Source organism: Furipterus horrens, unplaced genomic scaffold (assembly GCF_987537825.1).
Source record: "Furipterus horrens unplaced genomic scaffold, mFurHor1.1.pri manual_scaffold_15, whole genome shotgun sequence".
Taxonomy (NCBI): Eukaryota; Metazoa; Chordata; class Mammalia; order Chiroptera; family Furipteridae; genus Furipterus; species Furipterus horrens.
In genome coordinates this window covers 9,474,647-9,616,339 of record NW_028327185.1, presented here as the reverse complement: position 1 = coordinate 9,616,339, position 141,693 = coordinate 9,474,647, and the positions used below count along the sequence as shown (strand labels likewise).

At 49.1% G+C, this 141,693-nt stretch overlaps 2 protein-coding genes, 1 long non-coding RNA gene and 1 other non-coding gene across 4 annotated transcripts; 2 read left to right on the top strand and 2 right to left on the bottom strand.

The window, feature by feature from the left end:
• Positions 1-55,183: 55,183 nt before the first annotated feature.
• On the top strand, positions 55,184-80,568 carry TP53BP2 (tumor protein p53 binding protein 2). Its single transcript, XM_090263541.1, has 16 exons — positions 55,184-55,297; positions 59,060-59,142; positions 60,720-60,821; positions 62,368-62,542; positions 63,181-63,362; positions 63,726-63,890; positions 64,279-64,507; positions 65,728-65,835; positions 66,168-66,316; positions 67,136-67,595; positions 68,945-69,723; positions 72,017-72,154; positions 72,862-72,995; positions 74,751-74,917; positions 77,234-77,433; positions 79,812-80,568. Exons 1-16 carry the CDS (start codon positions 55,210-55,212, stop codon positions 79,851-79,853), a joined length of 3,201 nt encoding a protein of 1,066 aa, XP_090119667.1. The 5' UTR covers positions 55,184-55,209; the 3' UTR covers positions 79,854-80,568.
• A 2,510-nt stretch (positions 80,569-83,078) lies between these two features.
• CAPN2 (calpain 2) lies at positions 83,079-127,995 on the bottom strand. Its single transcript, XM_090263482.1, has 21 exons — positions 127,618-127,995; positions 122,994-123,063; positions 105,088-105,206; positions 104,242-104,375; positions 102,971-103,139; positions 101,855-101,938; positions 100,437-100,522; positions 99,546-99,620; positions 98,722-98,882; positions 96,809-96,978; positions 95,401-95,412; positions 94,504-94,715; positions 93,374-93,410; positions 92,429-92,494; positions 91,359-91,416; positions 89,107-89,171; positions 87,922-87,990; positions 87,296-87,374; positions 86,044-86,160; positions 85,735-85,793; positions 83,079-83,997 (listed from the first exon to the last, which is right to left on the bottom strand). The coding sequence occupies exons 1-21, from the start codon at positions 127,852-127,854 to the stop codon at positions 83,974-83,976; spliced, it is 2,103 nt and encodes a 700-aa protein (XP_090119608.1). The 5' UTR covers positions 127,855-127,995; the 3' UTR covers positions 83,079-83,973.
• On the top strand, positions 105,520-111,809 carry LOC149992366 (uncharacterized). Its single transcript, XR_016508330.1, has 3 exons — positions 105,520-105,685; positions 110,486-110,531; positions 111,617-111,809. It is a non-coding gene; the product is annotated as an uncharacterized LOC149992366 (long non-coding RNA).
• On the bottom strand, positions 108,090-108,193 carry LOC149992367 (U6 spliceosomal RNA). The gene has a single exon (XR_016508423.1). It is a non-coding gene; the product is annotated as a U6 spliceosomal RNA (small nuclear RNA).
• Positions 127,996-141,693: the final 13,698 nt, after the last annotated feature.

The following is a 141,693-nucleotide window of genomic DNA, read 5'->3' as shown; positions in this document are numbered from 1 at the left end:
CTCAGGAAGTTAGTAGCTACTTAATGCCTCCTCCGTTCATTTATCATTTCATTTGCACATCTGATTATCCCATTCTCTCCCTGACTTGAAGATCCTAAGTAGCTGGGGCCTTGTTATGCTGGCATTTAGTCTTGCACTATGCATGCGGTTGTTGCTTTATAAAGATGGATGGATGAATGACCTTCACGAATGGATTAAATGACCTTCCGGTCCATTTGCACCTGTACAAGTTGGTGGAGGACTGCTCATTCTCCATCAAACCTTATTCATGCTCATAGTGGGAATATCTGCAGCATTATCTCTGAACAAAAGTGAAATGTTCAAAATTAAAGTTGAGGTTCTGTTAGGATTTAGAAAGACCTGCTGCTATATGCTTAGGAATGCCAACTTTAAGTTATAGTCTTCCTATTTACATTTAAACACTTCCTAGACCTTGTGAAATGTCACTGAAAGTCAAAATTTGAAGTGGCAGCAAAGGGCTGCTACCATTCAAGGACATGCTCCCCACTCTGTCCCCATAGCAGTGAAAAAAATGGTTTAATCCTCCTACACTTTCATTTCCTACAAAATAAGCTTAAGAATCCATCAGATAATGATCTCCCCAAAGAGTCAAGGTGAGAGATATCAGCAATAAGCTTTTCAATACTAAAGTTTTTGCAAAAAGCCATCAATATACTTAACAGGCTAGAAAAAGAACCAGCTTTTGTGTTTAGTGAAAAATAATATGTTCTTAGCATTATCTAGAGCCAATGGCTGGTCAGGCACTCACTCTCAGTGGGTTATTTTATGACCACATTTTAAAATCTTGCAATTAAGGGTTCCTGTCACAGCGCTTGACACAGAGTTATACCACAGAGGTATCTGCGGCAGTATCACCTTCATCTCTGTAGCTTAAAAAACAATCTGACTTCCTCTAAGTATTTATATAGCCCGCAACATTCTTTCCTTTGCAAAATGTTGGTTGTCATTCTTCTGACACAGAGACTTTTTTAACACATTGTTGTCGGGACTAAATGTTTATCAAGACAGGGAAGAATAAGGGTGCAATGAGAATATAATTCTTCAGGGAAGTCCTGTCTATGTGACAGGGACAGAGTTCCCCCGAGGCAATCCCCTGGTATGACATGACCATACAAGAGTGGTTATTGCTTTCTTAGAATTTCTTCAGGAGAATCTAGTCACTGAACAGGTCTGTGGCATCTTCTGGACAAGGACAGTCTAGTTCGTTGGTGGGACCCAGTTCTATTTTCAAATATTGTGCCGGATATTGGGTGGGTCCTTTCCATCTGAAAATGTACTCCTTTCAGTCCTGGGAAATTTTCTTAAATTATATCTTTAATGATTTTCTCTCCTCCATTTTTTCCTACTCTTTCTTTACACAACTCTTGTTCTTCAAAAGTTAGACATTCTTGAGTGAGCCTTTTATTTTTTCATGTCTACTCTGCTATTTCTCTCCCTTTTGTTATTTTGCCCCCCTTTCTGGGAAATTTCTTCATCTAGTCAGGCTGTTTTAGCCCCTGTTCCCCTTCACTTCCAGTAGAACCTCAAGCCATTGGTTCCTGAGCCTTTTGGGACGGGGGTGTGCACATCAAACTGTTCCTTTTCTTTTCCCACTGCTGGCTTAGGAACGGGCTTTCTCAGACATGTTAAGTTAGTTACCACGCATCCATCAGCTTTTCAGATTCTGAAGACTTATTGCTACTATGACCTCTCCATTCTCTTTATCTTTGTGAGTTTGTGCTTAAAAAATTCTATTATGTTGACTTATTAGGGTGTTAAGAGGAAGCCAAAGTAAATGCAGGATTCAGTCTGCTCTCTTAATTTAGATGTCTATCAGCTGGGCTTCCTGGCTAACTCTTTGTTTCTGTGGGCCTCTTTCGTACTCCCTTTTCCTTGAAGATCCATTACTGATTCCTTTTTGCCTTGGACTTTTCTTATAGGGCCTTTTAATATTAACAAGATGAAGTCCAACATGGGTAAACGCTAAGGTTCTCTATTTAAAATAAGAACCTCAGTTAAACCACGTGGAGTATACAAGTGTTGCTTAGTGCCCACACATGTGAAAAGGACTGTAGGATCAATATAATTCAATGATGTGACACGGCTGTGTGTGGACGCTCTGGTATCCCTTCCCCATACTTTAAGAAGGATGACGACAGCATAGCACAAGACCAGACAAGAGGCAACAGGTGGAGATCAGGAATGTGCGAAGCAACAAACAATGCTTTGCTTGAGGTCGGGACTCTAAAAGGGGGAATACAGGGGCTGTCATGTGGGTAAAGGACCCCATTTGGATTGTGCTGTCTAGGAGGCTAGAAGCGGGCTAATGACAGAAATCAGAGTAGGGAGGGTGGCAGTTCAAGGTGTAGAAGACCTTTCTTCTGACGAGAATTGTTTGGGGAGGTCATGAGCCGGTCTGGGAGAGGCTGTTCTCCAGGTCCCTGAAGCGTCAGACATTAAATTAAGTACCTTCTAAGAGCCTTCCCAGCCTTGTGATCCCATCTCAAGGCCAGAGACTCATCTGGAGCTGAAAGGGCTAGAAGTGTGATTTAGAATCACCTTCCTCTCTTTTTAGAGGAAGGAATTGAGAGCTAGCCAGTCAGGGCCTGAGCAAGTTCTCGGGACACACCTTCCAACTCCCACCTAGCTCTCCTTCTGGTCTTCCACCGTGGCCTTTCACTGCCCCCTCCACTTTTAAAATACCCTACCAGATCTGAAGGTTCAGAATAATAGTTTACCTATGGAAGGGAAGTAATTTTACACGCCACGCCTTTGTATTTCTAAATGATAAAGACTTCCCCAGAATTTACACACCTCCTGTAGCTTCTTGGTCTTAGGTCTTTTTGGGGTTTTTTATTTATTTATTTTGGGGGGGACCCCCACTCTGTAACAATTCCCCCCTCTCAGACTTAAGACCCTTTATAATCTTATAAAGGACAATGGGCGAAGGTCTCACGCTCCTCTAGCTACTTCAAGCTGGACTTGGTCATCGTCCTACCTACTCTTGGGTCCAGAAATCTCTAATAAGAGTGGGGGTGCGGAGGAGAGGGTGGCCCTCCCACATAGGGAAGGACCGTGCAGACTCCAGGTCAGTTGGCTGTCCCCGGACAATGGTGTGCTTGGTTTAACAGGCTGGCATCCTTGTTGTGTTCTGGGGGCAACAGATTGGGCAACAGGGTTAAAAGGCATCATTCAATCCGTAACCACTAGATGACAAAAGGCAAGGATTAATTTTTCTTCTTTTTTTTTCTTTAATTTTTTTTTTTTTTTTGGTTTTTCAATTACAGTTGTCCCATTTTTTCCCCATTGCTCCCCCCCGCTTAGCCCACCCCTTCTCCCACAATCATATCCCTCCCCATTGTCCATGTCCATGAGTCATTTATACACATTCCTTGACTAAACCCTTCCCTTATCCCCCTTCTCTCCCTCCCCCTCCCCCCAGGGATTAATTTTTCAATGTCCCACATTAGGACAAAAAAAAAGATTTTTTTGGAGGAAGGTGTGCAAGGCACCTCACACCTGTCCAAAACCCTTTTGCCCACTATACTTAATTTGGGTTGAGGAAATATCTCAGACCTCTGGGCCCTTCTGTCCAAGCCATTAGGACAGGAAAAGAGAAACCAGTATTAAGCGAAGCCCACCCATACTTCATCAACCCAGCCACTTAGTTCAGCCAAACCGTTGAGTCTCAGGAGGCAGTGATACAGACAGGATTAAGTGAGGCCTATACCTCTAGACAATCACTCAGGTAATGAGATCATAGGCTTATGCCCTATGAAAACAGAACACACATATTAATTTATGCAACATAACCCACAAACCAGTCTTTAAATCTGCAAGACTGTCTTATTGGGAAGACATCCAGTTGCAAGGCATTTGACATTCTTCTTGCCTGCAAATTTAGCATCTTTGATGATATCACAGACCTAGTTTAACTTTCAAATGAAAACAAACTTTAAATAAAAATAAACTTTAAAGACAGCTGCACTAGTTTATAGTCTACTACTGACCATTGGGATTTTCCTTGAGTTGCGATTTTTTCTCCTTTAGATTACCCTCCTTGTCATTAAAAGGACTGCATTAAGTCCAGTTTTAATTTAGCCTGTTTATTTGCATGAACACAACAAGAGCAACAAATGATCACATATGACCTTTATGTCTGCTTTGCTGGAACTTGCACAAGGAACCTTTAGGGTGACCTTTAGTCTGCCCTTCAGGGCACAGAAGCTGAGTCACATACCTGCCATTCAGCATTGCCTGTATACACCTGTCTTTTCCAAGTCCTTCAGGTTTTCCATTGTGCCTTAAGGTTCCTTCTAGCCATCTTTCAGGAAAGCAACTTCTGTTCCTTCCCTGGAAAGATTGTCATGAACCGCACAACCAACCAAGGTACCAGGCCTTATTTCTTATGGGCTTTTATTACCCTCGAAAGTCAATCCCAGTTCCTCAGGGCTTTTTGGTAACAACCAGAGCCCTAGTATGTGTCTTCTTAAAGCAGACCCTTTAGCATCTCTTGCAATACTGGTTTGGTGGAGATGTATTCTTTTAGCCTTCTTTTGTCTGGGAAACTCCTTATTTCACCTTCCATTTTGAATGAGAGCCTTGCTGGGCAGAGAAGTCTTGGTTGTAGGCCTTTGTTTTTCATTGCTTGGAATATTTTTTGCCATTTCTGCTGAGAAATCTGATGATAGCCTTATTGGAGCTCCCTTATATGTTATTAGCTGTTTCTCTCTTTCTGCTTTTATGATTCTCTCTTTGTCGTTCAATGTTGCCATTTTAATTATGATGTGTCTTGAAGTGGGCCTGTTGGGGTTCATCTTCATTGGGACCCGCTGTACTTCCTGGACTTGTGTGACTTTTTCTCTCATCAAGTTAGGGTAGTTTTCTGTCATTAGTTTTTCAAACAGGTTTTCTATCCCTTGCTCCTCTTTTCCTTCTGGTATTCCTATGATATGGATATTATTACATTTCATGTTTTCCTGCAGCTCTCTTAAATCTTCATTCTTTTTTCAGTCTTTTTTCATTTTGTTGCACTATCTGGGAACTTTTTTCTACATTGTCCTCCAGCTCACTGATTCAATTTTCTGCTTCCCCTAGCCTGCTTTTCATTCCTTCTACTGTGTTCTTCAATTCAGAAATTGTATTCTTCATTTCCTCCTGGCTCTTATTGATAGCTTCGATGTCCTTTTTCATGCTGATGTATTTCTCAGTAAGTTCCTTGTAGTTTCCATGGACATCCTTGTAGTTTTCCTGGAGTTCTTTGTAGTTTTCTTTGAGCTCACTGAGCTCATTGTGCTTCCCTATAATCCATGTTTTGAATTCCACATCTGATAGTTTGCTTTCCTCTATTCCATTTAGCACTCTTTCTGGGGATTCCCCCTTTCCTTTTGATTGGGGGGGGGGATTGTTTCTCCATCTCCCCATTATTGTTTGTTGCTGCTTCTTAGATTGATCTGCACTTCCTGGATCTGCCCCTGGTGGCATCAGATTGTGTACCAGTCTGGGCCTAGGCAGCCTGTTGGAGACGACCAGAGATCTACTGCCTTTGTCTGTGTCCTTTAGTTGTTAATCTATGCAATCTGTGATCATTCGTCAGGCTTAATGACCGAGGGTGGGGCAGATTAATTCCTGTAGGCAGGGCTTTTATTTCCCCTCAGGCTGATGCCACTCAGAGGGGAACGGTCTGCCTGCTGTACTGGGAATGAGTCAGCACTGGGACCTGGTCGGCTGCTCCCTCAGCTCTCTCCTCAAAGCCACCGCCCCAAATTCTCCCCAATTCTCTCTAGTCCTCCTTGCCCTCCCTCTGCTTGAGCCCAGGGTAAGTGGGTGCCAATATATTTTTGTACGAGATCCATTTAAGAACTCTTTGTCTCCAGCTGTTTCTTTCAGGCCAGCAAACAACCCTGTGGCTTTTTGCTTTTCACAGCTGGATGCTATTTTACTTTCCGCTCTATTGCTGAAGGCTGGGAAGCCCAGCTGGCAGTTTAGACACTGCCCTTCTCAGGGGGAACCCCCGGCTGCTGAGCTGTTTTTCTGTCCCTTCAGCTGCCCCCTGTGGGAGCCCAGCCAGCCCTTTCATGTCTCCGCACTTCCTAATGGTCACATTGTGATGAAGCGGACTTTTCTGTCTGTCCATGGTTGTAAGACTTCTCTGCAGCTAGTGCTCAGTTGGTTATTCCAGATGATTTCTCCACAATTCAGTTGTAATTCCAGATTGGTCCTGGGAGGAGGTTAGTGTAGCTTCCACTTACTCCTCCGCCATCTTGGATCCCCTTGGTCTTAGGTCTTAAGTGGACACCCAGCTTGCTGTCCTTGGGCATGAGTGACACTGTTGGCCGAGCAGCAGTTCTGTGGTTGCATGTCTTTTGTCATGTGATTCAGAGTGAGTTTTGAGTGCTATGCTCCGTATTTTGTGACCGAGACTTGAAAGTCTCTCTCATTAGTGTCCTGAAACTAGCTATGACATATGAACCTCGTGTATGTAATATATGAAATCTAAGGCCTTATAGTAACTTGCATGGCCTCCACGTGTATGGTCACTGTGACCTGGGGTTGTCTATCCTCATTCATCATGAGCTCTAGTTTTGATGGTTTCAGACTGAGAACATCTCCGTTCTCCTCAGACTGCACGGATTGGCCTGGTCCAGGACCCCAACCATCAGAGTTAAGAACTGGATGGAAGGCAAGGATCTACGCAGGTAGGACAAGTATTAAGGAGTATGCTGTTGCCAAAGGTCAAAAACAGGTCAGGAATCCAGGGGGACAAGTCGCAAGTTAAAGGGCGAGCAGAATATCCCAAATCTAAGCAGACAAGATCAGGCCCAGGGGTGAACACTCAGAACGCTGTGATAGGAACCTGTTTCTGGGACAAATCAGAAAAAATTAAGATTGCGTGGACATAAGCTTGCAAGTCGCTTGTCACTGTGCTCATACCTGGTCAGAGAGGGGGTCAGAGCCTTGGTAGATTCTGCTGGCCCAATTACAGCATAGCTCTGAGCATGCCATACCTCCTCCTAGTTGACCATTTAAGGAAAAGCATGTGTGGTGATACTCATATTACTCTGCAATTATAGAGCACTTCTACCCAAAACACTGGTTCATTCATTCCCTTAAACTTCTATTGGAGAAAAAGTTTCATTCTTGGGAGATAGATGAAGGGCGGTTGTGATTATAAATTCCATTCTGCAGTTTGAGGAAGTGATGGGGCAAAATTCGAATTTGGAGCAGCTTTTTAGGTCTGACCATCAGAAACGAGCCACAACTCTCTAGGAGCGGGGCCCTGTTCTCTCTTCTCCTTGCTCTCTTGCTGTAGGTAAAAGCAGAAGAGCACCAATCCCTTCGATTGGATGAGGGTCCGGAGGTTATGATGGAGAATAATATTCTGGGAGTTACATGTCTCTGTTGTGACTAAATGTCAGTTTCTTCCTGGACAGGATGAGTGACCATAGATGAGATGCTCTGTAACCCCTGACCGTGTCTCTGAGTCATGCAGCCATAAATATCAATTTCTTCCTGGGCAGGCTGGGTGACCATGGATGAAATGCTCTGTAGCCCATGACCTGGCCACTGAGTCATCTAGTTTGAAATGACAGGCTATCATTAAAGTAAATCACATGGTGATGAAAGGAGACCAAAAAAGTGCTCCTGACCTTCTACTTTATGAACCTTTTCATTTTCCTAGCTTGGGCTCATTTTTATTTTTAGGAAGTATAATTGTCCTTCCAGAGCCAATCAAACAGGAGTTTCTTTTCTTACATTTTTGGCAAGACTTGAACATAATAACCTTATCCTAGGAGCCTTCCTGATTATCTTTGAGATGAGGGAGCGGGTGGAGCATAAGATAATTAAAGAAAACATGGTTGGAAAAACTTTTAGAGGTCATTTAACTAAACTCTCCTGCGTAACAGCTTCACTTGAAGCCTGAACTATTTCAGGAAACTAAATTACTTAAAGCCTCTCAGAAAAGAACATCTTATAACCATTTTAGACTCTCAGGCAAGTCCTTAAGGATTGGGTTTCTTCCAAATACTCCCAAATAGCCTTTCTTGCTTCTATAAAGGATTAAGCCCAGTGTGAGCTGTAGAGCCCTTTGGTTTTAAATCATTCAATACAGATATTAATTCTTAAAGGGGCAGCTACATCTTGGAATGCTCAAACTGTACTCAAATTTTCATTGGAACTCATCATACTATTTGGAGTACACCTTTAAAACCAGCACTTGGGCATTTGTCTGACTCTGTATGGCAGGAACAGATGAGGAAACCGAGGTGCAGAGAGCTCTGATGTACTATTGCACAACCTTGCTTTTTGCACCAAAGGTGATTCGTCCAGATGATGGTTTCTACGAAAGGAGAGTTGAGTCCCAGCAGAGCCCTCTCAAGCCTTCCTTCTGCTCCATGTGATCGGAACAGAAGATGTGAAGCTGGTGGTGATTAGTGAGGGTTGGTGCGTGCTATTCCCTGGAATAAAGTTATATTTCAGGGAATTTTTCATCAGGAGGATTTGTTACTGACTCTGAAAAAGAAATAAAGGGGGGAAAAAAGCTTTAAAAAATTACCCTTCAAAATGATCAAATAGCAACGGAACGTTCCCATCCCAACGGGCCGTATTCGCGATGGTTTAGTGGTTTGCTTAGGTTGTAACTTCCTTCTCCTGACCTTTCATCTCTTACTTCCTCTCAGGATCCTTCCAGAAAGATGCATGTGGGGGCTTTCTGGGAGGTGATAACCTATTCCTTGTTTACTCTTGGCAATTTCTTTCTTACAGAAGAGGATTAGGTGTCCTTTGAGACTTCTGAAGTAATTGCCAGAAGTTACCTTTTTATATCTTGAACAATGGCCTTTTGCTTAGCCAGTATTCTTTTATACTTTATGAGTCACAAGCTTAAACAATATCTCTCTTCTAGACATCTTAGTTTATATTCTTCATAGCACATTCCTGGAGGTCAAAAATATCATTGTTGTCATATCATTGTCATCGTGTCACAAACATATCACTGTTCTTGTTATAAAAGTAATAATAGTAATAATAATATCAGGCAGACTTTGTAGTCACGGTTCACAGATAAGTCTATCGATGGAAGGAGACTTGACTTCGTGTAGTGAACACACAATACAACATACACATGATATTACAGAACTGTACACCTGAAACCTATATAATTTTGTTAACTGATGTCATCTCAATAAATTCAATAAAAATGAAAGAAAAACGTAAGTCTAGCATACTTTTACAAACAGCCAAGGAAGCTGTCTTTGCTGTCTCGGTGAATTGCTTAGCAAAGGCAGCGCGCCACTGGTTGCTTTGGCTAGGGAGGTCTGCCTGTGCTAGTCCTCGTTCGCAAATCCTGGGCCAAACCTCACCCTAACATCTCATTTTTCCCCGAAGCCTCTTTCCTCAGTTCTTTGGTACCTGAAAATGAAACCAAATTGAAAAACAAACCTGAAAAGCTTTCAATTCATACTAAGCTCACAAGGAAGAAACAAGCACTCAGAAGCTGTGCAAAGTTATGTAACAGAAAACGAATATTCTTGGATATTAGTCCATAAGTGAACCATGAATGTCAGTGAATTTGTCTCTTGAATCAGATACCTAGTACTTCAGGTTGTTTGAAAGAACACAAAACAGGAACCTGGAAAAACAGCATTTCCCCTCCTCCAGTGGAACCGAGGCTCTCCTAGTCACGCTGACCCGGGGAGGTGGGAGCTGGGACCCGCCCCCTTTTCCTTCTCCAGCGGTTACACAATGCGCTCTCCACAAAGCTACTCTTTTTAAAAGATTGGGCTCAGAATTCATTATGTTCACATGGTTTCTTTATTCTGCTCTGTCCTAGGGTTGTCCGTTTATGTTTCTATGAACTTTTTGACTCTAGCGTCCCAGTAAGATTTTAAAATTCTCTTTCTCATATCCCAGAATTTAGCAAAGATACCCTCTTTGATTCCTTAGTTCTAGTTCTCAATTCTTCTTACCAGCAGATTTATCGCCTTCTTTATTTTACATCTTCAAATTGAAATCTCTTTGACATATAACATTGCGTAACTTCAAGGTGTACAACATGTTGATTTATGTATTGCAATATGGTTGCCATTGCAGCCTTAGCTAATACTGCTAGCATGTCACATACAGTAAAGGACACTTTCTTCCCCATATTTGACGGGCCTCTACTGTATATTAGGTACTTCATAAGTGTTTGTTAAAATCTGAATGTAGCGAAGGCAGGAGTGTCTTACCTGTGAGTCTGTTGACAGCTGTAATACAAGAAATGGAGTTAGACATGGGCAAGGAGCACAGATGAGCCATTATGGGGCTCACAGCCTAGTGCACTTGATCCTGCATGATTTTTTAGGTTTTGTCCCCCCTCGGTAATTAGGTATTATACCTGTAAAACCCACACATTTCTAAAATCGGAAAGGCTGAGCTTGGCCCATGTAAAAACATCTCAGAGTTCAAGCGCTGACAATATTCAATAAAAGTTTTATTAGTAATCGTCTCTCTTCAACTGCAGCATAAAACAGCCTTATAAGAATACCAAGAATGGTGATGTTGACGATGATACAACTTTACACCGTACTTGTCTGATAATTATCCCCCAGGGAACTTAGATGTTTAATAAATTCCACGTTGGCGGTGTGGACTTGGGAGGCTCTGTAGGTAAGAAAACTGGGGAGCGGCGAAGGGCCTTTTCTCGAAGATGGAAGGAAAACTGCACAGAACATGAGCAAGGGAAAAGTTTGCAACTCCTTGCGCATCGGAATTACTCAGCAAGCTCATTGCAGCTTTCTGAGTTTCCCTGCTTCTTGAAGGGCCCTTGGGGAGCGGTATTTAACACTTATGTTCACCCTCTTCTAAATGTGGGGAGGCAGTGAGAGAAAGAATAGCGTTGGGAGGTCCCAGTGCCTTTAGAATTGGACTCCCAGCGGGTGTCTCTGCTAAGGGCTGCATACGGTTCTATACAAATGTGTTTTAAACGTTCAGAGGGAAAAAGATGCAATCCCATTAAGAGGAAATTTCTAGAAGGGACAAAGAACTAGTAGCTCCCTGCTGCCTGATATAAATTCCTTCCCTGGCCCTCTTTATTCAAGCCCCCCCTTTTCTGCCAAGCTCTGGATTCTTTTTCTGTATCTGCAACACCCATTTCCTTTCAGCCTATAAACTTGTTCAGATTTTCTCCCATCTAAAAAACTGAATTTTTCCAAATTGCACTTCTCTATCTTCTCCTTTATATCATCGCTCAAAAGAATAGTCTGCACAGTGTTTGACACAGAGCAGGGCACATTCTGTTTTTAGACCATCGAATGGATACTTGTGTTTAAAAAAAAAGTTCTCTCCTTGAGAAGCAGACGTTGATAAGGATGGAAGGGGGGTTATGAGCTTTGGAAGTTGTAAGACATGGCCCCTCCAATTCTTTGATCCTTGTCCCATTGAGAGGTGGGGCCACGACTGCCTCCCGCCCTTTGGAAGTTGGGCTCTGTGATTCTTTGACCAATAAAATAAACAATGCCAGTCCCTAGGCCCTGGCCTTAAAACCTGGCAGCTTCCACTTCCTGTCCCTCAGACGCTTGCTTTTGGAACCCACCTACAATGAGCTGAGGAAATCCAGGCCACAGAGAACTGTCTTAGATAGTCTGAGGCCCCTGCTGACAGCTAGTATCAATTGCCAGACGTGTGCGTAAAGATGACTCCAGGTGATACCAGCCCTTGTCACCAAATCTTTCCAAGGAGGCTCCGGGCGTCATGGAGTTGAGACAAGCCCTCCCAGCCACGTCCCAGGGGTTGTGAGTACAGATAGGTTTCCAGGTGGCTGGTTACGAAGCCCTGGGTGACTGAATGCAGCCGATCTGCTCCTTTCCTAATCTTACTTCCCTGTAATCCTGTTGGCAGGCGGAATGTCTCACCTGGCCTGCTGTCTCCCACACACTTCACATCTTTGGATCTACCTGACCTTTAGGCAGGAGTCGCAAACCTGAATGACTAACTGCAGGGATGTGTAGGGCAGAGTGTAGGAAGGATCTAGACTAGCGATTTTCAACCTTTTTTATCTCATGCCACACATAAACTGAAGACTAAAATTCTGCAGCACACCCAAATATATATTGTATGGTTGTGTTGGCTGTTATCATTTTTAATTTGACAATCTAAGGGAAAAGAGGTCAGTGCCCTTGACTAAATAGTCAGGTACTGCATGTTTTAAAATGTCTTTTGGCACATGGGTTGAAAATCGCTGCTCTAGACCATAGAGCTTTCAGTGATGATGGAAATGTTCTAAATCTACACTGTCTCATACACTGATACAGTCAATCTGGCTAGTGCTGCTGAGAAAATAATTTTAAAGCTTTAATTTATAATGTAAAAGCCACATACAGCCAATGGCTACCATATAAACCAGTGCAGCTCTAGACTATGGATAGTAAGCCGCTAGGCCAAGGATGACCCCTGCCTCATTCCATTGCGTTAGCATTTTTTAAATTGACATGTTATTGCACTGAGATTTTTAAAGATAGCACCAATGGCATTAAAAGTAGCAGACCCCTGCCCCTCTCCCCCCGTTAGTCTCACTCCCCAAAAGCACCCACTTTTACTTCACTTAAACATTCCTTCTGGTATTTATCTCCAGATAAAAAGAGTGTGCCAAGTTGCTGTCTTCTGATTTGTTCATTTTGGACACTATCTGTTGATTTCCTGTTATGACATAAAGATTTAGGGAAGAGAAATGGAATGTTAGTACCCAATCTTTTTAGCCTTATAAAATGTAGCGTCATCTCCGTGTCTTAGGTATGTATTGCTGCTGTAACAAATTACCATAAATTTAGTGGCTTAAAACAATAAACATTTATTATCTCACAGATCTGTAGGTCAGTAGTTGACAGAACCCCACCCCACCCCCCAACCTGCCCCAACACACATACTTTCTCCTCCACTTCCCATTCTGTCTGAGTGGTACTTGCCATTCTGTTTCATATTCTTGGCCTTTACCCAAGTGTGCCGGTTCAAATGGATGAGAAGAGAAGGGACTGGTGTTTATTGAGCTCCTGCTATGAGCCATGTACCCCCATGACAAATACATGAAGAATAGTCCGCTGACTAATCAGGAAGTAGAGGCCAGCAGAAAGGGTAACTGAACAAAAACTATGGGAGTTAATGTCAGCATCCAGAAGTTCCTTTCCAGAGAGACCTTCCTCACCTTTTCAATGCCTTTGAAATGTCAAACCAGGACCTGTCACCTGGAGGGGGGCTGTCCTTTCAAGCAGATAGGTCTCTCTTGAAGTGTGCTAATAATAACTAACAAAAATAGACTTGAAATGAGATGCTGATATTTTAATTACCCAGACTATATCCCAGTGGACAATTAAGGGTTGACTGAGTGATGGGGGATAGTGTTCTATAATAAATGAGCCATTAATAAAGGGGGGGGGTGCTGAGAGGGAACAATGCTGCTTGCTCAGCACTCGCCCCTTTTCCAGGCACTTCTCCCACTTCCGTATGGGACTGGCGCCCCTCTAGCTGTTGCCCTGGCCGTCATTCCCAGAGTAGGTGGGTCTGGGAATGTTCTAGGACCGTGGGGGCCCTTTAAACAAGTGGACTCTGCTGAGAGACTGGTAGTTTCTTCCTCTACCCCAACCCCCACTGGTCTGCACAGTCAGAAGCAACAAGGCTTGATTTTCCCTGGTGCTGGGACAGTGAGCTGCACAATCTGGTGAGGAGCTGGGAACGCTCCCCAGGTGTCCCTCCTGACTTTTTAAAACATGTGACTGCACTTTCTGCTGGCTTGCCACAGCCGCCACTGCTGCCACCACCACACCGCGTCCTCTCTGCCCCGGCTCCGCCCCTCTTACCCATCTGAATGAGTATTTCTTCTTTATATTTTTGTTTGCTGGATTTCCATGCACTTTGATTTTCTGGAATTTCTGGTTGTTTCTAGTTTTGAGGTAGTTGTATTCCTTCTTAGTTGGGGAGGGAGACACAGCATATCTGTCTAGGCCTCCATCTTGGCTGGAAGTCCTAAATATAAATTTTTAGCAAAAGAATGCAATTGCCCTGGCAGGTGTGGCTCAGTGGATTGAGCGCCAGCCTGTGAAACAAAGGGTCATCAGTTGAATTCCCAGTCAGGGCACATGCCTGGGTTGTGGGCCAGGTCTGTAGTTGTGGGTGTGCGAGAGGTGACCACACATTGATGTTTCTCTCCCTCTCTTTATCCCTCCCTCCCTCTCTCTCTAAAAATAAATAATAAATAAAGTATTTAAAAAAAAAGAAAATAAAAAAGGATAGTGAAACAGAATGTGAGTTATCTTTGGGAATTTATCTATTTTTAGTAATAAAATATATTGCTATACCCTGGCTGATGTGGCTCAGTAGATTGAGTGCTGACCTGTGAACCAAAGGGTCGCTGGTTCAATTCCCAGTCAGGGCACATGCCTGGGTTACGGGTCAGGTCCCAAGTTGTGGGCGCATGAAAAGCACCCACACATTGATGTTTCTCTCCCTCTCTTTCTCCTTCCCTCCCCTTCTCTCTAAAACTAGTAAATAAAATCTTAAAAAATAAAATAAGATAAAATATATTGCTCTGTTTCTGGAGAAGAATTAGAGAATGTGCTGGGGAAAAGGGGTGGTTTTCCAGTCAGTCACTAAGTACTGAACCTTGATCATTCACGCGCAATAGCAATGTATCCCGCACACGGCATTTTCAGGGAAAGATTATAGAGATATATTGATCAGGGGTGATGGAAGACATGACTGGGAACCCTGGCAGAGGTGGAGAGGTAGTAATAGGATTTTTAGAAAATGGCAATGATAAACCAGGAGCCAGGTAAGATGCTTCTGGGTGCGTGAAAAGGTTGCCAATCAACGGCGCTCAGGTACTTCGTTTTTCTTACTATGTCTGACCTCCAGGAATCTACTGAGCTGTAATTTTTAGATCCAGCCACCAGGTGGCATGTAATTTCCTTAGGTGCGCGCGGGCCAAGTCTAGCCGGCCAGTTGGAACTGCCCTGGGTGTCAAAGGTGGGACATCAGTAATCCTATCCTAGGTATTCTTTCCTCTGCCAGTACTGACCGATTACTGTGCCCATCTGGTCCTCCTTGTTCTGTTGTGATGCTTGTCAGATGGATAGGCTCTGTCCTGAGAATTTAAGTACCATTCACCCAAAGTCTAACGAACACTTCATTGTAAACTGTTTCTACTCCTCTAAATTTATTTTCTACCTTTAATTATGTCTCCACAAAGACTTTATATAATTGTAGCAAGTATTTATTATTTGGTGTTCCACCTTTAATTCAATATTTCACATAGTCTATATATGTATTTTAGAAAGGAAAATAATATTTCACTGTGTTTCTCATGTTTCCATTATTACAAATAGCATTGATATGAACATGGGAGTGTTAGCCCCCAAAGTAGAAGAAAAGGATCAGAGAATGATTTTACAATTCTTGTTATATATTCCCAGGTTGTCTTATTGAAAAAAAAGTGTTGTTTTTCAATTGCTACTTTTCCCAAATACCCTGGCTGGTTTGGCTCAGTGGATTGAGCGTCGGCCTGCGAGCTAAGTGTCGCTGGTTCGATCTTCCAGTCAGGGCACATCAGAGAAGGAAAACTCTGACTCCAAAAAACCTCCGCTGCCTTGCGGCATACCTCTTCAGGGGAAAGGCTAAGGGAGTAAACCCCGACAGAAAATCCGGAGCCGGAGTCCCTAAGGCGGTTTGACGTTGTAGTCAACACCGGCAACTCCTGCGGCGCACCTGAAGCCAAGCTGTATTGACTCCCTCTTTCCCTTGGACCCTTTAGCTGCGAAGAGAGGGGGGGTCTGCTGCATGGGCAACAGCAGACCCTCCATATCACCCTGCCCGGGCTCTGTGGCTTCAGCTTCACTGGAGAGGACACTCCAGCGTCATCGCAAGATGTCGATTCAACACGGGAGGAGACAGATACCGTGTCACTCCCGAGTCGGACTGCACGGCCATTCTCAGTGGTGCAGATAGACTCTTAAGAAGCTACACCATCGTCTCTCGAGACGGACGGCTGCTGACGACGACTTTTCCCAAAGGCCTCCAGCTCCCAATAAAAAATAAGTTGCTGAGAAAGAGAAATACCATATGATCTCGCTTACATGTAGAATTTAAAATAACAACAACTTCAGAGATACAGAGACCAGATTGGTGGTTTGGTGGTTGCCAGAGGGCAGGGGTGGGAGCAAGAAATGGGTGAAAGGGGTCACAAGGTACCAGCTCCCACTTATAGAATAATTGTCATGAGGCTGTAATGGACAGTCTGGTAACTACAGTTAATATAATAGTACTGTTGCATATTTGGAAGTTGCTAAGAGAGTAGATCTTACAAGTCCCACAACAAATAAAAAAATATTTTTTTGTAACTATGTATGGTGGTGGATGTTAACTAGACTAATTGTGGTGATCATTTTGCAATATATACAAATATCAAATCATTATGCCTCAATTATAATAACTGAGTTGCCAGTATTGGTACCTTGGCAAGTTGAAAAATGCCTCTCACTAATGGTGTGCTGTGTTAGTAATTTATTTGAATACATTTCTTTCTCTGTGTGGTATGGAATTCTTTTCTTTCTTTTTTAGATTTTACTCATTTATTTATTTTTTTAGAGAGAGGGGGAAGGAGGAAGGGAGGGAGAAAGAAAGGGACAGAAACACTGATGTGTGAGAGAAACAATCATCGGTTGCCTCTCGCAAGCTCCCAACCGGGGACCAGGCCCACAGCCCAGGCGCGTGCCCTGACTGGGAATTGAACTGGTGACCTCTTGGTTCACAGGCCGGCGCTCAATCCACTGAGCCACACCAGCCAGGGCTTTATTGATGTTTTTGTAAAGCCTGTTGTAAATCCTTTCTCCTCCCAGAAGCTGTTTGTCCAGTGGCCCCAGAAGCGGGATCTTGGACAAGACGAATGCTCTTGGCTTCTTTCGTCTCCCTGAACCGACTATTTCCTTCCCAGCTCACCTCCTCTCTGACACGGTCTCCTTTAGTTGCCTTTGGGATCACCAGCTGAAGTTAAAATGAAGGGCTATTTCCGTTGGCCTGCTAGATGACGCAGGTCAAAGTTCCCAGAATTTGAAGGGTGGATTACTGTCTCAGCTGATTTATTAAATTAGGAGTTCGGGAAGGATTTCAGCTTCTCTGAATTTTTTCCAAGTTGACTAATCTGCTCTTTGTGTTGGGAAACCAGCATGACCCCTTTTCCCAGCGGCCTTGACTATTCTCTCTGCAGCTACAAGAGAGGAGAAACCAGACTGAGGAAGCAGCACCTGGCATTCCCCTCCATTGATTTCCAGTTTCTTCATCCCCAGAAGGAGCAGGCTTTGCTAGGGAGAGTGGGCCAGGACGAGTCTCTTGACTGTTGCTTCCCTGGTACGTCTTTAGCTCTGGTCGCTCTGGCCTTGCTCAGGGGCCCCTGAGGAGTTTTCTGCAGCACTGCCCTAGGTGGCAGGGCTGTGTGTATGGGCGAATGGGTCCCCTGAGGAAACTTCTGAGAATCTCATGGTGGGGAGCCCCATTCAGTCCCACTGCAGACCCCTCCCGGGCACCAGAGAGCGAGGTTGCATGGACATTGAGGCAGAAGGACTTTCAAGTGGAAATCCCAGAGGATGGAAAGAGATACAGCTCAGAGTGAATGGGTGCCTTCAGGGGTATTGGCAGGTTTATCCATGGATGAAGACCAGACACAATGAGTCAGCTCGGGAAACATGATACATGGGTGGAGTTGGGAGGCAGTGTCCGCTGTGCACACTAGTTTTAGAGTTAACTTAGTATTGATCCAAAACAAATTAGGAAAACCATTGCCTCTGTTCTGGAAAATCTACATGGAAAACCCCATGCAATCGCAAGGATGAGATAAGAGGTTAAGGGGTGTTGACCCAAAGGGAAGAGTGCTGACCAGTCTTCTCTGTGTGGCATGTCACACTTCAGCTACCAAGCCCCCAGGTAGGTCACGACTACATCGTAGAGAGAGTGGGATTTGGAATCAAACACAACTGGGTTTTAAAGATTTTATTTATTTTTAGAGAGAAGGGAAGGGAGGAAGAAAGAGAAGAAGAGAAACATCGATTGGTTGCCCGTTGTATGCATCCTGACCAGGGATCGAACCTGCAACCTAAGCATGTACCCTGACTGGGAATTGAACCAGTGATGTTTGGGTTTGGAGGGTGATGCCCAACCCACTGAGCCACCCAGCCAGGGCCAGAGCTGGGTTTTACTTATAGCCCCTCCCTTAACTGCCAGGTATTCCCCTGGGCTCTTCAGCCCCTGGTGGCACTCATACTGTGATATGATAATAAGTCTGTTATTCCCTGTAGCTGTCTAACAAACCACTGAGTCCTACACATCCCTGCCTGCTTCTCAGCTGCCAGGTTTTTTTGGGATGCCCTTCTTGCCCCCAGATTATCTGAGTATGCAGTTCTGCTACTACTGCAGGAAGCATCTGAGTTGCAAAGTCATTTGTAATTATAGTACCTACACCCGGAAATTCTGCCAGCCTTCTCCACAGTCCCTCTGTTGTGGAGAGAAACATCAATTTGTTGTTCCAATTTTTTAATGCATTCATTGGTTGACTTGTATGTGCCCTGACCGGGGACTGAACCTACAACCTTGGCATACTGAGACAACACTCCCAACCAAATGAGCTCCTTGGCCAGGGCCTTTTGTTCCCCTAACTTATTCCCAGGCTGACTTAAGATTCATGACTTGGGCTGCCAGCATTACCTGGAAGAAGCCACGTACACTGTCACAGCCCATGAAGGTCTGCAGATATCTTCGCCACCCTTAGGCTCACCCAGTGTTGGCGTGACTGGTCCAACCTACCACCTGGTTTAGTATTTAGGTCCCGCACATCTCTCCGGCATCCTGCTCTCACAGACTGTCTTCTCTGAATCCACACACAGGTCCCCGAAGGTGATAATGTCAACTTGCCTGCTGCTTCTGAGAGTAGGTGTGAGACTCCACCTCTCTCTCGGCCTTGCCACCTGGGAGCAGCAGGTTGTTTTCTGGTTCAGCACGTTTTATCAGTTAACCTCAAGTCTGGGGAGGTATCCAAGGGAATAGACCTAGCACAGCAAGCAGCCCTGCCACTACTTCTCACTAGTACGTACCCTTATTAGCTACCCATCTCTCCAAGTCAAGTTTCTTTATCAGTAAACTGGAAGTGTTAATAGCATCTGTTTCTTAGGGTTGTTGTGAGGATTTAATAAGATGCGTTGTTTCAGGGTCTGGCACGGAACTGAAAATCAAAGGTAGTTCCTATTACTGCTATTCATGGAGTTTTTCTAATCAAGTCATAAAAGGATGTGGCTCGTGACTCATCCCATTTTTAGAAGAGCTTCCCCCTGTCCACAGATCACGCAGGCAGAATGTGCCAATGACACCCCAGAAAAGCACCTTCGTTTACGCCAACTCAGCAGGGAAATGGAGCTAAAAACGCCCTCCTCCGGCTGAGCTGGAGTGTAAAGTTGTGCACCTGGATACAGAGAGGAGGCCCAGCCCTTTGAGATGACATGAGATTTCCCTGGGACAGGACTGTCCAGTGCAGCCCAGGCTGACCCGAGTTAAAATGGGCTCGTTTGACCCAGCGAGGCGTCAGAACAACGTGTCTCTTTTAGGCTCCCTCGTGGTGTTCCGTTTCGCTAAGGTGTTCTGCCCCCCTTGTCTATGACGGCTTGCCTGGCAACCTGAGCCCGCCCTGCCCGCTGTTTGGCCCTTCGCCACTGACCTTATGATTCGTATCTCAGGAACCGCTCCCGCCTGAACCTACACCCTCTCCCCCACGCACACCGGCTACTCACACCCGAGCAGCCCACCCTGCACGGTCGGCCTCCTGCAGAACCTCTCGCCCAGACAGCTCCTGCCTGCTGGCCCGTCTTCCCTTGGCGCCTGCAGAAGTAGGGACCCGGTAGACTGAGCAGCTCTCTGCTGTTACCTGTGAGAAGCTAGAAGCGTTTTTGACATGAAGCTTATCTGAACGCCTCATCTGAAGTATCAGAGCTGCCTTCCATCAGCCCACAGGGGATTTCAGGCTAAGATAAGAATTGAGAACGCATAATGGGTTGAGGTTAAGACCAGGGTTAGATGAAGCTGGGTTTGATACAGCTTGTGGGAGACAATGCTTTCTTTGTCTCTGTAGTGCCTGTCTTAGGGAAGCCTTTCTGCTTCCAAGTCTTTCCTCTGTTTTGACTTTTGATTCCATACATTCCCTTTTCTTTGGGTTTGGCTCAAGTGAATTTAAAAACACACTGGGTGATGACAACATGAAGAATGTTCTTTTTGTTCCATTAGACAGTTTGCTCAGTGGTAGAGTGTGGGCTTTGGCCTTGGGCAGACTTGGATGTGGCTGTCAGCTCTGCTACTGACTAGCCGGGCGATTTGGGGCAAGGGTCTGCTCCAGCCACTCTGGCCTTTCTTCTGCTCATCAAACTTGCCAAGTGCACTTGTCCGTCAGGGTCTTGCATGTGCTGTGCCCTCTACCTGGGGCCCTCTTCAGGCAGATAGTCTGAGAAGTTTCTTCTGGTTGTTCAGACCTCAGTACAAATGTCATATCAGATAGAACTTTCTTAATCACCATTTCTGAATTACCTACCCACTTTGGTCATGACTGCATTGTCCTTTAAGAAATTCTTCATAGGCGTTTGTCCTACTTACTTATTTATCATCTGTCATCCTCAAGGAGAACAAAAGCTTTGGACAGCAGAGCAGGGCCTTACCCGTCTTATTTAGCACTAGATTCATAGAGTGTAGAATCATGCCTGGGATATACATAGTAAGTTCTTCATACTTATTGAATGAATCATTGAGTTAGCATCTCTAAGAATGAGTCTCTCTGTCTGTAAAATGGAGATCATAGTATCTCCCTACAGAGTTAGTGAAGACTGTATGAGAAAATGTTTGTAAAGTTCTTAGCATGATCCTGGGCACGTAGTAAGCATGCTATACATGGTCCCAGGTACTATTATTTCTATCTGCATCCCCCCTTCCCAACTCTATAAGCTCCCCTAGGGTACAGACTATGTATTTTTGTATAATTCATATTGCTACACCTATAGTAGATGCTCAATAAAGCTCACTCTGAATAAAACGACATTTCCTTTTAATAAACCAAGGCTTCAAATAAGTAAAATAGAAAACACACCAAATCCAGCTAAGCTCATCTTTTATATTCAGCTCCTGGACCCTTCACTCTACAAGGGGTTTCCAGACTGTCCTGTCCTGGGAGGGTCAGGGGATTAGGGGACTGTTCCCTGTGTGGGTTCAACCGGAGCACCTGTCCATTTGATTTCTCTCTTGTGCTCACTGGTACATTTTCCTCCATGAGGCCGCACATGCTTTGAATCTTCCTTATATTTGCATCTTCAGTGGCTGTCTCCTTGCTTCCTGTCACTCAGTATAGAAGTGTTGAAGGACAGGAGAGAAGTAAAGGGACAATGACATAGTAATTAAGAGTTTATACTCTGGACTCAAGGCGCCTGGGTTCAAATTCTAACTTCTGCCCCTCACCAGCTGTGAGGCTTCAGACAAGTTACTTAACCTCTCTGGGCTTCAGGTTCCTTATTCATAAAATGAGGATAACAGAAGTATCAGCCTCACAACTATTGTGACGGTTACACATAGGGTTCTTAAAACAGTGTCTTTAATTCTCTATATGTATCGCATTTCACGTACACGTGCTCCAGGAGTTCTTGGCTCATAACAGACATTCAGTAGTATTTATTGAATTAAACTGAAAAGTTGTGTGAATTGAACTTTTTTGTAAACAAAAGCATATTTAAAAGGACAAGAAGAATTTGCTATAGTTGGTCCTTTGTAATAGGCATAAGTATATCTTAACTGGCTGCTTGCTTTCTTTTTTCAACTTTATATTTATTCTATTAGATCTGGTAAATGTGAAATATGTTGGAAAATAATTTTCTCCCAAATCAATTTAAAAACACTTTCAGAGAACAAATTACTTTTAGAGAATAAAACTTCAGTGGTTATAGCTTGGGAACTTAGTCTGAAGTGAAAATTCTCTCCAAGCAGATAATACTCTCCTTTTTTGGTTTTATAGTTCTCTAAGTTTATTTTCTCTGTGGACCTTTTTAAAGCTTTATCTGGGCCTTAACTAGAACAGTAAAAACCAAGCTCAGCCAAGACTTTTAGAAATGTTACTCTTCCTCAGTCTACATTGGGCAAAACTAGGTGTGCAATAGAATGTTCTTTCTATCAATTAATAACTAACTTCTGTGTTAGACATAATTGTTTCTAGAAGTGAACTCTGAGTTCTGAATAGGGTTTTAAAGGGTATAGAAAACCTTCTGGTTAATTTTTTTTTCCTAATTGGGAATTTGTTTTTATATTAGTAACATGATTGAAGTCATTTAATACCAGAGTGATAGTGAAACATTGTGTGCTAAGCTAAATGGAATATCAGGAACTTTTAGAGTTGGTTGTTTCTCCACAGGAAATTGTCTACATATCTGTAAAACCAGTGTGTTTTTCAATGGTACTCTTGAAAAGTACTTGAATAGATCCTAAATTTAAAAATGGCTTTAAAGCCTTGGCTGCTGTGGCTCAGTGGATTGAGTATTGGCCTGCGAACCAAGTGTCGCTGGTTCAATTCCCAGTCAGGACACATGACCAGGTTGCATGTCAGGTCCCCAGTTGGGGGTGTGAGTGAGAGACAACCACACAGTGATGCTTCTCTCCCTCTCTTTCTCCCTTCCCCTCTCTCTATAAATAAATAAATAAATAAATAAATAGTTTTTAAAAAATTGGCTTTAAGTGGTTTTAAAATGACGAGGACTCCGTACATTGGGATCTAACATGGGGTATTTGAACAGAGGTCAGGAAGAAATGCATGCACGCTCTGCTGTGCACTGGGAGAACAGAAGCCACAGCAGGCTCTGCGAAGGCCGATGGCCTCTGTGACCCTTCAGTTTCTGAAAGTGTCTATTTTCAGTATTTTAGGCTAATAGTGAAGCCTCAATTTAACTTTCAGGAATCTTACCAACTGGATTTTCTTTATTTTCAAACGCTGTCCAGTAATGATAAATCTAGCTCTTTATGGATGATGACCCACCCATGGACCAGTCACCAGAGGGACCACGTTAGGTCTGTATTTCAGCAATGAGTTTGAGTTCCATAGATACTCTCACTCAGATTCAACAAGGACTTTTTGTAGCCCTTTATGAGGTGTTGTGTGTGTATCTGGCAGGGGCGGGGGAGGGGAATGAATATAATCTGTAGCCATGGGATTGGAAAAATGTAGAAAACACTGGCTGTTATGAACTAAATTGTGTCCCCCCCCCACACACACCAAATTCATATGTTGGAACACTAACCCTCCTTCCATGCCATGTGAAGATATTTGAAGGTGGGGTCTAGGTTCAGATGAGGTCATGAAGGTAGGGCATTCAGGATGGGATTAGTGCCCTTAAAAGAAGAAACACCAAGAGCTTGCTTCCTTTTTCCCTCTCTGCCATGTGAGGATATAATGCAAAGATAGCAGTCTGTAAGCCAGGAAGAGAGCCCTCACTGGGGAACTCAATTGGCTGGCACCTTGATCTTGGACTCACCAGCTCTAGAACTGTAAAAAACAAATTCCTATAGCACAAGCCACCTAGTCTATACTATTTTGACAAGGCAGCTGAGCTAACTAAGGCACTGGCTTTAACTGCATGATCTACAGACAAATGAACAGCTCATTCATTATGTCACTCTTTTATTAATTCAGTTATTCATTCTACTACTGTATACTGGGCCCCAGTGAAGGCACTGAAGAAACAATGGTAAACAAGGAAGAGCGCAAGTCCCTACCTTATGGCTTACAGTCTTGTGGGAGAGACAGACATTAATGGAATAACACTAGCAACACAAACCAGTCTGTATGTGCCGGGGTGACACATGGCATGAAGGGGAGGTCCTTGGAGTGGAGAAAGCATGGAGGGCAAAAGGGACAGGAAAAAGATGGTATGGCTGAGTCTTCGGAGGGGAATGTGGCACTTGCGAAGGTTGCAGGATGGGCAGGGGCTGATACTCAAGGGTTTGGAGGCCACGTGAAGGAGGGACTTGCCGCAAGGGTGTCCATGATCAGATTTGGGCGAGACAATGGTGGTGGTGATAGAAGATGGGGAGTCTGAAGATGTATTTAAGACAGAAAAGACAGAGCTTGAATAGATGTTGACAAGGAAGGCGAAATAAAGTCGGGCATGATTTTTAGATTTCTGGCTTGAGAAAATGGAGGAACGCTTGTGCCATTCATTGAGAAAGGAACTACTGGAGGAGGACCAGGATTGGGAAGAAAGATTATGTATTTGGTGTCAGACACGTTGAGTTGGCAATACTTTGACAGCCAAGAAGCAACGCCAGCAGGCAGCTGGAGATGACAGGCTAGCGCTGTTCAACAGAACTACGGAAATAGTCTATATCCACACTGTCTGACATTTTAGTTTCTACCCAGTGGTGGCTATTTACATTTCAATTAAATGAAATTAAATTTTTAGTGTCTCAGTCACGCTGGCCACATTTCAAATGCTCAATAGCTCTATGTGGGTAGTGACTTTTGCATGGGATGGTTCTAGAGCCCACAGAAGCAGTATGGATTGGAAATATAAAAATCTGACCCCTGTGCTGATGACATTTCAGGGTATGGATGAGGCTGTCCAGGAAGAAGGTAGTCATGAAGAGAGGAGATGGCTAGGGTTGAGCCTGGAGGACCTTCAACATGCACAGGCTGGTGAGCGAGAGGGAGCAGCCCTCAAAGGACCCAGAGGGGAGGCGGTCGGGGAGGCAGAGGACCGCGAGCGCTTCAGCCTAAATGTCAAGGGAAAGAGTGTTTCAAGAAGGAGGAATGAGCAACAGCTAAGTGCTATTGGAAGGTCAAAGCAGATGAGGACTGACCATGTTAATTGCATCCAGGAAATAGGTCACTGGTGACTTCAGCAAGTGCTGTTGCCAGTGGGGACAGAACTGGATGAGTAAGAGGGAGGTGAGGGAATGGAGAGGGAACTGACAATAGACGATGAGAACTCATGAACTCCTTGTGTCAAAAAAGCAAGTAATGGCTTCAGCCAAATTAAGGGACCATCAGTAGCATAGGTAGATGTCTTCAAGGCACTGGGTTTATATGGCCAAGTCACCAGCGTTGGATCTTTTGTCATGAATATGGGAGGTACACATCTGCTCCTCCTCCTTCCTACCCTAACTGTCTTGGAGCATGGGTATGAACTAGACCAAGGGAGGGCGTGAAGGCCATGGGAACAGCATGGCATCCTAACAGAAATAGAAAGAAATTGAAAGCATTTCTTTTTAACTTAAAAACAAAACAAAACACACGCAACATTTTACTAACTAGACTTTAGAGCAAACACAAGAAGATAGAAAAGTACGATGAAACCTCCATGTACTGCTCATCACCTGGCCCCAGCACGCTCAGCCTTCAGTCCTGGCCCATCCATATGCCCTTTCACTTTGACTGAAGAGATTTAAGTATGGGCTTGATTATATTTCTGCTAAGATCATTCTTGCTGCTAGGTGGAGCAGGAGTCAGCAAATTTCCTCTTTAAGGGCCAGAGAGCTCTGGCTGGTGTGGCTCAGTGGACTGAGTGCCGGCCTGCAAACCAAAAGGTCACCAGTTCGATTCCCAGTCAGGGCACAGGCCTGAGTTGCGGGGCCAGGTCCCCAGTCGGGGGCGTGGAGAGGCACCTGATGAGGTATCTTTCATACATCAATGTTTCTCTTCCTCTCTTTCTCTCTCCCTTCGCCTTTTCTAAGAATAAATAAATAAAAATATTAAAAGGGCCAGATAGTAAATATTTCAGGTTTTACAGGTCATAACAGCCCGTATTACAGCCACTCAACTCTGCTCTTCTCAAGTGAAAGCCAGAGACAACATGTATACAGGTAAGTGTCTGTGTTCCAATAAAACTTTACTTAAGGACACTGAATTTTAAATTCCATATAATTTTCCTGTCACAAAGTGTTCTTTTTCTTTTGATTTTTTTCCCTCCCTACCCATTAAAAAAATACAAAACTTGCTTTTGCTCAGAAGCAATACAAACACAGGAGAGCCCCATTTGGCCTGGAGTTCGCCAACCTGTAGGTGGAAAAAAACAGGATGCAGGAAGACCTGCCTGGGGCTATCACAGGAGTCAGAAACAAAACCTACTATCCTAGCAAAGAGAAAGGAGAGCATGGGAAACGTCAGGTAAGTACCATCCATCCTACATTTATTGAGTACCTTCTATGCTCTAGGCATAGTGTTAGGGCTGAAGGTACACAAATAAATGAACAGTGCAAAGTTTTTTTGTTTCTTTTTTGTCATCGGGTTTAGTGGGGGAGACAGATTTTTTCCCCCTGTATCATATGGTAAGTGCCATAATAATTAAATTATATATATATAAATAATTATGGACTATAGCTGAGATATTGATTAATTCTGTTGGAGAAACATCAAACATGACTTCCAAGAACGACATTTAGGGAGGCACTTCAAAGATGAGTAGAAGCTTCCCATTTAGGGTAAGGGGAAAGGTATTCAAGGCCAACGGGAAAGCATGGATACACACAACGAGGCTTGAATCTCAGGCTTCTGCCCCATCTCTCTGTCTCTTGGATTACTGCTAGCTGGAGGGGAATGCAGGAGTGAACTGAGTAAATGTGTACGCTTAGAAACCTGTAAAAATAGAGCATCTGAGGTTTCCAGAGGGAGGATAATTGGTGAAGCGTTAAATGGTCCTCTGTGATGCAGGCCCTGGACACATCTTCCATCTCTCTTAGGACCCCTCTCCTTGTTCACTCAGCTCCAGACACCCTGGTTCTGTTACACACCCCTGGCCCGTTGCCATTGCTGCTCCCCAGCCTAGAGTCTGTTCCCTGCTCTACTTCATTGTTCAGACCCCTTCTCTGACCACCCTATCGGACATAAAGAACATCACTCTCTTACGCTTCCCTAGTTGCTTCCCCTTCCCCCACAGCATTTATTACCTCATCTGTTTGTTGTCTAGCTCCCCCATAAGAATATAAACTTCATGAAGGCAGAGTCTTTGTTTTGTTGGCTCTGGTATCTCTAGAGTCTAGAACTGTGCCTGGCAAAACATAGGCCCACAAGAGTATTGATCCAATAAGTCAACGGGAATGAACTAGAGAGGGAGGCAGGATGGGATGGAGGTGGGGGAACGAGCTGCAGGAGTGGAAGCGCCCAGAGCCCCTGAGCTGCAGGAGTGGAAGCGCCCAGAGCCCCTATTTTATTGGCTAAGGAAGGTAGAAATGGATCTTTTGGAAGGAGAGAGGGACACAAGGTTTGGAACATCCGTGGGAAATGGGGAAAAAGTAGGGAACTGAAACCTCTGAACTGGAGCCAAACAGATAATTAATTGTATGTGCCTGGGGGTGAGGTGAGGTCCAAAGGGGAGGCAGCTCCCCACCCAGCTGGTGGTAATCTGACTTTTCTTTCTTGGGGTTGAATAGAGAATTATAGAGTAGGGAGAAGCAGGAAGAGGCTCTAGACCAACTAGGTAGGTTGGGGGTAAGTGAAGCTTGGAAGGTAGAAAACAACCCATCCGAGAGCCTTTGGGGAACGGCACAGAATGTAAGGAATGAAACCAAAGCTTAGACAGGGGTTTTCATTGCTGTTGTTGCTGTTTGTTTGTTTCATGCTTCTGTAATTAAAAAAAAAACAGAGAGGAAAACAAAACCCTCAACATAAACATACCTGCTATTTGGCAGCAGGGAGCTCTCATCTGGCTGGGAGTGAGTTTCGGGACAGAGTGCCAGATCTTGTCCCTTTTTCCTTCCCGCTCCTCAGCCAGGTCATTTGTGAACAGGCAGCAGAGAAGTAGAATGGGACCATCTTATTTCAAGTCCTTCTTGCTTCTATGTCCATCTTCATTGTTTTATGACTAAGCCAGGGCTGCCAGTGCTCATACCAGCTGGAATTTACTATTGTGTGTGGTTCCTTGAGCTTTCAGGTGGTAAAGAGGGGTGTCCTTTTCATTGTTGAGAACAGGGGCGGTTTAGTGACTGATATCCAGAACTCTTTTCAGAGATTTTCTTGTATGCAAGAAAATAACGAAAACCAGTGAAATGTGAGGTTGGTTTTTTTGGTGCTAAGTAGTCCCTTTATGAGCTGCGGGTTGCCAAAAAAGGATTATTGCTTTCAACCAATATGCTAAATTTCAGGATTAAGTGTCTTTTATTTTTATTAAGATTCTCCAATTTAACATGATCTCTTCTTCCCAGCAACTTGCTTCACTCCTTGTAATTATACTTGGTAACTTATGCAATTATTAGTATCCTTAACTATTGGTTTTAGTGTCCATCTAGTTTTTGTTTGGTTCATTAATGGATTTCCAGCACTTAGGAGAATACCCAGCCCAAGATAGGTAGTCGATGAATATTTACTGAACCAGTGAAGGGATAAATTCCCTGTACTTAACACAGGACAATTCTCTTAAAATAACTAGACTTTAGAGTTTTGGAGAACTTTGAATTGTAAATAAATTAGTCACAGCCGAGTATTTCCAGATCCGTAGCAGGGATGGCGCAATATGGAGTCTGGTGGAGATTCTGGTAAGGGGTTTGCTGGGCTAAGAACTGCCCACCCTAGAAACTAGGTAAATCCAGGTATTTTGCTCCGCCGTTTAGACTCTCAGTGAAAAGGGATTCTGAGTGAGGCTGCACAGAGGACTTCACCAGAACGAGAGCTCCCGGAGTTAGGGTTCCCGGAGTCTGGCTCCCTGGAAGGCGGCAGAGGTGCCAGGACTCGGTCAAGGTGAGCCACTGGCATTTCCTGGGCCCGCGCTTCCCTCCCCACGAGGAGGACAGCACGAAATCCGAGATATTCTTGAGCAGCAGGAAAGAAACTCCTTTGAATGCTGCGTTACACATATTTACCCTTTTTTTGCGGGGCTTTATTTTTATTGTGGTGAAATATACGTAACATTTTACCGCTTGAGTCATTTTTAAGCGTGCTTCTTGTCAAGTACAGAAAGTCACACATGAGTTTGAAATGAGAATCTGGGCCACGGCTAACGCGTGAGAGGCTGGATGCTCCTTCCCCCGAGGAGCTCCCGGACTGTGCTGGGCGCTGGACCACCGCGGCGAGTCTCCGTCTCGGCGGGACGGGGCGGCCCTCGGTGGCGGGCAGGGCCTCCCACGAGGGGCCCATGGCTCCGGCCGAGCTCAGCTGCCGAGGCGGTGGGCACAGTCCAGGCGCCGAGGCCCGGTCCGGGGACCCCGAAGGCCAAATGTCCAGCCCCCTGCGCAGCTGGAAGCTGCAGGGGAGGAGACGGACCTCTGCTCCTCGGGTGTCCCGCGGCTCCGCCAAGAGGCGCGCGCGCTCCGGTCGCCCCGTCGCGCGTCCCCGACAGCCTGTCTTCCGCTGCAAAGAAAGGAAACGGCACCGGTTCCGCGCCCGGGCGCGCGCCCGCCGCCCCGCCTCCCTCCCCCGCGGGCCCGCGCAGGCGCGCCGCCCTGCCCGCGCCTCCCCTCCCCCAGGCCTGCCGGTCGACAAGCTGGGGGCGGAGCTGACGCTGCCCCGAGCGGGCCAGGCCCCGGGATTAGTTGGTTTCGGAGCGGAGGAGGGAACCCGGCGAAGCGCCGGGGAGACAAAGCCGCGTCCGGGGCCCTGCGGGGGTTGGGCCCAGGCTCCGAGGCGCCCCGGCCCGTGGAGAGGGGTGTACGGACCCGCGCGGCGCTCCGCCGCCCACCGCCGCCGTCTCGCAACAGGTCCGCCGCCTCCGGGGCGGCCTCGCTCTGTGCCTCCCTCCCCCGCACCCCGCAACCCCCGGGGCGCCTCCGCTTGGCTCCGGGCCGCCCTCGGCCACCCGCTTCGATGCGGTTCGGGTCCAAGATGATGCCGGTAAGTGGGCTAGTGGGCCGCGGCCGGAGCGTCGGGCCCGGAAGTGTGTGGGGTCGCGGGCGGGGGTCCCCTGCCGATCTGGGGCCTGAGCCCGCGTGGCGGGGGCCGGTGTGTTGCGAACCTGGGGTAGCGGCCGTGGCTCCGCGCCGCGGGTTCCCACCCCGAGCCCCGGCTGGCGGGCGGGAGCGGGGAGACCCTGCCCGGGAGGAGGGTCCCTCCCAGCAGCCGCTCCAGAGCGGCCACTCAAACTTTTCCTTTCCTCTGGCTGGGTCCTGACTCTTTGCAGTTATTGAAGGTCAAAACCAGGGAAACCAGTAATCTTATTGCTTTGTCTGAAAAACAAAATAGAAACCAGACAACTTTTCGCTGGAGTGAAATATACATACTGAAAAGAGTGCCCCGTGCTTTCTTTTTAATCGAATTTCAGCCTTGGTATCTGCAGGAGCAGCAAAGCCGCTCCCTCTCTTTCTGGAAAACTGGTTTCATTAAATGCAATCGCCCAGTTTTTGATCGCAGTGAAACGTCTGTGCCTGCTCGCTCGGAGAGGCTTAGCGAGTTCCTCCCGGGCGCCGCGGGCTGCAGACGTGACCACCAGGCCACAGGTGTACAGCAGGCTTGCATTTTTGAAATGCCTCTTTTCTCCAACGGCCGCACAATCTGGGAGGTTGCAGTGGCTTGTGCAGACTTTACAGCAGTGCGTTTTCTCGGGGAAGTCGCCCTTGCACCCCTCCCACTGAAGCAGGATCATCAGCTTGGAGTTTTCTCCTGGCTTCATTTCTTCAAACAAAGAAACAACGTTTACTTTTATATAATCTGTGGATGGGAGTGACCACAGATTTTGTTCGTTTGCAGTCACAGATGCAGAGTATAATTATTCTGTTCCCTGGTCCCCTCTACGTGTGTCGTCGGAGGGTGCTCGAAACTTTCATGTAAGGAGCACAATGAATTTATTGGAATTGATAATTGATAATAGCTTGGTATATTTTGTCCTGCCAGGAGTCAAGGAACTTGAAAGTGGTGTTAGTAGCATATGTCCTATTTTAGTTTAATGCCTGGTTATGAAGTTAGGTTTGTGATGTGAATGTCCAATAAATATAGACAATAGATAACCGGGAAGGATTTTGCTGTCAAAATGTTTATTCCTGGGATGTACATTTCATTGCCCCAAAAGGACTTGGTGGCTGGCTGTAAATTTCTTCCTACAAATAGGAGCAAAGACAAGTGTTGGTTGTTGCAATATGATTTCTTCCTTAAAGATCAGTTTTATGTCGAGATATCCTTTGGGCTTTCATAACACTTTTGCCTCCTCCTCCCAATGGCATTCCAGATCATCAGAATTTGTAAGAAGTTATGTAGCTCTTGAGACTACTTAATTTAGCAGTGTGGATCTTCTGCTGGCCTTTCTAATATCAGAGTAGGACTTTAAAAGAGAGACTGACATTGTGGTGTGCGGGCATGCCTGCCACCTTCGAAGCCAGACTAACCCTCAGTCTTTGCTCAGCTACTGCCTCTGTGGCCACAGGCCTTTTTTCTTTTTAAATTACTTGTTCCTCAGTTTCATCATATGTAAAATGGGGACAATAATAATACTGAGTCCTTAGGGTGGTTGTGAAGATTAGAGTTACTGGTTATGAAGTAATGAGTTCAGTGCCTAGCTTGGAATAGAGGCTAGGCAAGAGCTTCTCCTGAATTTACAATATTGGTTAAACTGAGATTCTTATCCTTGCAATACATAAACATACGAGAATAGATTAATAGATTTTTATTTAGCAACCTCATGTTACATATGTCTTTTGCCTGTAATATTCTGGGTACTAGCAAATAAGACACTTTTCTTTTTTTTAATAACAAATTTATTTTGTCATTGTCTGAAAGCTAGAAGTTCAAGATCAAGGTGTCAGCAGGGTTGGTTTTTCCTGAGACATCTCCTCTTGGCTTGCAGATGACTAACTTGTCTTCTTGCTCTGTCCTTGCATAGCCTTTTCTCTGAATGTGCGCACTGGTGTCTCTTCCATTTCTTTCTTTTTAAAATTTTTTAAAAAGACTTTGTTTATTTTCAGTGAGACGGTAAGGGAAGGAGAAAGAGAGGGAGAGAAACATCAATATGTGAGAGAAACATCAGTTGGTTGCCTCTCGCATGCCCTGAACAAGTGACCTGGCCTGCAACCCAGGCACGTGCCCTGACTGGGAATTGAACCAGTGACCTTTGGGGTCACAGGCTGGCACTCAATCCACTGAGTCACACCAGCCAGGGCTGTTTTCTTAAATATATTTCTCATCTCTAGCTTCTAATATGGATTTTATTTCAGCATTAGGTGAGGTTTTGAATTTCCTTTGAAAAACCTAACTGAGTTACCAGGAAAAAGCATTATGCTTGCTGCAAGAAAACGGACAGTGTCAGAATGTAGACAGTTGCCTTGATATGCTCTTTTGTTGCGATGGGGAAATGAACTTAATATCAAAATGATCATTTTAACCATTTTAAAGTGTCCAGTTCTGGGCACTAAGAGTGCATCCCTTGGTTTGCTTTTAAAGGCATTCTAAAGGGAACAGTGTGCTAGGTAGACTGCAGTGTATTAAAAGTGCGCAAATAGATTGTTCATGTGTTTTCTCACCCAACGGTAGAAAATCAAGTGATTATTCTTTCATGTGGGACTTGAGGTGATAATTGGACCCAAAACCAGAAGGGGAAGGTGCCTTTTCATAGGCTAACTAAAAATAAGGAGCCGGTGCCGAGAATCCCAACAGAGGCAATGATGGGTTACCGCAGAAAGGAGAGAGCTAATCTCATTCATTTTCAGATACCTGCCGTCGTCGGAACCTCTGATTTATGGTGTTCCCACAGCGTGGCGAGGAGCCACTGGTTAGTCTTTCATGCTGGACTCCTTATTTTCCTTCATTAAACAAGGGCTCATTTGCAGGCGGAGAGATGGTTTTTTAGTGCGGTACTCTCATTGTATTTTACTATCAAAGAGACATAATTATTAAAAGCAAAATCTCTCAGCTCTTTAAAATTGTATCATATACATTTTTTTGTTACTTTCATGTTGTGAAGTGTTACAGTCAAACGATATTTCTTTGAAAGATCTTAGCTAACTCTAAATGCCTTCACCGTTCTTTTCAGATATGACTTTATAAAGATTTCTGTTCTTACCTGCTGCTGAAATGGTAAATTTAATAAACCTGCACCCAAACCACACACAGTATTCTGCGGTGCCAACAGGGGGCCAGAGGCCCTGAATTTGCCCATGTCTCAGTCGTAGATGTCGTGTATTTGGAATTTATGTCCAGCTATGATGGAAATAGTCTCTTTCTGTGCTGTCCTGTATGGTATCTACCACCTGCCACTACTGCACTTAAAGGGTGACTCACGGGACTGAGGAGCTGGCTGTTTAAATTATTTAATTTTAATTATATCCCAATAGCCACATGTGTCTGGTGGGCCCTGTACTGACAGTGCAGTCAGTTTTACAAAGTAGCACGAAGTAGCATAGTTTGGCAAAGAGTAACTTACGTTTGAATTGCTTATTTGCAGCTGCATGTTTACATTAATACTCTAAAATGAAGTGATAATGGCCTGTCTATCCCTCATGCTTTGGAGAATGGGTTTTCTGATGATTTAATTTAGTGTTGTGTTTAAGCCAATTTCCTCATATAGGCCTAATACAGCCAATATTTTCAAGAACATAATAGCTTATTGTAAAAAGCTCCATTAAGAAAATAATAGCTTATTGTAAAAAGCTCCATTAAGAAAATAATAGCTTGTTGTATAAAGCTCAGTTGGACTGGTCATTATTTAATTTTTAAATTTATGGCATTTTATCTTTCAACACTACAGAGGCTTCCTAATCATTTCTAGTTATTCCACGATGCTGTACAGTGATAGCTGATTATGTGCGCTTCTAATTTTGGGAACCTGGGCAAAACAAAAGGGGTTATTGCAGTAGCTCCTTTAGAAGTTTGACACATGGTCAGTAGGATTGATATATTTCTAAAGGTAACTGTGCAACTTATTCAGCTCTACCAACCAAGAGCTAACTTCTGCTTAGTTGTATTATTGTCATGTAAAAGTCTGGCTTTATTTGGACACATTTTCCCAACTGAAATTGTGCCTTGAAATTAAAAAGCTTTCAAGTTATAGCTTTGCAATATTATATTTATATAACTATACTGTGTGCTGAAAGCATTCCTTTTTGTGGCTTAGTAGTAATTTAGCAAGTTAGCTTAGGTTTTATCCCAGAATAAAATGTAAGTTAGGTTCTCTATAGAATTGTAATTCCCAAAGGCTGCTAAACAAATCATACGTTTAAAAAATGCGCAGAGTATCTCACCTTTCATGTGCTGTGGTGAAATTTGTTGTCTTGGGACTTATCTATATTAATTAAAAGCTGAAAAGCATTTGAAATTTTCTGTAGTTTTTACCTGTTTCAGAAAAAAACAAAATTAGACTTTATAAGAAACGGCACAAGTATATAACTGCTTTTATTTTAAAAATTGATTTAGGTGATCTGAAGGCACCATGGAGAGTCATTTATGCAGTCACCGTTTCTAGGAGGAACTTTTTCTCCCTCGTCATGTCCCCTGCCCCCAACAGCGACAGGGGAAACAATAACACAAAACCTCTCTTTTCTGGAGCTTTAAAGGAATGCTGTAGACCTTTATCTCCTGGTCATCTACCATTTCGTGTGGCACTCCTTAAAAAGTCTTTCTACAGCCAATTGAACACGGAGCCCTTCTTCAGCTCAAACAGGGTCGCTACATACCAATAAACATTCTTACGACTTGCCACATGTGTTATAAACCTCTCACCAACCTTCTCTACCAAGTATCTCAAAGAATAAGAGGAGGGATGCCAGAGCCTAGGAATCCATACTGTTCTTTTAGCTCATGGCACTTCGTCAAGGCAAACATTATGAAAATGCTTCTTTTTTGGTGGTGTGCTGGGTATGGAACAGAACATTCTTCTGTAATCAGAAGTAATTGAGAACAGAAAATATGGAAGACAGACTGGGTATGAAATGTATACTTGTGTTGGAGTGGCAAGTGAGACATTACAATTTTACCTCTCATTGGGGAGAGCCAAGCAATCTTAGTCACTAGGAGATCCTTCAGAAACACTTGTATCGAGGTGGCAGTCATTCTTAAAACACTTGGCATTCTGTCTTATCAGAAAAGAGTTTTCAGAGAAATGGAAATTCTAAACATAGTTAGATCCAAGTGCAGGCAAAGTAGCTTTACTAACTCAGTCATGGTGGTCACTGTGAGCTTTTTTTCTTTTTTTTCTACATAAGTTTATCCAAAAACATTATTTATTTGGATGATAACAGAACCAGATTTTCATTGAAAATATTCACTTGGCCCATGAGTACTGACTGAACTTCCACTTTTGAAATGGAGACTTCAGTTATTTTTTCTAGAAATGATTTCATAATTAATGCTACTTTATTTATAGTTTAACTAAAAATCCGTAAGGCGCAAGTTTAAAAAGATAGTAGAAAACCTCAATGAATAAACTATTACCGAATACAGGTTAAACTGCTAGTGGTAATAATGAAAAAATGGTTAGCCCTGGCCGGGTAGCTCAGTTGGTAGAGAGTTATCCTAATGTGCCAAGGTGGCAGGTTCAGTCCCCCTGTCAGGGCACATACAAGAAACAGCCAATGAGTAGAACAACAGATTGATGTCTGTCTGTCTCCCCCCGACCCCACCCTTTCTCTCTCTCTGTAAAATCAATAAATTAAGCAAAGAAGACATGAAAAAGTGGTTTTTACTGATTTCCCACAGTGACATGAACCATTTCTGTGGACACTCCTGTGCTCCAGTTTCCCGCCCAGGGAAGGTGAGGAAGGTCCTCCCGAGAACCCACCGTTCTGTGCCTGACACTGCCCAGTGATTGAGGCTGGTTAGCCCCTCCGATCCCTTTATGACCCTGGGGTGGGAGCCTTCGTCTTGTCCTCATTCAGCAGATAAGGAATTGAGGGATTGGAAGCTCAGAGGGTTTCTGTCATCTGCTCCTGGCCGCTCAGTGTAGCAGAGACAGGAATCCAGTCTCCCTGCACACGAATGTGCTTTCACAGACTGGCGCCTGGGTTAGAATATTGTACTTCCATATACTTGACAGGACAGATAGTGGTGATGATGTCCTTCTGGCTAATGATGACTTCAAATATTGCTTTCTAGGACGTAACTATGTTTGAAGCACTAAAAGGAAAACAGACATCTTTCCGTACTGAGCTCCAAAGTGGAGAAGATCCGGACGTGGTTCTCTTATCAGTTTCCAGGGATAGGGCGGTGGTTGACTCACCCTGGCAATGGTGAGATCATCCTCCAGAGAGTCCTCGGCCCTTCCACCTCTGAAGGAAAAGAGAAGGGGCGGAGTAATTCCCTTATGTCTGCAGGCTGTTGGATAATCTCTGTTTATATCTTCCAAAGGGCCTTGAAGGGGATGATGTAGGAAGGAAAGAATCAGAAGTGGAATAGTTGTGCTGGGGGTGTGGAGGAGAGGGACTCGTAGAGCACCTGGGGGAGGCTGCTGGCCTTCCTCAGCCACTTCCAGAGGCTTGCGTGGGGGCAGCGGTGAGCCGCAGGGCTGCCCACGCTGGTGGGACAGCAGGATGGGGCGCAGGGGCACGCTTTCCCCTCGCTGCGTCAGGGCTGTCTGTGTAGTAAGGGGTAGTGATTCCATTTAATCAGGTGAACTTATTGGCAGTAAACCAGGAACTGATGTTGAACAATTTCACATTGAATCATTGTTCTTCATTCTTCCTCATTAACCTGTTGATTATTTTCGGGTGGCCTTTCGGGGACAGCACCTGGCCAACAAGTATTTGTAAACATCCACTATAGTCCAAGCACTGTTCTAAGTGCCATGGACACAGGGAAGTATGACACTTTTCAAGGACCTTCCCTTTCATGGAGCTTAGTTGGGGGTCGGGGTGGGTGGGGGGTTGGAGAATAGAGACAGAAAACACACAATGAGCCTGGGATGGCCAGGGCACTGCCAGCTCAGCTAACACGTGAATGACCCGGAGGAGCTGGTCTTGTGGGGCTTTGTGAGGGGGGCGTTTCAAGCAGCAGAGTCCTGGGGGCTGGCACGCAGGTCTGGAGGATGCCCGGGAGAGGGCAGGGGCCCAGGGGAAGAGGCACAGCAGGTGGGCTTTCGTGGGTGGGGCAGAGGGTAGGTGGCCCAGGAAGGGATGTGGTAGCCACTGGAGTAAGGGTGACACAATCTGACTCATTAGAAAAGGTCACTCTTGCTGTGTAGAGAGTGGATTGTAGCAGTGCCAGAAGGAAAGAACTGGGCAAGGTGGGAAGACTGGGGAGACAGCACCTGCTGCAGGAAAGACTCCAGAAAACCACTGAATGGAAGTGCTACCTTCTCACACCGGGGGCCCGGCTGATGGACGGAACTGCTTGTGAACTCAATCAACACAGTTTGTCACTTGTTCTAAACACCCAGAAGCCCCAGGGGTGCGAGAGGAACAGGAATGGCTGCCCAGGGCTGGGAGCAAGCCCAGGACAGGGCGAGGGGAAGATTACCGCAGAGCCACAAGCTCCTTCCAGGGGGACTGAGGAGACCCCAAACTGTTCACACCCTGAGCGAGCTCTGAAGGACCTGAGAGAAGGCCCTCTTCTCTCACTGTGGTGCTTTAGGACTGAATAGAACACACCAGGTTTCCTAAGCCATGACCTTAAAAATGCTTTACACCCATGACACTTTGGACCACATGACCGTATCACCTTAGAAGCTTCTGACGCTTTCACCTAAGAGTCACTTGACCATTTTTAAAAAAATCAATGATATCTTCATTTTATTGACAGAGATACAAAGTAGCAAGCGATTTAGGAAATCTTGGAGAGAGCTGACTTTAATTCTAGCAAGGGTCTCCACAAAGCCGCTGTTTCTTTCTGTGTCACGAGGAGATCTAGATGTTTAACTGCTAGCTAGTCTGTGGTTTGCAGGTCATTTTTGGGTGACCCATTGAGCCCCTGAAAAGGGAGCCATCTGGATGACACTGTTACATTAAAGGCAGACAGGGTTCTTCTCTGGTGTTTTGCTTGCTGCTTTCAGTGGCAGGAGACCTGGGCGCTGGACCACTGCCCTTCCGCGCTCCCCCTTTCTCCCGTAACTTACCTCTCTGTGACCCACGGTCCCCTCTGTCTGGTCCCTGGGCTCCCCTTCTGCTCTACCCTCTCTTGCCTGGGCACTTGTAACCTTCTCCTTAGTTATTTTCTTACCTTTACAGTTCTCTGCCCCTACAATCCATTCACGGGGGCCTTTCTGAAACAGAAATCTGTCTCTTTCCTCGCCAGAATTCTCCTAGGCTGACTTCTATTATGTTATCATGGTGTACCATGCAAACCCCCCCTTCCAGAGTGTCTGTGTCGTCTGGCTCGGCGGATTCTAGCCTTTCTGTGCCAGCCTTTCACTCCAGAATGTTTAGCCTCACAGCGGAAGTGATCAGAAGACTCAGAACCGCAAACAAGTCAGCGTTCCAAGCACCGCACGCCCGTGGAAGAGGCTCCGCAGCCCGAGAGCTTCGCCGGGGCGGGAGGGCATCCACTCACCCCACTGCTCACGTGGCCTCGTTTGGAATTGGGCTGCGTTCGGGAGGATCTGCCGACTGCCCCCCACAGCTCCCAGGGAAACGTGCGTTAGGGCTGTTCGCGGGGCTCGAGGTTGTGTTTGCTGTTGCTCCCTGCAGGCTGTGCCCTGCTTCGTGTTGCTGTCTGTGACCTGCTCTGCGGCATCAGCTTTGCCATAAGTGTGTGTGTGTAAACAAGAACTACACGCTGACAGTTTTTGAGCAAAACTATGGCTCATGGTTTGAGGAGAACCTCCCCTTCTTACGTGTCCAGCCTTGCTTCTCCATGTTTCAGCGATTTTTTTTTTTTTAAGGTTTTATCTACTTATTTTTAGAGAGAGAGCCAGGGAGGGAGAAAGAGAGGGAGAGAGACATCAGTGTGTTGTTGCCTCTCACGCGCCCCCATCTGGGGAACCCGGCCCACAGCCCAGATATGTGCCCTGACTGGGAATCGAACATGCGACCCTTTGGTTCGCAGGCTGGCGCTCAATCCACTGAGCCACACCAGCCAGGGATGTTTCAGCGATTTCAGGGTTACAGTTTAACAGCTTGCCAGGTTTTCTCACGCCCCTGTGCCCCTGTGCCATTACGTGGGATGCTTTTCTGCCTGGATGGCCCACTTCCTGCTTATCTTACTCACCCTTGGGTGTGCAGCTTAGCAGCACTCCTTGAAAGGGAGCGGTGTTTTTTCCTCTCCTCACTGGCGTCATGTGGACCTCCACGAGGAAGCTGTCACGTGGCATGTATTTATTCGCACTGCCCCTGCTTTGTTCCGTGTGCTTGCAGGGGGCGTGGGCTCTGCCTTTCATCCTTGTGTTTCTGCCGCTTAGCACCACTGTGTTTGACACCCTGTGGGATTTAATAAATACTGTGTGGGTGAGCGAGTGTTCTTAGTTTCGATTTTCCTTGGTGAGGGTAGTTCTTGCTCCTTTAAATTTAGGTCCATTATTGCATTTTGAACTTTCTTAGAAGTGAAGATCTTTGAAAGTGGAGCAGAGAGGGGAGAGCTAGAAGCCAGGGGTTGCCTGTGTGCATGGCATTGTGGGTGGAGCTTAAAAATATGGTGCTCGGCGATTAAAGGTAAAAGTTAGGGTGAAATATGTGACATCGCCTGATGTAAAATAAGACACACGCCCACAAAACAGCGCTCGGTCTAGAAGAAAGCTCGCCCACATGAAAGGTCCAGAACGGCTGGGCTAGATAGAGGTGGGAATGAACTAGTTGAGTGTATATGCCTAGTTTTCAAGTTTTAAAATTTTATTTGTTGCTTAATGATAGGTATTGAAAGCAGAGTGGCCTAAAGTGAGTTGCTTTGGAGTATATGTTCAGGATTTGAGTCAAGCTTCAGGCAACCTTGAAAAGGAGAAAATCAGTTATCCTAACACAAGGAGAATGCTTAATTTTCTTCATTTGGGACATTGTCTGGCTTTTAATGTTGACGTTTTATACCATTTATTCATCTGTAAATGTTTCCTGAGACCTAGTGACATATACGTACTCTGTCAGGTTCTGGTCTCTGAACCCCCGTTCAGTTGGACAAGCGTGCCCTGCAGATTTGCCATGCGGGAGACCCTCAGCCTTTTGGGGGAGGAGAGAAACTGGGAGGAAGCATTTGAGAACCCAAACCTTTGTCCTAAAAGAATTTGTAGACCAGTAAGAAAGACAAAGATAGGGATACAGACCCCAACAGTGTGATTGGTGTTAGAGAGGCAAAGAGAAAGTTTGCCTCTGGCTGGGGGTGTGGGGCTGCGGCAGGGCTGCGATGGGAGGCCGTTGCAGGGCCTTGGAATGGTTCTAGAAGGACAGGATAGAGGTGACTTTGACACTGAGGGACAGGGTGCAGGGAGCAAGTGAGCCACTGTAGGGAGAGGCGGGAGGCGAAGTGGGGGTTTCTTAGATTTCCCGTTTGGGGATTTGAGGCTGTGACTGTGGAGCACGTAATTTAAAATAAGTCTTAGTTCTTAATATTTCTTATAATTAAATGAAAATTCCCTGAAATTCAAAATGTGCAAAGATAAACACTAGTATATATGAACCTGTGATGTTTTGATATTGGTGTTAACTGTTGGTATTATCATTGTCAGTATATACTGGTCAGATGAACATGCTGTTATTTGCTAGTGAAACAACTAATGTACATTATTTACAACAAATTACAGCAGTCTCTCTATATCAGGGGTCACTTATCGCGGGCTCACTGTATCGCGGGATTTTAAAAAATATTACATTTAATTATTTATCGCGGGTTTTTCGCTATATCGTGGGGTTTTGCAGTACTGTACAGGAAATACTAAAATAAATGGAAAGTTCCTATTTCATGGGTTTTCACCTATCGTGGGGGGTCTAGAATGTAATACCCGTGATAAGTGAGGGATCACTGGACTCAGAAACTGAGCTTTATGGTACATCCCGGCTTCTGAATAAGAACTGGGGGCAGGGCTGAGACTTTCTAGTTCCGACAAGTTCCCGGGTGGTGCTGATGCCGTTGGCCTGGGGACCCCACTTTGAGAACTACTCTAGTGATTTTCCCCTTACTCAGAAGCCTGCGTGCTTTGTCCTGACCTGCCAGGGCCCGCGTGAGCTCGCCCGTTTACCTCTCCGCCCTCCTTCTCCCGGGCCTGCGTTCCTGATGGACTGGTCATCTTTTTGGTCATGGGACAGCCCACCTCAGGGCCTCTGCGGGCGGTGTCTTCCTCCAGATGTTTCAGGAGGCTCGTCACCTCCGTTCTGTCCTGCCCCTTTAGGTAACTTGCTTGTTTGTTCATTGTCAGTCTCTTCTCCCGGCCCCCGCAATTTGAACTTCTGTCACTGTGGTCCCTGCGCCTAAACTGGGCTTGCGGCGCCGATGCTTGATATGTCCTAACTCCTAGCGGGAGAGTGCGTGGGTGACAGATGACATCAGGAAGGAGTTGGGATTGAGGGGAACACAGAGTCAGAACTTCTTTGAGGGCCTGGCGGTGGTGGGACATTGTCCTCTAAGTGTCAGGGGAGCTGACTGAAGTGGGTATGTTGTCACACATCACAGACCAGCAGGCAACTTTCTGAGAGAACACTATTTTAAGATATGTCATGAATTCTTCCCTTAATTAAAGTAACCACGTCGTATTTGCTGTATCATTCTTTTCCCGGAATGGTTATTATCTCAGAAAATGATGTACTCCAGATGATACCAGATGATATGCTAGGATAGTTCATATGCGATGGACATTTTTAACAGTACTGGTCAAATCGGTGCTGAGACTTCATGTATTGATTTCTGAATTACGTACTGACACGATATAGTGACCTGAGGAGTTGTTTATGATGAACAACAACAACAAAATCATTGACTATGATTTTATGACTTTGCTTTAAATAACTCAGATTTGGCTCATAGAAACCAAGGGGCTGATTTTCAAATATGCCGTGATTAAAAGCGGTGCCCAATGAGTGTGAAAATAGGCTTCAGTGTCATTGGCCCTTAATAGAACCGTGGCGGACGGAACTCATGGCGATTGACGAGGATTTAACAAGCTGGTTAGTGGCCTCAGGAGTCCAGTGCAGGTGGGAAGGATGGCTCAGAGTCCTAGAGGCCTCTCAGCAGTGATCCTCTGGGAACTGCCGTGAGCCTGGACCCATCATCAGTGAGGCTAGAGAGGACTCGGAGGTGCGGTGACCCTGCACAGACGCCCGAGGTTGCCACTTGGCTGTGGAGACGGGAGGGCAGCCCAGGCTGGGGTAACAGAGCAGCCGAGCCCACAGCTGTGCGGAGTGTGTCGAGTCAGGGAGCCAAGTGGACCGGTGGGCAGTGACCACTGCAGATGGCAGCCAGGTCTGTGAGGGGCAGGGGGCCGAATGTTCCAGAAGGCTGGGATGGCCTGTGTCTCCTCTCTAACCCCCTTCTAGTGCTGGAAGCCACCGCTGGGTGAATGGCTAAGTGTGTTTGAGAAACTGAAAGAAGCTTTGGTTGAAGTTATTATTTATTGATTTGTTTGTTTATATTTATTGTTGACCCTGCTACAGGTGTCCCTCGTTTACCCCTCCACCCTGCCCGCCCCACCTCATTGCTGTCTGTGTCCAATGCACATGTGTTCTTTGGCCTACTGCTTCCATTCCCCGCCCCCGAGACCTGTCAGTCTGTCCCATGTAGCCATGCCTCTGGTTTGCTTTTGTTCATCCGTTTATTTTGCTCATTATTTCTGAATTAAATCCCCTTTCTGTATCATAGTGTTGACCAGGTTGTAGGCAGCCTGGTAGCAGCATCCTCTTCTAGAAAGTAACCTGGGCCTTCCTTTGTGCGGGGTACAGCGGTGTGAACGTGAAGCGATCTGTATGCTTCTCTCTTCGCAGAGGGACTGTTGAGCACAGAATCACCCCGACTTTCCCCCAGTCTCACTTCCAGCATTATTACCTGGCCATCCCCAGGCAAGTCTCCTTGTGACTTGTAAGATTTGGGGAGGATTTATGTCACTTTTTTTACAGGTTGTTCATTTTCCTCCAAGGGACGATTTGTTTCCCTCTCCTGTCTTTTTCTCTGAGGTGAAACTGAGGGATGCGAGTTTTTCTAAATCAACTCTGAAGGTGTTATTGCAAAGCTCAATTTCCTTTCTGTGACAGGAACATCTTACGCCTGGTTCCTTTTTTCTTTCTCTGGAATGTCAAACAGTTTTTTAAATCAAAGGTATAAACTTGAGTCTCTGACACAAAATAAATTTCTTGTAAATGCCCTGGCCAGTTTTTTTTGTTTTTGTTTTTAAATTTCTTCTTGGAAAAGTCTTTCACATTTTAATCTGCAATAATGCCTCTTTGAAAGTGAATCATTCTTATTAATGGCAAAACATTATGGCTCCAGCGAATACATGTACTGTGAAAATGGAACTCTTAAAAATAAATCTATGACCCGTTCTTTTTAAAGGAAACTCTTCTGTGACTTTGGATTTTTGGAAGGGCAAGTCTTCATTCAGACATGACTTGGGTATGAATTACTGTGCAGAGTGTGTGGAGGTTGCCTGGCATAACTTTTTTACAAATAGTGTTTTATCCTTTCCAGAATCTTCTTTCTCTTTGGATTGATCACTTTAAGAAGTGGAAACAAATAATAATCACTTTTACCATTTTTAATGACATATTTTCACATTTTAAAATATATTTTCACCCTTTATATGCTAGTTGTACTTACAGATTATAAATTATTGTAAAATATGTTAATATTGAGATTTAAAAAATTAAAAAGCGACATCTGCACTCCTAATGCCACTGATTTCATTTGTGTATTTCATGCAGTCAGTTCCTATGGACATCTGTTTTCCATGGTTATAACATACACTTTATTATCCTGCCTTGTAACTTTATTTTCCCATTTTTCTGACACTGTGCTTATAGCAGCAGTTGGTAGCTGCGCCAGAGCCCTTTCAGCAAATGTGTTTTAACTTACTTTTTCCATTGCTGGTTAGTTTTCCATCTTATTTTTCATAGATCTAACACTGGAGCAAAAGTCTTGAGATGTTTAGAAGTTAGCTGGGAATTGATATGGCTTTTGATACACTACTCATTCTACTTTCCAAATGAGATTTTAAACAGTGTATCACCATTGTGTGGGGATTTTAAACAATGTATCACCATTGTGTGGGGATTTTAAACAATGTATCTCCATCATGTCTTGAGTGAATTATTTTTTTTTACAATCTTATCTCTGTTGGAGCTTATCTTTTATCTAAAATTAACAGTTATAAGTGGTATCTCATTGTTTTAATTTACATTTATTTCCCCCCCAAGTTTTATCATTTATATTATATATGATCTGTTACATCCTCTGCCCTTTAGTTTACTCTGTTGTTTATTGATTGATCTCTTCTCCTACAGTATTATTTTTCTTAAAAAAATGAACTTTCTGATTTACAATTTGGAAGGAAGTTCACGCTTTAATGTCACTGAGAAGGGCTGGTCTGGTTTGCGATCTTCTAAGGGAAGAAAAGCCCTCTACTCAGTTGCTAGACGTTTGTGAGCACTTTCAGATGCCCCACCAAGGACTGTCCTCTTAGTACCCAGTACGTACTCAATAGATCTGTAAAGGCCGAGGTGTTGTTTTGATCTGCTTATTGCTGCACTCTTTGACGGGAATAGTTTATTTAGCTCAGCAGTTCCCAGGCACACATGCAGCTGGAGTCAGAGAGAATAACTGAGGTTCTCACAGCTGTTTCCCAGGGGAGTTAACTAGTAAACCCATTCTGCTGCCGCATGGGAAAGTCCGTTTTCCTGGAATATGGTGCTTTATGGTGGATTAGAAGAAAGTTAAGTGTCAGGAAAAGATGGCATTTTGGAAGTAAGGTTACTATAAAGAATTTTTATGCTTTCCATTAATTTATGCCTTTTTGCTGAAACCTCAGTCTATCTCAGATCACATTAATTTTTTTCCATTCCTGAATTTCCATTTTACCTACACTACTCATTCATGAAATTTAGTACTAACCTGTTCTCTGATTTATCTATAAGTTTTACTTTCCTTAAGAGATTTGTCTCTCTCACATACGTAAGCATGTAGTGAATCTTTTCAATTGTGATACAAGTCATATACCATAAAATTCACCCTGTAAAGTATACAGATCAATGGTTTTTAGTATATTCACAAGGTAAACATCATCATTAATTCCAGAACATTTTCATCACCTCAAAAATAAGTCACTCCTCCAGCCCCCCAAAATCACTAATCTAATAGTTTGCCTCCCATGGCCTCTTAGATTAAAATCCAAATTCTTGTTTGGGCCTGAGAACAATGGTTTTCAGCTTGTGGTTTCCGGAGCAGCCATATCAGCCTCCCACAGGCAAGCTTGTTAGAAATGCGGAATCTCAGACCCCCTTCCGGGTCTCCTGTATCAGCCCCTGTGATCTGCAACCCTCTGCCCACACCTGAGGCCTCTAAAGTCTTGCATGACCTGGCCTCTTTGAATTAATGTCTTTATAATCCGTCCTTGAGGTCTTTCCTTTTGCTGTTTCCTCTGTTGGGGAGACTTGCTGGGCTTGTGCTCTCTTCTATGGTGCTCCTTGCTTGGGGGCCCTCTCTGACCCCCCAGATAGTGAAGTCGTTGAGTGTGAGTGGGTCACGTGGGCTGTTGTCCTGAGCAGCTTGTGCTTGCCCTGCAGATTCACCCCCCTTTCCCCCACCTGCTTTGTGCCCCAGGAGGCCGGGTTCTGTAAACTGCTCCCCCTGCCAGCTGACCACTGCTTGGTTTTGTCCAATGGGGAGCGGCAGGGATATAAGACTGGGGGGGGGGGCGCCCAGCTGGGGGACTTGTGACTTGGCTCCGTCCCTGGGGGCTGGCTGTGCCACTCCCCACACGGCTCAGTCCCGCCTGAATTTTGTACCGTGTGCTGTCTTAGCTACTTAGTGAGTGTCCTACGTGAGCACTTAGGCCACAGAACAGGCGGCCTATCGATGGTGAATGGCGGGAGCACGACACCAGCTTCTGAAGGAGTGAGGAGAGGCATTCCTCTCGGAATCCACCCTTGCCCCCTGCTGGACCATTGATCATCCCTGCAGGAAAACTGGCCGTGAGAGTCAAGTGGAGGGAAACCTGGAAAAGGCAGTAACAGCTAGGGAATTTGTCGCTCTTAAACGTTTATTGTGTGCTTGTAATGTGCCAGGGACATTCGCAGTGCTGAGGATACAACACTGAACAGACAGAACCCTGGACTGCTCTAGTTCGGAAGACAGACACTAAAAACGAGCTAAACAAATACAATATGTTAGTGACTGTGCCAAGCAGAGACATAAAGCAGGAAGTGTGTGCGGGCGGTGTTGGAATTTTTAGTGAGGTGGCCAGGGCAGGTCTCGCTGAGAAGGTGGCGTTCGAGGGGCCAGCTCAGGTGGCCTGCAGGGGAGAACGCTGCAAACAGGAACAGCAGGTGCACAGGCTCTGAGAGGGGGTTGTGCCTGGAGCGTGAGGCCCAGCAAGGGGGTCTCGGGTGGACAGAGAGAGCGCGCAGGGCATTGGTAGGAGATGAGGGCTGAGGGGGGATGGGCAGAGGTGTTGGGGTGGGCAGGATCTGGCAGCTGGCCCAAACTGAACTCCCTCCTCCCCTGCCTTCCCCTCCCCGAGGAACCGAAGCAACCCGGTTTTCTTCCCGAATTTCCTTTCTTATTAATCACTGCCCCGGTCAGTCCCCACGCGCCGCTTCGTCACCACATCCTGCCTTTTCCGTTGGCTCTACCCTTTCCCTCTGCCCTCCCCACTGCTGCCTTCATTCAGGTTCTCCCTTCACGCCTGAACTGCTGACGTCCACTCGTCAGCTGTGGGCAGGACGGTGGCTTTTACTGTGACACCAAATAAACAGCAGAAAGAAGTGATAGCTCTTAGGGAACTTTCGGGCTCTTATTTTGAAGATGAAGAGGCTGCGATTCAGGGAGGTGACATTACTTCCCTAATGTAGTCTAAATAATAATTAACAAATCTGGGGTTAGGACCCAAATTTCCTGCCCAGGAATCTGCAGCAATGTCACATTGCTGGCCCAGCATCAAGGACTTCAGTACAATTTCTAAAGCCACCACACAGCTGATCTTCATACAGGAAAGGTAGCAATGGGGTCGACTCCTACACTTGCCATTCCTTCCAGTATTAATTCCATGGTGTCTCTGGGGAATAGTAATCTTAAATAGAACACCCCTCTCATCATTCTTATGAGGGGGGACCACAACCCCCAAATGGAATTTATTTATAAAAAATCATGTATTTATTCTTACGTGTTTGAACTTCAGTCACCTTCAGAACACTCTCCATTTGATGCAGTGCACCTATTGAGATGTTTTTTCCACTGCTCAACAGTTTTTGAGCCTGTCAACTTTGATGCCTTTTAGTGCCTCTGCCATCGTTTGTTTTACCTTTTCCAGATTGGCAAAACTTTTCCCTCTGAGGACTTTTTTCATCCAGGGAAACAATAAAAAGTCATTTGGAGTAAGATTGGGTGAACAGCGAGGGTGGGGCCCAGGGGTCATGCCATTGTTGGTCAAAAACTGCTGAACACCCAGTGTGGTTCGGGCACGTGCGCTTGTCAGTCATCCGTCATGAAATGGGCAAACACATTGAAAGAGTCTTCAAAAAAATTTTCATTGAAGCTGAACACGGCCTCTCACAACACCACCAGCTGGTACACTGATACAGATGGGTTCCTAGAACACGTCTCTAACAGGAGAAGCTGATAGGGGCCCACCCTCCAGAAGATAATTCCAGCTTGTATTTTTTTTTTGTATCCCCCCTTGTATTTGTAATTTTACTTATAAATAAATGAAGCTCTTGTTTTCCAGAAAGTAAAAGACCAGATCTCTATTAAAGTTTGGGCTGCTGTGATTAAATAGAGCATTTCCTAATATTGGGTTGATCAGAAAGTTTGTATGGTTTTTATTTTTCCTATAAAATAAAAGGCACATTTTTCATTTTCACCAATAACTTTATTGATTTGGATGTTCTGAGTATGTTGGCTATCTCCACATGGTTTAAAGCTGTTTGGTCTCAATTAATGTCTTGATTTGATTGTGACCAACTTCAACTGGTCTACCTGACCATGGAGCATCATCCAGTGAGAAGTCTCCCAGCAAAACAGAACCAGAGGCATGGAAACAAGGAACAGACTGACAGTCACCAGAGGGGAGAGGGGCGGGGGATAAGGGGGAAGAGGGGGGAAGGGGCTAGTCAAGGAACAGGTATGAATGACCCATGGATGGGGATTCATTGTGGGAGTGAGGGGGGAGTGGGGCAGGGGAGAGCAACAGGGGAAAAAGTGGGACCACTGTAATAGAACAACAATTAGAAAAGAAAAGAAAAAAACTTTAATCAACAAAATTGAAGCAAAAAAGAAAAAAGAAATCTCCAGCACGAAACTTCGCAAACCACTTTTGACACGTTAGATCAGTCACAGCCCCTTCCCCACACACCGCACAAATCATTCTTTGTTTCAGTTGCGTTTTATCTTTCTTGAAATAGTAAAGCACACTGTGCCGAAAATGGTGCCTATTTTCTTCCATCTTCAATATTAAAATGGCTACACAAAAATTAACCAATTTTGATTTTTTTTTTAAAACTCACACTGGGAGGACAGTTGTCACAATACAATCTAACAAAATTGTTTCGAATCAAGTTAAAGACAACTAAGCGCTCCTAGAGCCATCGTATGGGAAAAATCCAAACATACTTGGCCAACCCAATATTTTCCTGCTGTAAGGGACAACTTAAAGGGTAGAGGATGGATTGGAAGAACAGAATTGTACCCCGGCTCTCTCCTTTTGTAGCCAAGTAGATCACTTCTGAGTCCTTTCTTATTATTATTTGTGAAGAGAAAGTAGTGCCTGTTCTGCCCAGCTGAGGGCTGGTGGAAGCTCCTGAGACAGTGTGTGTGAACTCACTCTGAGAGGTGACATTGGCAGGAGAAGGTGCTATTACCTGGGGTAATAATAGCCTTTTGTTTGTTGATACAATGTGTGTAGAAGGCAGATTGCGTATTAAACATTTCTGTATTTAGTTAACACCGCTACATCTCATGCTTACAGTGCAGACAGTTACTACTTCTGAAGTGTCATCTTCAAAGCAAGTTTTGGTGCGAGTGGGGCATATAGAGGAGAGAAGGCACTATTTCATACTCAAGTGTAAATTCTTTATCTTCCTCATTGAGTAGACTGTATATTTTGCCAGAGCAGCAGCAGGTGGACTTCTGTGAGTTTAGTTAATCTTGGTTTTTTTTTTTTTGAGTTCTTTACAATTTTTGTGTAACAGTCTCGAAGTGCTGCCTTGTAGGCTAAGTGGAGGCCCAGAACGATGTATCAGAATGTGCAAAATGCAGTATTATTAGCTGGAAAGGCTCTGACCTCACACTGGGAAACTACAGTTTGTCCCCAGCCCCCCATGTATTTATTGTTTCAACAGAATCCACTGTTGTAACGTTTTTGGATTACCTTCTAGTTGTAACTGGTTACCTTCTACATTTTCTAGTTTTCTGCGTTACTCTCTGTTACATACATTTACAGGAACTAAGTTTTGGTTGCAGGAATTGGAGGCTTGATTCCCTTCAGTCCTCTGCTGGCTGAATGTTTATCTGCAAGGTCTGACATGTGTAGCCCAACAGCTGATCATTTCTACTTTATTAAAACATTTGAGGTTTAAAAATACAGTTGTTTGAATAGGTAATATATGCACATGGCATAAATATCAGATGGCCCTCTTCCCCTTCCGGAGCGACACCTTATGTTCTTACTGTATCCTTCCCAAAAGAGGCTGTTCATGAATATGTGTGTGTTATCCCGGTCACCTTTACTGGACTGACAGGAAGATCTACATGTAGTGTGGACTTGGCACATACTAAGAGCTGGATAAGTATTTGGTGGACAAATCATATAATTAAAGAGAATGATTTAATTTGACCTTTCCTGTGGACTGGTTTGGCAGCTCCACGGCTCTGTAGGCCCTGCTCCCCAGGGGGCAGGGAATCCAGTCACCGAGCTGCAGATCCCTCCCCCACTGGGGCCAGGGGTCAGCCAGACTGTTCTGTTGAACATTTGCACTTGACTGAGACTGGGGAGGGGAATCGAAGGGGAACCAGGAGTCAAACAGCACTGATAACAGCGGTGCTTCCTCTTTTCCAGATGTTTCTTACAGTGTACCTGAGCAACAATGAGCAGCACTTCACGGAGGTGCCGGTGACCCCCGAGACCATATGCAGAGACGTGGTGGACCTGTGCAAGGAGCCCGGCGAGAGCGACTGCCACTTGGCTGAGGTGTGGGGCAGCTCAGGTAGGAGCCAGGCCACCTTGTGCTTTCGTTACGCGTCTTTTATTACTGTGGGTTTTTGGCTGTGGCCGAGGGTAATGCTCATGTTTATCCACAGAGAAACTGTAGAATAGCATGTCCATCAGGAGATAGTGTTCTCGGCCCGGCTTTGTTGTGACTGAGTCTTTCTGCTCTTTTCTCTTTCTGCAATACAATGAAGACACCGCAGGAGAAAGGTCAAAGGACAGGCAGCTGATCTACCAGGTGGAAGCTCTGGTATGGCGCTCCGAAGTATTTTTTTGTCTGCTTAGCTTTGGCTTCATTGGCAATTTGAGGCCTCCCGATTGTTTTGCCCTCCCTCAGGTTTTGCCGGTTTTTAGGGAAAGCTATTCAGTGTTGAGTTACTATGGTGGCAGAAGGCAGCGGTGAAATCATGGGCATTATTTTAAGCCTTGAAATCAATCCCTCCGTGTAGTTCTTTGGAGCCCTGAAATGGGGCGGCCTGGTTTCCTTTTGGCCCCTCAGGAGTTTGTAGGAGTGGGAGTAAACTTTCCCCAGCTCTGCCTCGTTCCCGCCTGGCCGGGCTGAGCCCCGCCATCGCCGGCTTCTCTTCTGGGGGCGCAGGCTGCTCCCTGTGTTCGTTGGGTTCATGCCAGTCACGAAAGCGACATCAGCTGAGCGCTCAGTCCTCACCAGGGAAGTCCTCGTCTTCCCCTTTCGTTGACTTTCCCACCACTGGGTGTTCTAGAAGGTCTTCCCATCCCTGAATTACATATTCTTTTAACCTTCACAGAGGAGCTAGAGCCGACCTTTTGCATAAAGAAACCCAAGTGATGCTTTTTAAATGAACATCCGATAGTTTGACTTTCCCGTTGACACTCTAGCTCTAGCGGCTTTCTCTGCTCCTTAGAGTAACATCCAAATGCTTGACCTTGGGTTGTGAAGTCTTAGAGCTTTGCTGTCCTTGTCGTCATCTGGGACCTGTCTCCCTGGCCCCTCCTGCAGCCTTGCTGTATTCCTGGGTAAGCTGCACTCACCCTTGCCTGCCTCACAGCACTGGCACTAGCTGTCCCCCTGACCTGTCTTGCTTCCCTCTGGATTGCCGGTCCTTCCAGTCACGTTGGGATCTCAGATAAAATGTGACCTCCTCGGAGAGGCTTTTCCTGGGCATCTGTGGAAGTATCCATGAAGTTCTCTGTACGTCGTCCTGACTTTGTCCTCTGCAAAGTGTGTGTGTGTGTGTGTGTGTGTGTGTGTGTGTGTTACTTTATTCCCTCGTTAACCCCTGTAGCCCCGAACACGTGCGCTGGAGTGTAACCTCTGTAAGCGGACAAGCTTGCTCCCCTTGCCTGCTGCTGCGCCCCAGCTCGGGGTGAGTCCTGGTGTGCACGCAGTAGGAGCTGTCAGCGTTCACTGACTGAATAAGTGAGCGCTGGCTGCTTCTGGCCGCCTCCTCCCACTCGCCAGAGTACCTTGCTTTATACTTCACTGACAGGACTGAACCAGCCACCTGTTAGAGGTCCTCGGTTTTCCTCTTTCCTTAGCCAAAGCCCATGCTTCCTTGAGACCCCTGAGGCCACCCCTTCTGTTCCTCTCTCGTATCACTTGAGTTCACTAACCCATATTATGTGATGATGACTAAGAATTTTTTTCTTCTAGCTTTGTAAATTGAAACAAAGAAGACAAATAGCATCTGAATACGCTCTTGTTGTAGAGGATGAAATACCACGGAAAGAATGGAAGTCTCTCCCCAGATCCACCCCCTGGTCGCTTTATGTAATTGCTTGTAATTTTAGCAGAGAAATTTTCAGACTTTTCTCTGCATTTGTACGTCACTACAGAAATAGTGTTCTGTCATTTCTTCCTCTATTTTTGCTTTATGTAAATAGTATCATACGTATCAATATCCTGCAAGGTACTCTTTTACCTTATGACATAACTTGGAGATCTTTTAAGATGTGTAAATTTATGTCATTATTTTTAATCACATCATTTTTCATAGTATGCTTATACTGTGGTTGACCCAACAGTTTCCTTATTCATAAACATTTAAGTTAATTCTGCTCTTGTTTTTATAAATGCTGCAGTAAAAAATCCTTTTAGGAGCCTTGGTTACGGGCAGGAAGTGGAATGGCTTCATTAAAAGGTCATGCATTTTAACTCCAGTGTAGTGCCAGGTTTCCCTCAGCAAAGGCTGCTATGTAAGTTCACAGTCTACCAGTTATTTCTAAAAGTACCCCTCATCGACAGTTTATACATGATATATTAATTTTTGCTAGGTGATACCGACTATTTTAAAATTTATTTATTAGCCCTTTTGATTTCCATTTTTAAAGAATTGTTTCTCCGTAGCCTTTTTTCAGGTTTCCTTTGGCTTTTGGTTTTCTCTTGAGTTGCAGGCATTAAAAACAAACCAACAAACCAAAAGATATTCTACTGTGGACCTCAGGCCAGGTTATCCTTCTGTGGGAAAATTCTGTCCTTACTCCAAGACTGTAAGCATAGTCTTCTGTTATTTCATGATAAAAGTTTTAAGGTCTTTTCCTTCCTTCCCTTCCCTTCCTCCCCCCACCCCTCCTCATTAATTTCTGTGACTAGTGTGATTTAGGGGTCTAACTTTCCTCCCAGATGGACAGTGCCGGACTGAACCCTTGTCTTCCTCCTCACTGATAGGACACATCACTTCCTGTCCCGTGCTGTGTCTCCTATGAAGTCATGTTTCTGTAGCCCGTTTCTTTCATTTTTTAGTTCTTGTTTAGGGCAGAACCAGTTCTAATTACTACAGTTTTATAATACGTTGAGTTTTATAATATGCTGGGTTTTACAGTTTTGTAATTTGCAAGGCAAATGATTATTTCATTATTCTGCTTTTTAAGAAAATACCTGAGCTACGCTTGTGTATTTTCCTTTTCAAATATATTTTAGAGTTTTTCTGGAAGGCTCCGTGAACAATTCTGTAGGGATTTTTGATGGATTGCAGTGAATCTGTAATCAGTTTGAGGGTTCAGTTCGTATGATGTGGTTAAGAGCGAGGTCTCGGGCATTAAAATTCTGTCTGTCATTTGGTAGCTTTATCATGGAAGGCAAGGCGCTTCGTCCCTGTAATTCCCCAGTGCTGTAGCCATGGAACTGGGACAATAATCAAACCTGTCTCACGGGAGTGTGTGAGGATTCCGGGAGGGAATGGCTGCCGGGGCTTAGCGTCGGCCCTGGTACATTTCGTATTAGCTCTCAGGAAGTAAGAGCTGTGATGTTTCAAACTGCTCCCCTCCCGCCCGCCATTTTGCTATTAGTTGTCCAAAGTGCCCCATTTAAAAAATAGTAAATATGTAACTTTGATTTTGCTCGCTTCTCAGGTTTCTTATTTTCTTCCACTGGCAACCTTTTTACGAGTAGCTTTTATCTGCCTCCTGTTTCCTCACTGCCCTCGTTGGGGTCGAGGGCATTTCTCGGATTCCTGTGATGGGCTTGGAACTGGGCTCCACTGGGAGGGATACAGAGAAAAGCTTCCCGCCCTCAGGGCGAAGCACATTTCGGCAGACTGTAGACTGCGACGTGATGACTGCGGTAATGGGCGGACCGGCTCCGTCTGCGGAAGGAGCAGAGGGAACGGGACGAGTGCCAGGACGAGGAAGGGCCTGCTCAGAAGTTCAAAGTCAGGGAGGCGCTGATGCCAGGGCCAGGGGGTGGGTGTGGCCAAAGCCTCTGAGGACCTGTGAAGAGTGTCAGTGCCTGCGGGCCAGGCCTGCTCTCCTGTCACCAGAGGCCACCGGGGCCTCAGCTCCTAGACCTTACGAGAGGGTTCACGCCCTTTAAAGTTGTGCCAGCCCAGCAGGGACTGGGTGTTGCTTCGCTTCCTTTGCACTCTCTCTTTGCTTCTGGAACGTGGGGATTTTATTTCTTTTGAAATAAAGAGTGTGTGAGTGTGTGTGTGTGTGTGTATGTGTATTGGGTGAGGAGGTGGAGGGTCTCTTCAATTTCTTTTGAGGGGGTGCCTACTCATCTATGAGTATTCCCTTTTGGGGGGTGCTTAGTTAGAATTCCTGTGGTTTATAGAAGAGGGGTCCCCCGTGTCAGTTCGGTCCGTTATGTTACTGTAAATAGAACCAGAGGTGCACTTTGTTGCGACCGGGCCGATTACGCTCAGGATTCGTTCGCAGAGATGGCTGCTGAGTACCTGGCTGCTCCGTCTCCTGCCATGTTGTTTGTTTGCAGCACTTCGGTAGGGCCTTTGCTTACCGACAAGGGCACTGGATTTTCTTAGGCTGTTTCAGCCTTCTTGTATTAAAAACGATATTGACATTACCGGAGGCTTTTTGTTTTTGTTTTTAGATTTTAATTAGTTGCATCCTCAAACAGTATTTTGGATTTTATATCCAGGTCCCTTGAGACTGGAAGATGTTTTTGGTGGGAGCTCAAGATGTATTATTTCTCCTGAAGTTCCCATCTATCAGGGTATTTCGCTGAGCCCTTCTTTTTGTCTGTAGAGAAGCCCTGATAATTGGCAATTTCACTGCAGGAGCCAGATGGATGTGTTTCAGTGCAGTGAGTAGCCTTTTGTTTGGCAATGGGTACATCTGATTTTTTTGAAACAGTTTTTAAAATTATAAATTAAAAATAGTCTAACAGATAGTAAGACTAGGCTATTTAGAAAGTTGTTTTTAAACTTTCTGGCTTACATATTTAGAGACTTCTAGGACCATTAGGGGCAGAAGGGACCTCGGACACCATCCTGTGTGAGATGGTGGACACTCCTGAAGCCCAGGGGTCGGGTGGCAGGCCGATGGCCAGAGCGGGGCCCTTGGGATCGGGGAGGCTCGAGCTCCCTCCCGCCGGCCTAGACCCAGTCGCGTCGCCACTTCTCCACCCGGGTTTGACAGCAGTGGTGTGTGTGGGAAACTTGTGATATTTCATTCTCTGAGGGTCCTTTGATGAAAACACATGGCCTGTAAGTGTCTTCTGCATTCCCAGCACATAATCCGCACAAAGGGTAGATAACACGGTATGTTCATCTTTGTTCTAGAACGTCCAGTTGCAGATAATGAGCGAATGTTTGATGTTCTGCAAAGATTTGGAAGTCAGAGGAATGAAGTACGTTTCTTCCTTCGTCATGAACACCCTCCCGGCAGGGACATTGGTAGGTGGCATTCTGTGAGTCATAACACAGATGTGAACTTGGATTTCATGCATTGGAGTGGGACCAGGTAATTTGAGGGGTGAAGGAGCGAGAAATGGAAACATTGAGGAAAGACCCCTCTTCGAAGACCTGACTGTCTGGGAGGCCGTGGGGACAAGGGGGTGGTCTTGCTCGTTTGGTTTAGTTTGAAGATGGGAGAAGTTTTATGATAGTTTTTAATGTGGGGGAGGAGGTGGCAATGCCTGACAGCGAGGGAATTCTGATGGGCGAGCCCCTCAGCCCTGGCGGAGAGGTTTTCGCAGGTGGAGGAGGGACCTCTTCCTTGGTGACAGGACAGGGAGGACACTGTTGCAGGTGCAGGCGAGTGTGTGAATCTCTGGGAGCAAGCTGAGGAACTTCTCCTTGGAAAACATGTTTTCTCTCAAGTGACCACGGACGTGGTGGGCAGTCTGAGCTGCTGGGAGGAACAGGAGAGAGACCCCCAGGGGAAGCAGGTTGCCAGGCACCGTGGAGGCCAGCTGGCCTCATTCGAGCAGGGGGACCACGTGACCTTGGGTGACGGTCCTCCAGCCTGGAGGGCTGCAGGAGGGGGAAAGGAGGTTGAATTAACCCAGGGCGCGGGTTATGCCTGAACAGTTAAGTGCAAGGTCAGTGGGACAGGCGAAGAGGATTTGGGCAAGATGACATCTCAGCTGGGTGGGGAAGAAGTAAAGACAGGAGGGGCTGAGGGGACAGGACTGACAGCGTCCAGAGGTGACAAGTCTCGGATTAATGAAGAGGGGTAGTAGTGAGAGGGAAGTTAACTTTAGCTGTCAAAAAGTCGAAGGTTTGAATGTCAGGTGTCAGAAGTGGCGCTTCCGGGTGATGTGGTTTCAGGGTGGGCATGAGATGAGCCTGAATTAGAGTGGGGATGGGGGGTGCCACAGAGCTGAGAGCCTTGCTTGTGAGTGGGAAGGTCACCCAGAACGAAGGCAGGACTTGGGGCAGAGAGGACACGGAGTCAGGCGGTCCCGTCCAGTGAGGAGGCTTGTGACCAGCGTTTGCAGGTGACAGTGCACAACGGTGGAGAAATAGCAGGCTGAAAGCGTCACTCGACATTGAGGACACAACCATCCCTGGGACCCTGGGGGTCTGGTAGAATGTGGGGGAATGAGTGGTTTCAGACCTGAGGTCCGTGGGAAGCTCTGTTCTCAGCAGGAAGCCACTGGCTTAAGCGGGTTACCAGTATTTCTGAAAATGTTAGAACTTTTGAAGTGAAAAGTTGAGGGTTTGTGACTTCCATGTATAATGCTTGGGAGTAAGAATGGAGGTTACAGATGTTAATTATTGGATGTCATACATCTCAATTTTATCGCTTTAATAAAGGTGTCCATATGGTACCCAACAATTAGAAATTATTACATTTAGACTGTGAAGGACCCCATCATTGACTTGACTGGCCTCCTCCACTCTAAGATGAGAAATACTGATACTCTGGGGTTAAATGACTTGTCAGAGGCCACACACCTGGAGGCAGCACCAGGAGTGAAACTTGAATCCCCTCTACCTGGCAGGCTGACGGGCCTTTCCATTTGACTGGTTCCCGTCATCTTCATTTAAATGAGCATGTATTTCTTCCCTAAGCCGCCTTCTTTTGTAGCTTTAAATTGGCATCTGCATCCCATTTTTAGTTTGTTCTTTATTGCGTTGCTGCATGCGTCCTCTTCTAATAAATGGGTTGAATTTTCCCTGTTCACCTGCCAGTTCAAGTGTCCTCCTGTATAGTCCTGGGTAAATTATTAAATAGCCTCTCGATAGCGCAACGTGCCGTTTCAGCGAGTCTGTAATGTGAGAACTAGAATCTGAAGAAAAGGAATGGTTTGCACATGGTTACAGAGCACCAGTGCCACATAGTGTTCAAACTGGGGTACAACAGGGCTGCGCGTCTCTGTCCCTTCATTCCATTCCGTGGTGTTCGCCTTCTGAGTGTAGGCTTCTCTGACGGATTAGGAGACTGTCACAATATTCTTTTTCCAATTTTACTTAAGACCTGACACCCGGAATGTGTATGAAATTATTTTGAAAGCTCTTGTCTTTTACTCTAATTGTGTAACTGAACATGCCAAGGAGAAACGGGTTGAGTGCCGCTTTGAGGCAGCAAAAAAAGTAATTATTCTTAAATGGCAGATTTATTTTTCTTTCAGAAACAGTGTGACAGATTACTGAGTGATTTTGTCAGAGAATTGAAGAGTATTTTTAAAATAAAGCGAACACGCTAGAGTTAGGTATTAATATGAGATCCCTGGCTCTGAGGATATCGTATTTATTGGTGTGGGAATTTGCACTAAGCTTCAAGACAGGTACAGTAGACATTTGATTCAAAATAAATTTTAATCTAAAATTTCTTGAGATAATTTTATAATTTTTCTAACTTCTGGAAGTATAAATATAAGCTTGATTTCATACATTCTCAAAATTATCTTTGTGGATATTGTTTCTTACGATGTATCAGTTTAAATTAAGACTATTTTTTCCCTTGTGAAACATTAAATGACACTGGGAGACCCATATATTTTGGCTTGAAACTATTTTTTGCCAAAAAAGCAGAATACGGCGTTTTCCAGTTAGTACTTTCTCAAACTAAGAAAATGGAAGTTTTTACTTAAATAAATGGGGAAGTACTTCATAGTACTTATGAATTACCACAAAGTGTCCTCGATAAGACGAATATGCAGAAATACCACTTGTTCTGTGTTCAATTGCTTCCTTCCCATTTAAGTTACAAAACACTGTTAATGAGCACAGGATGGATTGGCTTAATTTTCACTTAATTCTTCTGATGAAAGTATTCCTGATCTCACCACTGAGTAGCTAAATAGAGAACTAGGAGGAGCTATTATAAGCAAATGGTGTGAATTACCCAAAATCAGAAGTACATTTATTTTGTTGATTTTTCCTCCTCTGGTCTCTGAATCACGCAGCTTTCCTGGGGAATAGTTAGCATGTGGTATTTTTTATGGCTCACGAGTCACTGTTCCAAGTAAAGCTTTCCAAACAGGCTCAATTATGAGACCTTAATGCTGTTGTTCTTAGAAAATATTTTGTTTTAAGTTTACTTTCAACTTAAAATAGCAAAGGGTACAACCAAGATGACTATCCAGCAAAGCTATCATTGAGAATGCAAGGGCAGATGAAGTGCTTCCCAGACAAGGTAAAGCTAAAGGAGTTCATCATCACCAAGCCATTATCATATGAAATGTTAAAGGGACTCATTTAAGAAAAAGAGGATCAAAACTATGAACATTAAAATGACAACAAACTCACAACTATCAACAACTGAATCTAAAAAAGAAAAACAAAATCCAACTAAACAAACCAGAATAGAAACAGAATCATAGGTATGGGGATGATTTGGAGCGTTATCAGCTGGGAGGGGGGAGGGGGAGAAATGGGGAAATGGTGCAGGGACTAGGAAGCATAATTGGTAGGTACAAAATAGACAGGGGGAAGTTAAGAATAATATGGGAAGGGTTGAAGCCAAAGAACTTACATGCATGACTCATGGACATGAACTAAGGGGGGTGGGATTGCTGGAGGGAAGAGGGGTACTGGGCAGAGGGGAGCAAAGGGGAAAAAAATTGGGACACCTGTAATAGCATAATCAATAAGAATATACTGAAAAAAATAAAATAGCAAAGGGCAGTCATTACAGAACTAAGAAATTGGTGTTTAGAGTATCTGTCAGCTGTGGTTTAATGCATAGTTTTTGAATTTTGTGTTTAGTGAGTGGACCCAGGTCTCAGGATCCAGCTTTAAAAAGAAACGGTGTAAAAGTTCCTGGTGACCATCGAAGGCAGGAGAACGGGGTGAGTGATCCTTTTACCCATGCTAAGTATATGCCCCAGCGCCACTGCTTTTTAACCTTTAACCTCACTCATTGCTCCTGTTAGTGCGTTAGGAAGGATGGCCCTTTCTTTAAAGGTTGTTTTATATTTATTTCACAGAAACAATTAATTTTAATGACCTCTACATTGCCGACTTGAAAAAAGTTAGATGCCGAATATACCATAAATTCAGAAAAAAACAAATGCGGAGTATATGTGAGGAAGTTTTTGTTTTGGGGTGAATTTATGTGTCATGGCAATGCTTCTAGAAAAACGGAAAATTATATGTTAATGTTTTTGCTATTGAATGCAAATGTTAGCGGTTATCTTTGGGGTTCCGTGACCCGTTTTCTTTTCGGAGCTCAGACTTTTTAACACTGTTGGGGGTTAGCTGAGCTGCCGTTCTCCAGTCTCCAGTGAACCCCCGTTAGAACCCAGATTGTCTGAAGTAGCGCTTGCTCCTACGCTGCCCATCCTCAGGTACGGCGGTGAAGGGCTGATACAAGGGCGGCAAGGGCAGTCTTCGTCATTAACGGGATCTGAGGGCATCCTGGCACGATATAGCTTTTCCCTTCACTGGGGATTTTTAAAAACAGCTTTAGTGACGGATAACCAACATACAATAAGCTATACCTATTTCAAGTGCACAGTTTGAGAATTTTGACATATCGCACACCCCTCTGAAAGTGTCGCCATAACCAAGATAATGAAAATACCCATCATCCCCCAACATTGCCTTGTGTCCTTGTCACCCTTCTCTTCTGACCTCTGTCCTCACCTTCCGGGAACCTCCAGGGGGTCCACTTGCTGTCACTACAGATTAGTTGCATTTTCTAGACTCTTCTGTAAATCGGATCGTTCAGCATGTACTCTTTTTGTCTGACTTTGCTCAGCAGAAGTATTCCGCAGTTCGTGCGTCTTGTGGTGTCTGTCAGTAGTTAATTCCGCTTTGCTGCCGGGCAGTCTTCACTCGGGATACCTGCACTTTGTCGGTGAATTCACCGGCTGGCGGGCGCTGGGTTGTTTCCAGTTCCTGGCTGTCTCATGTCAGGCTGCTGCGAATAGATGTTTCAAGAGTGGACATCTTGCTTTTTCTTCCTGATGGTCCAATGTTTCTTGAAGTTTTAGAATCCTAGTATCATCTTTATTAATGGTTATCTGATGTCTGTGTTTTAGGTTTGCTGCCCATGCCCCACTGTCTTATTTAATATGACCAAACACTACATTTTTAGTATAAATTAACTATAGAACAACGTATTTCTAAATTGTCCCATGTATGTCACTGATTATTGAGACTATTTAATTTTAAATTTACCACTTAAAATAAAAGAACGTGAGTCTGTATATTAGTATGTTTTACATCTTAACCTAATAACTCAGTGTGAGGGGTGTTGATATAAAAATTAATGGTCTCTTTAATATTGTGGAAGAAAAGTGGCTAAGTAAGCGTGACATGCTTGGCTCGGGTGAAGCTTAGAAATGGTATAAATAGACCTCTGAGGGAGAGATCTCTGTGGTCACTTTATAGTAAGTGGATCAATTGTGTTTTTTCCTTGTAGGTTAACAGTCCGAGGATGGACCTGACTCTTGCCGAACTTCAGGAAATCGCGTCTCGCCAGCAGCAGCAGATTGAGGCCCAGCAGCAGATGCTGGCTACGCAGGTAATGCCTTGTTTGCGAAGGCCTCACGGGCCACTGCTGTTCGTGTGGGGGCAAAGCTGCGTACAGTCTCCCCTCACGGAGGTGTGAGAGCAGACGACCGAGCAGGGCTTGCAGGTGGCGGCCGGGACTCCGGCGGCAGTTCCCAGCATGCGCCATACCTTCATGGAATACAGCAGCCCCTCTGTATATCGCGGTCCACTTACCGCGGCCTCACTGTATCGCGGGGTCTTTAAAAGTATTATATTTAATTATTTATCTCAGCTTTTTCGCTTTATCGCGTGATTTTGCGGTCCTGTATACGTATGTCGTTAAAGTTACATAGGTTTAAGAGTGTAGAATATGTTTAAGAACATAAGCAGTGTTTATAGAAGTGTGGAAAAAGTTAATAAGGGAGTGGGAAAGGTTAACAAGGGACTGAGAACTGTTTATAAGTGTGTGGGGAGGGTTTATAAAGCCTTAAAATATATGTAAATACTAAAATAAGTGTAAGGTTCCTACTTGCGGATTCTCACCTATTGCGGGGGTGGGGTGGGGTCTAGAACGTCTTACCTGCGCTAAGTGAGGGGACACGGTCGTGCCCAGGTCGCCGCTGCATGCAGACACAGGCTTCTTCAAAGCCACGGGTTTTGCTGCTTCTCAGACTTCCACGTGCGCATGAACCACCGAGGTACCTTGTGAAAAACGCAGGCTCTGATGCAGCAGGTCTGGGCAGGGGTCTGAGATCCTGCATTTCTAACAGATTCCGAGGTGATGCCATGGTATTGTTCCTTGAGCAGCAAAGACATGAATTCAAATAAAAAAGGTTAACAGAAGGAATCTCCAGCCTTGGGGGTCTTAGTTTGAAACTATGTCTGTGTTAGTTATGACTTAGGCATATTAACCTGAGAAATTTACTCTTTATTATAAATTGTATAGCTCTGTCTCTGTTTTACTTAAAATTGTGAGCTGCACAGTGCAGTTTGCTAGAGTTGTTATGGGCTTTGGCCCTTCCTAAGTGTGTTTGTGAGTGTGTGTCAACTACGTAAGAGACAAAGAGGTTTTCAGTTCCTGTTCCATTTAATGCTCGCGTGGCCTGTAACGTGGTTATCACTGACCATCCGTTTTATAGATGAAGAAACAGCGCTGGACTCTGTGACCTAATGTACGTGGCCCAGGTCCCATAGCTGGAAGTGGCAGAGCTCGGGTCTGCATCCAGATCTGACTCGAAAGCTTATTATCATCTAACAGCTTTCTTAGATTGCCTTTTTAAAATTGTAGCCACAGTTCATGAAAACGAGTTCAAGGTTCACGGCTTGCCTGCTGCATAAGAACTGCTTCGATGAAAAATACTGGTTTCTGGATCTCACCCCCAAAGGATTCTGGGGGTCGGGCCCAGCAGTACCTGTTTGTGACAAACTTCCCCGGCGGCTCTGGTGCTGGCGTGTAGGACAGAGCCGTGCCCTGGTGCACCACAGTGTCGGCCTCTCGGGGGTGTGGGTAGCTTGTTTTTGGGTTGGTGATATCCCTGCTTAAAATGATGTGGCCGGACGGTGGCTTTTACCTTCAGGAACAGCGCTTGAAGTTCCTGAAGCAGCAGGATCAGCGTCAACAACAACAGGCTGCTGAGCAGGAGAAGCTTCAGAGGCTGAAAGAAATAGCCGAGAGTCAGGAAGCCAAGCTCAAGAAAGTGCGCGCGCTCAAAGGCCACGTGGAACAGAAGAGGCTGAGCAACGGGAGGCTCGGTGAGCGGGCCCCCGGTGGGTGTTGGGTCCGCAGGCTCCCCGGGACTCCGGGTGTAAGAAAACACGCGGGGGCAAGTTCGGGGGAAGAAGAATGAGATGAGACTTCGTATGTTGGTAGCTTTAGGAGAAATTTTTGAAAGTCTAATTCACTGCTTCCCCTGACTTGAATTCGGCTGTTGAATGTTTAGACAAGGTTCTTAAGTTACCTTTGGGAAAATGTAGGAGTTTGCTTTTTCTTAATATTTTTTTGACTGAAAATTAGCTGAGGCAAGGAGTTTTAGTTATATAATAGCTCCATTTATTATAAGACCATTTAAGTTAAAATTTTAGTGATTTAATAGCTCCCTCTACCACCGTAAAACTGAGATTAAAAAGCCTAAAGAAATTAATGGCGTTTAATGTTTAATTATATTCATAATACAAATTCTGCTAAAAAACAGTCAGAATGAGACACAGATATTTTGAGCTGTCTCTGCTGATTTCAGTCGGTTATAAAAGAAACAGGTTGGCTCCAGGACATTGCTGGAAAATTCCTCTACTTTTCACTACCAAGTTCATTGTAAAGCCTGGTCGCCTGGGAAGTGGTCCATTCTCATTTTTCTTTGCAACGATTGTTGCTTTTTCCCTTCTCATCCTAGTGGAGGAAATTGAGCAGATGAATAGTTTGTTCCAGCAGAAGCAACGGGAGCTGGTCCTGGCCATGTCCAAGGTAGAGGAGCTTACGAGGCAGCTGGAGATGCTCAAGAACGGCAGGATCGACGGCCGCCATGACACCCAGTCGGCGGTGGCTGAGCTCGACCGGCTGTACAAGGAACTGCAGGTACATGGGGGGCTGCTGGGAGGCATGGCAGAGCCTCCCCCGGGAGCACAGAGCTGTCCTTGGACGTGGCAGGAAGTGCTGGATTTCCACGTCTTTCCCTTAAAGGGGATGGGGAGGAGGAAGACCTAAGCCCCAAAGAATCCAGAATAAACTTAGTAGTCCCTTCTAGGGGAACCCTGAGGCACGCCCCAGACCCGCAGTTGGGGGTCTAGCACTTAACTGTGAACTTGGAGGTGCGAATGTGGAGGGGCAGGGGGACCGTACACATTTAGAGGTTATGTAATAGTTGACCGAGTGACTCTGAGAGAGAGGGTTCCCCCTCCTCTTCAGCCACCTTTTTTTGTCTCCCCTCATTTTCTCCAGTTAAGGAACAAGTTGAATCAGGAGCAGAACGCCAAGCTGCAACAACAGAGGGAGTGTTTGAATAAGCGCAATTCAGAGGTGGCCGTCATGGATAAGCGTGTGAATGAGCTGCGGGACCGGCTGTGGAAGAAGAAGGCAGCGCTCCAGCAGAAAGAGAACCTTCCAGTGAGTGGGCCGCTCTGTCGTGAGGGGAGGAGGGAGCAGATGGCCAGCCTGGGAGGCCAGTTGTCATAGCAGCCTCTGCATGGCCAGTACTCAGTGTGCCCTCAGGGGACGGGGAGAGAGAGGCGGAGCTCCGGGCTGCTCAGGAGATGATCCGCTGCTGTGGCTGTGCCCCTTGCTGTGCCCCTGTGAACATGCTCCTGGGCTCTGGCTCTTCCTAACCCTTGGATTAAAGTCCAGGGGGTAGTTCGTGGTGCGGCATTTTTGGTTGGGGTGTTTGTGGTAGACTCTGTGGCTAGCGCTGACTTTGAAGCCTTCTGAAGATTTCATGGGCTTTTCCGAGTTTGCTTCATGTGCCTTGTAATGCTAAGGACCTGTGCTTTCTCCTAAGGTGTCGCCGGATGGACATCTGCCCCAGCAAGGTGTGTCCGCGCCGAGCCGCGTGGCGGCCGTGGGCCCCTACCTCCAGTCGTCCACCATGCCCCGGATGCCCTCCCGGCCCGAGCTGCTGGTGAAGCCAGCTCTGCCTGACGGCCCCCTGGCCATGCAGCCCACAGAGGGGCCCGTGAAAGTGCACACATTGCCCAACATGAGGTCTGGGGCCGCCTCCCAAACTAAAGGTAAACACAGGTCATGTTCAAGTCCTCCTGCAGCTTAGGACCTTTTGTCCTCACTGTTGTGTTCCCCCAAGTTTGAGTTTTAAAAGAATGTCTTCCTATCCCTGTTCATGTTTCAATTCTAAGAATCTTGTATTCTTTGCTAGGGCAGTAAGTTTCTTAACCCTAAATAATACAGTTCTATTCAGGAAGTGAAATGGAATGTAATAATTTTGCAAATCTGAAAATTGTTTTGAATTCCTTCTTGTGAGTAAGGAAATTGTAATCGGATGTTAGTAACTTGAGAATGTTCCTTTTTCTGTAAAAACACCATATATGTGGTTAGTGGTGTCGTCTTTGCAGAGGGGGGGGTGGTGGTGGTGAGTCCACTCTGTTGATACATAATGTTTATATTCAGACGTGCTTATGCTCGAGAATTTGCCTGCTGGTAACTTCTTGCCTAAAGGTGAGCATGTCGGGAGGTAAAGCAAGAGTAACAGAGGCTCCTGCGTTAGTGATCTTTGCTTTCTGGGCGACCCTCAGATACGTGGCGGGGGTGGAGGCGGTTGTAACAGGAAGGAACGTGAAGGGAGAACTATAGGAAAAGCAGGGTTAAACGTTCTTCTGATCCCTGGAAGGGAAAAAAAAACAGCCAATGTCGTCTCTTTTCCTTAACCACTATCATGTGCAAAAGTTTGCTAACTTTATTTAAAATTATTATTTTGTCATAATTACCACTGTGAAGCAATGCGCAGCCTAGTGGGTTTTAGTGTAGAGGTACTTGTGTTTTGCTTCGGTAAGGAAAAATTGAAAGCTTTGAAACTTAAGTATCAGTGTACACCGATTTGGGCAAGCCTAGCCAGAGTCATGGGTTAAAATCTGCGTTTCCGCCTTTCTGTGGTTCCTGCACACTTGGGGTGTCATTGTGTAAGGTACACCTTAGAGCCCCCTGGTGTGTCTTTTTTATGGGTGTAATGGTGATGTTTTCTTACCCAATGAAGGGTAATGTGTCCTTGTTGGCAGACTTTCTGTTTGCCACGATTAATGCTAAATTCTTTGAGGAAGGGGGAAAATCTTAAATTAGAAATATAAACTCTAATATTTTCTAAATAAGTTTACTGGGATGGTGGTGAGTCTGAAATTTAAAGCTGTATTTTAGAGATGACACTTGTGAGCAGCAAAATGAATCATTAAGAATCTCTTGGGAATGCCAGGTTATTTGTAGCTGCTTTTCTGCCCCTTAGGCTCTAAAGCCCATTCACTGGGTCCTGACTGGAGTCCAAACGCAGACCTTTTCCCGAGCCAGGCCTCTGCTTCTGCACCGAAAAGCGCGGGCAGTGCCCCAGAACAAGGTGAGCCCGTTTGTGTAGTGCCCGGACTGGGTGTTGAGGCCCCCAGAAGGTGCCATGTATTCCTTTTTAGATTCTGTGTTTTCTAGTGTGTTCAAGCTGGGAACAGTATTTATTTCCAGAGTGCCTTTATTTAGCCAGGAAATTAAGGTAGTTACCGGCATGGTAGTGTTTGGGTGATTCCTTAATCGACTTAATTTAAAAACAGGGAAGCTTTTAGCGGGCACAGGGTTTCAGAGAGACTGAGGAGCCAGAAACTTATACGTGAATAAGAAACTGTTACAAATAGTTTGAATAGCAATGTGTTTTTTTTTCTTCTTCTTCTGTCTTTCCAGCTGATGATGGGGAGGTTCTGCTGAGGGACAAGGAGAAGAAAGTGCGTCCCTTTTCCATGTTTGACACTGTCGACCAGTCTGCTGCGCCCCCCTCCTTTGGGTCTCTGAGGAAAAACCAGAGCAGTGAAGATATCTTGCGGGATGCTCAGGTGCTTAAGGACGCCCAGCTTTAAAGTTAGAGGATGTGAAGTATGATGGGAGGGAGAGCAGGAGAAGAGCAAACTGTATCTGGGAGGTCAGGAAACATAACAGCACTCTGATATTTTAAGTTCTGTTGCTGAAGTCTGTGGTGTTGGTCAGGGCATGACCGACAGACTTAAAATCTCCAAAAAATACGAGTGCATTGGAGAACGTTGTGTGTGTGCTGCTCACTTACCTTATTTCTTCAAAATTTGGGGTTGAGTTTATGTCAAATGATTTGGTGGTGGTTCTTCTGTTAGGATCCCAGCCTTTGACAACCAGGTTGTGGCTGTGTGCTCCATGTCAGGTGATTCCGAACCCCAGTGGCCCCAGGTGCATGCAGTCCCAGGGAGCAAGAGTGGCTTTCTGCACTGATGCTGTCTGGGCATGTGTAAAGGTAGTTAGAAGTTTCCCGTGGGCGCCCAGAGTTGCCCAGACAGGAAGTGGTAACAAGGGGAAGTCGTTCAGGGCGGGAGTTGTACTGTGTTACTGAAGGCCCTTATTAAGTATGATTTAATTCAGAGACTTAAAACTTAAATTTGAATGATTTAAAAACAGTTTAGGTGGTGGGCACACAGCGCAATGTATGGATCTAATGTCGTAGGAATGTACACTTGAAACCTACATGATCCTATAAACCATGTCACCCCAATAGATTTAGTAACAAAAAAAGTAGGCCTCGTATTTTTAGTGTTTACTTCAATTTGTGAAATTAGGTTACCTAGAACATCCCATGTACCCAGTTATATAGTACTTTTACCAGCTTTTTTTGTGTGTGTGTCTTACAGGCTGCAAATAAAAATGTGAAAGTACCACCTCCCGTTCCATCAAAACCCAAACAGATTAATTTGCCTTATTTTGGACAAACGAATCAGTCCCCATCAGACATTAAGCTTGATGGAAATCCTCAGCAGCTGTCAACGGCCATCACGTCCATGGGAAATAAACCCAGAACAGCAGGGCAGCAGCAGAGGGTCCTGCTGGCCCCCGGCGCACCGTCAGTTGGCCAAGACCAAACCCTTATTCCAGGGCCTAAGCAGGAAAGCCCGCCGGCCGCGGCTGTCCGGCCCTTCACACCGCAGCCTTCCAAAGACTCCCTGCTTCCCCCCTTCCGGAAGCCGCAGACCGTGGCGGCCAGCTCGATATACTCCATGTACACCCAGCAGCAGGCCCCCGGGAAGAACTTCCAGCAGGCAGTGCAGAGCGCACTGACCAAGACGCATCCCAGAGGACCGCCCTTTTCGAGCGGTAAGGCTCTCGGCCTTATTTTTATCTGTGTAGATGGTGCAAGTCCCACACCAGGACTGTCACCTGTCAGGAAGCCAGATGACTTGTCCCTGTTTGACCGATGCCTTTGTTCTGAGGGTTTTGTTTACTTATGGCTTCTGGTCTCAATTGGGAGTTTAAACTTGGAGTTTCTGCTAAACATCAGCCACTGCACTGGGCACCAGTGATAGCAGATGGATAAAATGAAATGCTGTGAAAATAATTGGGGAATAAAATAGAGGAATAAAACTGACAGGAGAACGTAGCCTCCTGCACTGTAGTTCCCAGGGGCACCTGTTCCCCACTTACCCGGGAGCTCCTTCAGCACAGGAACTTGGGCTCATGGAGCCTGGGGAACAGGCGCCCATGGGTGGTCACAGCATCGAAGGCTCGTGCCCACCGCAGGTGACCAGGTGTTCTCTTGGTGCTTGGACAGTTGGACAGCTGTCCGTGTGTGTGTGTGTGTGTGTGTGTGTGTGTGAACGTGTTTAAGAAATAACCCTTTATACTATATTTTAAGTTCTCATGAGGACACAACCGCTAGTTAAACCTAAAACCCAAAGAGATGACTGTTAAACATACATAATCTGGTCCTTTGTTGGGGCCTTTCTAAGAGTCATTCAGTAGTTTATGGGACTAGAATAAAATTTGCCATGTTTCATCGGAAAGAAAATGGCTTTCTGGTCATGAAATAAGTATGTCTTTGTGGCCTAAGATGTCGTAATTAGACAGCAAAGAATTAATAATATAGGATACATCTTAACTCTCTTTTCATGAGTCTCAGTGAAAACTGCTACTATGATAATTTGGGGATTAGATAATTGTGATATAATCAGAACGTTAAGGGGAATAGTTTTGATAAATATAAATGTTCTTAATAATTTTGTAAGCCAAGTCTGATTTCTCACATGGATTTACTTTTGAAAACTATAAAAGATCGGATAGTGTGTGTTCCGTTTTAATCTGGGCATATGAAAGGATTACCAATTTTCATTGATTCCTGATTTTCTTTTACAATTTGGCATGCTCCATTTGGATAGTGCAGCCAGCAATTTTTTACAATTATAACTGGCAACATTTTCTTCCTTACTTGTATATAAAATAATGGTGCATGTCACAATCAGTGGGGGTTTTGATCCTGTACTAAGTTTATTAGGCAAAGATGGGAGGCCTTGCTTTGTCGTTTATTATTTTAAAAAATTCTTTGTCGTGAAGGGTATTATGTAGTAATGCGGAAATTAAGGGAGGCTTTAATCATTGTTAGCTGTGTCTGTTACTTGCCAGTTTTGTTTAGTTAACATTAATCAGAGCTCTTTTCCATTTGCAATTAGTCTATGGCAAGCCTGTCATTGCTGCTGCCCAGAATCAACAGCAGCCCCCGGAGAACGTTTACTCCGGTAACCAGGGCAGACCTGGCGGCCTGGAGCCTGAAGCAGAGCCCGTGCCTTCAGGGCAGGAGGGCCACGAGAACGAGAGAATCCCTCGGCCGCTCAGCCCAACCAAATTGCTGCCTTTCCTGTCGAATCCTTACCGAAACCAGAGCGATGCCGACCTGGAAGCCCTACGGAAGAAACTGTCCAATGCCCCAAGGCCACTGAAAAAACGGAGCTCCATCACAGAGCCGGAGGGCCCTAATGGGCCGAACATCCAGAAGCTGCTGTATCAGAGGACCACCCTCGCTGCCATGGAGACCGTCTCGGTGCCATCGCCCTGCTCGTCCACGCCGGCCTCGGTGACTGCCGGCCCCGACAGCCCACTAGAAATCCCGAATCCGTACTTACATGCGGAGCCGGAGAAGGAGGTGGTCTCTCTGGATCCTGAAGCAGTGTCCCCAGAGGAAGCCGGGAACACCGGCACAGGGAGCAGTGACGTGCCAGCTCCCTCTCCGGGCCTTGAGTATGTGCCCGAAGGAGCCCCAGACACCAGCCCAGATTTCCAGAACAATGTAGAAGAACCAAATCCAGAGGCTCCCCATCTGCTTGAAGTGTACCTGGAGGAGTATCCCCCTTACCCACCGCCACCGTACCCGTCGGGGGAACCAGAGGGCCCCGGAGAAGACTCTGGGAGCATGCGTCCGCCTGAGGTCACCGGGCAGGTGGCTCTGCCCCCGGTAAGCAACGTGGTGTCTGGTGATTGGTCCGGGAGCCTTCCCTCTTTCGGGTGGTTGTACCCAGTGCGTACAGCCATTGGCAAAAGAAGGTTTGTGCTTCAGTGGCCTGCTCTGGTGAATGCGTCCTGCCATTTGCCTTTATTTCATAATTCCTTTGGCACAGGTGTGTCTTACAAGTGTCAAAATGCAGCGTGTTCAATATGAAGTACATCTTTGTTTTTTCAGATGAACCCCCCTTTTTGTGAAGGAAACAGAGTTTTGTTCTTATACCTACAAACACATTGCTCTTTCTTCTCGCTGAGGCCCATGTTAGGGGAGCAGCGCTCAGCCAGGAATGAGAAGACCTAGATTTCAAACCCCGAGCACTAGTTTAGCTCCTCGAAGCCAAGCAGGTGGTTCAGCTCCTCTCATCGGTGACATCACTCTTTCAAACTTTTCTTTTTCTAGCACCGAGATCGATTTTTAATGCACACTTCCAGCACTGACAAAATTGGAAGGGCTCTGGATGAAATGCGAGCAGGGTAGGGAGGACACCCACAGAGCCTCTTCTTTGCCTTCAGTGCAGTGTGAGCATCTCCGGGTAGCGTGATTATCCGCACGGTTTCCAAGTTATTTGTATGTTTTGACTTGGGCATGCCCTCCACACTTCCTCCAAGGATACGCTTTTGTTTTGGAAGTTAATCATGTCACTTTGGAACAGATGAGAGAAGATGGAAATCCCAGATTGTCTGGACTTAAGGGCGGCTTTCTCAGAGTGTAATTTGAAGTCATTGTGTTTCAGCGGAGTGCCAAACTGAACTTTTAAAACCTGGGCAAAAGCAAAATAGCATATTGTAAGGATTTTTGAAAAAGGGCTTTATATATTCCATTCCTTACTACACTCTTAGAGGCAATAGTATCCAAAGATAATAATTATCCAGAGGGGCTAAATTTTGCTGCTGGTTACAGAAAACATTTGCTTAAAAGTTTTATAGTGTGAACTTGGGATTCTAGGAAAAAAGTTTTAAAATGGAGGTTAACACTTCTACACAGATGAATGTCCTCTCAGTCCCGAGGCTTGATTCTCTTCATCTGAGTGTTAAATATGAGAAAAAAAGGTGTTTTATTATTTACTTGTATTCCCCTCCCTTTTTCTTGTTGTGTTAAAATAATTTGTACTTTCAAAGAAGAGGAGAAAGGAAACCTGAGTTTATAAAAAAGTCATATTTCTTTTTAAGATTCTCTTATTCTCATCCTAGAAAAGGGGTTTGCGTGGCCCTTTTTCAGTTTACGTGAACGAGAAGCCACCATCCGGTACTTGGTGGGAAAGTGGGCACATTAGGTGTCCTTATGAGATGCAGCATCACGTTCATACTTCTCTCTTTTTCAAGAAACAGCAACATTTTAGCCATTACATATTTGTGAAATATATTGATTGCCACTTAATAGATATATGTGTGGCATATCCCATCTTGGGGAACATTTCCACTTGGTTGGATGTGTTTTAAGAAACCTATTTTATTGGTTGCTAGATCTGGTCCTAATTATTTTGCCTTGTTTTTTAAAGGGCCTGACATTAAAATATAGAAAGACTTGATTAATTTACTCATGTGTCTTGGAGTATAGTTAAATTTTTAATATAAAATATTGATAGCATTTTAAGGCTGATAGGTTTCCTCCTTGGTATATATATAAGACAGATTAATAATCTGTTATTTACTTTAATTCTATGTTTTCCCTGCAAAGAGGCATTATGTTATGAAATGGTTAAAAGGAAGAACTTCAAAAGAAGCCAGGTTTCTTGACTTCGAATTCCAGCTCTGCAGCTGACTGGTTGTGTACCTTAATTTCCTTATCTGTAAAATAGGATAATAGAGTTTTTGTGAGGAAAACAATGAATAATCATTCAGGAAATGTTTGCTATTATAATTCCGAGTTGTGCTCTTGCCCAGTTTAACCATGTGGGGGAGGTAACTTAAAGAGCAGTCTTTGCTGGTTTCTGTCCTTGGCAGAAAACCAGCCTGCCTGTCGTTAGAGAGGATCCTCTTAGCTCAGCTCATGCTGTAAGGGACGTACCCCATGTACCTCACTGGGTTTCAGGAAGTTAAGTTCTTTCCATTCTGTTATATCATTGTATTCATTAAGCTATTATTATTTATATATTTTTCTGAACGATGTATAGGTCAGTAAGAAGTGCTAAATGCATATTTTTCAAGTGTCTTTACCAACTTAGCTGAGATGTTATTCCTTCCCTTTTGGTGTTGATCTCTTGCTTAGATGAAAATCCTTAATTTTCTATGCATTTCTTCTGCAGGGCAAAAGGACGAACTTACGTAAAACTGGTTCCGAGCGGATCGCTCATGGAATGAGGGTGAAATTCAACCCTCTTGCTTTACTTCTAGATTCATCTTTGGAGGGAGAATTTGACCTTGTGCAGAGGATTATTTATGAGGTATGATTGCATTAGTCAGATTCTTAAACACAACCTTGTATTACAGTTTGCCTTAAAGCTCTAATCAGAAAGCTGCAGTAGGGAAGTTGTATTTTTAACTTTTCTTTTGGGCTAGTTGGGGCTGTGGAGAGAAACTCTAGAGCTTGATCCAAAATTGGCTTTGCTGTTCTGAAGGTATGACTGAAATGTTCGATCTTGCAGAAATTCGGTTTTCACGGGGGCCCTGTAGAATCCTTTCCTTTCTCAGGGAGATGATTACCCTCCTTTAAAAACTGCTCAGGCATGGATTTATGCTAGACAGTGTTAAATTACAGATGTACTCCCTACTTTTCAGAAGCCTATTATTTAAAATATTTTTAGTTGACCTTTTTTTCTTTCCATGGAAAATGTCACTTCTACTTAGACACTAATTTGTGGTGGGAAGTTGGGGGATAAATAAACAAAACTGCCTATAAGGATATAGTTTCTGGTTTTTCTTCAATTTTTATAAAACCTTTTTATGGTGAGTGCCTACTTAATATGGCCGTTTCATCTGTCCTACTTCTAGAATTGTTCTAGGTATGGTTTTCTTGGCTCCTGTGGTATTTTTTCAAACTTGTAATTAAAACCTGCACGTCCATTTCTGTTTTCATGATCCGATAAAGCCAGTAAATGGTGACATTCAGGTGTCACTATTGAGTAACGGTCACTCCTCCCCGACCGTTTAGGTCGATGACCCGAGCCTGCCGAACGATGAAGGCATCACAGCTCTTCACAACGCCGTGTGCGCGGGTCACACGGAGATCGTGAAGTTCCTGGTGCAGTTTGGCGTGAACGTGAATGCTGCTGACAGTGACGGGTGGTAAGCTTCCCTGGACGCCCCACGCACAGCCGAGCTGTGTGCGCTGTTCGGGCTGGCAAAGGGCCCGCCGTCGGGGCCATGGGTGGGCTTGTGTCCGCGTGTGTCGCCACGCTGCCTGTGCCCTGGAAGGAGGAGCGTGGTGGACCCTTCTGAGGAACTAGCATGTCCTCATTCTGGACATGCCATTTGGGAAGCAGATGGAGTTTTAAAAGTTTAGTATTTAAATAATAAAAATAGGAAATGTCCCAAAGTGGTACACAGTTCATTAGCGCAATTCAGCAAATTTGAGAAATGCTGATTTCAGCAAGATCTTCCCCTGTCCCTGCCAGGCCCTGAAATTTGTCTTGAGTCTTCAGTATACTGATATCCATTGTGAGTGTGTCTCCAAGAGGGGAGAACTCATAATTTGTGATCTTTTCCTAATATTTACCATGGAATCCATTTTTCATGGAACATTTTGTGAACCTGTACAGTGTTCATAAAACATGTGAGTTATTAATGGTGAATATTACTGTTCATTGGATAATGGGTCCTTATTAAATAACAACAATAAGCGTCCTAGTAAGTTATCATCACCCCCAATAACTGTAGTAGAATGAATAGTAAATTTTGTATTTTATTCTTTAAAAAAGATGTTTTAAATTATAATATGCTCTTTTTTGGAAGAATATAAAATATTTATTTTTTTCTATGTAAAAATTTTTTTAAGTTGTAATCACACTGTATTTAATGAAGTATTTTAATTTTACAGCCTGTTTTTCTGTTAATATGGAAAAGTTATGTTCTAATACTAAATCTGCATGCATACACATGTCAGACACACATATACATGAATATAAAATAGTCTCACATTCTGCCACAACTGTGTGCTCATGTGTTGTGACTGTCTCCCTCTTGTTAGACATTTATACTGTTTTCCAATCTTTTTGTTATGAAAAATACTTAGAGAAGCATTTCTGTTACAATTTTTTAAAATTATATTTATAAAAGTAATGTGTACTCACTATGGGAAATGTACGGAATAGAGAAATAAGAAGAGCAAACCATCTGTACCTCACAGAGGTAGTAATAGACACCATTAATATTTTAATATATTTTCTTCAAGCTCATACATACATATTTATTTATTTTAATCTAATTTTTTGACTTAACTTATAAAACAAATTCTTAATGCGTGGTAATGTCCTTATTTCCCTAATATTGGGAGGTCAGATTATATATAATATTCATTGTTACAGAAGTCGTGGGATTAAAAAAAATCTGTGGTGATATTCACCAAACTATTAGTGGTCATGTTCTGATTGAGGATGGGAGTACATTTTTTTTTTAAAGCTATGTACCCAAGGGGAATAAATTGAAGAGAAGAGGGAAGAAAAGAGTAAAGAAACAAAATCTTATGTACTTTAGGGCCTAATTAAAATTCTCAAGCCCGTCTTCTGAGTTTGAGCAGAGGTACTGGCCCTACTTAATACCTTTATTATTAATCTGGGGTCATTTTTAATACATAATAAAACATTTGAGATGCTGGAAAAGATTCTCTGTAAGGGTATTAATGACTTCCTGCCAACCAGTTGCCTAGAATAGATTAAAATGTGTGTGATTTTATTAATATGGGTTTATAATATATTATAAAACATTAGAACATTTTAGATGCTGAGGAATAGCCTCTATAATAGTATTAATAATCCGTTCCTGCTGAACGATCACCTTCAGTAGACCGAAACGTTCCCCGCCCTTGCTGTGTCCCCCCCGCAGGACCCCGCTGCACTGCGCGGCCTCCTGCAACAACGTCCAGGTGTGCAAGTTCCTGGTGGAGTCGGGGGCCGCCGTGTTCGCCATGACCTACAGCGACCTGCAGACGGCCGCGGACAAGTGCGAGGAGATGGAGGAGGGCTACACCCAGTGCTCCCAGTTCCTGTACGGTGCGTGGCCGCTCCGCTAATTCACCCTGCGTCTCCAGGCTGTAATTCGATAAGCATTTCTGTTATTCGGAAGAACATTGTTGTACGGTACCTAGTCCTGGGCATTGAAAAGAAGGCCGCCTTGGTCACAGGCCTTAATGCAGCTTTTGTGTGTATCCCTAGAAACAGCTATTGTCAGGGACCTTTTCAGCCACCAGAGACAGTGGTGCAGTGTCTGATCTGATGGTTTTCATGGCTTTTGATCATCAAAATATCCTCTGCTGAGACTCTCCTACTTAGTGAGTGATGGTTTCTCTTTGCAGGGAAGGAAATGGACCCCTCCTTCTGCAATGTCAAGGGAAATGCAGCTGGTGTAAGAACCCAGTTGTTCCTGCTCAAGCAGACTTGTCCTAAAGTTAAACACAGGCAACACGTAGTTTTATTTTTTTAAATATTTTATTTATGATTTTAGAGACAGGAGAAGGGAGGGAGAGAGGGAGAGAAACATTGATTTGTGAGAGAAACATGGATCGGTTGCCTCTCACACACCCCCAACCAGGGACCTGGCCTGTAGCCCAGGCGTGTGCCCTGACTGGGAATCGAATTGGTGACATTGCAGTTTGCAGGCCGGTGCTCAGTCCACTGAGCCACACCAGCCAAGGTCAAAGGCAGCCCTTGCAGGTCACCGTGATGCACACCCTGCAGGTCACCGTGTCTTCTGCTCCGCCCTCTCCCCGCCCCATGTTCTCCCCGCTCCGTGGTGGATTTGGGATGGAACCTCATTGTGGCTTTAGTTTGCATGTCCCAAAATTACCAGTGATATTGAGCATGTTTTCTTTAAAGCAGTAATTTGTAAACTCTTAGTTTGGTAAATAGCAAAGTAATAAGAAATTTTCTTCCATTCCTAATGATTTCTTGGAAGAGAGACTCACTTTATTTTGAGAATACTAAAGTAGCTAGAATTTCTCACTTATCCCCTTTCCCATTCCCTTCCCAGACAGATAATGCGTCTGGCCAGCTGTAAAACTGTGGAACTGTAGTTATATCAGGTCTCATTGTCCTTGTGACTCTGGCTGACACGCTTTGCATGTCTTACTGAAACAGGAAAGTTGGAAATTTACTTGTCCTCATTAGTAGAAATCTGACCCTTCAGATTGGCAGAGCCTTCTTTTGGAATAGTTTCAATTCGTGTTTCTTTTTTTTTTTTTTCATATATATATATATATATATATATATATATATATATATATATATTTGGTTTTTCAATTACAGTTGTCCCCTTTTCTCCCAGTTTCTCTCCCCCACCCAACCCACCCCCTCTCCCGCAATCATATCCCTCCCCGTTGTCCATGTCGTGTTTCTTTTTTTCCCAGAGAGAGAGAGAGAGAGAGAGACCCTGCATGCTATAGCATATTAATTGGTATTGGAATGATAAGTTCCTAATGAATAGTTTCATGTTCACATAAGTTGAAAAAACCTTACTACTCAAAAGCAAGCAGGTGTTTTCCTGGCTTTTTAAAAACATGAAGGCGGCACTAATAGTGAAGCCTGCATTGCTTGGGACCTTCTTGCCTAATTCCATCCCCTCCCTTCTGCTCCCCTCTGGTGCCTGCTTGTTAAGGACCATCCTTCCTGTGAACAGTGCCCTGTGGCGTTGGGAGGTGATGCTCAGGTGGCGTTAACTCTGCTGAAAAGTGGACTTTGGAGGATATTTTCCCCTCCCCAGTTGGTGGATTTCACAGTCTTGTAGAATTCAGTCTCATTATTTTTGAGTTGACTGTATGCAGACTTTTTTTTCAATCATGTCTAAAATACTTAGCCATATTCTGCATTCTAGCATAGTTTCTATGTTTTTCTTTTATTCTTCCCCATTTGGAAATCGACAGAGACCTGCTTCTGCTCTTTTTTCTCTCTCTGCTCTGAGCTTTAGGGAGAGAATGAGGTAATGCGTCCTGAGCTCGTTGTCATTATACTTAAGAGTAGGTTGCAAGTCGACAGGCAAATCATTCACTGTTTCCATGTCCTGACCCAAACGGCTCTTTTTCTATTCCTGGGCTTGCAAAAGTCTTGCATTCTGAGAGGTGCTCAGGCGTTGACTAGTTTGTGGAGCTATTTCAGAGCTGGCGGCCTGCGGTGACTTGTCTTCCGTGTGTTCCCTCTGCTCTGCTGGTGTCCCCGCTTCCCCCGGCCCGGGACATCTGCGTACCGCGTGTTCAGTGGTGCTGACGTTCAGCATGAATCTGCTTTCCCCCTGTGGCTCCATATAGCTAAGCATCCGGAAGGGGCGCCCCCTCCCAGTGACGTGTTCTGTGCTCTTCCTTGCCGCCCTGGGTTTAGGCGTCCAGGAGAAGATGGGCATCATGAACAAAGGGGTCATTTACGCGCTCTGGGACTACGAGCCGCAGAACGACGACGAGCTGGCCATGCGAGAAGGCGACTGCATGACGGTCATCCGCAGGGAGGACGAGGAGGAAGTGGAGTGGTGGTGGGCGCGCCTGCACGAGCGGGAGGGGTACGTCCCGCGCAACCTGCTGGGGGTAAGTCATCGCACGCTCAGTGCGCCGTGACGTGTGCCGGGGGGCGTCGTGCAGACCCCTGTGTGTTATGGTCACAGTGCAGGACATGGAATCTACAATTTTTGAGGGTCTTAGATTTAGACGAAAAGCCCCATTTTCAGTGATTCCTGTTATGACCAAAATAGCACGTGCACATGTCTGCCAGCCCCTGGAGGGCAGGGCTCCTGGCTGCATTTACAAGTTGGGTAAAGGTAGCGGGCTCGGGCGACGCGCATGGAGCTTAGGACCTTTGAAATAAAGTTTAAATTTGTTTACATCGGGATTTACAAATCTGGTCCTGAGCTTGCACGGGATTTGTTGTGCTCCCTCTACTGTTTAAGTTTCTTAAAAACCAATAAAATAGTAAGGTCATATCAACCAAGGACACACGCAGGGAGGGCTGTCACCAGGTAAAGCTCCCCAGGAGTGTTTTCGGGGAAAAGGCCGGTGTGGCTGCACAGAGGAAGGAGTGGGAATGTCTCTTTCCCGGGTCGCGTTCGTCCCTCACATGGCTGTGCGGTACGGGCATGGTGACGTGTGATGGGGGAGAGAAGTGACGAGGTCAGTGGCACCCCGAGAGAAAGTTGAAAGGCACCAGCATCTGCTAGAGAGGAGGTAAGGCGAGTCCCAGGGCAGGGAGGGCCGGGCTGGCGCGTAGCACACAGCAGGCAGGCCAGGGGCGCTGGCTGCCCCCTCGTTCATGCGCCCCGCAGCCCTGGGACCCGGTGACCGGGGCCGCAGGAGGAAGGTGAGCAGCTCCTGAGCGGGAGGATAGAGCGGGCGAGGTAGTTCTGTTAGTGGTCTCGCCACCTGCTGGACAGACCTGGTCTGTGCCCAGTTAGGGCTCAGCTGGTGCGGAGGTCCCCCGCCTCAGGGCCCGGCTGTCGGGATTGTGGCCGGCGCCACCTCCTCCTGACTCCCCGCTCTCCAGTGCCGTTTGTCTGCTGTGCGGCACAAGAGACTTGCTTCGTCCTCTCTGCTGCCCCCGTGAGAGCAGAATTCATTGTGACCCTAACGTAAGTGACAGAAGGATGAAAGGGATGGCAAACCCGGCCGCAGGGCCCTTTCGAAGGGCTGCATGTTACCAGGGAGGCGGAAGTAGAAGCGGTTCTCTCTCCAGCGCCGCGCCTGCTGCTGTCTCTAGCCCTGGAGAAGTGGGACGTCTGTGTGCCGCCGCCTCTGCCCGGGACAGACAGCAGCAAATAAACGCGCCTACGGTGTCTCATCTGAGGCCAGCCCTTCCGCTGAGAGCCCCGTTGCTTCTTTGGGCCTTATTTTCGTTCCCTAACCAGATGCCCTGCGGGGGACGGCACGTGGGGGGACGGTTCGTTCCCAAGTGTGAAAGCCGTTGGCGAAGGCTCAGCTCCGTCTTGTGTGCGGCTCAGGGGCCCCGAGAGCGACGGACCGGCTGACGATTGTCGTTTCAGTCCCGCGGTCAAACGTTCTGAGTCCGCTGGGAGTCTTTTCCAGGATAGGGTGGCTTCTGCACACTTTTTTTCCTTTGAAATAAAAAAATTGCATAAATGTTGAATTTTTAGTCATGCGATTCAGATGGGAGTTTAGAAATTGTATTGGATAACTGTCTTTTCTCAGAGAGAAGAACAACCCTTTATATAACTGATCCGCCAGTTCAGTTTTTCAGTGTTGGCTGGAGGTCTGACTACTTTCTTTCAGGAAAACCTTTTTTCCCTTTGCGAGAAGAGGTGGAGGAGGAGGGCTTTTGTCTAGTTTGCCAGTTGAATTGCTCGTTTGACTTGCTCTGGGCTTCACGACTGGAGAGCTTCTGACCTTCGTGTGCACACTGCCCTCCAGCTCTGGTCACGGAGAACATAAACCCACCAGAGCCTAAAACAGAACACCCCACTTCTCCCTGCCTCTGTAGACTTTTACAGCCTCCAGCCCCGTGACAGTGTTATGTCCACTGTGAATCCAGCTGGAAGAGACTCGAGTCTCTGATCACTTCCCTTGACCTGGAAGCTTCAGATGCGGGAACACGTAGCACATTGCAAATCCCCTCCAGCGGTTCGCACTCCTTGTTAGGCTGGTTGTACCATTCACCAGGCTGTGCAGACTGAGTTCGTGCTCCCAGCAGCATGGGTTTTTATATCATTGCGGCTTGGTATTGTCACTGTTAAGGGACCTGTGACTTTTGAATGTCCTTGCAGGAGAACTGATCGAGGGAGTTGCTAAATGCGAATCTTTGTGTCCCCAGGCAGCTCTGGGGGCTTCACGTGGCAGAAGGAGTCCTTTCTGTAGCTTAATTTCTTCCTATCTCATCACCCCTTCCCCCAGTATTTCTTGATTTTGTTATATTCCCATATGTTTGTACTTAACGTAAATATTTTTAAACTCTCTTCCAGCTCTATCCAAGAATTAAACCAAGACAAAGGAGCTTGGCCTGACATGGTATAGAATTGTAGTTAATGAAGAATTAATCTCTGTTATCACTAAGAAGAAGTAAAATATGATTGTTTGGAGCCCGAAGTCCACAAGACTTACTTTAAGGACAATGTGACTTGAAAGCCATGGAGACTGTGTTCTGGAAGGAAATGAAGGATTGAAGTGGCTGGTGGCGGAGGACGTGCGTCACCATGAGGGGGAGCCCGCGAGCCAGCTGGCCTTCCTGCGCCGGGGCGCCCGTCCCGGGGAGCCCATCCTGGGGAACCCGTCCCGGGGCGCCCGTCTCGGGGAACCACGCCCACAGACTGTTCTCCGCGAGAAACGGGGCCATGTACGGGGCTGCCGGGAAGTCAGCTTCGTGTCCTGCTGGAAAGGACCAGTGCCATCGGGGCACCAGCCTGCTGGCCCCCCACGAGGGCCCCAGGACGCGGCACACTGCGCGTTGCCCGTGCAGAACGTTCGTTGGTCGCCAGTGAGCAACACCTGTATGAGTTCTTGTAGCATTTTCAGAACTATACATATTTTGAAATATTGAAACCAAGCTCCACTTCAGATAATTAGGTTTAGAATCTTGTTTTTAGGCTGAATTTGAAACTATATTTATTGCCTTTTGTATCTCGGAAATTAGAGGCTTGTTATCGACTTACCCATGATGTTTGTCAAGATCACAGCTGACTTTAAAAACAATTGTAATAAAGTTACACTTTTTGACTGTAAGCTTTTTTCTGGTTTCCGTTTTCCATGTCATACACAAGCGGCCTTGCTTACCCAGCCGGGAAATAAGGTTTCTTTACCAGCCATGTGATTGAATGTAAGAAGTGTTTCTTTGCTTGAAGAAAATGCTCCGTTTTGCAACTCATGAGTTTTGTGATGGTCTTTGGTATAGAATTCAGGTTTTTTTTATGATCTTAGAGACCATGTAATGAGAGGAGACTGTGTCCTTTTTTCGTTTTATTTTCCTTCATCGAATGATATACGGGGATTTATGGGCTGGAAACTTTCATAGACAAAGTCTCCACATTGTTCTATTACATTGCCAAGTTCGTGAATTGTTTTGGAACTCGATTTTGCTTAGTGAAACTATTTTATTTAATCGAAGATACAAATGAAAAGAAGCCATGGTCACCTTTCCTTACACATTTCTGTGAAAGCTAAATGCAGCAAGAAGGAAGATGAAAGAACACGCCGCGTCCTTCAGAGGACTGGAGAAATAGTGGCCTCGTGCATGGTGGACAGAATTCTAAAGGCCCCCCCCCCATATTCCTGTGCCCTGGTGCTGTAGACTGAATGCTGCGTCCCCCTAAAATTCATGGTGAAGCTCTGACCCCCAGTGCCCTGGTGTTCGGAGGTGGGGCCTTTTGGGGGGGTAGGTTTACATGAGATTGTGGTGGTGGGGCCCGTGACGGGGTCAGTGTCCTTGCGAGAGGCAGGGTCTGAGCCACGCCTCTCCTCCGTGTGTGGATACAAGAAAGCTGCCCTCTGCCAGCCAGGGAGAGCGCCCCCACCAGACCCCGAAAATGCCGGCGCCTGGATCTCGGATTCCAGTCTCCAGAACCACAGAAATAAATGTCTGTTGTTTCAGCCGTCAGACCAGTGGTATTTTGTTAGCGCAGCCCGAGCTGCTGAGACCCCTGGTTGTTCAGTCCCTCACTAAATGCTGTGGTGGGGGACTTTTCAGGTTTAATTAAGGTGACTCATCCACCAGCCTTAACACAGGGAGACGTCCTGGGTTATGCAGGGGGCCCGGCAACCACACGCACCACCAGAGCGGGAGGTGGGGGGCAGAGGGAGCCAAGGAGGAGGACTCGCCTGCCATCGCTGGCTCTGCAGATGGAGGGGCTCATGACCCGCTGAATGGAGACAGTCACTAAGACAGGGCCGCAGCCAACCCCAGTGGGCCCGGAAACATCCTCCTCGAGTCTCCAGTGAGGAATGTGGTGGCCTGATGGGACGGGCTGGATGTCCCACCTACAGGACTGTGAGGTCATGGGCGGGTTCCAGCCTCTAGGCTTGTGCTAACACGTTACGGCAGCGAACAGGAAACTGATGCCCGTGGCTCTAGCCCTGGGCTGGGGCTCTGGCTGGTCCGTCACGGGGCCTTGCCCAGGGCCTGCGTCCCACTAAGCCTTGTCATCCTGATCTGAAACGGACCTGCATGCCCAGCCTCTGCGTGCATCACACGGTGGAGGAAAGCCGTCCGCAGTGCGTGCTGGACGTGCAAGGACTTGGTAAACGGAAGAGCGGCACTGGGCGGGATGGGGGAAGGTGTGAGAACGAGGAGCGCCCCGTCATCCCTTTTACGCCTTCGGTCTTGGAGTTGGGACGTCAGTGGTTTCTGGTGTCCCTTTTTGGTTTCTCACGTGTTTTATTGTCAGAGTACCCTTTTTTCAGAGATCCTTGAGAGGGAGTGAAAAGTACCGGGGATGGGTTATGAAGTGGGGTGTGTGTGTGTGTGTGTGTGTGTGTAGGTGGGAAGGGACCAGGGGAGGGGACCACTGATAACAGTCTGGCATATTTCTTTGTTACAGTGTTGTCTGACTTTTTCAACCGCTTTCGTCACCCCCTCCACTCCCTGGGCCCCCGGCCACACTTCCCCTGCCCACCTTCCACCCTTAGTCACTCAGACCCCTGACTCGGTCCCAACACGTACCCAGGGATCACTGCACATTCCTATTCACGGTCTCACTTTTCATTCATTCACGTGCATAGTCTTCCCTGGGCCTTCAAACACCATCACACATGGGAGGAACCTCAGCTAATTTCAGCTGAATTTGGGAAACTCGTCGTCCCGTCTTTTCCTGAAATACGAGGCTGGCATTTACCCATTTCAGGTCATCTTCCATCCTTGCCAATTTCCTGATTCCTCCAGGGTCACAGACAGATGACCAGTGACGTATCTGCCCATCTTCTCGGCTCTCCTGTCCCCACACCAGTGGGAGGGAGCCAACCAAAGGGAGGTTCAGGTGGCAGGCAAAGCCGATAAAATGCTTGTGCCTCCTTCACACAGGCCGAGAAGCAGGGGCCGTTAGAGCTGGCCTACTTTAACAATTATTAGAGCTTCTGAATTAGATTTTAAAATGACTTTACAGTTCCACATTGAGATGATGGGTCAGATGCCTTTTCCTCCCAATGGGGAATTTAGAGTTGTCACACCGTGTTAGGAAACGGGCTGCAGCGGGGGGGCCCAGCGAGGGCCCCGGAGGAAGGACCGCACACCAGCCACGCAGGACGGCCCAGGTGACTTTATTTAACAGCACATTTGTCAGAAGATAAGGCAACAAGGCACTATTTTTATAATGTTAGCATATTCCCAAGGTAAAGCCAAGAACCGAGCTCGTGTAGTTTCTACAGGTACTATGCCTGTCCCCACAACTCCATGCACAGACACTCCAGGTGGCCACATTCGGGAAGTGTCGGCGCGGGCAGCCAAGGGCTCGTTCTGTCTCCCTCCCGCCTGGTGGGCCAGCGGGGTGCCCGGTTCCTGTGTGTGTGGCTTCCGCTGACCAAGCGCAGAATCCCTTCAGTATTTATTATCGCTCAGGATTTCAGAAGATTCACTGTTAACCAGTCAGTATTCTAAACTTGTCTCTTGTTTAACCTGGGTGCCAGAGGTGGACGTTCTCACCTGGCCTCTTCAGATGCCTTGACAAGATGACCTCATGACCATCATATTTTCGACGTTACTCCAGGGACATGATGGGCCCTGAGCAGTGGTTTGGTAAATGCCACAGCTGCATTCCCCAACTTGACCTTGCTTTCAGCACTCCCCACAAGGCCCTGGTGTCCTTTGAGAGCAACCGAATGCTCAGCTGTTAAATGCCTCTCTGCATTTTTTCCTGATTTAATATTGCTCTAAACCGGACTGTGTGTAAAAGTAAAAAGTGGATACTATTTACAGATGGAAAGCTGTCTTTGAGCTCGTCAAGGGTAAAGCGACTCACACTTGGTCTAATGTTATGCAAATCTTTTACTATCTCAAATGGTATCATTATTTTCAGCTATAATCATTAGTTTAAGTAAATGTGCCCATAATCAAGGTCCAGATAAAAAGTTTCTCTGTGGAAGCTTAGTCCGTGGCTGATTTTTTTTCATGAGAAGTCTTCAGGCAGGTTATGTATAACTTCAAAGTACTGAAAAACAGAGCCACTGTGAGGAAGGAAAAAAAAAAAATCGGTTCAGCGACTATTTTTAAAGTTAAGTGCTATTTAAGTACCTGTGGATTATTTTGTTGTTCCAGAAAGGCTGAGCAAGGCTTACGATACCAGTGGGCTAACTCACCTTTTTTCTACCCGATTCTAGAGTAGATTTTTACAGGTGAGTAAAAAGCTGTTGTTTGAACCTGGTGATCATGACCTGTATCTACTGTGGGGTGGATGGAGATACCTGAAGCATGAACCTCAGACAACATCTGGGTCAGCATTTTCAATCTCTGCTTCATCACTCCACAGGTTAGTTTGGGGCAGTGGGTGGAAGTCCCTTAAACTAGTGGTTTTCAGCCTCGGTTCTTCCCGGCAGCCACCTGGGCCCTTTAGATCAGGTTCGACTGAATTGCCTTGGGATGGGCCCGGACATCAGGACTTTCTTGGCAAAGTCGGCCAGGTGATGCCCCAGTCATCCAAGGCTGAAAATCACTGCAAATGGAGGGGCCAGTTTTCTTGATGCTGCTTGTCATTAGAAGAGATGTGAGTGTGGGGACCTCTAGGGACCTGCAGATGGGGAGGCTTAGACTAGTGGCGAAGATGTCTCTCTGTGCAAAGGGGGCGGGAGGGTGGACTGAGCTGGCCGGCCAGTGTGGGCGGACTGGCGGGCGCTGGGGAGAAACAGGGTTTCCAGCAAGGATGATAAAGGGCCTAGTGTTTCCAGAACTTACCGGGTGGCACATTTATGCCACAATCGTATGGCTTTTACTTGAGATTGCAACCTCAGGGTAGGACTCTCTCCCAGGCTATGTAGTTTTAAGCAAGTTCATGTTACTGTACCCAGCTAAAGTATATTTTCAGTTGGCTAAAGGTCCTTAAATTGCAAAATAGAGTAAAATACCTATTTAGTTGCTGGCTTTCTCTAGAGTTCAGAATTCAAGGAAAAGAGTTGCCTTCTTACCACTTTGCTCCTCTCTGGTACACGGGGACATGGTCACCCCTGCCCCGCCCCCAGCATGGCCACCCGACTCAGCCCTTTGCTCAGTTCCCCCTACTAATGAGGAAATGGAGTCTGAAACCAGATGATAACAAAAGCCTACCCTGGCTAGCTTCTTTCTTTGATGTGAGAGAACTTTCTGTCATTGGGACCACAAGAGAATGCTTTGCACTTTGTTTGTAAATTGGTATTCCAACTTAATTTGGATTGATGAGCATTTCAGAAGAGGGCATTGCTGGGGTTCTAGACCCATGAGCACAATGATTCTATACAGCCAGCTTATTTACTATCGCTCATTTTGTTTTAAAGGGGGAAGAAGGAGAGGAAAGTAATTTTCTCAGAAACAATTTTAAGCAGACCTGTTCTAAGAATGCCCGCTCTTCCCCCAGCCCCCTTGAACTCCATCCAGAGGGCTTTCTCCTGTAAGCAGGTGCTTCCGGGCTTGCTCCTCAGCGGTGTCTGTTTCTGGGATGGAGCCCGCAGCCGCTCTGTTCTGTTTTATCCCTGTGCTACGCTCATGGCAGAGCTCACGGGAGGAGGGGGCCAGGTGTGTTTTCCGGGCCTCAAGCATCATCAACAGGCACCCGGGAAAGGACTGCACATAAAAATGCACCGTGGGATCTCAGCCATTTACGGGCCTGCTCCCGGCAGACCAAAAGAGGTTTAAAAGGGCACGTCATAAACCACAGACCTCCGTCACCCAGGTAAAGCCGGGCGCGCGGCGGGTGGTGTGAGCTGCTGACTTACAGAGATAAGGTCCAGCGAAATGGTTCCAGTGTTCTCGGGGTCCAGCTGCTTGAACACCCCTGTGGAGGAAGAGGAGCAGGCTGCCATGAGTGAGGGAGCCGCAGCAGAGGTCCTGTGATCCCGTTCCCCTCTCGGCAGCTGATCTGCCGAATGCCACAAGCTATCATGTCTTCCTTCGATCCCCAAGTCAAAGGATTTCCCCTCTCAGCTGGACAGACACGCCTCTGGTTTGGGTGACTTCACCCGCGTGAAGGGCAGGCTGCTTTAATGCCAGCAGAACAGACAGGCCCCCCCCAAACAGCCACTTACTGAAGAGGGTTTCCAGTCGCACCAAACACCGAACAAAATTATCGAAATCGATGATAAGGTCGTCGTCTGCAAAGCGAGCGACGATGACTTGGTGGAGCTGGCAGGGCAGCTTGAAACCTGGAGGGAAATGAACAAGCGCACCGATCCCTCAGGACGAGGCTGCCCCGTGGAGCTCCGGTCCCGGGCTCTGGCGCCGACGTGACAATTAGAATTGCTTTTGTCTCCGGCTGCTCCCTGGCGAGGCTGGGTTGATTTTGCAAAGCCAATCCCCTTCACCCTCCAGGCTCCTTACTGACTAACCTAGAAGACATCCCTGCCTGTCCCCAGTCCCACAGTCACGCTGCTTCAGGTGGGAAACCTACTTCCCCTCCTGTTTGTTTAGCTCTGAATCACCTTGGAGATTCGTGCCTTCCTGAGTATGTGGGGCAAAAGCTGTTCATGGTAAGCTAATATTATTTCCCTCTTTTTCCATGGTAATAGAATTTTTCATGGGTCTTGGTTGTCTAGAGGCAAAGCCACATTTCCCAGTATCCCTTGTAGTCACCCAAGGCTCTGTGACTAAGTCCTGGCAGGGGGACATGTGTGCAGAGTGACGTGTGCACTTAAAGGCAAGAAGCCCATCTTCCACTCCTCCTTCGATGAACCCATCCTAGGTCCCGTGGGTAAGGACAACATTCTGAGGGCTGGTGACAGAACATGACAGAAGAAGCTGGTGGCAGCCTTGAACTTCTGCAGCTTGGATTGTTAAGTGTGGAGAAGGTGTTATCTTGCTGAAGCCAGTTTGGGGGGGGGTCTTTGCTACAGCCCTATAGCCCAGCTAATACAGTGAACAACCTCATGTAGTCCCACCTGTGCCTCAACCACCCCGTCTCCCATCTGCTGGTCTCCCACAAGCTTGTGTCCTTTTATTGATGCCACATTCTGCTAGGGACTTCCCCTAAGAGTGGAGCAGAGACATCCCATTTCTGCTGCGCCAGCACGGTCCCCGAAACGGGGCGGTGGGGGGCTGTTGAGAAGTGGCTTTGCCTGTTTGACCTGCCAGGCTGCTCAGAAGAAAATTGGGATTCAAGACGGCTTCGTGGGCAGAGGACCCTGGGCTGTATTTTACGTCACCAACTGGCCTTTAACAGGAGAATGAAAAGGGTGTGTTTGTGCCAAACCGCACCGACTTGCCGAACTTTGTGTCGTATGTACTGGGCGTGTCACGTACCCCACAGATGAGACAAAGGAGCACACGGTGGTGAGGCATTACCTGCTTGTTCTAACGCCTTCCGCATCTCGTAGGAGTTCATGGTACCAGACCTGTCCACGTCGATTTCCCGGTAAATTTTCTGCAACGTGCAAAACAGTTATGAGAACCATGACCCAAGGCGGCGGCAGGGCACCTCCGTGCCTCGTGCTGAGTGGGGATGGAGTTTTTCCAGCTCCGTGACCCTGGCTTGGCCCTGCAAGAATCCCCATGCTCTGCCTTCAACAGCTCACGGTATCCTGCCTCTGTGTGAGGTGGTTTTGAAGTCTGCCCATCACATCGACTAGCCAACTACCATGGGCCCATGGGACTGTCTTATGTATTTTTATACTTGAGCTGTTGGGAATCCAAATACAAGAGGCTACACAGCCTTTGATGGTGACTTTTTGATGATCCCATCCTGGTCAGCGATGGAAGGCAGGGAGCAGATGACTTTGCTTACATAGTGGTTCTCGGGGCATCTGCCCGGCCCTGTCTTCGCCCATTCTGAGCTCCACGGTGGGTCAAGTCCCCATCCCCTCGGAAACATTCCCCCACCCTTCTGAAGAGTTGCTGCACCTGCAGATCCATGCACAGCTTGCCCACGACACAGGCCCCACCCCCACCCTCGGGCCCTCCTGGGTTCCTACTTGGTATTGTTGAATCTTCGTCCAAAGGATGTAGAACTCCTTCAGGCCCAGCTTCCCGCTCCCGTCGGACTGCCCGCCGTTAAGGAAAGCTCCCGGAGCCCGAGCTCCTGCGGCTCCGTGTCGCTGGCGTGTTCTCGCCCCAGACATGTGGAACCGCAGGAGCTGTTGCAGAAGGACCCATTCCTAAAGGCTGGTGGAAGGGGTGCAGATCCTGCTAAAAAGGAGCTGTCCGGTGCCTTCTAGTGGCTTACCGATTTGGGGAGTATCATTGGGCATATTTCTGAGGCCTTCTGTGAGGGGAGCGACACCTGGGTGCCGTGAGCCCACTAGACAGGACTTCTTAGAAGCTTAGACCCCCCCCTGCCTAGCGGCCCTCAGTAGCATCAGGAACAAGGTGGGAAACGCAGGCTGAGTCTGCCTCCGGGGCAGGCGGGGGCGTAGGAAGGCGCTAGAGCAAAGGGGAAGGAGGGTGCTTGTGGAGGGTGAGCCCCGTCTTTATGAATCAAGAAGAAAATTGTGGCCACAGAAAACAGTCACATGATATCAGAGTTCAGGGAATACAGTGGACCCTTGAACCATGTGGATTTCAACTGTGTGGGTCCACTTATATGTGGATTTTTTTCAATAAATACAGGAATATACATGTATCTTTTCTTAATAAGTTTCTTTTCTCTAGCTTTAGGGTAAGAATACAGTATATAATGCATGTAACGCAAATACGTGTTACTCAGCTGTTCATGTTATCGCTAAGGCTTCTGGCCAACAGTTGGTCATTAGTAAAGTTTTGGGGGGGGGTCAAAAGTTATACGAGGATTTTCGACTATGTGGGGGGGCAGCACCCCTAGTTGTTCAGGGTCAACTGTGTTTTCCTAGAGGAAGCAGTGGAAACACCATCACGCAGGAAACGAACCCCAGCTGCCTCAGGGAGGTAATGGTGGGTGAGCTGTCGGAGCTTCCTGCCTCAGCCCCCAGAGCGCGGGCTGGCCTGCCCTCTGAGCCTGTGGGGGTAACCGTGGCGTGTGGCAGGTCGCTTTCCCTCATCTGAGGCTACACCCGCACGCTGCCCGGTGACAGTCCTACAACCGCGCACCAGCGGCCTTTCTGGGGGGCAGAGCGTCGGAGCCTCTGCAGGTGAAATTCCAACCCCCCAGCCTGCGCGCGGGCTGGCAGCCCGTACAAGGATACATCCAGCATGTCGACCATGATCTTGCAGGTCTCGATGCTGAAACCATCTGACTTGATGTCTTGGCCTAGAAGACAAGGTCAGTGTGACGGGAAAACCTCCTAGAGCCGCGCCATCCAGAACTTTCCGCTGGGATAGCAGGCTCTGTACCTGCACCTGTTGATATGGGAGCCACTTAAATTATACATTAAGTAGCCACGTCTGGCTACTGCCTGCGATACTGGGACAGCGCAGGGGGGTTACATTGGCCCAACTTCTCTGGATATTTGCCTTGAGCAAAGTGGGCTTTCCTAAGTGCTTTTAAAATAAGTTAAAAAAAAAAAAAAAAAAGACTAAGTGCCCCCGGGTGCAAAATCACCTGCAGGGAAAAGGACAGTGGGAGCACCTGGGAGGAGAAGAGGCTCACGTGAGCTGTCTGTCTGCAGGCACTTACGGAGCCTGTGTTCCCAGCTGAGCGGGAAAGGGAGCAGCCAGAAGCCGTCTGGAGACACTGTTCTCTATCTACCAGGTGAGTCCTAGCTCGTTGGTGGCGGTGTGAGACCCTTGTCACGCTGTGAGTCTGGTTCCCCAGACATCATGGGAAGCCACCCTTACTGCCATGTCCTTGTGGAGGTTATGACCTACGCTGCCTCCAAGCTGCCCTTCTGGGCTGGGCCCCTTGCCGGTGTGGGCGGCCCCTGGGCAGAGGCAGGAGTCAGCAGGCGGCTGGGGAGGGAGGGTACCAAGCTCAGGCGAGGAGCAGCTGAGTCCAAGCGTGGCCTGACTCCCCCCACCCCCATCTGTGGGCAAACAATGAGGCTTCAGTCAGTCAGCTTGGGCTCCTGCTGGCGGGCCACACCTCCGAAGAGCCCATGACCTCACTCGTGCCTGGCGGCCTGGGTGGGGGGAGGGCAAACACCACCTCCTTGTTTTCACTGCCCAGTGGAGGAGGGAGGGCAAAGACGGGCCTGCTTTCGGGAAGTCGTGCCTGGGACTGGTCCTGCCACCCCTGGGTGGGGCTCTGGGACTCACAGGGCCTCTCAGACAGCCACCTGTTTGGTGGCTGCGTGACGGGAGCCAGTTACATGGTCCCTGCCAGGTGTGTGTGGTTGTGTGGTTTGCATTCCAGGGCCTGGGAGACCCAGCTGGCTCTGGGCTCTCCTTCGGGTTAGTTCAGAGGCTGTCTGTGAAGTCTAGGAGACTTCTGGAACGATCCACGGGGCATGACAATACACATGCCCATTTCTGACCCAGGCTTACAGCTTCTGACGTTGCACAGACCCCTGCTCCGTGGGCTGCTGCCTTATCAAAGGCAGCGAGGCTGTTGGCGGTCATTTGAGAGTCAAAAATGTATCTGTGGGGCGTGTGTGCGCGTCTCCCCCTAGTGGCCATCGGCAGCGAGGGAGGAGCCTCCGTCCTTCCACATTTTCTGCTTTAGAGAGAGTTGTGAGCAGCCTGGCTCCCCGGCCCGAGGGCAAGTCTCTGCCTGGCTTCGCTTGTTCTTTGTGGAAGCTGCACTGCCTGGGCCCAGAGCTGCCCCTTCTGGGGACTTGCTGTCCCGTGCCTGGCCTGTTAGCTCAAATGAAGTGACATTTCTCCCAGTGCAGAGCAGGTCAGGTTAGGCTCATCAACACACATTTGGGAGATGAAACGTTCAGATGTCATTCCTGTGGTTTGAGCATAAAGTGGCCCATTTCTTTTTTCATTCCGGCTGGTTACTGATAGAGGTCGCCACTCCGTGGGTGCTTTCCTACCACGTGCAGGCAGGGGACGCTGGGCCTCAGGCTGGTTCCAGGCCCCCATTATCAGGGCTCACTCAGCCTTTTCTTAGCAATGCCTCATCATAATAGCCACCATTTCTGGGTGCAGGCTCTGTGCTGGGCCATTTCTACATGTTACCCCACTAAAGAGTTCAACCATTCTTAAGAGGTGAGTGCGATAGTTACATGACTCTTCTGCAGATAAGGAAACAAGAGCCTGGAAGCTTCTAGTAAGAGTGGGGCCTAGTAAGACTAGAGTCTAGTAAGCAGTGGAAACCTGGATGTGACTTTGATCTCTAGACCCTGGGAACCTTTGTTCTCCTGGCAATCACATCACATAGAACCTCCTTCATCCGATTCTTCCGCGGTGGCGGTGGCGGGTGGGATTCAGGTGGGAGTAGGGCGTGATGATTCAGCCACAGCAGCCCGCCTCTGCAGGGGAAGGATTCCCACATCCCCTTCTGGCCCCTGGGGAAGGAGAGGACTGAGGGATTCGCAAAGCGGAGGATACTCACGCTTGGCGAGGACTCGTCTCAGGATCGTCTGCAACTCAAAGGCAGAAATCTCGGCGTCCTGTGGGGAGGCAACCGGGGAATCGTTACTGGTGCCCTTGGGGCTGCGCGATTCGCGGAGTCGCACGTGTGTGCTGGCTGCGTGCTGCGGCCGAGCCCGGGGGCCTGCGCTGCGCGGGCCTGGACTGGGGTACTTGCACGTGCGTTTCTAACAAGCCCCCAGGAGATGCTGCCGCTGTCCCCAGACCCCGTGGCCTAGATACAGTGTCTTAACGTACAATGCGCTCCAGGTAGAGCCCATTCCCCAGCGCTCTGCAGCAGGGTCTAAAGAAGGAAGTCTCCCCTCTCCCCACGCTGGCGGCCTTGACTCAGCTCCCTCACGCCTTTCCTCCCACGCACGTGCCTTCCGCAGCCCCGGAAGCTCAGGTCTGGCTCCTGTGGTGCTGGTGAGACCCATGCGTCTGAGGACGTGCGCAGCCTTTCCCCCACGGCCGCTGCGCCAGGGGCGGCTCAGTCCTCCCAGCGTCTCTGTTCACTTTCATTCATCGAATGACCCTCATTCAAACCGAGATTGGCTTTTGCTCGGCGTTGAGGGAAGAAAAATGCTGGATAACTATGTAGCCAACTGGGGCCAAATGGCTGAGGGATATTTTTTTTTTTTAAGGAACAGGGACGTCTAATATGCTGTTGTAAGTTGCTTATGTGCTTAAAATTTAAAACCTTTCTATCTCCCCAAATAGGTTTGTGAAAATCAAGGGGAAGGGGCTGAGCTTCATGTGCCTGTGGGAGTGGAAGAGAAAAAGCTAAGAGAGCCTCGGGGTGAGGCCCAGAACCCCAAGGCAGGGGAAGAGAGCCAGAGCTGACCCTCGACTCGGGAGGGTCTGAGGCGGGCAGCGGTCCTGGGAGAGCGCCGGCCAGTGAGCTGCGCAGAATCTGAGTTCTGTTTGCAGTTCCTCTGGCTTTTGTTCAGTCTGTTTTCCTCTCCTCTTTCAGCTGATGTCTCTTTGAGGACAAACACTGTCTTTTCCTTTGTGTCAACCAGAGCGCACGACAGAGACTCGGGGAAAACCTACCTCCCCGGCCAACTGGGCAAAAAGCTTCCTGAATCCATCATCAATGTTGTCCTCACTGATGTCAATCTGGAAGGTGAGAGACAATGGATCAGACAAGGTGACAGGTGTGTGCTCTCTCTTCTGGGCAGCTCCCCTCCCCCATCACGGTCCCTGTCCCTGCCCCACTCTTGGGCCTGAACTGTAAGGTTGCTGGGATTGAGACAAAGGACAGGATCAAGATGTCACAATTTTTTTCTAGGTAAAACCCATGAGAGGAAATGTAAACGATGTGAAAGGTGTTATACTGTAGTTTCTCACATAAGTGGCTTCTCTAACATTCAGCCAAAAGGGCCTTTTATGGTCTCCTCTAATGGGGATTCCGAAGCATAAGACTAGCTGAAATGATTTTGACAGTGGCTGGTGAGCACAGCCCATGAGGAGGCCCTTTGTCTCTCAGGACAAGGACAAACATGAAGCTTCAGCGACTGAGGAGTCAGTGATGTCACATCCCTTTCTCTGTGGTGACTCCTCCCTTGACTTTGGACTTGGGATGACTGAGCTTTGTCATGTCTGTCACAGCCCTTCAGGATTTATCATTGAATCCCAGCTCCCGGGTGACCTCAGACATCTGGTCACCCAGCGCTTTCATTTTATAGAGAAAAGCGAGGCCCAGAGAGCGAAGTGACAAGAACCTGTCACTGGTCAGTACAGCACTGGTGGCCTGTCCTACACACCCCACGTGCGCACGGGGTCACTCGCCCCGATGGACAGGGTGCCGCCCAGGGCCAGCACTGGGCCGTAGCGGGTGCAGGAGGCACTGAGCAGGCCCAGGGCAGGGCTGTGTCCTTAGTTTCCCGCTGTGCTCATGAAGTCCCGGGACCTCCTACACCCCTGGGGTGGCTTTTTTGCTCGTCTGCTCCTGGGTTGGCCCAGGACAAGTGGGTGACATCAAGGAGCTCCAAGTACCTCTTCAAGGTCGCCCTCGATCTCGTCATCGACAACTCTGGAAACAGAAGGAAGCCGTGTGTTACCGGAAGGGACGTGAGCGGGAAGGACCAGGGGCAGGAATCACAGCTCAGATGGAAGTGTGGCGTGAAGCCCAGCGCGGGCGCGCAGAGCGGATTTCTCTGCAGCCCTGGTTTCTTTCACGTTCCCTGCGTAGCAGAAATCAGGGTAGACGTGATCTGAGGGAAAGTCACAGCCGAACAACTTGGAGGGTCAGATTTATTGGTGTGTTTGCTGGTTTTTGGACGTCAGTGAGCGCAGGGACCTGCACCGTGGTACTGATATCCAGACAGCCCACGCACTTCCTGCCTGGAGGAACTGCTTTCCAGTTCCATTCAAAACACCCTTGGCCTCATAGATCCTTCCCACTGAGAACCGGTGGCGGACACCGCTGCCTCCTTGTTGTTAGGGCTGAAGGCAGCGGGCGTGGAGGCCTCGGTGTCATCTGCGTGGGGCTTGGCCGTGGCTGGTTTACCCCATGCACATCCTGTGTGCAGAGAGGGTCCCTCTGCCCCACAGTGATGGTACTTAAGCCTGGGAGGGTCTTCCTCAGGCCCCCAGGGATCTTAAACTGGCCCCCAAGAGTCGCATCTGAAGAAGAAGAAAGGATAAGGAATCTCTTGGTGCTGACAGTTGGAATCAGGTTGATATCCTGAGACAAGGAAGTCAAAGGGGTGGCGGTGGGGGGTGGATGTCCTGTTGGGATAGGGAGCTCACCCTGGAGAGCAGGAGCGTTGAGGGGGTTGAGGCTTCCCAGCTTTCCCCAAATGATGAGCATGGGCTCCTCGCTAGTCTAATAGAGGCCATTAAACTGAAAATAACAACGTGATCGTGCGGCGAAATTAGATTCTGCCATTTGCTCCAAACATATTCTGACCAAACATATTCTGAGTGGCTATTTCTTGTGCTTAGCTGAGAGTAATACTAGAAGTTCATCCAAACAGCAAAGCCCCACACTGACCCTTTGAAGCAGGCGGGTATCATAGAAAAAGACTGACATTCAGAGAGTCAAGAGCTCTGCACGGGCAGGCCAGCAACAGGAGCAAGAAGGGATGTGGGCAGCGAGAAAGGAGAGGTGCAGAGGGACCTACTGGTAGTCCGCTTTCTTTTCGGAAAAGACTCGGATGCAGAAGTCCCCGTCCTTGTTGGGCTCGAAGGTGGAGGGCACGATGATGTACTCTCCAGGTGGCAGCTTGAAGCGGTTGAGCACCTCCCGCAGGTTGATGAAGGTGTCCGACCGCTCCCTCGCTCTGTGCGTCAGGAAGAAGTTTTTGCTGAGGTGGATGTTGGTCTGTCCGGTGAACTGATGAATAAACAGAAATGCGTGGGAGTGGGGGGTGGGAAGGGCTCTGTGTACATGACGTCCTGCTCACGTGTGGGATGAGCAGAGGACAGTGACAGCACCTGCGTTGCTGCAGATGAAGAGCAGCTTTCTGCCAGAGCGACGAGTGCCCACTGAGGAACTCGGGGGGTGGGGGGTGGGGCACGTGCAATGGGGGGGCCTCCCTGCAGCCAACCCTGCAGGGATGTCCCTTCCTCTAAGTGGCTTCAGGGACATTTCGTGTCCACATGGCAGGAATCTGGTCCAGATGGCGGAGCCGGGGACTGGGTCCGGGTCTCCTTCTGTTCTCCCACACTGTCTAATAATCTGCAGGTTGATCTTGTCCCTTCAGGCTTGTTTTAAGAGCATACAGGACTCGGTGAAGAGCCTCCTGTGACCCAGACCCAGAACTAAACCATGTACGGCCTCCGCCAGGCCTCGGTGGGGGCGGGGGGGAGGGCGGTGGTCCCCTGGGGACAGCCCGAGATACTGTGCCCTGAGCTCGAGCCCAGGACCTGAGCAACATCACCTAGAGGGTCCAGGGACCCACCCTTCCCAGCTACCAGCCGTGGCCCATGCGGCACAAGGTCCCCGAGCCGACAGTCTTAAGCCTTTTCCTTGTTGAGCCTGAGCCCCAGGGACAGCAGGTGACATGTGGCAGACGTACCTCGGCTGGAACCTGCAAAGGAAAAGAAGGCCATGCTTAATTCCGACTCTGGGGCGATGTGTGCAGACACTCCGCCCCCGGGACCGTCTCCTCTGCTAGCCCTGTTCTCCGTATTACCAGCAATATTGACTAAATCAGCACAGTCATTATTTTCCAAGGAACTCAAAGCAATCCCCCACTTAAGAAAAAATCTTATGACCCAGAGGTAACATGGGTTAGCCCTCAGCACCGTTCCCAGCTTACAGAGCACGGAACCAAGGCACGGAGAGCTGAAAGGCCGTGTCTGCGGCCGCCCAGTGGCCACAGCGAAGCCCACACCGGGTCCCCGCAGGGAACACAGGGCCCTGCTGTAGGTGGAACCAGCCTGGCCGGGCAGGTGTGCTCCGTGCCAGGGGCCAGATGGCCTCAGTTCGAGGCTTCTGTTGGCCACATCCAGTCTGTGTTTCCTTGGGACAGTCATTTACCTTTCCTGCTCTCAACTTTATCTCTAAAATGGGCCCAATGACATCCAGGTTCTTCCCAGAAGCTTCTGCCCCGAGTGCTGAGCTGGGGAGCTGGCTGCCGGGGAGGGCGTTAGTATTTGCCGATGCCCGCGGCGTAAGCGCTCCCGGTCCCCCCCAAGGCTGTTTTCAAGCTGCCAAGGTGGCCTCACCCAGTGTGGGGCTGGGAAGAGATTGAACCATGGGACCCTTGGGAGCAGCTCCACACACACATCCCTGGGTACCAGCTGTCACACCCTGGTGCACCCACGTCAGCTGCCCCACAGTCTCCCTGGTCCCCTTCTCCCTCTAGACCTGGGGCTGTGGGAAGCTCTGTCCTGTGCTGCAGAAAGGAGAGGGGCGAGGGGTGGGTGCTGCCCAGGGGCCCAGCCTGTCTGGTCAGTCAGTCGTCTGCCCCCACCCGGAGAGGGAGAGGTGGCCGTCCACGCACTGTGGCCGAGCCAGGCTCTCCTGTAATGCGGTGCAGAAAGAAAGAAGGACTTCTGGGCAGTGAGCGTGTCAGCACCGGAACGAGGCTGTAGCCAGCGGACCAGCGTCCCGTGTCCTGCGCTCCCGGCCAGTGTGGGCTCAGTTCCCACCCTCAGAGTATTGCCTGGTGAGGTCCCGGGTGCCCTGTGCTCAGCCGCAGCTGCCTCTGCTTTAGGGACGGGTGTGCCAACCAGGGTGCCCAGCCTGGGGGTGGTATGAGAAGGGACAGAAGGGCATTGGACAGAGTGGGACTCCCAGCAAGCCGGCTGTGGGGGCCCGGCGACGGCCTTGGAAAGTCCCGGTGACACGAAGCCAGTGCAGGGACCTCCCAGGGCCTCTGCTTTTCCTTGGCCAGGCTGCCCCTCTGGGGTCCCACCTCCGGTTCTGCCTGGGGGCCAAGAGGAGCGGAGGAGAAGGGGGGCCGTGCCCGCTCTGCCCACCTCGTAGATGCCAAAGCCGATGGTGTGCATGTCTTCGCCCATCTTCCTCTGCCGCCGCCGGTGCTTCTGGATGAGGCCCACCAGGAAGGTGCAGCCGCGCTCGCCGTCATCCTGGTCCTCGTCCTCCTCCTCCAGCTTGATCAGGTACTGCGGGTTCATCCAGAAAGTGTCTGCGGCCAGAGCGGGGCTGGGGTCAGTCACCAGGGCAGGGGGCGCGGGGGCGCGGAGGAGCTCTGCCCTTGTCTCCGGGCGAGGGGCTGAGAGGAGGGAGAGGGTGGCAGACCCGGGGGTGGAGGGGCCGGGGTCAAGGTGGGAGCCAGCCAGCAGCCCGTCAGGATGGGAGCAGGCGACGGTGGCATGGGCTGGTCAGCACGTGTCTGAGTCTCATGGGACCTAAATTAGGACCTTCCCTGGTAGTTCCTTCCCACTCACCCCAGACCGGCTTGTCTTGGAGATTGTTTCTGTCACCCTGGAGCAGGGCGGCTAGAGCTGTGGCACCCTGTCCTGGTAACTTCCCTGCCCCGGAGGTCAGAGATGGGCCTGGCTGAGGAGACTTGGGGACTAGCGCCTGTGTCCCTTGTCCCCCTGGCCCTGCCCCCTTGGCCATGGCCAGGTGTCTCTGTCCTCCCCACTGCCAAAGCCCACTTACAGGAAGGACCTGAGATCCATTCATTTTTAAGGAGACTTGTGCTGGTCGCCTTCCCTCAGCTAATGGAGGAAAACCCTCCGGTGGAGCTGAAGGCATCACCTAGTGCAGGCTTGGCAAACACTGGCCCTGCAGGCTGCTGGTGGCCCGCTTTTGTCAATAAAGTTTTATTGGAGCAGAGCCATGTCCATTCATTTAAGTATGGCTGCCTTCAGGCTACAGCAGTACAGTGAGCAGTTGCCGTAGAGACTGAATGGCCCACATAGCCAGAAGTATGTTCTATTTGGCCCTTTAGAGACGGTTTGTGATCCCTGATGCAGTGGGCAGGAGAGACGTTTTTGTCTGGGGCACAAGGCCTCCCCGGTACCTCTGGACCTGCCACTTGGTGGCTGCATACTTGAGGTAAAGGATGAGAAACGCCAGAGCTAGAGGGACCGGTCAGCAGATCCCAGGCTGACTCCCTGCTCTGCGGCCCAAGTACGCCACTTAGAGCTTCTGTTTCCTCACTGGTGACAGAAAATCAATATATGACCCTGACCTGCCACCAGGGCACCTAAAACACGGACTCCAGAGTCAGCCAGCCTGGGAAGTCGCTTACCCTCTGCAATTCCCTTGTCCTAAGGTTGGAGGTGACAGTAAAGAACCTGCCTCCAAAGTCTGTTGAGAAGATTAATTCAATCATGTATATTCCTAGCCCCCAACTGTGCCCCCTCACTGGCAGATGTCATCCCGATGAGAGCATTTCCGAGGGGTGAGGGGACAGGAGGCCTGGGCCATCAAGGCAGAGGAGTCAGGAGGATCCTTGGAGGATGGACTGGAGGAGAAATAAATCCTTACCCTGCTCTGAGCAGGGCCCATCAGCACGTGCCATGTGATTGGGCACTAGGGTTGCTGGGCAACCACCAGGGCCTGGGCATGCGGAGGCCCAGGGCATGAGGTCCCCCGGCAGGGCTGGGCGGCTGGGGTCAGGTGGATGATGAGCCCCACGGGCAGGAAGCGGACTGAGTGCCGCCTCTGGGGGCTGGTGGAAAGGCCACGGTACTGGGAATCTGGGGCTGGCAGAGGATGGCCCAGAAACAGCAAGGCCTGGGTTCAGCCTGGCGAGAAAGGCGGGTGAGCGCAGGAGGGGATGGGGCTGAGGAAGTGGAGCAGGGTGTGGGGATGGAGACCCAGGGAGAAGGAAGGCAGAGCTGCCTCCTCCAGGCCGCCCGCTGGGTGCAGCTCAGCAGGGCAGGGTGGGGCGGATGCCTTGGCTCCGGGGCCTTACTCGGGTAGTTTCTGCAGCCCCCTGCTGTGGATCCCCGCCGCCAGTTCCCGTCCACCTTGGTGAGCTTCCACTTCTTGTAGGAATCGCTGGTGAGGGTGTCGGGGGTCAGGTTGCAGATCTCCAGGCGGGAATAGTGCCTCAGGAAGTCGCTGAAAGACATCCTGGCAGAGGAGGGGCACGGGCGTCCACATTACAAGAGGGCACACGGATCAGCCATGACCATGGCCGGGCAGAGCAGCCGGGAGGCAGCGCCTCAGGGAGGTGGCCACCAGGTCTGTCACAGGAAGGCACAAATTCCAGCCCTGGGGCGGCCATTTTCGAGCCTGGTGACTCTGAGCAAGTTACTTAAACCTCTCTGGAGCTCAGAACCCTCATCTGTTAAATCGGGAGCCCCGAGGATGAGATGAGATAACACACGGGCCCCTGTCTGGCCTTCAGCTAGTAGTCAGAGGGAGGTGGCAGAGAGGGGCCCAGACACACACGCGTGGGTCCCCTGCGCTAAGTGGCCAGTTTCTTAAGGAGTTGGGATGAACCTCCGGGGGAACGCCCATCATTTCCCCGTCTTCTCTCGGGACCTGAGCGTGACTGCAGGGATCCCTCACAGCCTCCTCTGCTCAGCTGCTCAGCTCTTCAACCCCAGGGTGGAGACGGACAAGTAAAGGGTCGGGAGAACGTTTTTGTTCAGGGTCTTACAGGGATTTAAAGTGGCAACAAAGCCCAGATCGCACGCCCTGGGCACTTGCCACGAGGCTCTCACTACTTTTCTAGTAAAGATGGCAGTGCAGACGCCTCTTCCCTGGGACCCCCCACTCAAATCATCTTACCAGAATTCTCCGTCTTCATGCCGTCTGGTCAGCCTCTCCCTCACCTCGGGGTCCACAGTGTTCCAGTTTGGGCAGCTGGAAAACCAAGTCATGACAGAGCTGTTAGAAAGGCATGTAAGGTGCTCACTTCTCTGCAAGGCCCCCCGAAACTGAGGACCAGGGACACGCTGCCCGCGTCCGAGGGCCCAGACATGCGTGTGCCTAAGAGGTGCTGGGGAGCAGGCGGGAGGCTGCGTCATTCTGGAAGGCTGCAGCCAGGGAGAGTCCAGGAACAAACACAGCCCACCAGGGAGAGATGAAGGAGCGCTGGGGCCCGGACTGAGACAGGCTGGCAGCAGTTTAAGGGGCCTCTGACCATCGGCTGACCCAGAGGCCCTGGCTGGGGTCTCCCTGCCGTGGGAGAGGGCCAGGGACAATATGTCAGACCTGCCCGTGCTGGGCGGTGGTGGAGGAGTGGGGAGAGGCTGCGAGGGGCTCATGAGAGATTTCGGCCCCGTCGTAGGCATAGCAGGGGTACCAGGAAGTCCTGCAATCGCCAGAGGGACTTTTCTCTGGTCTTAGGCTCAAAGTTTATACCCTTAGAACAGGACAAGTGTTTGGGGGAAGAAAGGTGTACTTTTTCCCCTTGAAGGTCCAATAGCAGGGAAGTCTGAGCGAGGGAAGGCTGATGCATGAGGGGATGAAAGGGGTGAGCATCACAGGGTCCTGGGCCTTATGAAAGGCACGCGCTGGTTCTGTCTTAGGGGGCTCACCTGCCCTGTGGGTCCCACTCCGTGTGGCTTCTGCTCTCGGGGCTTGCTCCTCAGCACCCTGCTCGGTGCCTTCCCCTCACTTCCCCAGCCACCCCCCCAGCAGGATACACCCTCCAGGCCCCCACGGTGCCCCCCTCACTTGTCATTCCACTTCCCGGTCCACTCCACCTCTCCCCAGGGGTTTCGGATGCGGATCAGTTTCTGCAGGCTTCCTCTACATTCCACCTGTAGGACGGGAGGAAGGAGTTCAGTTCAAGCCAGGCCTGGAGGTGCTGGGGCCCAAAGCCTCCTTCTCTCTGAGCCAGGGCAGGTTGAGCCCAGGTAATAAGGGGTGGGATCACAAAAAGGCAGAGCCTCACTGCTGTCCAGCCTTGATGGGCCCTTGGACCCAGCCCTTGGAGGACCTGGGCTCTTCAACATTAGTTGTGAGCCTGAAGCACAAAGGCATTTATTCTAGACTCTGTGCTGGCATGTCACCTCCGACCTCAGTGTAACTATAATAGGATGTACTTCTGTCCTAGGAGCCCAGGGAAGCTCCGCCGCCTGTTGGAAGAACACTGGTGATAAGCAAACCCAGGGCATGATTCCTGATGGAATCCTGGATTGGGGGCCACTCTATAAAGTTATATTTGGGAGAAAATAAAAATATGGACTATTAGATGATGTCATTAAATTAGTGTTTATTGCATTGGGCCTGAAAAGAATACTGGGATTTTTATGTAAGAGAACTGAAGTGTTGTAACATCTGCAAGTTACATTCAAATGGCTCAGAAAAAGACACCCCCCGCCAAGAGAGACCAAGTAGATGTGGCAGAATGTTAACAACTATTTATTCTAGGGAAGTAGCATTTGTATGTTTACTATACTATTCTTTCAACTTTTCTATAGACTTGAAACTTTTCAAAATAAAAATGTGTGTGTGTGTGTGTGTGTGTGTGTGTGTGTGTGTGAAGACCTGGGGTCTAGTCTGGGTTCTGTAATTAACGGTGAACTTGGACCACTTAATGATATCTACAATAATAATAACAGCAGCAAGTACATCTATGTACTTGGACACAATGTTTCAGGCGCAGTCTGGGCACTTCACATATGTTAACTTGCCTGACTCCCCATGACACCCTTACGGTGGATATTATTATTTCTGGTTTAAAGGTGAGGAACTAAGGGACAGAGTTGAAGTCACTTGCTGAGACTCCACAGCTGGCAAGCGGCAGAGTCAGGTTTGAACACGGGTTTGGGGAGACCAATGCTTTAGGGAGACCACATGTGAAATCTCTTTAGAGAGTATAAAACACTATGCAGAAGTAAAGTGTCCTTTCTTTATTTTTAGCTGGTCCAACAAGGAAGGTAGTTCCAAAACTCAGTAAAATCAGAGCCGGACCCTGCGGCCACCAGAGGGCAGCGCGCGCCCAGAGACCCAAGCTCCGGAAGGGACCGGGAGTCCCGTTGAACTCCAGGAATGCGAGGCCTGTTCTGAAATGGCTGTGGGAACACGGGGGGCCCACTCTGTAGTCACAGGCAAAGGAAAGACCCCAGAACAGTCCCTGCGGGTGTTACCTCCTCAGCTCCAGTGACAGAGTACGCGTGTCCCTTTACCAACTTCTGGAACGTGATGGCCTCTGAGTCCGCCATACTGGTGATCTGGAAACACGGGAGAAATCAGCCCTGGCTGGTGCATCCTCCCTGGCCCCTCCCTCCCTTGCTCCCTGGTATCCGACGGGCTGGGCTAGGATGCGGGGCGCACAACTGCAGGGGCGTGGCCCCGGGAGGGCATAGCGCTGGGCGTTCCAGCTCCTGGACTGCCTCCTGCTACCACTTCAGACGCTGAACTGCCATTTACAGCCGGAGTAGAGGCTTAATGCGACAGCCATCGGGGAGAGGGAGCACCTGCACGAACACGAGCGTGGCGCATTCGCAGCTTTGTGCGGGTTGGGGAGGGCGGAGCGAGCGCCTGGGCACGGCACAGTCACCAGACAGCATCCGGTCGCCCAGCGGGGGGGGCCCTGGTCAGTCACAAACAGGCTGTGTGTAGCAAGGATCTTTTGCCTCCGCACAGCCTTTAGGAGTGTGAGAACCCCTGCGTGGAGTTGGGTGGCGATTTGGGCCCAGAGACAGGGCTTCTTTTCTCTGTCCCACAGGGACCAGGACATTCCTGGATGAGACAGGGCTTGGGTGTGGGCACAGCCTTTGTCTGGAGGCTCCTTGAGGAGGGGCAGCATCCCACCTCCCTTCCCCTGGTGAGGTTTGCCAGCAAGGCTGGTGTGAGGACATGGTTCCTTCTGTGCCTTCTGAAGTCTTCCCATGAACCCTGCAACAGCACAGGGGGTGGCTGCTGGGCTCCAGGCGCAGGCCCTGCAGAGAGGGGGTCCCCTCGGACCCACAGAGGGCAGGGGACGCCCAGGGAACCTGTGCTCCGGGTGGTGATTCACAGCAGGCTGAGGGTGGGAAGTGGGCTGGAGACGGAAAGGCTGGAGGTGCCATCGTCTTTTCACTGGTACCCCAAACAGCCTGGCTGTAGCCTAGCGACCCTGGGGTACAGGAGATGCTCAGCAAGGTGGACAGGGATGGGCTAATGCTGTAAACAGGGGCAGCGGGTTTCCTTGGGCCCTGCCGGAGGCTCACTCCCGCTGGAGCAGGCCCGAGAAGGGGTCTGGGAGGGAGGCCGGCACTCACATCAATGGAGCAGCCCAGGAGAGAGCCTTTCTGCAGAGCCTTCTGGATGATCTTGAACAGGTTGGAAGGGGCCTTCCGCAGCTCATACCACTCAGAGATCCCACCCGTGAAGTCCTCAAAGCCCTCTGTGGTGGCGCCCCCGGACAGCGCTTCGTAACAGCCGTTGATCCTACAGGAGGGGAAGAGATGCTGCTGCCACCCGCTGCTCACACCACGGCCTCTCCACGCATCCCGTTCTTGATTCCTCCTCTGTCGGATGCTCCAGGGACCCTCTGCTCAGATTCTCCTTGCCTGTGCCTGCAACTCAGGGCGCCCACGAGGGCCCGTTACTATCGCCACAGTTACCATTTCCCAGGTACTTTGAAAGTTTCTTGAGTATCTCCTAGCACCTGAGAGCTGGAAGGCCCTGGGTGATTATCCGGTCCCACCTCCCGTATCGATTGTTCCTGCTTCTTGACAGGGAAGGGGAGCTCTGGCACTTAGCTCTCTGTCCTTGGTGGCTTTAAAAAGACAACACGTCAATAATGAAGGCACTTTCCTGGGGCAGTCAGCAGCGTTTGGGGGGCTTATTGCTCCCGCCTGTTGATGGGGGCACCCCAGGGCTTCTCTGACTCTACTATTCGAGCATTGACTTAGAGGTGGCTCTCAGGGCCAGATTCCCGTGGCTCGGTGCGTGCACCCTGACCGTGCTCCCTGGCGGGGGCCGTGAGAACAGAAACCCCCGGTGCCTTAGAGCCGGTCTCTTTAATGGATGAAGCCCAGGCAGCTCGGCCAGGCCGATGCCATTCTGGAGGGGAGGAGACACGGGCCTTCCCGTTGACAGTGGCACAGCTGGACTCAGGGTCATGTGGGTGGCGCACAGCTGGGGAGAATATGGGAAACCATTTCTAATCAGAGACGCCGCCCTATTCTGGGCAAATTTCCATAATTTTCATACCTCTGCAATAGATGGTTTTGCCCATTGGCAAGCAGCTCTTTGCTGTTTTTAGCTGAAAAAATGCACTAAGGCCTGCCAAGGAAGGAGAAGGTCCTGCTCGAGGCGGGCATGCTCAGTACCCCAGCGTGTTCCTGAGCCTTGGGCGCGTTTGGCAGTAGTGGTCATCTGTCAGGGAGTGCACACAGGCCAGGCCCCTTGCCTGCATTATCGCCTTGAATTTAGAGCCCAATTTAGGCCAAAGTCATTCTTCTACAGAATAGGCTTTCTCAAGTAGTCTGAGTGGTTCCAGGGTGGCTGGGGGCAGGCCGTCCCGGGGAAAGGCGCGGTCACTCACTTGGCGTAGGCCTTCTCCAGCAGGGCGCTCCAGAACTCGCTCCCCTCCGCCGAGTGCACGAAGAGCAGCTCCCCGTCCTTGGTGGGCAGCCTGTCGTCCACCACCACGTCCACCCACTCGCCGTACTGCCAGAACTGGGGGACAGAGCAAGGGAAGGGGGTGGCGTGGCGTGGGCTGGAGGAGCAGCTGGGGGCAGCATGGGGACCCCAAACCTCAGCGGCAGCCGGCCCCCCGCAACCTCCTTCCCCACAAAACCATCTGTGGTGGAAGAAGGGGCACCCAGGGTCAGCTGAGCCCACCTGGGAGGAGATGCTTCTTCTAAATCTGCCCTGCACCTTGGACTTTTAAAAAGATTTCTCACTTACCACCATAATAGGAGGACAGTGAGCAGTCCCTTCACATTTTGTCTCAGACCTCAAACAATAAACATTTTTAACAACTGGGAGGCACTCCCCAAGTCATTCTGTTCTACATCCCTCCCTGCCTGTCCTAAGAAGCCCCCTCACTGCCATCCTCATAGGGTCGGGAGAAGGCCAGGGAGATTTCTGACATTTCTCTGTCCTTTGTAGAACAGCAGGTCATAGGAGTCTGCAAACGCTGGGGACTGAAGAGCTTGGCCATGCCAGCGGATCTGTCCCTAGTCCCTGGGCCTGCTCCTAGATTCCAGGATCTGTTCCTAGCACCCAGGACCTGCTCCTAGCCCCCAGCACCTATTCCTAGCACCCAGGACCTGCTCCTAGCCCCCAGCACCTATTCCTAGCACCCAGGACCTGCTCCTAGCCCCCAGGACCTGCTTCTAGCCCCCAGGACCTGTTGAGGAGAAGCTTGGGCAAGCCACTCAGTTACCTGGAAGTGGAAGATCCCTGCATAGTTTTCCTGGAAGCTCTGGTTCAAGGGGACGACCCGAGCCAGGACCTCTTCGTTCAAGGTGAGGGAAGCGATGGCCGCCAACAGCCAGCAGTCACCTGTGAGCACAGCACAGGGCTCTCATCAGGGGGGCCTCAGTGCCAGGGACGTTACACCTCCTGTCCCGCCCCTGCGAGCTGCACGCCTCAGCCACGTGTGGCAGAGCCCTTGGTCACAGGATGCCCTTGTGACAGGCAGGAAGGAGAGCCGAGGGAGGGACGGTTTTGTTGAGACAGGAGCTGGGTGGTGCGGGGAGAATTCACTCTCTGAAAGGCCCAGGACTGTGTGATGGCTGGACGGTGTCCTCCCAGCCGGCCCCACGCGGGGGCCCCAGTGCTCCTCGGCCGGGAGCATCCTGCAGTGAGGAATCCACTTGCAGCAGAGGCGCCTGAGAACACGCGTTTAAGGGTGCAGTTGAGGGAAAGGAAGAACACGTGATGGGCAGGAAGTGTTCGGACATTGTAACACCTTCCAGGAGAAGGAGGCAGAGGCCAGAGAGGAGAGACCAGCGGGCCCCCCAAAGGCAGAAGTTGCAAAGGTAAGAGCTGGGAGTCAGAGAAGGCACAGAGGCCGGGCTCTGGCCCGCGGAGGGGTGGGGGGTGCGCACCAGGTGGGGGGTGGACAAGGACTGGGACCAGGCAGCCTGGCCGCTCCGGAGGCTCAGCGCCCTCCTCTGTGACGTCTGGGTGCTGTGTGAGGTGTGACGGGGCGCGTGTGCGAGGTGCTCCCCTCCGCTGGGTGCCGTGAGCGGCGCTCAGCACCACGACGCGTTCACGTGGTCAGCTGGAGGCCAGCCAGTGCCAGTCACAACCCAGGCTGGTTGGCAGAGAGTGACAAAGCCTGCGCCATGCTATTCTCAGGGGAAGTCCACCTTCCGTGACAACAATAGGAAACAGCCTTTGCTGAGCGGAGTGAATGAGCTGAGTGTTCATTGTTGGATTTGTTTTTACTAATTGGCAAGTCTAAGTGAAAGTGTTACTCAAGTTCACCGCGTTCTTTGCATTCTGGTGGGCTCCTTAGCGTCTGGTTCTTGAGACGGGTGGTCCTGTCAGTGCTCAGACGTGATGGGTGGAGCTCTTGGAGGCCCATCCCCGCCAGTGACAGCGCTGTGGTCGGAGGAGACCCGGCCCTCCCTGCTGAGTCAGTACCCAAAGGAAGGCTAACGAGTCCTCAGGCTCCTTCAGCTGGGTGGGTGCTCGGTGCTGTGATTCACCTGCTGTTTTCCAGTCGTTTGCTTTCCACCTGGTAACACCAAGGTCACTTTGAGAAACCAGCCTCCCCACATTCTCAGTCTGTGAGGTGTTCATGGTGCCGGCTCTGCCCCCAATTCCAGGTGCACGCCTGTGCTTCTCTCTGCCTCAGTCTCTCCTGGCTTCCGTGGTTGCCCCAGGAAAGGCGCTGTGACCCAGCCCGAGCCAATGAGGTGAAATGAGACTGTTCCTGGGACCTGGGGAAGAGTGGAGAGGCGGCTTCTTCTACTGCACTGGCTCCAGTATGATGTACGGTCCACTTTGTGTCTGTGGGAGGGACAGGCTGTCGGAAAAATGGCCCAATGCCACAGGAAGAGGGGCTGAGAGCTGGAGAAAGAAAAAGCAGGTCCTGGTGGAATCACTTGAGTTCCTGGATCAAGCTGTACCTGAAGCTAGTCTGCCTTACATCTTTCAGTTACATAAATTGATCACTTCCCTGTTTCCTTACCCATTAGGCAGGGCTACAAGTTCCTGCTACTTATCTGCTTGGGGAACTTGGGCAACAGCCTTTATTTATTGAGGTCTTCCTCAATAAATATGTGCCCGCCACTCTCCGAAGAGGTTCAGTTTCCTGATTGCACTTACCCTCGCAGCAGCTCTAGGGGACAGTGCTACAACCATCCCCATGTTAAAGCTGAGGTAACAAGGCTTGGGAGGTTCAGTGCACTGCAGCAGTTAAAGGCCTACAAGTTTAAAAGGCGTGGGATTCTGTTAAAGCTCTGAGCCACCCTTTCGGTCAACTCGGCCTTTATATAAATCAAACTAGACTTTTTCACATGCTGAGAGTAAATAGTTTGCAGAGAAACTTGGCAGGGAGCTTTAAGCTCTGGCTATGGGAATGGAGTGGCAGAGCCCCTGATGGGGGGGATGGAAATCTACCTAGAGGGGCTTTCCCCCCCTGGTTCCATGTGCTGCCTGGTATGGACCAGGAGATCAGTAAACAGATGACCTTCAGGCCTTCCCTGAGTGTTCGCTGATCTCCCAGTGTGACCTTATCATACTGTCCAACGTCGGGAATGAATTCACCATGCTCCTGGGGTCACAAGATCCTCCTCTTCAGTCCATCCTTTTCCTCTAACCTTACGTCTTCTCATGACTTCAGCCCTTCCTTGGACACCTGGAGATGTCTATGATTCTTATTTTTCTTGAGCTTATTTGAGATTTCCTAAGAATCTTGAAAAATGCTTGGCTTTGTTTGGGTCTGGAGGCACCAAGGCTTGTGAATAAAGTGGGTCCAAGTGATGGGATTCTAGTGGCAGAAGTTCTTAAGCCAGTTACCCCCACGGTTCCTGAGGGTCTCCCATCAGATCCCCGAGCGCCCCCGGAAGGTCTTCCGGGTCTGTGTGACCATGGAGAAGGCATCTTACCGTCCTCCTGTTCTGCTTTCCTTAGTACCAAGAGTCAATGCTTGTGCATCGTGGCTGCGCATGTAGGCATCACACAGGTCTCTGCTGCAGGACAGGCCAGTTCTTTGTAGTTACAGGGGTCACAGCTGACGGTGCTGCTATTCATGGGACAAGGACCGCATGTATGAAGGACTAGCTTCAGGCAGAGGTGCTATTTTTTTTAATTTTTATTTTTTGTTGGGTTATACATGTAGGTCAGTGCTGACTGCACACCTACCTGTCTCAGATTACTACTCACTACCAGGCCAGGATGCTCTTCCATGTCCCAGAAATCAGTGGCCATGCCTCATGGACCCCAGTTTTCATGAATTTGCATGTCACCCTTGTGCAGGGGCCACACTAGTCGTCTCTGTATTGTTCACGGTTTTAGTAGGTGTGCTGCCAAAGCGTCTCAGAAGTATTTCCCCTGATGGCCCAGGTAGGGAGCAAGGCCTCTCCTCCCCTACCCTTTGGAAAGGATCGCTGTTTTCATCCCTTGCTCTTCCCAACTAACTTTTTCCTTCGAAAGGATTCATAATCCCAGAATGTTTCCTAGATGATGAGCCTGTGGCTTTAAGGAATTAAGTTACTTGTCTGAGGTCAAGAAACATGTCCTGGGAGGGGCAGAGCAGGGGCCAGAGCCTGGGTTCTTGATGTCTCGTCTATGTTCTTTCCACTAGCAGGGAATTAAAAACAAACAAACTAACTAACAAGTAACATTTTGCAAAATACTTTGCAGTTTACAAGGAACACGTTCCCCATTTTATTTGATCTTCACAAAAATCTTATGAGGCTCTTATCCTTATTATTATCATCCCCATTTGGGAATGAAGAAATTGGAACTCAGGAAGTTCATATACTAGATAATTGGCAAGTCTCACATGCAAATCCTCTGAATCCAAATGCTGGGTTTTGTTTAAAAATTATACCTTGCCCTGGCTGGTGTGGCTCAGTAGACTGAGCACTTGCCTGTGAACTGAAGGGTTGCAGTTTCAGTTCCCAGTCAGGGCACATGCCTGGGTTGAGGGCCAGGTCCCCAGTTGGGGGCGTGTGAGAGGCAACCAATCTCTCACACATCGATGTTTCTCTTTCTCTCCGTCTCCCTTCCTTCCCCTCTCTCTAAAAATAAATAAATAAAATCTTTAAAAACACCCTATACCTTGCTACAGGTTTCTTTTGGTTAAGAGTATCTGATCCCTATAACTAGGAAGTGACCCTGCTAGGAAAAGCCAACTGCAATTTTCAAATTTCAAACTAAGGAGTGACAAGCCACCAAGTTCCTGAAATCCTATATTGTATTTCAATACCTAATGTTTATCAGCTCATAAAATATTAAAACACGCCACCTAGTCAATGCGACGTAATCACCAAGGCAACAGGAGGGGGGCCTGTCATTGCACAGCCAAGACCATGCACTGAGATCAGGACCAGGACGCGCGGAGACAAGAGCTAGAAGCGTGTTGCAGTGAAGACGCACGAAGGTTTCCACCAGCTGTGCAAAGGCTGCAGCTGAGGGCGACTCAGCGGTCACCCACAGGGTGGAAGCATTTACAACCCAGTTCTACCCTTCGGATTCCTTGCCTTTGTCTCTCACCCCAGGCAGGACGATATTTTTTAACGAGGTTGGGCAGTTCTGGGGCACCGCCCGTTTCTTTGATTGATTTATGATCTGCCCGTGTAAGCTTTCTCAGTGCTGAGATCTCGACACAGATTGCGATAGTTTACGCCCAGGGAGACGTACCGTGTGCCAGGCCTTGCGCTCAGTGCTCGTCACGGACTGTCGTGCTATTTCATTGTCACCAGACAACTCGAGGGAGGTGGGTGCCATGGTTTCCCTCTGCCCTATTGAGGAATCGGGTGTCTAAGGAGGCTGGGTGGCTCAGCCGAAGGTCCCACTTGGTGAGTGACCCGTCAGGTCTGTCTGAGCAAAGCACATGCTTTTAATATCTAACCTACAAGGTCTCCTTGGCAGATAGGCATCAATTTCTAATTCCACTACACAGGACATTGTCTTGGGGACTTTTGTCCTTAAGGGGTGACTCGATTATGTCTCAGTGTCTGGCCGCAAAGTGTGTGCTCACGCACTTCCTGCTCTCTCTACCTGACGGCCAAGCCCACAGGAGGATTGTCTCCCCACGTGGGACCTGTCACACAGCCTCCTCAGGGGTCGCCCCACTCAGGCCCACCCTTCCCGACTGGGGGTTCGGATCCCCGGTTCTTATCAAGGTCCAAAGCGACCCTCCCTGAAATGACTTATGACACCCCTTCTCCACTGGCCACTGCTGTGGTGACTTGCTCCCATAGAGGTGACCTGGTCGGAGGGGTCACTGAGTCTCCTCCCAGCACAGCCAGTGAGGACAGGACAGGACAGGACAGGACAGACAATCCTGTTGTCTGCAAACCGCGATGACCCTCACTGGGTTGGGCTCCAGGAAAGCCCCGGAATGTGTCTTCCCTGGAATGTTGCTGCACGGAGGGGGCTTGAAGAAGACAGATCTGGGTATGTATTGGTTTGGCAGAGGTGAGGGCGGGATGGCCACTAGACCACTCAAGGTGCTGTCACTGAACTGCGTACCCTGAAACTCCTGCCTTCCTCTCCTGGTGGGCTCCCCAGTTCCGTGTTTGCAGCCCTCTTGGCTGAGTATAACGTCTGTTTAGACTTGGTTACCTGTTGATAATCCTTGTTTACTCCATTTATCTCAGAGCCACTGTCTTGGGGACCTGAGAGCCCGATCGAGGTGCGCTGCAGGTGAGTACCCCGTACCTTCTGGTCGCCTCTCCACCTGCAGTCTGCACCCTGCTCCCTGCCCCAGAGCTGACCTCAGTGGGTGGAATCACGGGCTCCCAGGGCCTCTGGCTGCTGGAGGGGTTCAGCCCATTGGGGGCCCTGGAGATCTGAGGAAGGGAAGGAGCAAGGTCAGGGTACTTCTCCCCTGGCTCCTTTGAGCTGCAGGCACTGGCCTTTCAGGTTGCATCTGCACACGACCCACTGTCAGTTCTAGAACCTGGACACCTGCCTCCGATGCACAGCTCAGGGTCCTCCCTGGGGAGGGAATTGACTGTGTTTTCTCCTCCAATTCCAGAAGGCGTCTGCCGCCAGCTCTTCTCTCCAGCTGTGTGGCAGACCCTCCGGCCAGTGTGGTCTGCCCTTCACCAGCTGACCACCCTTAGAACGAAGTCCAAGGGCACCGTCCCACCTGGAGAGGCAGGGCCATCCCTTTACCCCATTTAAAAAGTGGCCCATCTTCTTGGCTAGAGTTGTCATCATAAAAATGCCACTTCCTCTTAGGTCAGTCTCTAAATTTAATGCAACCCCAATAAAAATAGCAAGAGGGTGCTTTTTAATTTGGAACTTAGCTGATTCTAAAGCTTATAAATAAGAGAAAACTAAACATCAAGCATAGCTGAAAAAAAATCTCAAAGGGAAGGGAGTCTACTGCTCTCAGATATTAAAAACCTGTGTAAAGCTCCAGGGACTGGAGCAGGGCAGCACTTGTGCATAAGAATACATGTGGGTAAATGGCATGAAGCAAGGAGTCCAGAAACAGTTCCACACATAGGAATTAGGAAAGATAAATGATTCACAAATGGAATTGGAACAGCCGAGCAGCCATGTAGAAAACAGTCCAGTTATAGCTCATCTCATCACAGGGATACATTCTAAATGGGTTAAGATTTATATGGAAACATTTAACATTATATATCTTAAATATATATTTTATTATAGTCACATATAAATAGGATACAGCCAGACATTTGTACTACTTGCGTATTCATTTTTATGTATGGATATCATCTGTTTTATTTTTATTATTTTTTAAATCCTCAGCCAAGGATACGTTCAGTGATTTTAGAGAGAGAAGAAAGTGGGGAGAGATACATCGATGTGAGGAACGTCGATCGGTTGCCTCCTGTACGTGCCCTGACCTGGGATGGAAGCTGCAACCTTGATATGTGCCCTGACCAGAAATTGAACCTGTAACCTTTTGGGGTACACACCTATGATCCAACGAGCTCAGCCACCCGATCAAGGCAATATCATATATTTTAATTTACATTTTCATAAATTTGTATTATGATAACATTATAAATGTAATTATTTCTATAAACCCATAAACATTCTAGAAGAGGCCACTGGAGAATTCTGTTATAACCTCAGAGTGGAGCTCAGCTACCAATTTGTAAGCTGGAAGCTGTCAAATCCTTAAATGATGAATTTAACTACATTAATGTATTTAAAAAAAATGACCTGGTAATAAAATCACAATCAGCGAAGTCAAACTATGAAAATAATGGAAAGCTACCTGTCAGGGGGATTGCAGACCAGAGCTGACATGGAAACCTTTCCAGTACACAGACAGGAAGAAACAAGAGCTCAGCAGAAAGATAGGCAGAGACAGAAGCAGGCTTCGCGGGAAGAGGACAAGTTCTAGCCTCACACATTTCACAGGTGCCCTCCCTCGCTCATCATAAAAGAAATGAAAAGCCGAACTGCACTGGGATATCATTTTCCACCTTTCAGAGCGTAAAGATCAAAACGTTCAGAAGAAAGAAAACCAAAAACAACGTGGGCTTATCTGGGGCGGCCGTGAGGATCAGCCCTCTCCTGCCGGGTGAGGAGCGCTGAGCTGGGCGCGGTCCCTACAGAGACAGCCTCAGGATCAGGACCGCACACGCGAGGACTCTACGTCCAGGAATCTGCCCCACGGACACCTGCCCCTCCCCGAGCTGCTTGGTGTCCCGCTCCTGCCCTTCCTGGTTCCACATCCGGCCGGATGCTCCTCTGCCTCACCTGCTCCATTGTCTCACCTGCCCGCACACCCGGTTGCCTCCCCACAGCAGGAGGACCTGGCACCCCGCCCTCTTGGGGTTCCGCACCCTGATTCTGGGCTCCTGGCTGCCCTCTCACCACTTTGACTGGGTTTGTTCCTCCAGCCCAGCACGTAGGTGTGGCCCTACCTGGACACCCTGCTCCCGTGGGGCCATGTGCCTGGCATTCTGGGGGGGTTCCAGGAACCCTCTCTGTGGGCACTGAGCTGGAAGGAGGCCAGCAAACTGCCTGCGGGGTCCCCGCCCACCGGGAGGGCCAGGCTGGTGACGGAGAACCTCTCCGCCCGCCCGTGTACAGCCTGGGGCTAAGGGTCCCGAGTAGGCCTGGGGCTGAGGTGCTCCCTCACCGAGGCAGGTCACAGGGCAGAGTGGCCTCTGCTGGCCATTACCCAACTGCAGGGCACAGGGCACATGGTGTCACGGGCCCCCAGCAGCCACGCGGGGCCTGTGGGACATCCCCAAACCAGAAGCGAGGAGAGTGACAGACCCGAATGGGTCCTAGGAGGCCCGGCCAGAGGTGGTTGGGGACGAGCAGAAGGTTTGTGCTTAGACCTGGACTGAATCAGGCTCCACCACTGATTTTTGTGCGCACTTGGGTACAGGTCTCAGTTTCTCTGACGCACGTTTTCTCAGCCGTGCAAGGGGAATAAGACTCGTATCCACAGAAGGTTGTTAGGATCAGACGAGAGAGGGAAGCTAGAGGTCCACGGGTGAGCCTCAGAGGTCTGGAACCCCAAACGTTTTGGGCTCATTTTGTATGTTTATAAATATATGAATTCTTCTAGGGAGGAGTCAGGTTTCTCTCTGACCCAGAAAGGCTCAGAAACATGAGCTGGAGCCCTGAGTTCAAATCCTCGCTCTATCCTGGGGCAAACTGCTCCCGCTGTGCCTCAGTTTCCTCACATATAAAATGGGCTTAATCGTAGTCAAATGCATCGCAGAGTTGAGAATTAAATGGGAGAAACATGTAAAGCATTTAGAACAGTGTCTCTACGCGCTGACTGTTATTTTTCTCCCTCTCTAATTTTATAGGAGAGAAAACTGAGACCTGGAAGAGGTGGTCTGTCCTGAGGACGAGTAATGTGCCCCTTTGGCCAATTTCACTGTCCTGTCCCCAAAGGGGTGACAGCTCACAATGACAAGGGGTGGGGTGGGCGTTGTGTCAGAGGTGGGAATGAGGGGGGAGAGGAGCCACAGAAGGGCTGTGACCTGCTAAGTGCATGAGGTTCCTCCTGGCTCATCGTCCCGAACCTCAGCGAACTCCTGGGATGTATGGGGCACATGTCCAACAGTGAGTGAATAAAAACAAAGGAGTACTGACAGGGCTGTAGGTGGAATGGACTCGACACTCATGAGAGCCCCCCCCTTCCCAGGCCTGAGGGAGCCTCATGGGGGACGGTTGACATGCCCCTTTCACTCGCCCCAGGGATGGACCAGGGGCCTGAGAGCCGCCCTCCCAGGGCTGAGGCTGGTTTGTGGTCTCTGCTTCCTCCTGCACTGACCACCGGGGAGAGGGGCCTTTAAGAGCCTCCCGTCCTCCCTCTGGCCTCCTGCCTCCTCCCGTGTCTACAGCTTGACAATCACCTTCTCTCCCTGCGTGCCTGGGCTCTGGGGGTTTGCACTGAATAATTTCACCGGTTTGGTGTCTGTGGCGAACTGCTTATGTATTAATGTGCTCGTTTGTTCCATGACTGTTTAGTGACATTCACTCTGGCCCACCCTCGGCCCCTGCTGAGATCATTTAAGCCACTTTTGCTCCCGGGCCCCTGGGACTCGCCTCCAAATCCACCCCCGCTCCACTTCCATTTGCTTGGGAGAAGGAGGTTTGAGTTGGGTCTTGGGGGTGAGAAGCACAGTGGCCTCACCCTTCCGGGCTCAGGGGACTGGGCCCAACTGGACAAAGGTTTAATGTCTGCAGCGGCCACAGCACCCTGGCTCCGGTGTGGCAGCCCGGACACACGCAGCCTCCCCCTGCGGGCCCGCCCGGACCCCTCTGAGCGCAGGGCGGCCTGCCAACAGCCCTATGAATGGGCTCCTTTACGCCTCAGAGCCCTCTTCTGAAAAGGTAAATTCATGCAGAGCCCTGGCTGTGAATTTCCAGAGCTGTCTCCCCGGGGCCTGGGTGTCCGCGTCCCGAAGGTCAGCTCCTCGGTCACCTGGGGCCCGTGGCGGGCAGTGGGAGGTGGCCGGGTCACTGACACTGGCGGCTGTGGGAAGTCTTTCCGAGAGAGGACAGCATAATATTTGTTCTGTGTTTTCTCCGTCTCTCCCTCCACTGTCCCCCTGTCTCCTCCACAAACAGGAATGTGCAGCAAAGAATCAGCAGATGCCGGGCTTCCAATTGGTCCCACCTGTCCTGCTGTGACTTTGTCACACTTGAGCACAGTGGCCTGTTGACAGCGCAAGGTCTGTGGGGGCGGGGACCGTGTCACAGTGGAGCACGTGCTCCGTGAAGTGAAACACAGGGCCACACGCACACACATGCACACTTGCACACACGTGCATACTTGCACACAGCACAGAACTGGATGCGCCGGGCCTCAGCGCCCCTCACCGTCACCTCTCACTCCTGTGGCCTGACCCGCCTGTGTCACCTGTGAAACTCTCTGAGCACCTGCCCCGCGCTGACTCTGGGGTCCCTGCATCTCCCTTCCTCCATCTGCCCTCCTGCCCCTGTTTTCTCACTCACCCCTTCACAGCGCCAGGCCTGTGCTGGGTCTGAGCGGGCTCACGGGCCAGGGTGGGGACAGCCACGGAAACAGGGGATCACAGAAGACAGAGGTGAGCACTCGGCTTCAAGTCTGAATGGGGTGGACAGCTGTGGGGGGGCGGGGCTGGAAATGCAGCCCAGAGGAGACCTTGGCCTGAGCTTAGGAGGGCAGGGTGGGTGTGGGCTGGGGACCACTTGTGGCAGCAGGGTGGGGAGGTCAAGTGCAGAGTCCCAGAGGTGTGGGGTGCAGCACAGGACAGGACGGGGTGGGAGCAGGGACAAGTGTGGTCCAGGGCGCTGGGTGCATGAGGAGGGCTGAGGCTGGAGCGATGAGGTTGGGCTTCTCCCAGTTCAGGGCACTTGCACGTCCCAGGAAGAGCCACTCCCTGCCAGGGAAGTGCCTCCTCTGCTCCCTGCTTCCTCCGCCCAGACCACATTCTCTCCGCCTCTCCCCTTAGTCGCTGTGGGGACCCAGGCCCAGCCTTTGGCGGACCCCTCTTAACCCTGTGCTGGTCCCTCCTGTGTCCTCACACTGCATCCCAGCTGACTCCTGTGATAGCATCACCAACACTCCTGTTTCACTTGTTCATTGAACTGTTCGTCCGCACCACTGGGCTGTCCCTCCCCGGTGGCAGGGCCTCCGGCAGCAATGTCCAGGCGGACTGCAGCCGGGCAGGAGCCCTGGTGGGAACTAAGGCCTGCCCTGGAGCAGCGGGGGACAGGTGCAGAAGCAGGTGGGGCGCGGTGCGAAGGACCCAGAAGGGAGAGGGCTGGGCGGATGCGGGGCGGGCGTGCAAGCAGAGGCAGGAATCTCACGCAGAGAAAGGACTGTGCTTTGCTTTTCTTCTGCCTGGAGCCCCAGCCCACTTCTCTTCCTGTTGCCCACTGAGCGGACTGAAAGGAAGCAGAGGCCACGGCCGGCCTGTGGGGCTGGGGCCCCGGCTCGGGAATGCTGGGTGGGTGGGAGCGTCCAGAAGCTGGCATAGTTGACCCCATGTGGGCGGTGGCTGCCACTCCCTTCCCTGGGGCCTCTGCCCTCCCCTGGCACTTATGGGTCCATACCCTCTTTTCACACCTCCCCCTCATTCTATCAGTGGGTTTCCACTGGGGCGTTTTTGCCACCACTACCCCGACTCTGGGGACCGGGAGCAATGGCTGAGACCTCTCTGATCATCACGTTTAGGGGCAGTGGTGCCAGGAATGGTCGCAGGGCACCCCCGACAGGAAGAATCACCCGCCCCAAATACCAACAGGGCCGAGGTCAGAACCCCTGCTCTGGCTGAAACCTTGCCTGTCCTGTGTGTGATCCTTTAGGGCTTTGTTCCTCCGTCGTCCATGGGGACAGCTAGGTAAATGATAACCGGACCAAGGTATCGATGCCGCGTCTGGCTAACTGTGACCCTTTCTGCGACTCTGTACTTGACAGTCGTGGGTAGACCTGACAGTGCCTATTTTCCAGGGCCCACCACGCAGCCTGGGGAGGTGGCCCCCGGGCCACCGCAGTCTAAGTGTTGGAAGGGAGGGGCGGGAAGCCCCGAGGAGCCAATGGCGGGCCACCCCTGGGAGCTGGCGGGGAGGGCCTTCTCGAGAGGAAACGCACACACCCTGTCAGGAGCCCAGGCCTGTGAGATGGTGGCTGGTGAGTCACACGGGCCAACTCTCCCTCCACTGTGTCACGCCTGGCAGCAGCCCAGAGAAGGGCACCCCAAACGGGAACCCCCCACGTGCAGTCACGGTGCATTTATACCAGCGGCTGTGGAGGGAGGGAGGGGAGATGCCCTGTTCAAATCACATCCCAGGGAGGGAGGCCTCCCTTTGTGAACAGTAGGAGGGGACGACCCAAACCACGCGTCCCTTTCCCTTCCTGCTCCCCACTGCCCCTGCTGGAGGAGGCCTCCAAGTGAGGAGGGAAGGCAGAGGGAGACGAGGGGCTGAGGTTCACACACATGTGCTCTGAACCTGGGTGGCAGTGCTGGGCTCTCAGCACGGTGTCGCCAGGCAGCTGAGCCCTGTCCTGTCCTCAGCCCAGCCGAGGACCAGGAGGAGGCCACCTGGTGCGGGTTCCATCTTTGTGCCCCTTTCCCTGCGGCCTAGGCCCCCAGAGTCACTGCCTGACGTCAGAGCCTTTATCTGCCTGGACTCCAGTGGACGTGACACCTCCGAGGCAGACAGTCACAACCACTTCCCACTCCACCCCGATCTGGGTGCCTCTCAGACCCCCACACAGGAGTGGAGGGAGCCTGGCCCCGGCTGCCGACTCCTGAGTGAAATTCTGACTCCTCCTCCCAACTCTCGCCTCCTGGAGGGAGCAGCAGGAGGGCACCTCTGTTCCTGACTTCCTGGACAGAGTCTCCCTGTGACCAGACAGCAAAATGCAGGCCACCACGCTGAGGAAGGCACACCATGCTAAAGGCTGGGGGGTCTAAGCATAGCTCCTTGGCCCTCGGAGCTCACAAGCGTGGTGCCCAGTGTGGGGGGCACGGGGGAGAGGGGCTGCCAGCGGGGAAGGGAGCTGAGGGTGGAGTCAGGCCTCAGGAAGGTCTCGTCCAACCCTCTCATCTCAGCAACAGGGGCCTGAGGCCATCAGGACTGTGGCCCAGCTCCCAGCTCAGGGGGCACCTGAACAAGCCAAAGTCAGTCTGAGCCATGGTCCCAGGGGGGTGGGGGGCAGGTGGAACCAGAGCCCACACCCCCGGGGCCTGGGGGACTGTGGGGGAAGTCTTTCGGGAGGACTCTCCCAGCTCCCACTCTCTGGGGACAGGAGGTCAGGGACAGCCCAGGAGAGACTTGCCCTTTAGGCCTCAGATGAGCTCTCCGATGGCCAAGGCTGGGCCAGCCCGAGCGGGACAGGGGCCTGGGGCATGACTTTGGGGTTAGCGACTCCTCCCTGCCCTGTTTAGAAGACTGTCTGCGATCCAGCAGGACAGGGAGCAGGGCAGCAGTGACGGGGAGTGTGTCTGCGGAAGAACATTTATAACCAGAAGAAAAGCCAGAGGAAATGATGACTCACCCAGCATCTGCCCTGGGAGGCTGGGAGGGGCCCCGCTGGGGGGGGGGGGGGCAATGCGGGAGGGGCAGGGGCAGGGGAGGCGACTGCTTTTAAGAGAAAAAAATGCATTGACTTTCTCCATCATACCAGCCAACACTTATTTTTTAGTCCTTAAAACCCAAAACAAAAGCAACTATGTGCATTATTTTTTATAAGCGGCCGCTGCGAAGTCTCTGTCCAGGACCCTTCAAAACTGTCAAGATCATCAAAAACAAGAAGCACTGAGAAGCTGTCACAGCCGAAAGGAGCCTAAAGGGACATGACGAGGACATGCCATGTATCTTGGATGGGACCTTGGAACAGAAAAAGGACAGGAGGTAAAAATGAAGACAATCTGAATAATCTTGTCCCTGGCAGTCTTGGGAGATGCACTCTGGTTCATGATAATGTATCCACATGGGTTCATTAATAGTCACACGCGCACCCCACTCACATACGATGTTAATAGGGGGACGGGGAAGGGGACGGCTGGAATGATCTCCACTGTTGTGTCAAATTTTCTGTACATCTAAATCTGTTCTAAAAAATAAAGTCTATTAAAGTTTTAACAAGATACCTGATGTGAAAAGATTTTTAAAAACTATAGTTAAAAAATCACTTAAATATTTATTTAAAACATGGTCTTTCCATCCTCAGAGGACGAGTTTTGGAAGACTAGGCCTCGCTTCCCACCAGCTCGTCTCCTTCCCCCTCCTCTCCCATCCTTGCCCTCTTCTCCTATGATTCAGTGAAGGGACTTATCACACAGCTGAACTCAGTAATAATCACAGGCCCTCGAATCTGTTGAGGCCTCGACAGTTGGCCTATAATCATCTCGCTTTTCACCCCAGCCCTGGAAGGGAGTGTCATCATTCTTCCTGTTTGACAGAAGAGGAAACTGAGGCTCAGACAGCTTGGGTAACTGGCCCGGAGTCAGCCAGGCTGGTAAGCCAGCGGTGGAGGGAGCAGGGGCTGGAGACTTGCGTGGGCCATGCTTGCTGTGGGCTGTTCCCGCTGGGTTTGCCCCCCGCCCCCCCCCCCCCCGACTGCTGAGCTGGGCGCTCTCTGGCTGTAACCCCTGGGGGTAGAGTCAGGGACACACCTCTGAGGGGCATCGAAGACATTTGCTAGGTTACAACGAATGGGAGGCTGTGCTGTTCCACAGCTGTGACAGAGCTGGCAGCCTCCGGCGTGTGGGCACAGGGAGTGGAGAAAGCTCAGCAGGGGCCCAGTGAAAGCCAACGGTAGGCGGAGCTCAGTGTTTGCATTTTCTGGGCCTCTGGGGGCCTTCCAAGTGGCAGTCGCCTATAAGAACAGGTTGTCACCAGCTGTTACAGAGCCCCAGTTAGCGGCAGGGCCAGCCTGGGTCTCCAGCCCTTCCTCCAGTTGGCAGAGGTTCTTCGCAGACTCCAGGGTCTGCGGGGCTGGCTGCTCGTGGCCAGAGCTCTGCAAACGGGGTCTGGATTATTCGGTGAGGCTTTGGGCCTTCTGGGAAGGAGGGTGGGAGCCGGGGGTTGGCCACGGCTGGGCACCACGGTGAAGGCCGGAAGGGCGATTGGGACGTAGACTAAGTCCAGGGACAGCGCCGCCCAGGCTCCCTGGTGAGCTGGGTCTCAGGGCAGAAAATGTGGGTACAAAAACAAACTTGGCTTTGACAGTTTCCCCTCCACATTCCCTCACTCATCACAGCCTCAGGGTAACTCGGAGTGAGTCTGGGGTTCAGAAAAAGGAGCTCGGAAAGATTTCAGATCGGATCAGTGTTCTTCTGGCAGTGTTTAGCTGTGTGGCCTTACTCGTCCCACCCTGGCTTCCGTCTGCTTATCTGCATAGCGGGGGTGGAAATACGGCCTTCAGAGCTGGGATGACAACATGAGCGAATGCAGTGAACAACGCTCTACGCGCTGCACCCCGGGAGACAGACGACGGGTGTGTTGTTGTTACTCTACACGGGAGATCAAAGACGAACTTGAGGGGCTCCCACCCTCCAGCACAACGTCTGCACTCAGTGTTGGACAACCTCTGTGCCACACCTCAGGGGGTCTCTGAGGTCACCCGGTCAACCCTGTCCTGGAAGAGGCTGAGGCCTCAGGGATGACTGGCCCATCGTCTCCCAACCAAGAGCAGAGCTTTGACTTTCCGTTCGTGTGGACAGGTGTGGTCAAGACTCCAGTTCCCGATGCTCCTGAGCCTGCTGGGATTTGGGGACCGGTCCCCACCCATCAGTAACAACCCTGTGCCCAGACGTTAGAATCAGGGTGCGAGTTCAGTCAACCATGTTTCACAGATTGTAAACGAATCAGATCCTCTACAAGAAAATGCCAAGAGAACAAAGCTAATATGCAGCAAAAAGACCTCGGGAATCACAGACCAGTTACTGAGCAGCTGCGAGAAGACGGACGTATTTGATCTGGTGCCTCTCATGGGGAATTTCACCCAGAATGTAAGCTCTGCCTGTCTTCTCCCCAGATGGCCTGGCAGTATCTAAACAGGACTTAAAGCCTGTGTTTGTTACTTGCAACGTGGCCCTTAAAGAGGCCATTAAATGTCGAAGTAGCCGTGTAGGCCAGGTGTGGAATTTAGCCCAGGTGGAATCTGGCCCTGGCGTGAAGCCCCCAGGGCTGGTGGGGTTGGTCAAAGTGAACATCAGCATCCAGCCCTGTTAGCCTCTAACCAGGACCACCCACCCACCCACCCATAGGTGCCCAAGGACCCCCAGCTTCTGTCTCTTGTGGGTTGAAAAGATAGGAAATGGAGGTGTGTGCTTTCTCAGGTAAGAATGTGCTCCAGCATCTCAGGAATTCGCTCAGAGGCTCAGACAGCTGGGTTTTGCCTGCCCAGCCCTGGGTCACGGGAGGGGGAGGTCACAGGTCTCCCCAAGAGGCATTTTCCCTGGGGCCCCCAGGGTGCCCATCCTGATGACTCACACAGCTGCCCTGGCTGCTCAGGAGTTGAAATTTTCCAGCCTTCACCCCCACCCCCCGCACTGCGGAATCTAGCTCAGGGGTTAACCACAGGGCCTGCAATCAGACTGTGCTGATCACCCAAGTCCCCACTTCAGCTGTGGGAGGACCTTTAGCAAGTTATTCCCAGGACCCCAGTGTCCTCAGCTGTAAAACAAGAATACAGTAGACCCTTGAATAACTCAGGGACGCTGAACCCTGCATAGGTGAAAATCTGTGTATAACTTTGACCCCCCCAAAAAAAACTTAACTAGTAATAGCCTACTGTTGACTAGAAGCCTTAATGACAACATGAACAGTTAATTCACACAGATTATGTATGTCATATGTATTATATACTATATCCTTACAATAACATAAGCCAGAGAAAAGAAAAGATTATTAAAAGGCAAAAAAAGAGAAAATAGCCCCAGCTGGTGTGGTTCAGTGGACTGAGCACCAGCCTGTGAACCAAAGGGTCACCAGTTCGATTCCCAGTCAGGGCACATGCCTGGGTGGCGGGCCAGGTTCCCCGTTGGGGACATGCGAGAGGCAACCACACATTGATGTTTCTCTCCCTCTCTTTCTCCCTCCCTTCTCCTGTCTCTAAAAATAAATAAAATCTTTAAAAAAGGGAGAGAGAGAAAGAGAAAACATTTGTACAGTACTGCATGTATTTATTGAAAAAAACATCCATAAGGAAGCGGACCCAAGCAGTTCAAACCCGTGTTGTTCAAGGGTCGCCTGTAAGGATGCTGCCCTAGAGGTTTTGCTATTGCGGCTCGGTGTCTGGCACACAGTTTACACTCAAGATGATCAATTTTGTTACGATGGGCTAGTTTGAGGAGTGAGTTGAAGTGGATGGCAGGAAGCAAGACTTTGATTGATCAGATCAAATGAGATGCTTTGGTGGTCATAGGCTGTACTTATTGAGTTAAAAAACAAATGGAGGGTGGATTCTATGAGACTCTTAAATAATGGTCCCAGGGTCTCATTTGAGACTTCTTCCTGGAAGCCCGGGGAGCTTTTGGCCCAGAGCGGAGGCTGCAGGCTCCCGTATCAGCAGGCCCTATATCCAGCAAGAGATCAGAGCTCAGCTTCCCAGAGCAGTTTCAGACCCTTGCAGTTCAGCTGCTCCCATGACGTGTGTTTAAATGAACATGCCCACTGCCCTCGCTGCTGTTAGTGCTGCACCCCGCTGTTGTGGTACCCTGTGATCTGTCCTGCGAATCCTGAGGACCCCAGGTACAGTCACACCCTGTCCGCAGCAAGCATTCCCCTTCCTTCACACAGACTGAGTCCTCATCCCTGTGCCCGACCCTCAAGAAACTGAGGTGTCTGCACTGTCATTGGCTGGGGGGTCCTCCCACCTGGCCCTCTGCCCAGAGGCTGACTGTTTCATGGGCCGCTGGTAAGACCGGCCCCAGAAGGTGCAGAGGCCACAGGGTGGCCCCTCTGTCCTCCAGTGGGAACATCTTTGTAACCTCGACAATGAGCCTAGTGCAGGGGACACAGGAGGCCTCTGCGTACATTTGTGCAAATTGTGTGCCTCCGCACGAGGCACTCGGGGGACAAGAGATTCCAGGAGGCTTCTGGAAATGGAAATGGCCACGCTGTGTGGGGAGGGGGAGAAGCCGCCGATCCTCTCTCACCCCTGCCACCCACAGCCTTGCAGACGAGACCCCGCAGCAGGCTGCCACTTACCCAGGGCTCCTTGGCAGATGTCTGTGCGGGTAGCTCCTCCAACGATAAATTGGGGGTCATCGCAGACCTCCTAGAAATGAGACCCACAAAGTGCCGTCAGCCTGCGGGGCATATGCTCTTGAGGTTAGGGCGCCTCCATGGTTAGGACGCCTCCATCCCCAGCAGGGACATCACACCCCTTCTCCTCACCCCCTTCCCCTCTAGGAAAGGTTTGCAGGTACAGTTGGACTGCTGTGGGGTCCTTTTCTCACGCCTGCTTTGTGGGTTCTGATGGGTGCTGGGTGACTCTGCTGGCTGAGAAGGAGAGTCATTGCCCAATGCTCCAAACTGTCTAGAGCCTGCGTCTTCATGCTGGTCCCTAGGGCCACTTCGGCATTGAGTCCGGCCACTTCGGCATTGAGTCCAGCCACCTCTGCAGGGCGGTGAACCCATCCACATGCTGGAGCTGTCTGACCTGCGCGCTAGTCCCTCCCCTCTGTCCCTGCACGTCAGTGTATTGCTTGCCTAGAATTCCTCCCTTTCCCATCCTCTTCTCTCCTTTTCCACATCTCACCATATTTCAAGACTCAGTGCCACCTCCTCCGTGAAGCCCTCCTTCACAGTCCAGCTGTCACTCATCCTTTCGATTCTGAGTCCCAGAGTCCTTGTACTCTGCAATTGAGTTTTTAGTGGTCACTGTCTGGTGGTGCCAATGGCCATCCCTCAGTTTTCCTAACACTCACACGCGTCGTGAGGGCCAGGGAACGTATCTCGCTTTCTGGATTTGTCTAGGCGGCCATGGCCCTTGGAGCATCTGTGTATCGTGAACCTGCTGTAGGTCAGTACTGGGTGTGGTGCTTTATCCCATGAGGCCCTCTCAGGGCACAAGATGAGTATTGTCCCCACGTTACAGGCGAGGACACAGGCTAAGGAGATAAAACAACGTGCTTAAAGTGACACCGCTCCCAAGTTACAGACGGCACTGGGGTAGGTGGGAACGTCCTGCTGTGAAATGGAGCCTCTCTCTGTTCCCATGCTGCCTCTGATTGATTGGCAACAGCCCTCTGTGGCTGTGAGACCTTAGGATGGTCCCACAAGCAGCCTGGCGGACGCTGCCCTTGAACAGTTCTGGCCCCTTAGGGAAGCAGCCCTCTTGGGGTGCACTTCCTGATTCTGCAGAGCCCCACCCAAAGCCACAGAGGAAATCAGGGCACTCAGTGGGGCTCCTCTGGGTCTGGGCCACCTTGCGGGGTCCACCCACACCCGGTGGAGCAGAAGCGTTTCCTGGGCAAGACCCGGATGGAACCACTGGCCCCCCTGGAGCCGCCATGTACAGCCCAGCACATTCCTCTCCTGCCCCTGCATTGTCTCTCCCAGCTCAGGGCTGTCGCTTTGGCAGATGACAGGGACAATGGGAAGCCAGGCCAGCTTGGCCCGAGGCCTGTCAGCCAGGCACTTACTTACTTACTGGGGCTTGGCGCCGGGAGCCTGAGAATCGTATTGATAATTCTGAGTGTGCCAAGCTCCTGCCCCACAAGGATTTTTCCATTAGGTTTCAGAAACTTTCCTCCGTCTTTGGCGGCCTCTCTAATGACAGCCAAGTTCAGAGTGGCGCTTTGAGAGGCCTTGGAAGGCCGAACCGCGTGCATGGCGTGTAGGCTACCGAATTAAACATGGGTGTAACAGACCAAGGAAAGCGGCTGACGGCCTGGACTTTGAGTCTTGGCTTAGCCGCTTGGTCTACGGGTTCTATGCCCCTGCAAGTTACTTCTCCTCCTGAAGCCTCAGTGTCCTCATCTGTAAAACGGGGGTGGTGATGACAAGTGTCCCTACGACCTAGGGTTGTCATGAGGGCTGAGTGAGAAAACTCGGTAAATGAACCTTGCTGAACACTCTATAAAAATGACCTATTATTGTGATTGTTACCGAGGACACTGAGGAGAGTCATTGAACCTGGAGGCAGGAGATGCTGGTTTGAGGCTGACTCTGCCAGCCTGAGCACAAGCAAGTCCTAGGCCTTTCAGAGGCTTGGTCATCACAGGAAATGTGGGGACTGGTGCCACCTGCCCTTGCTCGGTGCTGACCGGTGCCGCCCTTGGATCACGCCAGCTTTCTGCTCACCGGGCCCCTGCACCGGCGACTTGAGCCACTTCCCCTCCAGTCCCCTTCCCCTCCCTGGAGCCCTCTGCTACCAGCCCTGGGAAAGCCCCTCTCTGAGAAGGTGCTGTCCCCGCATCCCTACCCACGCTTCCTCAGGGACCGCTTTACAGTGTCCTCCCTGCCTTCGTCTTTGGTCCCTTCCTCTCCTATGGTGACTCAACCTATAGAACGTTCCAGGCACTCTCATCTGAAACAACAGCCTCTCAAACGCAGGTCCTACTCTCCTTCCCAGGTTTCCTCTTTCTCTTCCCAAGGCTCCCTCTGAAAGGAGTGGACCACATCCTGGATTTCTGGTACCTTAATCTGGAGTCTATACCAATCTGGCTTCCACCCTGTAGAAACTCTATCCCACCGCAATGGTCTGCTAAGTCACCAATGACTTGCTAATGTCCCGGTCCAGTGGACACAGTTTCCCCGGCCTGACCCCAACCACAGCAGTGTTTGAGAAGGTAGAGAGGGTCACCGTGGGCTGTGGGCTCTAGACATCCACCCTGGCTCCACTCCGACACCTGTTTCAGCAAATTCTTAACTTTCCCAAGTCTTGATTTCTTTACCTGTTGAATGGAACGTAATAGCCCCATTCCCCCAGGTTGTGCAAAGCAGTTCTGTTCCCCTGTCTAGAAGTCCCACAGGCATTTCCAACTATTGTGTGATCTGTCTGTCTCCCTTCGCTAGGTCCTAGTGAAACTGTTTATACACACCATGAGAAGGCAGTGCATATAGTTTACACACAGCTGAGTTATGAATAGTGTAGAGGCAGAAACTGTATGTACTGTGTCCGGCATACAGTAGGTGTTGAATAAATGCGTATTGAATGAACGAAAGAATACGTGAGTGTGCAAATTCATGCTGGAAACTGTAACGTGCAGCACTAATGTAAGGTGACTCTAGTCTCTTATTTATCACGTTCACAACCATAACGTCCTCTGAGGCTTGTTACAATCCTGCATTCATTCGCTTGCTCATTCCACAAATTGTCATTGTCGTTTTGTTCACAGGTGTATCCCACGCATTCAGGACAGTGCCCAGCATGTAATAGGTTCCCAATAACTATTGCTGCATGAATGCACGCGTGCGTGAATGAAGGAACACCTGCTGTGGAAGGGCACGGGTGCTACCAGGCACTAAGGATGTGTAGATGAACATAATGCATGCTTCCTGCAGTTCAGGGGAAGTTCAAACAAATTATGTCATTGTGTTTGTAAATTGTGAAAAGCAATGAAGACCATTAGCAGGGTTTGTGATAAAGAATAAAAAGTTAGGGAGTGCTAAGAATGGCCAGGGGAGATATTGACTACATCCCGAAGAATAAGAGGGAGCCAGACCCCGGAAAGCCAGGAAAGAGCGTCCTGGCCCGTGAGAAGGCGGGAAAGAATGGTGCCTTCGCCAAGCTGCACGGTGGCTGGGCCTCGTGAGTCCGTGCGGAGAGAAAAGATGTAGACATCAGCTCCTCTTTTAGATGAAGAAATGGAGGCAAAGAGGTTGAATGTCTCAGGGCGGGTCACCAAGCAGGTGAACAAGAAGAGAACTCAAGGGCCTATGCCTGGGGCACTTCCTGTGCACTTGCTGCCTTGGCCTGTGTTTGGGGTAACAGAGAAGGTGACCGGAGACGCTCAGGGGAGTGGAAACAGGGCAGGAAAGCATATTCTCGAACTGGAATCTAGAGGCTGGATTTCCCAGGAAGCTGTGTTTAGGTTGGTCCCATGGGAGGTGGAGCCAGAGGAATTCCATGGGGAACCGATGGACAACTAGGTGAGGGAGCGAGTGGTCCGAGGCCTGCTGGGGCAAGGAGAACAGACACACTGGGGAGCGTGGGCGACAAGGGAGCTTGGAGAGCCGCCTGGGGTTCCCGAGGAGGATTCTGGGCCAGTGGAATGATGAGAAACTGGTTCTTCACTCCATGACCCCCATCCTTCATCACCAGCCTGAATCCTACCGAGAGGTCTTCTCAGCTCCCTGTTTGTTAAATAAGCGAGAAACTGGCTGATCTAACCAAGACTGCAGGAGACAATCCTTAGTCACCAAAGGATCAGGCTGTGGACTCGCCCCTCCCTGCAGCCAAGCAGCACCCAAGTTAGAGACTGACTTTTCCTGGGCAGATGTGGCCTCTCACCCTCCCTTCCTGCAGACGCTGCTCCCCGCCTCCCACCATCTCCCCCTGGAGGGCAATAAAAGTCGTCCTCAGGCTCCCTTCTGTCGCCCTAGTTTTTGTGAAGTCCGTAGAGGGACCTGCTAATGGGATCTGAGGGCGACGTCCAGCGGAGAGCCGAGGGTGGAAGAGGGGACAGGCGCCCTCTGTGGGCGCGGCCACGCCGAGCGTCCCCGCGCGCCTGCCCCGGATAACGGGGTGCCCAGTGTACACGCGCGATCGCCGGGCTGCGGCTCCAGGACGGCGGCGCAGACTCGCTCTCAGCGCCCCGCCCTGCCCTCACTGGCCTGGGGGACTGGCACCCTCCTTGCCCCGCACCCCGCCCGGGCTTCCTACCGTGGGCCGCTTCCACTCGATGCCCTGCGTCTTGCTGGAGTGGGGTCCCAACTCCTTGAAGCCCAGGGAAGACGGGAGAGCGGGGAAGGAGGGATCCTGGAAAAGCACCCCGGCCTCCAGGCACTGGTCCCGCAGCGCCTCGTAGTCCTGGTTGAGGTACTTGATGGCCCTTTCGTGCGAGCCCAGCCCCTCGGCCGCCTCCCGGTCCTTGGCCAGCTTGGCCGCGATGCCCGCCATGGTCCCGGCTGCCGGGGATCGAGGTCTCGGTGCTGCGCTCGGTGCTCGGTGCAGGGGCGCGGCTGGGCCCTGCGCTCGCCAACGGGACTGCGGGCTGCGCTGCGCTGCAGGCGATGATTCACCAGCCGGGAAGCGCCCTCCGCCCGCGGGGTGTGGCCTTGAGGCTCCGGGCCTGCTCGGCAGCTGGCCCGGGACGCAGCCCGCCTGCGCGCGGCCTGCAGAGCGCTGGCCAGAGGGACGCGGAGCTGGTGCTGCCACCTGCGGACGGCCCCAAGGTGGCTCAGCCTGCCCGCCCGGCGCAGGGGCTTCCCCGCCGAAAAGTTGGGACTCACACCCAAACCTCACACACTTTCCCACCTCCTGGGGACAAAACCGGGGGCTCGGGCAGTTGTAGATCAGGGAGGGGGTCAAAGACGCAGCATTAGCTGCCAGCAAATGGGCCTCAATTTTGTGCCACTGTCCCTATGGCTACGCATAGGTGATTTCATTAAATCCTATCAGCAACTGGGTAAGAACGTTGTCCTTCTGCTATTGTCCCCACTTTACAGATGTGACGACCAAGCAGTACAAGGACCGAAGTCACCAAGGCCTGTTATAATCGCAATGCCACACTGCTGCTAGTCAGCTACTTGATCAGGGTTGACAGATCTGGCAAATTAAAATACATTTTCCCAGTTACATCTGAATTTCAAATAAACACGAATAATATTTTAGCATAAATGTGGGGAAAGAAGAAACTTTCCCCTACTTTTCTAGGTTCTTCCACCAGTCTAATCGTTAAATCAACGTGAGACAGATTAACAAGAGAAACAGCCAAGTGTAACTGCATACGTACGTATGGAAACCCCACGCACAGGACAGGCTCAGGGACAGACAGGGAGAAGCAGGTATGCATGGCATTCTGAGCTAAGCCACCTGGGGCTTTGGAGGGGAGGATGGACATGCTCAGAAGAGCAGATGTGGAGTAATTATCAGTTTGCCCTGTCCTATAGATAGGCCAGAAAGTTATCCCTGATACTCTTTAAGTAGGGGCAAGGCCGCTAACTTAAATTCTTTGAGGGTGAGATGAAAGTTTATCCGGGTTCCATTGTTTTCAGCTCCAAGTAATTCACATGCCAAAGTAGCACATCTGGGGAGGTTCCGAACCCCTGCAAGCGTGTGCTCCAAATACATTCAAGAAGAAGGCATGACCACCTTTAAGAAAGTACTTAGCCTTGTTAAATATCCCGTAGTCCAACCCCTGCCTTGGCCTTGCTTTCTCCCACCGTCAGGTAACCTTCCTTCATCGCAAAGGCGTAAAAGAAGCGGCAAAACTGTCATACTCCACAGCATTTGAGCTCTCACTTCCTGGCAATACGTCGTCAGTTTTGGCTCAAATAAACTCATAAAAAATCTCTACAGGTTTCGATGTTTCTTGCACTCACAGACTGGAGAGTTCTTCCTATTGCAATCGTCCTTCCCTGTTTGAAGCCTGGCTGTGTTTTGATTCGACATCCTCCATCCTCATCTGAGTCTGGGCACGCTGCCTGGTGGACAGGTACCATTGCCCGCCACCAGGCTCTGCTTTCTGTACCCTTGGTGACCTGGGGACACAGGCATTCATTTCTAGCTCCAAGGTTGCTGGTGTAACGGTTTTATGAAGGCATCGCAATGGAGAACAGAGGAAAGTGCTTTCCTCCCTGGAAGCTGCTAATTGGTTTCACTGCTTAATTTCCTCTGGGCTCACCTGTATTTCTTCTGGACTCTGGGCTCTTGGGAGAAAGTTTGTCCACCTACCCAGTGTGGCAGAGCAGCTGGGAATGCCCACACTTCTGCCAGTCTCCTGGAAGATCTTCATCCCTGGGAGCATGTGCCTCTTCCCAGGCAGGAGGCGGAGCTTCCCCTCCCCCAGCCTCTGAGCAAGAAAGGACTGGGCAGACCAGCCCTATCGTTGCAATCAAGGCAGAGACCCTCTGCAGCCCTGGGGCAGAAGAGCCTCCTGGCTCACCCTGGATGGCCTCTCCCCAGCTGCAGCCTCTATGGCACCCAGGATTCTTCTTACCAAGGCCCAGAGCTGTTTTGAGCTACTCAAATGGATTTGCAGCTGCCACACAATGGTGACTTCCCCCTGCCATTGGACAAGATCCAGTTTTTAAACCTGAATAAACATGCTCTTGAAACTTTTCAAAGGCTCTCACACAGTGCTATTGCACGGGGTCAGGCAGCAGCAGCTCGTCTTTCTCCGACCGGACAATTCCGGTCTCAGGTCCCAGGCAGACACACTCACCATGGCCTCACCCTTCACCATGGGGCCCTTCCCAGAGTGAGTCCCCAGCCCTGAGGGCAGCCGGTGAGTCAGAACCAGCTGGGATCACCCAGAGCTGCCAGGGTTCGGGCCAGCAGTTGTGTGTGTGTGTGTGTGTGTGTGTGCGCGCGCACATGCGTGTGCGCGTGCAAGAGACAGAGACAGAGAGACAGAGAGAGAGGGAGACTCAGGGACCCAGCAAGGCAATCTCTTTTCTTTAGATTTTTTCCCTCCAACTGAAAGGAAGAGAAGACAAGCATCCAGGCCACCCCTCCCCCACGGCCCTGGCTGTCTGTGTCACATCAGAGGCACAGTCTGCAGGCTCAGGAGATACTGTGTGAGTTGCCTTTTCCATGGAGCGCGTCCCCACGCCAGCCCCTGAGCGCCATGCTCTCTGCTCACTTCATCTCTACCATGGCCCAGGGGAGATCGTCCTTCCCCGCTGTGTGGATGGGAAAATGGAGGCAGAGCAAGCCTGGCCTAGCGCCCAGGGCCACAGTCCTGTCCCACTGTCTTCCTGGCTTAGGGGGAAAAGGGGATGACAGGGACCCCCTTTGTCACTAAGCCTGAGGCTCGGGAAAGGCCAGTCTTTTTTCCTCCCTCATTCGGGTCTGAGATCTGAATCCAAAGGAATCAGAGAGACTGAGCTGCACCGTGTTACAAGGAATGGTTGTGCTTTAGGTTTCTCCCTTCTGCAGTCTGTGCAGGGCTTCCTAATGGCCGTAACTCGGGGGGCGGGACAGGCATGCTGGATAAGGGACGGACTTCCCCTGGACTCCAAGGGCTGGCTAGGAGGTGGAACTGCCGGTCCCTGGTGCTGCGGAAGATGGCAGCCCCGAGAGTAGGCGGAGAGGGCAAAGCTCCAGAAAGCCCAGGCAGCTTCCTGGGCCCTCTGACGCTTCCTTGTTCATCTGCATGCTGACCTGGCAATGGTCACGTGACTGATGGCTGTCCCCATCCTGAATCCGGCCAGGGCTTTCCAGTCTCACCTGTGTATCCTGTGGCTGCCCCGGAATGTCGCCCTCCCCCCGACCCCCACAAAAACCTTCCTTCCCTCTGCTTCCACAGGCACCCCCTTCTCGTGTTTTTTCTCCCCAGCTCCCCGACTATTCTTTCTCAGTCCCTGACACCAGCTCCTCTTTCTCCGCCTGTACTTTTGTGCGGATTGTTCAGGCTTTTTCCTGCCTCAGACCTGCCTGGTTCAACATCTTCTCTGCTTCTGACTTCCAGCGATGTGGCCGCCTGTGTGTAGATGTAACCGGTGCTTGGGGCAGAGTCAGCAGGATATTTCCACTGGCTGACGCTTCTCTACCCTCTGGAGGTTGCTTTTGGCTTTTGGTTTTTTATTTGTCTTCTTTTCTCTGCTCAGTGTACCTTACAGAGGAGACTTTTCTATGGACTTAAATATGTTTATTTGTTAGAATATTAGTTTGGGCTTCCAGACACAGCTAGTGAGCCTTAATGGTACCCAAGCCATTGTCCGGATGATTTCAAACTTAAATCTGCATAGGGCACCAAGCCTGGAAAGACATTCCTTCTCATCAGTCCTTCTGCGGAGGAGCCTGGCAGCTACAGAGCCCGTCCCAGGCTGTCACCGTCTGAGTGTCGGCCACCGGGGCTCCTTCCGTCCAGATAGAGGCTCTGCCCTGCCGGGCCCGAATAAGGCAGTATTACAGAGGGGCCTCTGAGCAGAGTCTGGACTGAGTCACCCTTCAGGGATGTGGCCACACCGCGTCTGACTCAGGAGGGAGATTCTTTAGCTCTTCCTGGCAAGAATGAGAACCACAAAAGCAACAGGCGTAAGGTGGAGAAGGAGGGCAGGACCCTCTCCTTTTGCGTAACTGCTGAGGATGAGGAGGTGAGGCCAGGGGAAGGCTGTGACGGCTGAAGGTCCAATGGCCACAGGGGAGGCCGGAGCCAGCGTGGGCCTCAGACTCACAGCGTGGGACCCATCCTGATGCTGATCCTCAGGCTGTGCCCCATCTCTGCTCGGTTGTTGAACGTGTTGTGGGGCCCCATCACCCTGCTCTGGCCCGGTTATGCTGGGGAGGACCGGGCTTCCTGACTCATACTCAGAGGGAGTGTCTCTGAGGAATTTCCTTCCACCCCAGCAGTCTGGGAGTGACCAAAAATGCAAGTCACATCAAGGCATAAGTGCCCTCCGATGTATATGCTGTGGTGTGCACTTGAATATACCTCGAAAAGCACAGTGATGAATAATTAGAGCTGTGACCTTTGCACGTCGTATGTAACTCCTGTTACAGGACGTATGACCAGGTGGGATAGATATTTACGCGTCCGATTACCTGCTGGCCTGTAAGTGACTGGAACCCACCATTCCTTTCTTACTCTCCTGTGTTCCTGGTGGAGCACGTGACACCTGGCTGGTCCTTGGTCATGGTTTATTGAGGGAGGGGTCATGGACACAGAGCCTACCCAAGGCAAAGAGTATTAATGTCTTCGAAGGTCGAGTCATTGAGGGGGTGGGGACATGCTGCTCGGGGCCCTGTGTCCTGCGCAAGGGGTTCCCGCGTGACGACTTTGGAGGAGCCCAGATTTAACATCTACCAGGACTGTTTCAGACATTTGTGTTCAGAGTGGGGTGGGCTGCGCCATCCCTCTTTACGAGAGAATCAGACCGAGGGCTGGGCCCTGGGAAGCTGGGCTCTCGGGGAAAGGTGAGGATGCTCTTGGCTGAAGGCCCTGCCCTCGCTCTGTGGGGCTGGACTGGCCCGTCTCTCAGGCACTGGTGCTGGTATGGGGGGTGGGGTGGGGACTCTTCAGGGGGTCTGCTTGCGACCAAACTGGCTGTCAACACACAGCCCAGCCGTTTCGAAGTCAGCCACAAAGTACTGGAAACCATGAAAACACGGGGACATTCCTGAGAAGTTATGCATGGGGATGGGGTGGGGGGAGGGGTAAGGTGGGAGTGATGGTGATGATGTGCTATAGGCGGCCAGCGGAGGCCAGAGGCGGGGCCGGGGACTGCAGGGGGGCAAGATCCTGCAGGGCCTCGAAGGGCAGTGCAGGAGTCACGAAGCAGGTTAAGGAGGGGACTGTCGTCAGGCAGGACAGGGAAGGGGTCCCGAGCCCTATGGCAGGGATGCTCTGGGCACCCAAGTCTCCCTCCTGGAAGCAGAACTGACCAGGACTGCAGACCCCTTCCCTCCAGTTTCCCCCGAGCCTGCTCACGCCTCAGAGGAGGCCCTGGCAGGGGGGGGCCTGACTGTTTAGAAGACAGCGAGTCCCCAGTTTTCTCCGCTGCTCCCCTCTCACAGTGGAATAGCCGGCGCCCCAATTTCTGCACCAATAGGCCCGTGGGCTCTCCTTGCGGGAGAGGAGACAACCCTCTCCACCCTTTTGTGCAGCTGGGATGGGTCTCTGGATCTCGGGGGCGTTGTGAGGCTCACAGGGGTCCCTGAACAGCAGCCACAGATCTCTAGTAACGTCCTGACACAGCAGCGACAAGGTGTGGACAGTGGTCGGGGATGTCACCCTGGCAGATGGACGGACCAGGGGAAATGGCACCTCTGTGTTCAGCTGGCTCCACCATGTGGCAAAATGCAACATTGTTATTTCAAAGCAAGAGAAACCCCATTTAGCTGAGGAAAAAGAAATCATGACCTCAAAAGGCCATTTCTTCAAGGAGCCTTGGGTCCTTTAAGTGGAGAATGGTATGTGTATTTATTTTTTTAACTTTAAAATATTTATTTATTTGAGAGAGATTTGTTGTTTCACTTATTGATACATTCACTGATTGACTCTTTTTTTTTTTTTTTCTTTCACTGATTGATTCTTATACGCGCCCTGACCAGGGATCAAACCCACAACCTTGGTGTGTTAAGACAATGCTCTAACCAACTGAGCTACCCGGCCAGGACAGAGAATGATATTTACAAACTAAGATCTAGGTGCTTATTGCCGCGGAAGTAGCAATGATTTCAGACCCTCATGGCAGACGATGTCTGTCCTCTTTCTATACAGAGGACCTTTATCGAGGCTCCAGCTAACAAGCCCACCCATGAATTTTATTATGCTTTAAGGGGACATACCTTGGTTTGATTTGTTATTAACTATTGCGGAGGGCCACCAGACTCTATAAAAGTTACATGTTAATGTGTACATTTTTGTCTAGTACAGATGCAAATAATTTTTTTCAGGTTAAAAAACAATAACAACAACAAAAACTAAAACCAAAACCAAAAAACCAAACCAATAGAAAACAACCCCCTCATGCTCAAGTTTATAGCTGTATCACCCTGTATGACATAAACCAGTTTTGTGTATAACCCAGACATTTTAACACTCTTTATTCAGGCATATAATATTTAATCTCTTAAATTCCCTCTGAACCAGCTATACCCTCCTGCTGGTTCTCTCTGAATTGGGTAAAATAAGTGATTTAAAAATAGGTAAATAAGTCACACTCACTTTATGAAAGTGAATAAGTGAAATCAAAATTTAACTTATGAAAAATTACACTTGACCTTCAATTACAAAGCAGCGCCATGTGGTTTGCTTTAAAGTTTCCGCGTCCCATATTTGTACTGCCCTTTCCCAACAATGAGAAACGTGGCTTCCATCATTCTGAACCTATTTCTTCATTCCTAATTCTACTTCCTGAATCACCAGCCTATACTGCCATGAAGACGAAAACTACGTACCAGCGTCCAAGATTTGTTTATAGCTGTTTGGGGGTCTTAACTGAGTCTATATGCTCACCATGCTATGGGCAACGTTTCTTGGGTTTGTACTTACTTTTTCCGCTTTCCAGGAAGTTCTGAGTCTAAATCTGTTTAGGATGGGGACAGGTTGATTTATTCCACTACTCTTAGCTAGAGTTTTATTAACAAGTGCTCACTTTTTGCACATGACGGCTATGTAAATAGAAATAGCAAATATACAAGTAATAGAATGTAAAAAATAAAAAATAAAAAAAAAGAAGTTGAGTGTTGATCTTCTCCCAGGAGGTGTGCATTCAGTTTCCCAGTGACATATTTTTACTGGCCTTTTGCTGATATTCCAACTACACATTAGTTTCTTCTACCCCTTGTGGAAAATGACAGTATTGGCACATTTTAATTAACTCCAGATATTTTTCTCTGCTTAGAACTCTGAGAAATTGATATCCCTCTAAAGGACCCCAGGTAATAAAAAGCAGTCCCAAATCTCTAGAGCTGGGCTGTTCAAAGCCAGTCTTAAACAGGAAGCTGAATGACATTCTGGACTGTTCAGTTTTATACGTGGTTTTAATGTACTTCTGGTGGTGAAATTCTTTTTTTTTATGACTCAAATAAATGACATCTAAGTTTTAGTTTTTAATAGTTGGGCCATGTGTACTGTTCACATTAGTATCAGGAGTAAGATTCTAGAAAAGCCTAGCTCTGGGTAAAACTTGTAGTTGACTTTCAGGCCACTGGTCTCCCAGTTATCACCCTTCCCCATCTTAGGGGGCTCCTCTCTACTTTCCATGTACGCAGTACCCTCAGCATCTCTTCTCACACATTTAAAACCCCTATTTCATAAAAGGATCTAAAATTCATTCTCATTAAGGCATAAATAACAGATAGTAGATTAAAGTAATACTTCTCTCTTCTAACTCTTACAGACAACGAAATTAGTGTTCATGATCCTACCCTCAGGGCCAGCTACAGAATTTCAGTGTTCAGCACAAAATGAAAGTGTGGCCACATTCATCAAAACTCAGGAAAAAAGTGCCATTAAAATACAAAGCTCTTTTTACTTTAAACTATTTTTTCTTATATGATGCATAAGAAACAACACAAACTTTTGAATTTCAAAATATACCACTTTTAGTGTCATAATTCTACATAATACAATGAATAATAATATTTATTAAGTTGGCATTATGAAGGATTATGAGAGTTTTCTGGCTCACTTTTCTGCAAATTCATATGCAAGGCCATCAACATGTATCTTTTCATGATGGTGATAGCAGAGCATTAAACTAAGCAAGTGTTGGTAGCTGGGCTCTCCAGAAGTAGAAGCTGAGGTGGAGTTTAACGTGCAGAGTATTTATTAGGGACCCACATCTGTGAATGGCAGTGGGAGGTGGTAGTCTTCGTTAGAGGGAGAAGTCAAAATGCAATGCAGTTGTGATAAAATTTTGGCCAGTCCCATAGGGTGCTCTGGACCATTCATGGCCCATAGGAGATGGTAGGCCGGGTAACCATGTCTTTATACTCTCGCCCCTGTCAGCCCTCAACTGGCTGATTGTATCCTCATGGTGTCATTGAACATGTGCCTCTAACCCAGTGGCATTTAACTGGGGGTGATTTTGCCTCTCAGGGAACACTTGGCAATATCTGGACATTTTTGGTCATCATGACTGCAGGGATGCTACCGACACCTAGTAAGTGGGGGCTAGGGATGCCGCTAAACATCCCCTAATGCACAGAACAGTGTCCCCTCCCAACAAAGAATTACCTGGTCCAAAATGTCAATAGTATAGACACTGAAAAACCCCACTTAACTTTTTCTTTTCTTTTTTCTAAAATGGCAGTAAGATCTAGATGTTTGGTTAAATTCCAGTCCATTTTTGGAGACAGGATAGAAGTCTTCACAGATGGACCCGTGTTGTACATCCTGTTGGATCAGACGAGAATGCAATCATGTCCCATTTTTTGTGACGTAGATTATTGTGTGTCTGGCGTTGACTGGGCAATCAATTCATTATAAAGTTCCTCATCAGCCTTTAACCTAATAGTTTTAGCATTAAGCATTGAAAATGGCACTCTTCATTCCATCACTTGTTTTCCTATTAGCTGCAATTCTTCTGTAAAGAAAAGCGTTGCTTTACTAGCTACTGACCCTGAAATACAGTCCATGCAGGAAAGGCAGGCACATGCATGGCTTTTCATTTATGCGTTTTCAGAACGCCCAAGTCACAACAGAATGTGTTTAAAGTATTCTTTATAGGTGTTTTCAGAAAAACCAGCTGGCAACCAACCTCCGAGAAGCAAAGCAAAGCAAAGCAAAGCAAAGCAAAGCAAAGCAAAGCAAAGATGTTACACCGAGCACTTGGCTTTATTCGAGTCCATAAGGCCTGTTGGGACGAAACAGGGCGCTAGGGGGCAGCAGAGACCACCAGCTGCTGCAGCCAGACGAACTTGGCTTTGATCCCCCACCATTGACTGTTGCTGTTTGCAGCTCTAATGTCAGCTGGATGGAATCTCACAGCTGATCTGAGGGGCAGCATCCGGGTCATCGCCGCAGGGAGGGGCAGGGGGCTCCTGGTGCTGGCTACCTGTTGCTCTAATAGTGTCTCACCTGCTCGGGTCTGTCTGTCTGCGACTAGAAAGCAGTTCAACTCCCGGGGTGCATTCTGTATGTTTTGAAGTGGTCCTTTGTCTCTTTAAACAGTGTCAATACAGTATTTTGAGTAACAACAGAGGCATTCAGGTAAGACAGACCTGGGTTCAAATCCTGATTCTGTTGCTTATGAAATGTGTGAGGAAGCTCAGCTTTCGAATCTGTGAGACGCTGGGTTGGGGATAGTTGCTATTGCACAGGATTGTTGCTGCAACGGAAGCTGATGTAAATAAAGAGCCCAGCCTGGGCTTGATGGTGGGGGTGTGGGTGTGGGCGAATGCGCAGTAGCCACAAAGGCGCGCCCCTTACCTTTTGCGGGGTTCTGGGTCCAGCTCTGGGGGCTGACGGCTGCGTTCAGCGTGTCCCGGAGCCGCCACATCCAGGCAAGCATATGTCTTAGTGGGGAGTATAGCAAAGCTGAGTTCTGGGCCTCCTGTGTCCCCGTGTGTCAGCTGAGCAAAGAAGACCTGGGAGAAAAGTGACTTCTGCAGGTGACCACACGGGTGGAACAGAGCAGAGGCTGGAATACACATGCACTGACTTTTGGCCTAGTGCTCCTACGGGCTGCATCTAAATCACTATTTTCTATCAGATACCCTCCGCCCTTCCCTGAGCCCTTCTCAGGCCTTGATTTAAGTCATGGTTACTGACCTTTTCAGAGAATCGAGCCTGAAATAAAGAGTCCTCAGGATACACTGATACTTAAATTCTTATAATTATACCCACCCTGGGCTTAATTATACTCCGTCTCTTGCCAATCCAAGAACGCAAGAGATAAAGCTGAACTCTAAGGGACATGCTTAGCTCGTCATTCGTTCATCACACATGAACATCTATTCTGTATCAGGTGTCAGGCGGTGGGCCACAGGAGGGGGATTTGAGGTGACAGGGGGTGGGGGTAGATGCACAGGGATGAGAAATGCAGTCTTGCATGCAAGAAAGTTCAACTCTAATGGGAGGAGAGAAAGAGGTATGGAACCAGGAAGCACACCAATGATTACACTGGGGTGTGATATATAGGACGGCCCTTGCCTCAGGAGCCTTCTGGGAGGAGTCATACGTGAAATTAATCTGGGGAGCTGAGTCATGGCCACACAGAAAGAGAACAGAGTGACCGTCATTTCAGTTAGAGGGAGCATGGGGGTGTCAAAAGGCATGACGGGTTTGGGGGACTTTCTCATAGTTCTGCATGGAGGAAGCATGGGCAGGTAGGGTTGCTATGGTGATGGGGTTGGGGCAGGGGAAACAGGGCGAAGGCCATGGTGTTGTGCCATTGAGTTGGAATGCCATCTTAAAGGAGCATTGAAGTAGTTCAGGTGACAGAATCAGACTGGAGAGGGCAAGGAGTTGAGGAATTTGGAAGGCAAGTGTGACGATCAGGCTCGGAGGGATAAAGGACTGTACTGAAGCCTTGGTTTGGGGGGTGGAGAGGAGAGAAGGAACTTCAGAGATATTTAGGAGAAACACTGGACAGGACATGTGTTCGAACAGTCACCAGGGGAAGGCTCTACACCAATGTTTTGTAATCAGCCTTGAGAAATTGCTACGGGAAGTCCTAGTAAGCACCTGGCTATTACCGGTGAGCTTGGGGCAGCCTCTGAAGTTCGCAGGACATCGGAAGTCATAAAAGCATGTGAAGAACTTTTCTTCCTTTGCCTTCTCTCTGAAAACCCAGTGGGAAATCCAGTGTTTTCTTTATCCTTGTGATGGGCGCAGTTGGAGATGTGACACTTGGCTGTTCCCCTATGGTCTGCACGGCAGTGATGACTGAGGAGCCGTGGACACCCTCGTCCTATCCCATTTGACACCCAGCTCGAGGGTCTTTGGGCAGGATTCCCAACCCAGAAATATCTCCCCCGCTGCCTGATGTGGGAGTCCTCCCCCTCCCCCACTGTTGAAGTTCAAAATTGGATTAATTATAATCCTTGATTCATGACACATTCTCATCATTAGCCCATGCTTGGCTTTCTTTAATTTCCTTAATTTATTATTAATAGTATAATGAACTCATCCTGTGTATCCACCACCCTACCCAGGAATGAAGACATTACCTAAAACTTACATCTCTGTACCCCTCCCTACCCTATTTACCCCTCTTCGAGATGGAAAAGTCAGCTATTCTGATCTTTGTATTTATTATTCCTATTTTGGGGGTGTTTTTATGGATTTCCCTATTTTATGGATATTTCCTTCAACTGGAACCATACAATGTGTGGCCTTTTGTAACTGGCTTCTTTCACTTAGCATAATGTTTTTTCCCCATTTTTAAAAATTGTTGTTCTATTACAGTTGTGCATAATGTTTTTAGGGATCATCCATGTCGTGGCACATATCAGTACTCCATTCCTTTTTTACAGCTGCATAATATTCCAGTGTAGAGCCACGCCCCATTTGGTTTATCCATTCACCCATTGGTGGACATTTGGGTTGTTTCCACTTTTTGGCCATTATGAATAAGGCTGTTAGGAGGCTTCAAGTACAAGTTTTTGTGTGAACTTGTATTTTCAATTCTTTCAACCCCCTGGAGTGGAATGTTACTTGGAGTTATAGTTTGAGGAGCTGCCAGGATCTTTCCAACGCTGCTGCACCGCTTTACCTTCCCACCAGCAATGTGTGAGAACTCGGCAGTACTCTTGACATGGGATTCATCCCCTGCTTGCCTTAGAACTCCAAAAAGGGAAGGCCCAGGTGTGAGAACACTGCTGCCTACTTTCACGCACCCTCTCCCAATGTTACAAGCCCTGCAAACCCGAGCGGTCTGAGAGGCACACTTGGGCCTTTGGGTGACTTTTCTTCCTTGCTGAGGGATCAACGCAGTCTGGTGCTTCCAGCTGAGAAAAGGCATCTGTGGATGCAGTTCAGCTGATGGGCATCCCGAAGGGAGTGCGTCCACCTGCACTGTTTGCCAGAGCATTCTTATTACGTAGTTAGTGGCTCCTGGGTGTGTTTCTGCCCGGCCTCATCAGCTCTGTCCTGGATCCTGGGCTTCCTGGAAGGGAGCTGGCATTGGCTCCATGGCTGTTTGGACATGAGGCTGGGGTGACCTCTGTCCAGGTTGGCAGAGCCAGCGGGTGCAGGCTGCTTCCTCCTGGGTGCCCAGTTGGATGACAGGGAGATGCTCTCCTTGGCTCAGGAGGGTCCCAGGGAGCAGAGACTGTTCCTGCCTCCACGGGCTTTGCTCTTCGTGATTGGGGCACTGAGGGCTCTGTTTGCGCGGCTCAGACCTGCCTGCCTGGAGGAGGAGGGTTTGTTTGTGCAGCACCTGGACGTGCCAGGCGAGGGCATTTAGGCAGGAGGCGTGGGAAGGAGATCGAATCCCACAGGGGTCCCTCTGAGATTGGACAGAGGAAGGGCTGGTTCATTTTAGCCTGAGAGAATGCATAGGGGAGGAATGGAGGCAGGGAAAACATCCCACGAGATCTTTGCCAATCAACTAATGACCCTACGGGCTGTGTCAGGTCCGTTTACCTGGTGTGCACGCATCCAGCCACGGGGCATCTCACACCTGTGGGTGTTCATTCACTCAACAAATATTTATTCAGCCTTGACTGCACCCCTGGAGCTTCCTAGGCTCCAGCAACACAGTGATGAGCAGTCCCCGCGGAGCTCGGAGCTGGCGGGTGGAGGAACATGATTTAAATCGTTGCTGGGCAGGACGCGGCGGGTTGCTCTGAGTGCATGTGTGTGTGTGAGGGGGTGACTTCCTGTAGGGGCCCAGAGAGCCTTTGGGGGGACACTCAGGGTCTGAAGGATCAGTGGGGGTGGGGGCGGGGAGAAGAGCATTTCCGGCAGAGGGCACAGCAGACACAAGACCCTGGAATGGGACAGAGCTCCGCATGCTAGGACCCAAAGGACAGCCAGGAGGTGGAGAGCAGAGGGAGGAGTGAGGGAGAGGAGGTGGAGGGCGGGGAGGGCCGGTCTGCTTAGGGCCTCAGGGTCTGTGCAGAACCTCCTCTCTGCTGCTTTTCCTAAGAGCAGCAGTTTGGCCTTGGGGGTCTGGAGCTTAGAAGCAACACTGTCAGGTTTTTTTAATTGTATTTTTTCCATCACCATTTGTCCCCCTTACCCTCTTCCACCTCCTCCTACCCCCTCCCTTGACCACATGGTTAGATTTGTGTTTGAAATGACCAACCTGGGTGAAGTAACGTTGCTTGTGGGCATCAATCACAAGCTTCAGATAATTAGGCAGCAGATTCCAAGGTAAAAAAAATACGCATTCCTTT

Bases quoted from the DNA above. Each gene is read 5' to 3' on its own strand.
- TP53BP2 (XM_090263541.1), top strand. From the start codon at position 55,210: ATGTTTGATGTTCTGCAAAGATTTGGAAGTCAGAGGAATGAAGTACGT. The intron at 64,508-65,727 runs GTAAACACAGGT...TCTGCCCCTTAG, and splicing joins GGCCGCCTCCCAAACTAAAG to GCTCTAAAGCCCATTCACTG. The intron at 65,836-66,167 runs GTGAGCCCGTTT...CTGTCTTTCCAG, and splicing joins GGGCAGTGCCCCAGAACAAG to CTGATGATGGGGAGGTTCTG.
- CAPN2 (XM_090263482.1), bottom strand. From the start codon at position 127,854: ATGGCGGGCATCGCGGCCAAGCTGGCCAAGGACCGGGAGGCGGCCGAG. The intron at 91,417-92,428 runs GTAGGTTTTCCC...GCCTCCCCACAG, and splicing joins TTGCCCAGTTGGCCGGGGAG to GACGCCGAGATTTCTGCCTT. The intron at 87,375-87,921 runs GTAGGAACCCAG...TGCACGTTGCAG, and splicing joins CGAAGATTCAACAATACCAA to AAAATTTACCGGGAAATCGA.